We start from the raw sequence: 144,179 nt of genomic DNA, 5'->3' as shown, positions 1-144,179 counted from the left end.
CCGACGTCGCGCCTCGAGGTGCGATGAAGTAGCGGGTGATGTGGTCTGCTGCAAATTTGGCACAGACCCGTGAACTCACACATTTGAGTCCCATGCGTATGCGATAGCCAATGCCCGTGTGCCTGGACAACTTCCTGTCGTTGCAACGGTCGCATACGTTTAAAAATCCCACATTGTTGCAGGCGGTGTGGGCGCCGAGATATGGGACATCGTATGCGATGTGCCTCTGAAGGCAGTGATGATAGCGTCGGTGGTAATCGCCACCACGAGGATCGGTATCGTTTCAGGTGCTGTTGCAGCTGCAGCTTGGGGCGTTGAGGAAGGACCGGAGCGTGGCACGATGGTAGCCGCCCGCACAATTGGCGTTAGAGTTATTGGCGTATCCAAATCCATATTAATCTGTATAAAAGAGTTGTTTGATTATGAACATTTGTCATATAAACGATATGGAGGATCGTGAAACGCTATGTGGCATGAATGGGTCGTCGTATTGATCGACCGTTTTTTATTAGTTATTTAGTATTTTTAACGGTTATTAGCGACGTTTTCGGTTTTTTTATTTTTGATTTTATTATTTTATTGTATTGCGTTGTATCGGTTGACTGTTTTCGATTTGCTGTGTTGCTATTATCGGCGGTTAGTAGAAAGCACAGCTTCACGAGCGGTCTGGTTAGCGTTCCGCTTTGCGTACGAAGATCCACGACTCGTATGTAACCGTCGGAGCCGTGATGTAAGCCTCCTTTGTCAGATTAGTACAAAACTCAAGGTGCACTTCTTTTGTTGTAAAACAAACAATGACAGCCACATAGCCTTTCATCAGAGTGGGAGACCTTAACATGGACGCCTTTATAAAAAAAGACCCAGCAAAATCAATACCTGAGATGGAGAAAGGCAGAGCGAAGTTGCAGCGTTCCGGTGAAAGGGCTGACATAATCTGTGTTCGCATCTTCTGCTTGTGCATGGTGCAGATTTTGCACAGGAAAATGCACTTCTTTATTATGGGCTGAAGTCGGGGAATGTAAAATTCTTGACGGATATAATATGGATATAACTGATGAGTAATGTGGCAAGTCGAGACTTCTCTGGTACAATTATGGGATGGCGTGAGTTATACGTCACGCTTGAATTGGCAAGCCGACCATTTACACGAAGAAGACCCCTCGTGTCGAGGAATGGGTTTAGAACTAGGAGGAGACTCCGTTTATCAATAGGTTTTGATTCTTTTAATAGGGATATATCGCGGCTGAAGTATCGCGCTTGAGTATATGCGATAGGAGCGACCTTTGCATTTTGTAATGTTAGGTGCGTCACTGTATCGCATTGGGAGTTTGCTGATCCCGTGACTTTGGTTTTGAGTTACTCTATAAGTTTGAACATGTAAGCAACTACTCTTAAGGCTCGGGAGAACGATGAAAATCGTTCAAAGATGGCGGTATCATCCAGTGCTGTATGAAAAGTGTCGATTTTTCGACTCTCTGGGGCAATTATGTTACGCATAGGCGATTGTGGCCAAGAATCGGGAGATTCTTCCATTAATCAGGGGCCTTTCCACCAGAGGGTGGTGGTGGCAAGGTCTAGGGGTTTGCACCCCCTTGTAAAAGCCGTGTAGTTCGACTTTGTGCTTTGTTGCATAGTTAACCCATCGAGGGATTTGTATCCGTGGTCTTACTTGTTCATTTCAGTTGGTTCCATCTAGCCATATTTCTTGTATTAGGATTTTGGCTTGTATCATAATTGGCGAAAACCATCCTGCCAAGTCGAAAAGTTTTGCTACAGAGGATAAAATTTGACGTTTTGATATGGCGGACAATTCTGATATTGACCCTGTACTATATGAAAACTAGTCAGATATCGCACTCCACTGAATCCCCAGTTTTTGTCGTACTTTCCTTTTCGAATTTAAGGAAATTAGTGTCCAACAAATTTTCTTTTGGTATATTTTTTTACTATATTTGGGTGATTTGCAGTAATTTGTTTTAAAGGAAACCTTGCTGTTTTGAGGGCTTGTACCACTTGACTCGTGACACGTATGCTTGTGGAAGACTTTGACTTCCAAACAGGATATCGTCTACATACGTTTGTGTTTTTAACACCTGAGTTGCCAGAGGAACTTCTGATTTTGTGTTTTCTGCCAATTCGTGCAGTGTTCAAATGGCTAGATATGGAGCACAGTTGACGCCAAAGGAACTTTAATTAATAGTCGCGTAGTGGACTATTGAGCTATTTTCGTTATTTTCTTAGTCGTCTTTATGTGCTACTATTTGTCGATACATTTTTTCAACGTCCCCATTGAATACGTATTTGAATATACGCCAATTTAATATGAGGAGCATTAAATCTGGTTGGAGTATGGAATATCATATAATTTCCTGAGCTAGTGGATCTTGAGGCATTGAAGCCCACTCTGACTTTTGTTGTTTTTTTATCTGGCTTTACTACTACGTGATGAGGCAAGTAAAGTGAGTAGTATTTGCCATTTATGATTTTTTTGCCTGCGCTTACTTCCTCCATGTGGTCTAAATGGAGGTATTCTTCTAACACGCCATCGTATTCTGGCTTAAGCTCATCTTTTTTAAGTAAGTTTTTTTTTCATACTTAAAAACTACTGTATTGTAGAAGTGCGAGAGTTACCTAAGGCGAATGTGTTAGGAAATTGTTGCTTTTTTGGTAGTCGTACGACGTACCGACCATTATCTGATCTAATAGTTGTGGCTTTGTAAAAGTCTTCACAAAACTGATCTTCTGGGGTTGTAATTGAAATGGGGGGAGTTCTTCTAACTCCCAAAATTTTCTCAATTGTGTATTGAGGTATTCGTTTGAGATTTCTTCAGCTTGAGTTGTCATGGTGGTAACTGGTTCCGTAACTAATTCACTTAGGATCCAACCAAAAATAGTATTTTGTGCCAGAAGTGTGTTTGAAATTTTCTCGATACCTTCAAGTATTATCTGTGGTATGAGGTCACTGCCTAATAGAAGATCTATTTGAGTGAGAGTATTGCGGTTGGGATCTGCTAGCTTTAAGTGTGAAACCTTTTGCCAATGCTTGCTATTTATGTGATAGCTTGGAAGCATATTTGTTAGTTGAGGTAAGACAATAGCTTCTGCTTGAATGCGCTTATCCGCTTTGGGGAAGTTAGAGTAATGGGGCAGATTTTGTTTGAGTTTTGGACTACTTTTCCGCCCATTCCCGTGATTTCAAAATTGGCTAAGTTTGTGGGCGGTTGTAGCTTATTTTGTGCCCTAGACGCTATGAAGGATAGTTGTGATACTTGGTCTATTAAGGCAAGAAGCTTAAACAGTTCCCCTCGGTGTTCGATGGAGACGACTGCTGTGGGTAGTAGTATCCTACTTTGGTTTTCTCTGTGTAGCGTTTACGTTTTTATGCATTTGAGTAGTATGGTGCTCAATTTTTGTATTTCGCGATTTGCTGTTGCAATTAATCCCGTAGCTCTTTTAACATTAATTTGAGGTGAGCTGGAAAAATTTGTGATATAATATTTAACATTGAATGATGTCTTTTGTGGCTATATACGCAATTGAATTTGCTTTCACAATCTTTTAAAGTAAGCGCACGTGATAAGCAGTGTGTGCAAAGTTTTGTTGTTTTCGCAAAATTGTTCCTATCGACAATATTTGATTTTTTGAATTTCTCGCAAGATTTGAGTTTATGCTCTCCTGTACACAGTTCGCATGACGTTTGTTTGTACTGTTCGGATGTGAGCGATTGGTTTTTAAAAAAGCTTCTATTTAAATTGTTGTTGCTACTTGTTTGGGGTCTATTGAAGCTTTTATTGAGGTCGTTTTGAACGTTTTTTAGTTCTATCTAGTTTTTTGTCAACCCTTTCTGCTATTTCGCATTGGGTAGTTAGAAATTCTTCCATTTGCTGCCACGTTGGGCATTTTTTCCGAGATGAGAAGGATTGCTCCTACAAAAATAACGATTTTTCTGGTAATGCTGCGGTGCATATATTTACCAGAATAGGGTTCCAGCTGTCTGTGGGTATATTTTTTGTCGATAGAATCGATAAACAATTAGAAACAGTGGATTGTAGTCTAATAAGTTCATCACTTGTTTCTTTCTGAATTTTAGGCAAGTTCATTAGTGCCGTTACCAATATTATAATATTTCTTTTTCGTATCTTGCTTTTAGAGCTTCCCAAGCCAGATTGAAATTATCGTCATTTAGTGGGAAATGTTTGACTATGACGCCTGCTTGACCTTTCGTTTTGTATCAGAAGTGACAAAATTTTTGTGCATAATTTTGGGTGATTTATGTAAACGGCTGTAAACATGTCCCGGAATGCCATTGTTCATAACCACCATGAAAGATTTCTGTGTCACATGCGGTCACTTCGAGTTGGATGCCTGTACTTGCGTCTTGTCTTTGTATTAGTGGTAGCTCTACTCTCGGATGTGGAGTAGGTGCAATTGTTTTAATTAATTTTAATTGATCCAAAATCATTGCTTTTGTTTCTTCAAACTGGTCTAAGCAGTTTTCGTGCGTGGCGTAAGCCGAGAATTTAAAGTTTTTAGGTAGATCTGAGTCGTCAGATTCTACTATTGCGTCATATGCAGCTTGGAGACATGTCCAGAAATTATCAAGATTTTTCTTTTTGATTTCTAATACCGATTCAGAATTGTCCTGAATTATTATTAGTATTTATTGAGAGCTCGTTAAAGAGATCAATGCACTTTGTATCTAGGTATGCACGAATTATTTGTGCTGAATTGTTTGTGCGCAATCCTGCTTGTTTTTGTTTGCCAAAGAACAAGGGGTATTGCGGGATATATGCCAAAGTGGACTTTGAAGAGATATGAAAGTATTTTTATCTGATTAATTTTTATAATAAATCACGTGATTTGTTTTTAGCTTTCTTTTAGCAATTTTTTTTTTGTGTGGAAAAAGTTTTTTATTTGTTGTTATAATTTAACCACACCGTTTAAGTGCTTTCAAAATAACCGATTTTGAAATGATTAAATGATATAAAAATATGTAATTGTACCCATTGCATATGGGGTATATAAGCATAGGCAGATCGTATGCCGTAAGTACAAATGTGCATACGTATGAATGCGAACGCGTGATATTTTCGTTGTGAGAGAAGAGTATTAAAAAAAAGTTATAATACGCAGGTATTTTACCGACTGCTCTTATATTAATATTGTGACGAACACGGATGATAGAACAAAATCGAATCAACGATTAACTGCCAGAAGCAACTAGTTAGCGAATTCGTAGTTGCCAGAATGTTCTAGAAGCAATGTTTTGTTACAGACTTACTATATAAGGGCTGCCGGATTGTGCAGCAAACACAGTTCTAGTTAGAGTGTTGTCGTGATAAGAACAATTGAGACATAAGCAAGAAGTTGTAAGCTTGAATAACGAGCAATAAGTGTTAAGTTGTTGGAATTAGAAATAGAGATAAGAGTGTAGCCATTAAATTGGGACTTGTATTTAACAATCCAGTGATCGAACTCAAGAGTGAGTTACAGGTAGACGATTTATCGAGAAATCCATTACATTATATTCGGATGTACGTATATATGTAAATATATAAATGAATGTTTAATTATAAGATATATCGGTAAATGCAATTTGCATATGGTTTGCCGATTGAATGTATATATATGTATGTTTGTATTTTTGTCTCTTTGCTGTAGATTCTAGCTTTAGTTGTTATTGTGCCTTAGCTTAATTATTGTTATGTAGTCTTGCTCGTTGCTTTATTAAGCCTAAGGGGTACGTCGGAAATTTTTTGCAAGTAAATACTTGATTTTATTTTATTTTTGTTTGGTTGTTGTATGTATATATATATACAAACGTAAGCGCAGAAGATAAAGCAAGCAATAATTTGCTAATATAATATATATATATTTATACATATATATGTAAATATAAATATTATATAAGTAATAATCGGATTTTTTGTATATCGGTTTTCTGGAATTTTCCGTTAACGTTTGGAAAAATATAAGTATTACTCAAATTTCCAGTTCCGTTTTCTTTTTTGAATTTCCGTTAACGTTTTCTGTACCCGTTTTTTCAGTCTGTTAAAATGGATTTTGCTGGTTTTAACATATATAAAACCGTATAAACAAGCATACATATATATTTAATAAAAAATTAAAACCATACACTTACTTTGTCTCGCCTCAAAGGGTTTTTTGGGGAGAATGTATGTATGTTTTTTTGGGATTTTTTATTTTTCCTTTTCTTCCTAAACGCCAGCTGCTACGATACCTGTTTTGCAGCTCTCTACCTGTGTTTTCGCTTCTGTAGATATATTGTTGTTGTTAATATCGCACCCGATTTTTATTATTATTGTTTTTTTTTTTAATATTTTTGGGTTTCGCGCCCGTTTTGTTTTTGTGTTTAAGTATTTTTTGATTTTATGTTTTTTTTTTTTTGGAACAATTAATATGTTTGCCGCTTTTCCACTTTTATGTCATATAATAATAAACCAAATTGATGCAAACGAATCGAATGTAGAGAAAGCGAAAGATGCGCTGTGCGTCGTAAGCGAATCGATGCTAAAAAGCGCACAGGATCTTTCGTTAGTCCGTTTTATATCTATTGCGTTGTCTTCATGGTGGTGTTGTATTTGTGTGCGTGTTGGTCCATGGTGTAGTGATGTGTGGTGTAGTGTGTGGTGGGTGTAGGACTAACTAAACTTCCTACCGTCATGTACCTTTCCCCCCGGTACCACCGTCAAGTATTTCGTCGGGAGGATGGTTGAGTTGAGTGCTCATACGTTTGTAGTAGTCTCAATGCATTCAGTAACAAGTTGCATTTACTTGGCCCCACCTCTGTTGGTATTAAACCCGCCCCGTGCAAAGTTTGTCGCCTAACCCTTCCCTTATGCTTTTTTTACTTTTCTTTTAATGCGTTTGTTTGGTCCGCTTTCTAGTGGTCCGTTAAGTTTTGAAGTTCTCTTCTCCGCTGCTGCTCTCGGGCTCTTTGGGTTTTCATGATATTGGCGGCTATACCCACACTCTTGAGGAATCGTCTGTCTTGCTCGTATTGCGGACAATGGAACAACGTATGCTCTACATTCTCAATTGTCTCGCCAACGCATTTATCGCAAATCTCATCATTTTCGTGTTGAAAGCGTTTAAAATTTGCTTTGAAACAGCCATGCCCTGTCAGAATTTGAGTTAAATAAAAATCTACCTCAACGTGTGGTCTTTTTAGCCGTGGGTCAATGTTGGGAATCAGTCGGAACGTCCGACGTCCTTTTTGACTGACTTCTCATCGTCTTTGCCAACTCTCCACCGTCTCCGCTCGGGCATTTCCTTTTACATTTCTGGGTGGTAAGTCCGTTACCTTTTTGGTCTCTTTGGCTAAGAGATCTAATGGGTGTAAGCCCGCAATTAAAAGGGCAGCATCTTCTGACACTGTACGGAAAGCTGAGCATACTCTGAGTGCGCAAATGGCATAAATGGAAAAAAGGCCACGTCGGTCATATTTTGTTTCGAGTGCTTTTCCCCAAACCTCGGCGCCATATAGAGTGACGGACTTCAGAACTCCAGCCAGGAGTCTTCTCCTATTTTGCTTCGGTCCATGGGTATTGAGCATCATTCGTGTTCAGGCTCTACATGTTTTTGTTAGCTTTTTCGCAGGTGTAGGCTAAATGTTCTTTAAAAGAAAGTCTTGCATCAAGAACAATTCCTAAGTATTTTTCTGAATGTAGCAGTCTCTTGCACTGGTTATGCAACAATATCTTCTATGTGCTTAGCTGTCACCACAACAGCAATGTCATCTGCAAATCCTATGATGTGAACATTTTTGGATACCTTTAGTCGCAGTACTCCGTCATACATGATGTTCCAGAGTAACGGTCCGAGTACAGATCCTTGTGGTACACCACCGGTGACTTTATATTCCTTATAGCCGTCGCTTGTGTCGTAGCTCAGAATTCTTTCATTAAAGTAGCTTACGATTATGTTGTATGGAGGCACGGAGAAACTTTTTAGGGCAGTTAATATGCTATACCAGGATGCTGAGCTAAAAGCATTTTTAACGTCGAGTGTTACGACCATGCAATATTGTGCCGCCATTCCATCGTTTTCCACTAATTACCTTTTCGGCCAGTTTCTTTACTAGGGTCACCGCGTCGATGGTGGATCTTGCTGTTCTGAATCCAAATTGATTCGGGGATAATCCGTCAGCGTCATCGATTGCTTTGTTTAGGCGTCGGTATACAATTCGCTCAAGGATTTTTCCAGCGGAGTCCAACATGCAGAGTGGCCGGAAATGGGACGGCTCTGTTAAAGGCTTGTTGGGTTTTGGCAGTAATATTAGATGCTGCTTTTTCCATCCCTTCCTTAATGCATGTGTCATACATAATTCGGAAGGGGTCTGCGTTTAGTTATCGCTATTTTCAGCGCTATATTAGGAATTCCGTCTGGGCCCGAGGCTTTAGATGGGTTTAACCAGTCACATGCTTCTCGGACCTCTTCGTTCGTAACAGACGGTATATCTGGGGCTATTTCTATAATCGCTTGATGAAGTTGGGAATGCAGTCGTCTGGTTGGGAAGAGTACCGATACTATTCTATCCAGCATTGAGGGGGAGATCGGCATTTGCCCACGAGAACGGAGTTTGGCCATTACCACCTTATATGCTAGCCCCCAGGCATTGTCTTCAACGTCGTCGCAGAGTTTGAAAGCATTCTCGTTTGCTTTTCTTAATGGGCTGCTTTAATAGCTTCCTCTTGTCTTTGAAAAGTCTTTGGAGGGGTATATGGTCAGGGGTAACCCGTGACCTTTGATATGTACGTCTTACCTGCTGGCATGCTTTTCGCAGTTTGTCAATTGTGTCATTCCACCAATATACTAGAGGGTGATGATTGCGTCGTGTATTTTTGGACATTGATGCATCACATGCTTTTTTAAGATGGGTCATAATTATGGACGCGGAACTATTTGCCGAAAGCGGGTTCTCGTGTAGCACAGTGGGCTTAAAGGTCTCTTCAAAGAGGTCAGGGTCGAACGTTTTAGTTCTCCAGGAATATCTCACTTCTGCCAAATGTGTGCGACATTTTTTTCAAATATAATGGCATAGTGATCGCTAAAAGTATAATGATCACTTATTTTCCATTTAGATCTACGGACAAGATTTGATTTGATGAAAGTCAGATCTATCACCAATTGCCGCCCATCTTTGTTGAATGTGGGTTAGTTGGTGTTTAAAAGCACAAGGTCAAGGGAAGCAAAGGCTTCTAGTAAGGCTTTACCCCTACTATTAGTTCTTTTGCATCCCAATTCAATAGCCCAGGCATTAAAGTTGCCGGCTATTACTAGATTAGTTTTACTTCTGGCATCAGTCACTACACAATCCATGATGTGCTTAAATTCTTCGTCACTGATACTGGGAGGCAAATAGCAACTATAGATATTAACATCACTAATTGTTGCTCGAACAAAGCCATTTGAAGGTTAAGGGTTTTCCAGCTGTGGAGAGCTAGGGTTGCATTTCCATATCGCCGATTTATTCCTCGAATCGCACGTCCATTTGGCACCTTCAACGATTTTATAGGGTTCACTGAGTAAGGCCACATCGGTCGCCAAGGCATTTAATCATTATTTCCAGCGAGTCGGCTGACATTGCTTAACCACTTAGTTGCAGCAGCATTTCCCCGCCTTGTGTTTTACGAATTCGGGTAACTTTCATTTCGAATTTGCTGAGAGTAGAATCGGACTTAATTTTCCTAAGAATTTCGGCATAAGTAAGATTTCCATTCTTAGAAATGGGATTTTGTTTTTTAGCTACAATATTCCACGGCAGTGTTTTTGGACTTTAAGGGCCATTTGGGTTATTACCTTTATTTTGTTGGGTTTCCTTAGGTCTCTTTGATGGTGGGTTTACAGCGCCTTCAAAAGTGTGAAGTATAGCGCGGTCATTTGTTATTATTGATCGCTTAGCTTGGCCAATCAAATTTGTATTTGCGCTAGTTTTTGGCGAGTTTCTGCATGTTCGCTTAATTTGTTGCTGACTGTGCTCATCTGCTATTGGTTCATCAGTGTGCATAGTGCGGCCTCTTTTTGGCTGGATAATTGAGTGGGTTGTTGACTCTTTGAATTCAGCAAGTGCTTGTTTTTGTAGCTGCGATATCCTATCTATGATATTTTTAATATTCTGGTTCACATGTCTTTGTTTTTGGCCAAGTGTGAGTGCGATTAGTTCAACTATGAGCACTTCCAATGCAGTGAGCACGTTCTCTCCTTCGCTCATGTTTATGATGGGGTCGGTTTTAGTGTCACTTTGTGTTAATGGCAGATTGACTACGATCAAGTTATCAGATGTTCACATTGGTTTATTGGTAGGGGTCATATCAAGCGCAGTTGGCGTTGCAGCGTTGACCGATTGTGTGCCGGGCGTTATCACCTGTCGCTCGGGTGATCGGGCAGTTTTGCTGCTCCGTGTAAATGGACTAATTCCAGCCATTTCACTTTTCTATTTGCTGTTTTCGCTTTAGTTGACATTTTTGTAGCCACATAAACAGAAATCCTCTAGCGCTGGTGTTGAGCAGAGATTCCTCAGGATCAGGCCTCAGGAATTTCTCTCAATGTGGATTGTGGGTTTCAAGAGGGTGTGAAAAGAATTAAAAAAGGGAGACAGCAATATGAGCAGCTGAGAGAGCGGACCTTTGCCCGAAAATAAATAAACATTTTGAAACAGAAATAGCACTCACCGCTTGTACGACTTTTCTGTCGATTCAATTTAGTACCGGTTTGCTAGTTGCGTTTGCACTCTGCTTTTTCGCGCACTTGCGGACTTTAAACACTTGTGTAAAATTTGTGTTATGTTGCATAGGTTGGGACACTCACAAAACACGTCCGTACTTGCGCACTTCATACGTATCGCACTCAAATATAAGTAGGTGTGGTGATGTGGATGTGAATTGATGTAGTGTGACAGTGTCTTATGGTGAGGGGGGGCAGAGACTCATGTAGAAAGTAACAATAACAACACATATGTAGCTACTGCAAGAGCACAGTAATTTTGTATACACATGTATATGGATTATACTGACTGTTGCTACTGAAGACGGTTAGACATTTTTAATATCACACCAGCAACTCGAATGGATGTGCGGCTACTTTGCTAGATTATGGGCGAACGAAGCATAGGCATGGCTCACAAATATTTTCAAAGCAATGCACAGAACAATGTGAAACTTAAACGGCAACGATAAAGTTTTCGGTGGTGCTGTCTTACCACTGTCTGGGATTGCCGACAGCTCGACCATTCTTCACTTGTCCTAACGCAATGATATTAACGAATGTTTAAGTAATCGTTCTTATGTTTCACCATAATGAAACACAAATATATGCGAACAATTGCATACTGATCCATCCTCAGTGTTTAAATGAGTCTCAACTCCCTCCTCCAAGTACATTACTTAAAAAAGCAATGGCACACCCTAATATAACACACCACACACGATGAAACTACACGGCACCTGTACACCACCTCACTAACAACAAGATTCGTCCGATTCGTCAGCGATCCTATACGGCACGTTAACATTTAACCACTCAGCGATTCGGCGCGCTACAACTTAATTCGCCACGCCAAAACAACGATATATACTTTTTGACATGAAAGCGATCATGTGCGCTACGGACATATAATCACTTCAATATCCTGAGCGACAAGTCTTTTGTGCAATTAATGAGCTTTTAACGTCGGCCTCCGTATATTTATTTTAATCAATTTAATTGTACAAAAGTAATATACGTAATAAACATCAAGTGAAAGTTGTGCTCCCCATTAATTGTGTATCATTTTAATCATGATCCTTCGAGCCCTACTGAAAGGCGCCTCCAAATTTTATTATATTATATATATATATTATTATAAAATTTGCTGACCCGGCAAACTTCGTACCGCCTAACAGTCAATTGATGTCGTGTTACCTTTTAGCTGAACTAATTTAGGCTTTGATGAACGTAATACAAATAAAAGAGAATACAAATAAAAATTAAGTACTTCAAACACGTGTCAGAAAAAAAAAATTTAATTAAACTATGTTGTGTAGCATGTGATGCACTCGGATTAGCTCTGTTCATTCAAGCACCTTGTGGTAAACGACATTCTTTGTTTTTTTGTCAGGCGCAAGAACAAATAAAGCGGATAGTTTACCGACACGTGAACATGCCACGTACAATTGACCATGAGCAAAACATGCATTTTCTAGATTGAGGCCACAAATAGTCAATGATTGGCCCTGTGATATGTAAATCGTCATGGCGAAGGCAAGACGTATCGGGAATTGAATTCGATTACATTCAAAGGGCATATCCGTTAGGATCATCGGAATCCTTGGATTAGGAACTTCCTCATCTTTAAATTTTCCTTTGAGTATCAACGCGTGAATCACATTGCTCATCAGTTTTCTTATCACCAAACGTGTTCCATTGCACAGTTTTGGTTGGTTTAAATTTCTAAGCATGATGACTACCGAACCAATTTCAGTTGCAAATTGTGCGGTGGTAAACCAGGCACATCCAAGGAGCTTAAAAATTCAGTTAGATAATTAGTGGCTTCATCTTCGTTCATTACGCAGTCGATAGATTTGAAAGAATACAGAGTACGATTTGATTCTAAATTATAATATTTAGGTCAGCTACATCTTTATTTTTAGCCGCCAAAATTGCTCGCTCACTTAACCATTTAGTGTTTTTGTGGTTAGCAATGATATCTGGGAATACTTTGTTGATAAGCTCGTCTTTCGATGAGACGAAATTGTAAAAATTTTAAGGAAACGCAATCAATCCGCTCGATTCGTCAACGGGAACACGGCCATTACCGATAGTCAGCAATTCCTTGGAGAATCATCAGCAGACAGGTCGTTCAACAATGCAACTCTCATATTTATTGATAGTTGAAGATTCTTTGCATATCGCCACTGATTTGATGCTTTGAGGCAAGCGTTGATTTCGTCGGCAGCAGTAGATCTTGGAATGACTGATAGTGTTTGTCGGTAATCGCCAGATAGTAAACTCATTGTCGAATTCGGTTCGGTTTTTATCTAAGAGATGGCGTTATTGTCCATGCTACTAGTGTTGCGTGTCGCATCATGTCATACTATACGGCGCTGAAAACGTGTTTATTCGCGCTAAAAGTTTGTCTTTGACAGTACGTCTTTTGACAGAGTACGTTGTGAGCGCTTGTCAAAGATGGACACCAGCAAAGCAAAAATTCGCTATATTTTACAATTTTTCTTCGATCAAGGCGCAAAAGCAGCCAAAGCGGCTGAAAAAATTAATTTAGTTTATGGGCCCGATACTGTAAACGAAGGTGTAGCACAAAAATGGTTTGCTAGGTTCCGTTTCGGTAATTTCGATGTTAAAGATGCACCACGCGTCGAGAGGCCTGTCGTCGAAAATTGCAATAAAATCATGGAAATAGTGGAAACAAACCGTCGCGTGAGAACTTATTTAATTGCTGAGGAACTAAAGATAAGCCAGAAAACCGTTTGGAACCATTTGCATAACCTTGGATTCAAAAAGAAGTTCGATGTTTGGGTGCCACACGAACTAACGCAAAAAAACATAATGGACCGAATTTCCATCTGCAAATCGCTGCTGATTCGCAACAAAATCGACCCGTTTCTGAAGCGAATCGAGCTGCTCCTCTATGGCCAACCCCTCAATTCGACCCTCTACTGCCAACAACTGGACCGCTTGAAGGCAGCACTCATCCAGAAGAGGCCATCTTTGATCAACAGAGGCCGAATTGTGTTCCATCAGGACATCGTATACGATGTCCCATATGTCGGCGCCCACATCGCCTGCAACATTAAGGGATTTTTAGAATTATGCAACCGTTGCAACGACATCAAGTTGCCCAGCCGCACGGGCATTGTCTCAACTGCCTATCGCACACGCATGCGACTCAAGAGTGTGTGTCTACGGGTCTGTGCCAAATTTGCAGCAGACCACATCACACACTACTTCATCGCACCTCGAGGAGCGACGTCGGTCGGCCACCTACTCTTCGAAGCCGCGCAACAGGACCTCGACCCTCAACTCGTGCGGTACACCCGCGGTATTTAACACCACGGCGTCGACAGCCTAGACCGCAACCACGTCTTTCCAAGGGTCTGAGCAGCGTTGTGGCAACGCTACAATAGCTGCAGCGACTACTAGGCTAATCCTTTGCCTAGGGGGGCCGGGATGGCTAAATGACCACTCAATCCCCCCTCACCATAAGACACTATCACACCACACCAATTCAAATCCACATCTTCATACCTACTTACCATACATTTCACATCACTACACCATGTACCAACACGCACACAAATACAACTTAACACTGATCACATCACCATGAAGACATCAGCAGATATATAAGGGACTAAAAGAAGGACCCCGGCCGCTTTTTAGCATTTCGACTCGCTAGCGATCAGATTTTCGAGCACCCGCCTAAATCGACTCCTTTTTTTAATTAGTATAATAATTTGCCAACGGTGAGTGAAGTTAAAATTAACTTTTTAAATAATTTAAAAAAAAGAAATTCGTGGAAATCTTTTTGTATTGACATCGAGAATAAGGCAGAAGCGTCTCGACTTAGAAAAATATTGGCACAGTCGAAACATAGCATATACCGGATACCTTCAAAAGCAAGACCACAGCTGGACAATATTCAGTGAAGAGACTCTAGGCCTTCTAGTGGATACTCATTTCCCAGACTGTTCCGAGAACCACATAAGGGAGCATACATTGGAGAGTGAAGTGGGCTCAGAGAAATTCGTGGAAATCTTTTTGTATTGACATCGAGAATAAGGCAGAAGCGTCTCGACTTAGAAAAATAATGGTATCCAGTGAAGAGACTCTAGGCCTTCTAGTGCATACTCATTTCCCAGATAGTTCCGAGAACCACATAAGGGATCATACATTGGAGAGTGAAGTGGGCTCAGTCAGCCCCTCCGCTAGACATAGTGTCAGATAGTATTGGTTATTGAGCAATAGGCAGCTTCAAGCCTTATAAAACGCCGGGACAAAACGGTTTATTCCCGGCTCAGTTACAGCAGTCCCTGAGCTACACAATAAAGTGGTCAACAACCATGCTTAAAGGGGCGTTGCAATTAAACTATATTCCCTCGGTATGGAGGGAAGTCAAGGTGATATATATACCAAGGGCTGGCAAAAGCTCACACATTAATCCGAAGAATTTTTGACGAATTATTCTTCCATCATTTCTTTTAAAAACGCTGGGGAGACTTATAGAAATACATATAAGGGGCAAACTAAACCCAGGAAAAATGGCAGTTTCACAGCATGCGTATTCTAAGGGCAAATCCACAGAAACGGCACTAAGCTCAGTGGTAGCAGAGATTGAAAAGTCTCTGGAGATAAAAGAATACACCCTAGCTAGACATAGAAGGTGCTTTCAATAACATCCAGCCGAAGACCATATTGAGCGCGCTTAAAAATGCTCTTGGGTAGGTCAATTATTTCAACGCTGGGAACTTCAAAGATGTGCAGATCTATCCGAAGGGGTACACCCCAAGGAGGCTGGTTATTCCCACTTCTCTGGATCCTGATGAATGACATGCTGTTGAGTCTGGAAAAGAAGGAATACATGTTGTGGCCTACGCTGGCAGTTTTGGTTAGAGGTAAGTTCCTGAATATCCTCGCTAGTCTTATGCAGACAACATTAAACGTTATTAATCGATGGACCATATTATGCGGACTGAACTGAAATGCTAGCAAAACAGAACTGGTATTGTTCACTAAGAAACACAGTATTCCAGAAACCACACCGCCGTTATTAAATAAAACCAGGCTAACGCTAGGAGATAAAGCACGCTACTTAGGACTTTGGACCGGATGCTTTCGTGGAAACAAAACTTGTAAGCTACGGTAAAGAAATCAGCTATAGCACTTTACGTGGCCCAAGATCGGGACTAACGCCGCGGGTAGCTCACTGGCTCTACACAGCAATTGTAAGGCCAATAACAAAAAAGAAATACGCGATTAGCCATGCCAGGCGCTAAACGTAATTTTACACTTACTGCCAACAAACCTATTTGCAAGCAAATGGCAGCGAAGTCAGCTCCGAATTGGAGGGAATTCTCCCTACTAGTGACCAGTAAGAAGGGTCATTCGATGATACCTACGAATTTGCCGTTTCTTCCCATAACTACGGATTTTCGCAATCCTACAGAGCTGAATCTAAATCCAGTCCCCTATATTGCCTTCCCCTCCAGAGAGGAGTAGGAAAGGGGCCTAGTGGACAAGGAAGCAGGGATAAGCTTCTGTACGAATGGTTCCAAACTGGATAACCGAGTAGGTTACGGATATGGTAGAGCAGATCTAACGATTTATACAAATCATCAGTCACTCATCTTTTCGATTTCGGATAAAAATTAGAACACTAAACTAAAACGATGGAAAAACTTCATAGAAGAATACGGCGCTAAGTTAGTATATAAATAAGGGCATCATAACGTTGTCGCTGATGCATTGCCTCCGCCAACAGATTAACAACACTTCAAGTTCAGTTCAAAGTTCACCAACAAAACAATCGGGGAGGATATCCTAACATTCAAAAAAAACTCGAAACAATTCAAAACGAAAGTGCTTTCATACTATAATAAAAATCGTAAGAGTATCACTTACAAAATAGAGACGGTAAAAAATATTAGGACCCTATGAAAAAATAGTACGATCTACTTAAAATCTCGAACAGAACTCGGTCGATCAAGTATTAATCAACAAAAAAGGGACACTTAAGTCACAATTACTTCCTTCTTAACCTTCTAGGGTCAGCTCTTATAATTATTACGGGTACACCTGTATATATTGTACTATTAGACTCTAAGATAGCAAAATGTAACAATGTCTTTGCACCTATTGAAAAATTTAGCCTGCCAAATGTGAAGTGATACACGAAAACAACGCACCACTCCAAATACTTGAAAACGGAAATATCATAACAGATTACAACCACACCTGGAATAACGTAAAAATAGATGGATCGAAATTAATACAATTCAACTACTCTGAAACAATCGATGGAAAACAAGATTCCAACCTGCAACAGGAATACAAAGATGCCATACACAAACCACATGACGAACAACTAGAAGTCCTACGCATAATCGAATCCAATGCCGATTATAAATTTAGCAATATTCAAAAAATGTCCCGTCCAATACACCTTCTACTGTATCCTGGGGTTATGCACACTAGCATTACTTATCAATGGTATAGACAAACTCTGCAAATGTTACATAGCAGAGAAACCGGAAGCAGGAACAAAAAGAATCGACGAAATGTATCAAACAGAACAATTCAGACTCCAACAAGAACAACATACACGTTAAAGCGAGGACGCTTCATTTTACGAAGAAAGGAAGTTAATGACTTCGTCACAAAGCTCGTAAACAAAGTTTCCTCTAAGCATCTTCAATAACAACCAAACATGCATTATCAAGATATGCATTTTCAACATGAAAACAACAAAATCCACCGCCGCATCTCAACAATATCAAACAAGTGATAACAAGATAACAGACACCGAATTTCAACAAACAAATGGCAAGCAGATAATAACTACCGCATCTCAATAACAACAAACAAGTTGCAACCAGATAACAGCAGCCGCAACTCACTAGTATATATAGCTGTAAGATCTTATATTAGTGGTAGTTTTTCGAATATAAATAAAGTGCACACATTTCGGCGTGGCAATAAAATTAGATTCTTTTAAACTCATATCGTGAAACCGATATTAAGTCTGCACTGATGCCATCTATAATCACAGCACACAACCGGCACACTATTGGCACTTTTTCTTTTAATTATTTAAATTATTCACACAAGTATCGAGTGAATAATTCAAACCTATTCTTATACCAGGACAAATTCTCTAAAACTTTAAAATTAATAAAATTCCACAAGTGTGTACAAGAACTAAGAAAAAAGACACTACAACAAATATACACCAACAGCCATAAAAATGTGTATAAAATATAAAAACGACAAATCATAATACAAAACTCAACATTAATAATCGAAGAGTCAGAGCAAAAAAAATAGCGCAAAAAACTTCAGCGGCACATAAGCTTCGTGCGAACAACCAAACAGCAGGCAAAGCAATTAAACAGGAATCAACAAACCCCCTTTAGAAAAGGATGAAAAGTGGTAAATTAATATGTTAAGTATATTTAAGATATATTAAATTTATAGCAATGAAATTGTATAAAAATTTTGTGAAATACTCCCAGTAATATAAAACATTTTATGCTTAAATACTGTGAGTATTGTAAATCTGATACGTATGAAACTTACAAGTACTCAAATTTATAAAAAAAGCATGTTCTAAAAGAAGGCTCGACCAGCCATATAACAAAATATTTTGAAACCCCGATTCACCACCGCAAGAAGGACCCTTCGGTTTATAACATAAACTCAATTCTGCGATTCTGAACTCCAGACCCTCCAGAATAGAAGAGTTTCTATTCCTAGAAAGGATCAAAAAATAAAAAATTATTAAAAATAGGAAATATATTAAAAATTTATTATAAATCGTGCCCGTGTTATTAGAAATATGTGTAATATATCAGGGGTATTACTAGTAGATTTGGATGTTGACAAATTAGAAAAAAGTAGGGCAGTTTTGAAATACATAGGAAAAAACAAAGTAGCAGCGGTTGAGGACTATGACAATAGGGATACAATAGTATCTGAAACGATCGCTATGATTAGGTTATGCGAAAAGAAAAGACGTTAAAAACAATAAAAGCATCCTTTCCTAGAAGAAAAAAAATTTTTTAAATGGTAAATAATTCAAGTACACCAAAATACGAAAGGCTGTACTATTATAATTATTGTAAGGGCAACCATAGAACTGAAACTTGCCCATATTTAAAACATATGAAAACTAAAATATTAAAAAATAGCTTTAATTAGTGAGAACAAGAATCTTGTTGCCAGACTAATTACCGCAACAAATGCTTCTCATAGATTGGAGGTGGAGGAGTTGGGAAGGCTGCTACAAGATTTAAGTCACCTACAGTCGTTGATTATACAAGTATAATAGAAGTGATCGATCCACATATCAATTGATGAGTCGCTTGAGGTGGTCAAGTCACTACCAGAATTTTGTGGAAAACAAGCTAATTATGTTAGCTGGACGAAATCAGCAAGTAACGCGATGAGTTTGTACGTAAGGGGCAGCCGTAGATGTTTTGCTGCATTAACTATAATGAGAAATAAAATTACAAATGATGCTAACGACATATTATCCAATCACGGAACGGTTCTTAATTTCGATGCCATTTAACACTACTAGATTTCGCTTACGCGGACAAGCGACCAGCTCATATTGTCGAACAGGAGATGGGTATTTTACGAAAGGGCAGTTATTCAATTATTGAATACTATAATAAGGTTAATGAGAAATTAACCTTACTAATTAACAAAACGATAATTACTTACAGATCAGTACTTTCTATTATAACAGGTCTAAGAAATTTAGCAAACATTTTATTTTCACTGTCAGCAAGTGATTTGCCAAATGCGTTGGCTAAAGCACAAGAACTAGAATCAAACAATATGCGAGCAATTTTCACATAACAATTTGGAAAAAATCATTACAGAAAACGTACTAATAACTTCAATAACGGGAGTTTTAATAATAATTTACGGTTTTCACAAACCCAACTTCAAAGAGGCTACAAACAATGGCCATTTCAACAAAACATTCAGCCAAGACCTACCCCAATGGATGTCGATCCAAGTACTCGAGTCCATAACCGACCACATTAGACGTAAATAATAATGTATAGAATACACGAATAAATACTACAAGTATAGATAAATGACCATATGCCAGCGCACAACTAAGAACTCAATTACCAAATAAAACACAAAGAATAATAATTTTTTAGATCAAAACTAACTTTGCCATATATTTTCCTACATGGTTAATAGCCAAAATTTTAAAATACTTGTAGATACGGGAGCAAGAAGTTGCTATAGGTATAAAATCAGAAATTTATGAGAATAAAAATGAATTAAATATATATAAAAAAGTAAAAACAATTAATGGATTTTCGATAATACGTTTTTATCATTTAATTATTCTATTTGTTGAAAGACAAAGTTTTTACGAGCTCGAGAATTTAGAAGCAGACTTTTTAATTAAATACAATTTTTTGAAAGAAACTAATGCAGTGATCAACTTGAAAGAAAAAAAGTTGATAATAAATAATGAAAAGGAAGAAGACATATTTAGCGTAGCAGGTGAATTTGAGCAACACAAGAGTAAAGGAAATTCAAAAGATGAAAGCAATAAAGGAGATATAATTACTTTGTGAGCAGAGACTCCTAAAGTGCCAGCTGAAGATTTATACCAGCACAATGATGATATCAATTATAAAATATATATTGTGGAACAAAAAAGTTCTACAACGCCAGCCGATTATAATACCGGCAACAAAAATAAAAAATATATTGGGGAACGGAAAAGTTCTACAACGCCAGCCGATGATAATATCGGCAACAAAAATAAATAATTTACTGTGGGACGAAAAAGCTCTACAACGCAAGTCGACGTACTTACCGACAATAAAGAAAATTATATAAACAAAATTACTTTGGAGGAAGAATTCTCTGAAGCACCAGCCGAAGAAAATACCGGCATATATAAAGAAAGAATTGAATATTTAAGTAAAAAAATAAGAAATAAAATAAATCAAATACATTCTTCAATAAACTTGAATTTACCGTTTCGAACGGATATAAAGGTAGAAATCACGACAATAATTGAAAATAACAATAAACAATAGCCATATCCTTTTCGTTAGATATGGTATGCATGTATAAGTATATAATATACTTAGAAGAAAATAATAGGCGAGAGAAATAAACTAAAGCCTTGATACAAGAAACAAGTAATAATAGAAGATTTAGGTAATAAGGTTAGAATTAACTATAGAAATAGAATTGTGCATAAAGATAATATTAAATCTTGAATATATATTGTCAGAAAATGATACCCCTAATATTACTAATATTAATTGCTCAAACAATGACGGACATTGTGTACTATACAAGAGAGGATTATGTGTTATTAGAGGACGGAGACGTAGCTTTATATAATGACTATGGCGAAAATTTTCACCTTACTAATTTAACTAATTTTACAGAACTTGTTAATTCAGACAAAAGTTATAATATTAAAAAATACAGATATAATAATTTACAAGGGAATAATGAAGATGTGGTAGCATACATTAATGATTTAGATACAGAACTAGAAATTGAACTTATCGAAACTTTATTAGATCAAACACAAAAGAAAGATACAAGATATAAAAGAGGCATAAATGAATTACGGACACTATGGAAGTGGATAGCAAAAACACCAGATCATGACGGTTTAGTGTTAATAAATAATAAGTTAAACGAATTAATTAAAAATAACAATAAACAATACACAACAAACTCTGAAATTTTTAAAATTATCAGTAAATTAACAAAAACAATAAAAAATGTTAACGAAAATTCACATGTTAGACTTTTAACGAAAAGGAAATATCAATTTTTAGTAACTGAACCACAAAATATGGTTCGTACAATAGCTATGGCCAAAATAGGAATTTTAAACCCTGCAATTTTACATTTAGATGAGATAAGAAATGAACACGGACGATTGACTATAACTGATTTAATGGCCATTTCTAACTAACATTTCTAATTGTTATATATATTAAGTATCCAAAAATTATAAATGATTGCAAATATTATGAAGCAAAGGCAATCACACAAGAATACGGTAAACTAAAAATTAACAATCTATCGAAAAATGATATTGAATCGAGGACGATTCATCTTAGAGAGAAGGGAATTAACGGCAGCCTCCACACAGCAGCTTCACGCTAATTATCAACAAAACTGTACCTTTGCACTTAGCAATTATACAGCCTCTTAATACGCATCTTTGCTTATTTAAGTAACTGATATGCTTTTTCGTTCAGCTCAGACCACCCACAAAATGTAAACAATAGTAAATATAAAACCAATTACTGAATAAGCTAATATTGCAACTGACACTTTCTTTATCGTAAGAATTAATCATTATTGTGAAATAGCTTTAAACAAATAATAAAAATGTATAAATAAGAGTAAGTTGGAAAAAAAGAGTTCAGTTATCCATCACGACAACCAAAATAGTCGTTTTTGATTTCTTCCGCGTGTTCGCGAAAAAATTTATATATTTTTAATTCTTCCTTATAAAGGGAAGTTAATTTTCATGGGTTGTAAGTGTATTGCAATTGATAGCAGACTTACACAAGTTGAAAATAGGCTCAAGACGTTCATCAGTGTTTTAGCGCCAACGGAAAAAATCATCGCCGAGTTTTTAAAACGTACAAGGCGTGAATCGAATGTGGTTATGCTCAACATGAAAGAATCTAAAAAGGCAGACGGTAAAGACCGCCTCGATGAAGACAGAACCGTCCTGTGTACTGCCTCCTGACTTAAATTCTAATATACATAATTTTAAACTCCGATCGAGCTCAGCTGACACATCTCTAAAACCTCCAGGTTGAGCTAGATTTACTGGTAAAATATGGCAACCCCTCAAAAACAATAACATATGTTAACGGTGTTCCCAAACTAATTCACAAAAATTTTCGCACGCTCAATGAAAAGGGAAACTCAATCGACCATGCGAATTCACTACCAGAACGTCAGAGGACTACGCACCAAGTTTGTCAGTTTCCTAACTGCAATCGAAAGCATTCATGCCTTATGCATCACTGAATCATGGTTCCACCCAGCCATCCACGATAAAGAAGTAATAGACGACTCATTTCACGTCTTTAGGAAGAATAGTGCAACGTGGTGTAGGCGTTTTCATAGCAATTAAAAAATATATTCACGCAGAGAGTATTTCCATTCTCGATGATAATAACGAACATCGTTGGATGCGCCTACCCCTAGATCATCGCCTGGCGCATACCAGACACTCTTCGACACACACCAATATCTGAGAAAAAAGCACAAAGAAGACACAAGCCTCTTTATCACTGGTGATTTTAAACTTCTAAGCAGTTCACCTTGCATTGACTGTGAGAATCTTCTCTATAAAGGATTTTCTTTAATGTGTTCAGATCGACAATAACAACCTTCTTGATCTCTGCGTTACTAATCTGAATATTTATGTAGAGCACACCCAGACGATTACCACAATGGACTTGTACCATCCTGCTCTTGATATCACTCTCAAGCTCCAGCCTAGTCTCAGCCAGTAACTTTGCCATTCTTCGACTTTAAGAACGCTGAATACGGCAACCATAATGCCTATTATCTAAATACCGATTGGTCTAATCTGTACGCATCAGCTTCCCTTGACAACAAAATCAGAGTCCTTTATGACATAATTCAGGAAGGTATCTCAACTTATGTTCCTTGAATGTCAACTTTCCTGATACCAATCGAGGAACGTCCAGTCCAATACACCTTCTACTGTATCCTGGGGTTATGCACACTAGCATTACTTATCAATGGTATAGACAAACTCTGCAAATGTTACATAGCAGAGAAACCGGAAGCAGGAACAAAAAGAATCGACGAAATGTATCAAACAGAACAATTCAGACTTCAACAAGAACAACATACACGTTAAAGCGAGGACGCTTCATTTTACGAAGAAAGGAAGTTAATGACTTCGTCACAAAGCTCGTAAACAAAGTTTCCTCTAAGCATCTTCAATAACAACCAAACATGCATTATCAAGATATGCATTTTCAACATGAAAACAACAAAATCCACCGCCGCATCTCAACAATATCAAACAAGTGATAACAAGATAACAGACACCGAATTTCAACAAACAAATGGCAAGCAGATAATAACTACCGCATCTCAATAACAACAAACAAGTTGCAACCAGATAACAGCAGCCGCAACTCACTAGTATATATAGCTGTAAGATCTTATATTAGAGGTAGTTTTTCGAATATAAATAAAGTGCACACATTTCGGCGTGGCAATAAAATTAGATTCTTTTAAACTCATATCGTGAAACCGATATTAAGTCTGCACTGATGCCATCTATAATCACAGCACACAACCGGCACACTATTGGCACTTTTTCTTTTAATTATTTAAATTATTCACACAAGTATCGAGTGAATAATTCAAACCTATTCTTATACCAGGACAAATTCTCTAAAACTTTAAAATTAATAAAATTCCACAAGTGTGTACAAGAACTAAGAAAAAAGACACTACAACAAATATACACCAACAGCCATAAAAATGTGTATGAAATATAAAAACGACAAATCATAATACAAAACTCAACATTAATAATCGAAGAGTCAGAGCAAAAAAAATAGAGCAAAAAACTTCAGCGGCACATAAGCTTCGTGCGAACAACCAAACAGCAGGCAAAGCAATTAAACAGGAATCAACAAACCCCCTTTAGAAAAGGATGAAAAGTGGTAAATTAATATGTTAAGTATATTTAAGATATATTAAATTTATAGCAATGAAATTGTATAAAAATTTTGTGAAATACTCCCAGTAATATAAAACATTTTATGCTTAAATACTGTGAGTATTGTAAATCTTATACGTATGAAACTTACAAGTACTCAAATTTATAAAAAAAGCATGTTCTAAAAGAAGGCTCGACCAGCCATATAACAAAATATTTTGAAACCCCGATTCACCACCGCAAGAAGGACCCTTCGGTTTATAACATAAACTCAATTCTGCGATTCTGAACTCCAGACCCTCCAGAATAGAAGAGTTTCTATTCCTAGAAAGGATCAAAAAATAAAAAATTATTAAAAATAGGAAATATATTAAAAACTAGCAAACCTGGCGAACCCCGTTTCGCCACCAGATGGCTTTGTTTTATGTAATATTTCGTTTGGTGATTAAAAGATGAAGAACATTTTTTTTTTGTTTTATATTTGGAAAGGAAAAATTTTATTTCATTTGAAATGAAAAATGAAGTGTTATTTAGTTGAACTTCTCTAAGTAAATGAAAGTGGATCCAAAGTAAAAACTGAATCGAAGCGTTATACGTGTCCGCAAATTATCCGTTTCATTGAAGTGCTCTTTGGAAAACCACATTTTTTGTTTTTTGGTCTGACGTTAACACAAACAAAGCGGATGGTTTCCCAACTCGTGAACACGCAACGTATAACTGCCCATGTGAAAAACAATGATTTTCTAAATTTATCCCGCAAACACTAAGCGATTGGCCATGCGACTTGTTAATTGTCATTGCGAACGCAAGGCGAACTGGAAATTGCAATCGTTTGAAGTCAAACGGAAGATCAGTCGAAATATATACATTTTCACCTGCGTACTTTCCGTTAATAATGGTTGCTTCAATCAAATTCGGCATAAGTCTTTTTACCGAAAATCGAGTACCGTTGCAAAGTCGCGGCGGATTCAAATTACGCAATATCATAATAACTGTACCAACTTTGAGTTGCAAGTTATATGGTGGAAATCCTGGTAACTCCAGAGAGTTCAAAAACTCCGTTGGATAATTTACTACATCATCGGGATTTGTTATGGAATCAACGGAATTGTATGTCACCAAATCGCCAGCAATTTTTGATTGAATGGTGAAACTCAGTGCCTGTGCATCATTATTCTTTGCGGCAAGAATTGCTCGTTGACTTAACCAAGCATAATTCTGATAATTCGCACTAATGGTTTGGAAAACATTTTCAAAAATAGCTAATTGAGAGTCTACAAATCGGCAAAAGTCGTTGGTAAGAGTAATTAATCCAGATGTCGCATCAACTCTGACTTTTCCATTTCCAACAGCTAACAATTGTTTGGAAAATTGTGCAGCAATTCGATCATTTTGAAGTTGAACTCTCATATTAGTGGTCCATAAAGGTGATGCCTTCAGGCAAGCATTCAATTCATCTGCAGCCGTTCCACGGGGAATTACTGGCAACGTCTGCCTGTCAACAATAATTGCAGCAACATCATTAACGGTGGGTGCATTGAATCTTCGCACATGTTTACCTGTTGGGGTACAATCAGCATTTTGACAAATTTGTGCGTATCCGATGGCATTCGTTCCAATGCTGTTTTGAACATATTAACCACAGCATTATTAGCGTGAAAAAATGCTTGCAACTGTTCAATAATTCGTCTCTTTAACTGTTGTGTTCCCTGTATATTGCACCGCTCATTCAGCTGATCGACCATCGACGAAATGAAATATATTTGCAGAAATTTATGCGGTTCATCTGGTGTTGGCACCATTGAACCATGCAAATGATATATTTGTCCTTGTATCTGTAATTGCAAACAATCATTTGTTGAAGAATACGGTGTAACTTATGATCGTGTGATGGTGTTTTTTTTTGTCATGCGAAAGCAGTTATTGTATTCAAGGATGTGTTGAAGAAAATGGCTGGAATCGGGATCACTTCCATCGAACAATGGTTTCAGTGGCTGTGGTGGTGTAAGTAATGGATCCAGTTTGACTTTTCCACTTGCGCAGCACAATCCAGCCGTTTCTCTTTTGAACTTTAACGCATTGCAATATCGGCATATAGTCGTCATTGGTCCAATATCTAAGTTTGCATCATCACTGTAGTTCGCAGTGGGATCAGATTGGAATGCCAAGCGATTGTATGATGCCAATGATCTTCGTGTGCTCACGCGTTGTCTCAATCACACGTGTTGCTGGCTTGCATGCTTGTGCGGCGGCCGATGTTGGCACGTCGTCCTCTAGGCATTTTGGGCTATGGATAGAGTGGTGAATTTAACCTCAAATGCACGCTCCACATAATTTATACAGTTCAACTTACCACCTTAAAGACAAATGCCTGTTGTTGAAATTGAATAAAAATTTGCACAATACACGTGATTGATTTGATGGTTTCCAATTGAAATGTTAGTTCCAATTGTAATGAACGAATAACTTATTTTTCACAATTTCACAGTGAACACAATACCGGTTTGTCACATAAAATTAATTGAGCAGAGAACAATGAGTAGCTGTCAAACAATGTATCACGCACCGGCGCCATCTACTTAAAATATTGGTTTGTAGTACATGCTATGTATCAGAGATGGCGCTGTAGTGAAAAAAGATTTTCCCGCCTTTCTGTTAAAATATTTCCTGAATTTTCTTTGCTATAAACCTCACGGAGCCCGAGACCTTTCCAACGAATACAAAACCGTGGAAATCGGTTCGTGCGTTCTGGAGTTATAGCGTCAGGAAGGAAAACCCGACTTATTTTTATATAATAGATTTATTATAAATCGTGCCCGTGTTATTAGAAATATGTGTAATATATCAGGGGTATTACTAGTAGATTTGGATGTTGACAAATTAGAAAAAAGTAGGGCAGTTTTGAAATACATAGGAAAAAACAAAGTAGCAGCGGTTGAGGACTATGACAATAGGGATACAATAGTATCTGAAACGATCGCTATGATTAGGTTATGCGAAAAGAAAAGACGTTAAAAACAATAAAAGCATCCTTTCCTAGAAGAAAAAAAATTTTTTAAATGGTAAATAATTCAAGTACACCAAAATACGAAAGGCTGTACTATTATAATTATTGTAAGGGCAACCATAGAACTGAAACTTGCCCATATTTAAAACATATGAAAACTAAAATATTAAAAAATAGCTTTAATTAGTGAGAACAAGAATCTTGTTGCCAGACTAATTACCGCAACAAATGCTTCTCATAGATTGGAGGTGGAGGAGTTGGGAAGGCTGCTACAAGATTTAAGTCACCTACAGTCGTTGATTATACAAGTATAATAGAAGTGATCGATCCACATATCAATTGATGAGTCGCTTGAGTTGGTCAAGTCACTACCAGAATTTTGTGGAAAACAAGCTAATTATGTTAGCTGGACGAAATCAGCAAGTAACGCGATGAGTCTGTACGTAAGGGGCAGCCGTAGATGTTTTGCTGCATTAACTATAATGAGAAATAAAATTACAAATGATGCTAACGACATATTATCCAATCACGGAACGGTTCTTAATTTCGATGCCATTTAACACTACTAGATTTCGCTTACGCGGACAAGCGACCAGCTCATATTGTCGAACAGGAGATGGGTATTTTACGAAAGGGCAGTTATTCAATTATTGAATACTATAATAAGGTTAATGAGAAATTAACCTTACTAATTAACAAAACGATAATTACTTACAGATCAGTACTTTCTATTATAACAGGTCTAAGAAATTTAGCAAACATTTTATTTTCACTGTCAGCAAGTGATTTGCCAAATGCGTTGGCTAAAGCACAAGAACTAGAATCAAACAATATGCGAGCAATTTTCGCATAACAATTTGGAAAAAATCATTACAGAAAACGTACTAATAACTTCAATAACGGGAGTTTTAATAATAATTTACGGTTTTCATAAACCCAACTTCAAAGAGGCTATAAACAATGGCCATTTCAACAAAACATTCAGCCAAGACCTACCCCAATGGATGTCGATCCAAGTACTCGAGTCCATAACCGACCACATTAGACGTAAATAATAATGTATAGAATACACGAATAAATACTACAAGTATAGATAAATGACCATATGCCAGCGCACAACTAAGCACTCAATTACCAAATAAAATACAAAGAATAATAATTTTTTAGATCAAAACTAACTTTGCCATATATTTTCCTACATGGTTAATAGCCAAAATTTTAAAATACTTGTAGATACGGGAGCAAGAAGTTGCTATAGGTATAAAATCAGAAATTTATGAGAATAAAAATGAATTAAATATATATAAAAAAGTAAAAACAATTAATGGATTTTCGATAATATGTTTTTATCATTTAATTATTCTATTTGTTGAAAGACAAAGTTTTTACGAGCTCGAGAATTTAGAAGCAGACTTTTTAATTAAATACAATTTTTTGAAAGAAACTAATGCAGTGATCAACTTGAAAGAAAAAAAGTTGATAATAAATAATGAAAAGGAAGAAGACATATTTAGCGTAGCAGGTGAATTTGAGCAACACAAGAGTAAAGGAAATTCAAAAGATGAAAGCAATAAAGGAGATATAATTACTTTGTGAGCAGAGACTCCTAAAGTGCCAGCTGAAGATTTATACCAGCACAATGATGATATCAATTATAAAATATATATTGTGGAACAAAAAAGTTCTACAACGCCAGCCGATTATAATACCGGCAACAAAAATAAAAAATATATTGGGGAACGGAAAAGTTCTACAACGCCAGCCGATGATAATACCGGCAACAAAAATAAATAATTTACTGTGGGACGAAAAAGCTCTACAACGCAAGTCGACGTACTTACCGACAATAAAGAAAATTATATAAACAAAATTACTTTGGAGGAAGAATTCTCTGAAGCACCAGCCGAAGAAAATACCGGCATATATAAAGAAAGAATTGAATATTTAAGTAAAAAAATAAGAAATAAAATAAATCAAATACATTCTTCAATAAACTTGAATTTACCGTTTCGAACGGATATAAAGGTAGAAATCACGACAATAATTGAAAATAACAATAAACAATAGCCATATCCTTTTCGTTAGATATGGTATGCATGTATAAGTATATAATATACTTAGAAGAAAATAATAGGCGAGAGAAATAAACTAAAGCCTTGATACAAGAAACAAGTAATAATAGAAGATTTAGGTAATAAGGTTAGAATTAACTATAGAAATAGAATTGTGCATAAAGATAATATTAAATCTTGAATATATATTGTCAGAAAATGATACCCCTAATATTACTAATATTAATTGCTCAAACAATGACGGACATTGTGTACTATACAAGAGAGGATTATGTGTTATTAGAGGACGGAGACGTAGCTTTATATAATGACTATGGCGAAAATTTTCACCTTACTAATTTAACTAATTTTACAGAACTTGTTAATTCAGACAAAAGTTATAATATTAAAAAATACAGATATAATAATTTACAAGGGAATAATGAAGATGTGGTAGCATACATTAATGATTTAGATACAGAACTAGAAATTGAACTTATCGAAACTTTATTAGATCAAACACAAAAGAAAGATACAAGATATAAAAGAGGCATAAATGAATTACGGACACTATGGAAGTGGATAGCAAAAACACCAGATCATGACGGTTTAGTGTTAATAAATAATAAGTTAAACGAATTAATTAAAAATAACAATAAACAATACACAACAAACTCTGAAATTTTTAAAATTATCAGTAAATTAACAAAAACAATAAAAAATGTAAACGAAAATTCACATGTTAGACTTTTAACGAAAAGGAAATATCAATTTTTAGTAACTGAACCACAAAATATGGTTCGTACAATAGCTATGGCCAAAATAGGAATTTTAAACCCTGCAATTTTACATTTAGATGAGATAAGAAATGAACACGGACGATTGACTATAACTGATTTAATGGCCATTTCTAACTAACATTTCTAATTGTTATATATATTAAGTATCCAAAAATTATAAATGATTGCAAATATTATGAAGCAAAGGCAATCACACAAGAATACGGTAAACTAAAAATTAACAATCTATCGAAAAATGATATTGAATCGAGGACGATTCATCTTAGAGAGAAGGGAATTAACGGCAGCCTCCACACAGCAGCTTCACGCTAATTATCAACAAAACTGTACCTTTGCACTTAGCAATTATACAGCCTCTTAATACGCATCTTTGCTTATTTAAGTAACTGATATGCTTTTTTGTTCAGCTCAGACCACCCACAAAATGTAAACAATAGTAAATATAAAACCAATTACTGAATAAGCTAATATTGCAACTGACACTTTCTTTATCGTAAGAATTAATCATTATTGTGAAATAGCTTTAAACAAATAATAAAAATGTATAAATAAGAGTAAGTTGGAAAAAGAGAGTTCAGTTATCCATCACGACAACCAAAATAATCGTTTTTGATTTCTTCCGCGTGTTCGCGAAAAAATTTATATATTTTTAATTCTTCCTTATAAGGGGAAGTTAATTTTCATTGTAAGTGTATTGCAATTGATAGCAGACTTACACAAGTTGAAAATAGGCTCAAGACGTTCATCAGTGTTTCAGCGCCAACGGAAAAAATCATCGCCGAGTTCTCAAAACGTACAAGGCGTGAATCGAATGTGGTTATGCTCAACATGAAAGAATCTAAAAAGGCAGACGGTAAAGACCGCCTCGATGAAGACAGAACCGTCCTGTGTACTGCCTCCTGACTTAAATTCTAATATACATAATTTTAAACTCCGATCGAGCTCAGCTGACACATCTCTAAAACCTCCAGGTTGAGCTAGATTTACTGGTAAAATATGGCAACCCCTCAAAAACAATAACATATGTTAACGGTGTTCCCAAACTAATTCACAAAAATTTTCGCACGCTCAATGAAAAGGGAAACTCAATCGACCATGCGAATTCACTACCAGAACGTCAGAGGACTACGCACCAAGTTTGTCAGTTTCCTAACTGCAATCGAAAGCATTCATGCCTTATGCATCACTGAATCATGGTTCCACCCAGCCATCCACGATAAAGAAGTAATAGACGACTCATTTCACGTCTTTAGGAAGAATAGTGCAACGTGGTGTAGGCGTTTTCATAGCAATTAAAAAATATATTCACGCAGAGAGTATTCCCATTCTCGATGATAATAACGAACATCGTTGGATGCGCCTACCCCTAGATCATCGCCTGGCGTATACCAGACACTCTTCGACACACACCAATATCTGAGAAAAAAGCACAAAGAAGACACAAGCCTCTTTATCACTGGTGATTTTAAACTTCTAAGCAGTTCACCTTGCATTGACTGTGAGAATCTTCTCTATAAAGGATTTTCTTTAATGTGTTCAGATCGACAATAATAACCTTCTTGATCTCTGCGTTACTAATCTGGATATTTATGTAGAGCACACCCAGACGATTACCACAATGGACTTGTACCATCCTGCTCTTGATATCACTCTCAAGCTCCAGCCTAGTCTCAGCCAGTAACTTTGCCATTCTTCGACTTTAAGAACGCTGAATACGGCAACCATAATGCCTATTATCTAAATACCGATTGGTCTAATCTGTACGCATCAGCTTCCCTTGACAACAAAATCAGAGTCCTTTATGACATAATTCAGGAAGGTATCTCAACTTATGTTCCAGTTCGTACACAAAAAACCAGTCACTTTCCTTACAGGTTTACTAACGAGTTAAAACATTACTCAAGAAGGAAGCTCATTCACCTATAAGAAAAACAATACCAAACTGAATTATATAAAACTAGAGGACTCTATTCACGAGTTACTGTGCCTAAGGTATACCAGTACAATAATTATAAAATATGCAATACAGTAAAACGGCATTTATGAATAAAAACGAAAACGTTATTTCCGGTGTAAGAATAACCTAGTGGATTACTTCCAAATTTGAAAATGATTGATACTAGCTTTGTTCGATTTATTATTGTATTAGGCACACATAATCATAGTAATTTTATATTTAAGTTTGTAACAAATGAGTAATTTTGAAAGTTGATATAATGATTGGAACATTTTTGTACTGTGGAATCAATTTGCTATTGTACGCGCATATTTATGGTCAGGTTGTCGGCAATCCCCAGACAGTGGTAAGACAGCACTACCGAAAACTTTATCGTATCCGTTTAAATGTTGCATTGCTGTGTGCAATGCTTCGAGGGTAAGTGTGAGCCCTGGTCCTTAACTACCTAGCCCCAGTTTTCAGCCAACTTGGCCGTTTTTGAGTTATAAATAGTGTAACTAACACGCCTCTCTTATATATACATACATATATAAGATTACGAATCGTTTCTATAGGAATATAGAAAATTTTTGTTTTTAGGTTTTTTCAAACAAATTTGTAAATTGCTTTTCTGCGTAAGAACCATCCTCGTACTTTAAGCAATATTCTAAAAAAGAATTAGCGAAATCGATTCAGCTGTTCTCGAGATTTGCTCTTACAACTATTTTACTAAAATCAGTTTAGTAGTTTAGGAGATAACTCCGGACAAACCAGACACATCATTTGTATATATTGTAAGGTATTTCTCGATAAATCGTCTACCTCTAAATTACTTTGAGTTCAAGCACTAGATTATTAAATAAAAGTTCCAATATAACGGCTAGGTTAGGTTAGGTTAGGAGGTCGATCTCAAGAAGGATCGCTCTTGGACAGCTTAAACGCCGGTCCGTTGTGGTACCTAAAAACTCCTATAAGCTGGATCAAAAGACCCTTACAAGCCGACAAAACGATTTGAGCCTATCACAAAATTGTTAAGACGGCCAACATCATTTCGGCTGAATATTCAGGTCCGCCGAAAGTGTGACTACCGAGATGTTTCAGTCTCAGGAGTTGGTCGTCGACCAGCGTTTGCTGAGTGCGCACGAGGTCCATTGATCCAGAGCTAGAACGCAAGACGTTAATGGAGATCCAGCTCGATCCCATTGCGATGTGAGCTAGGATTTAAATTCATATAACGAAAATTGTGTAAAAATTAAATGCTTATTTAAAGCAAATACTTAAATATTTAATATAAAATAAATATGTAGAAACATTGAAGTGAAGTGTTAGTGTATAATAAGTGCATAATATAAAAGAAAAGTTAACCACAAATCGAGAAAATGTAAAATAAAATTTGTGAAATCTTCAACTTAAAATGCAAATATCTCGAAAACTTTAAGTTTCCTATATTTATATTTTGAAATGCAGAAAGGAGTTTGACGCGATTGAATTATGAATACCCCGGTATTGGACCGACGAGGGTTTTTTCTTTGAAGCACGGCCGAAGGTCGCCAGTGCACATAAGAAATCTAAACAAAAAAAAAGTAGTATTAAAGAGGGTATATCACTCTCTTTAAACTGCAATTTTTATTAAGGATAATTTTTATAACAGTGAAGATTTTGAATATTTGATATATGAATATTACGTTTGTGGCATAAAACCTTTTTCTTTTATTAAAATGGAAAATTTAGTTCACAATATTTTGTAGAAGGTAATTAGGTTTTTACTTATTTTGATTGCTTTCATTCGTTTGGATATGTCAACACTTACAAGTAACTCACGTGAATTCGTTATATATTTATTTCTTAATGGAAACCACGTAAGTTTCTGGTTGACTTTCTGTCTTAAATAATAATATCTTAAGTTTTCTTCTTCAAAAATAGGTTATTCGCATCTCCTCTTTCAACATGTGAGTTTTGGATATATTTAAATATCGATAGTTTTTACTAATTCTGACTTTAGTATTTCTCATGCAATTAGAAATGGCAGTGAATGTACATGTGTTGAGAAACTGCTGGAAAAGTGCGATTGGATTTGTGATATGTGTTACATACGTCTTGCAGGGTCAGCTTCCACACCAGAGATAAAGAGATGCCCAACTCGTCTCTCACTGGAAATGAGAGCGCAATTGCTAAACGTCAAAACCTACTGAACTCAAGCAACTGTCAAAGTTTAGTAGGTCTGACGTTTAACATTTGGTAAAAGAGGGACGGCCAGATTGAAATCCTGCAAAATTATTATTCGAATGGAGACATTTTTCATATTTTGCTCTTCATTTATAACATAAGAAATAACATAAGAAAAATAGCACGCAGCTCGTGTACATGTAAGTATATTTTAATTTTTATTAGATAAATTAGCATTTATTTAATAATCTTTAGCTTTATTTTACAGCCGAAACGCCAAAACTGAATTGGAAGAAGTGTGTTGCTGGCTGCAGCGAGGAAGGACGAGTATTCAATTTTCCGAATGAGGGAACGGATCTCGAACGGTGAGTAAATAAAAAAATCAGTTATTTAAATAGTGCAAAAAATGTGTTAAATGTGTAATATTCCCAAAAAGTGTTTAAAAAAGTTTAAATAATTGTAAAAAGTGGTAAAATATAATTCGATAGTTTTCGATATATTAAAATTTAGAAAATTAATTTTTGAAGTAATGAGAAATTAACCTTACTAATTAACAAAACGATAATTACTTACAGATCAGTACTTACTATTATAACAGGTCTAAGAAATTTAGCAAACATTTTATTTTCACTGTCAGCAAGTGATTTGCAAAATGCGTTGGCAAAAGCACAAGAACTAGAAGCAAACAGTATGCGAGCAATTTTCGCATAACAATTTGGAAAAAATCATTACAGACAACGTACTAATAACTTCAATAACGGGAGTTTTAATAATAATTTACGGTTTTCACAAACCCAACTTCAAAGAGGCTACAAACAATGGCCATTTCAACAAAACATTCAGCCAAGACCTACCCCAATGGATGTCGATCCAAGTACTCGAGTCCATAACCGACCACATTATAACGTAAATAATAATGTACACAATACACGAATAAATACTACAAGTATAGATAAATGACCATATGCCAGCGCACATCTAAGCACTCAATTACCAAATAAAATACAAAGAATAATAATATAATTTTTTAGATCAAAACTAACTTTGCCATATATTTTCCTACATGGTTAATAGCCAAAATTTTAAAATACTTGTAGATACGGGAGCAAGAAGTTGCTATAGGTATAAAATCAGAAATTTATGAGAATAAAAATGAATTAAATATATATAAAAAAGTAAAAACAATTAATGGATTTTCGATAATATGTTTTTATCATTTAATTATTCTATTTGTTGAAAGACAAAGTTTTTACGAACTCGAGAATTTAGAAGCAGACTTTTTAATTAAATACAATTTTTTGAAAGAAACTAATGCAGTGATCAACTTGAAAGAAAAAAAGTTGATAATAAATAATGAAAAGGAAGAAGACATATTTAGCGTAGCAGGTGAATTTGAGCAACACAAGAGTAAAGGAAATTTAAAAGATGAAAGCATTAAAGGAGATATAATTACTTTGGGAGCAGAGACTCCTAAAGCGCCAGCTGAAGATTTATACCAGCACAATGATGATATCAATTATAAAATATATATTGTGGAACAAAAAAGTTCTACAACGCCAGCCGATGATAATACCGGTAAGAAATATAAAAAATTTACTGTGGAACAAAAAAGTTCTACAACGCCAGCCGATTATAATACCGGCAACAAAAATAAAAAATATATTGGGGAACGGAAAAGTTCTACAAACCAGCCGATGATAATTCCGACAACAAAAATAAATAATTTACTGTGGGACGAAAAAGCTCTACAACGCAAGTCGACGTACTTACCGACAATAAAGAAAATTATATAAACAAAATTACTTTGGAGGAAGAATTCTCTGAAGCACCAGCCGAAGAAAATACCGGCATATATAAAGAAAGAATTAAATATTTAAGTAAAAAAATAAGAAATAAAATAAATCAAATACATTCTTCAATAAACTTGAATTTACCGTTTCGAACGGATATAAAGGTAGAAATCACGACAATAATTGAAAATAACAATAAACAATAGCCATATCCGTTTCGTTAGATATGGTATGCATATATAAGTATATAATATATTTAGAAGAAAATAATAGGGGAGAGAAATAAACTAAAGCCTTGATACAAGAAACAAGTAATAATAGAAGATTTAGGTAATAAGGTTAGAATTAACTATAGAAATAGAATTGTGCACAAAGATAATATTAAATCTTGAATATATATTGTCAGAAAATGATACCCCTAATATTACTAATATTAATTGCTCAAACAATGACGGACATTGTGTACTATACAAGAGAGGATTATGTGTTATTAGAGGACGGAGACGTAGCATTATATAATGACTATGGCGAAAACTTTCACCTTACTAATTTAACTAATTTTACAGAACTTGTTAATTCAGACAAAAGTTATAATATTAAAAAATACAGATATAATAATTTACAAGGGAATAATGAAGATGTGGTAGCATACATTAATGATTTAGATACAGAACTAGAATTTGAACTTATCGAAACTTTATTAGATCAAACACAAAAGAAAGATACAAGATATAAAAGAGGCATAGCAAAAACACCAGATCATGACCGTTTAGTGTTAATAAATAATAAGTTAAACGAATTAATTAAAAATAACAATAAACAATACACAACAAACTCTGAAATTTTTAAAATGATCAGTAAATTAACAAAAACAATAAAAAATGTAAACGAAAATTCACATGTTAGACTTTTAACGAAAAGGAAATATCAATTTTTAGTAACTGAACCACAAAATATGGTTCGTACAATAGCTATGGCCAAAATAGGAATTTTAAACCCTGCAATTTTACATTTAGATGAGATAAGAAATGAACACGGAGGATTGACTATAACTGATTTAATGGCCATTTCTAACTAACATTTCTAATTGTTATATATATTAAGTATCCAAAAATTATAAATGATTGCAAATATTATGAAGCAAAGGCAATCACACAAGAATACGGTAAACTAAAAATTAACAATATATCGAAAAATGATATTGAATCGAGGACGATTCATCTTAGAGAGAAGGGAATTGACGGCAGCCTCCACACAGCAGCTTCACGCTAATTATCAACAAAACTGTACCTTTGCACTTAGCAATTATACAGCCTCTTAATACGCATCTTTGCTTATTTAAGTAACTGATATGCTTTTTTGTTCAGCTCAGACCACCCACAAAATGTAAACAATAGTAAATATAAAACCAATTACTGAATAAGCTAATATTGCAACTGACACTTTCTTTATCGTAAGAATTAATCATTATTGTGAAATAGCTTTAAACAAATAATAAAAATGTATAAATAAGAGTAAGTTGGAAAAAGAGAGTTCAGTTATCCATCACGACAACCAAAATAATCGTTTTTGATTTCTTCCGCGTGTTCGCGAAAAAATTTATATATTTTTAATTCTTCCTTATAAGGGGAAGTTAATTTTCATGGGTTGTAAGTGTATTGCAATTGATAGCAGACTTACACAAGTTGAAAATAGGCTCAAGACGTTCATCAGTGTTTCAGCGCCAACGGAAAAAATCATCGCCGAGTTCTCAAAACGTACAAGGCGTGAATCGAATGTGGTTATGCTCAACATGAAAGAATCTAAAAAGGCAGACGGTAAAGACCGCCTCGATGAAGACAGAACCGTCCTGTGTACTGCCTCCTGACTTAAATTCTAATATACATAATTTTAAACTCCGATCGAGCTCAGCTGACACATCTCTAAAACCTCCAGGTTGAGCTAGATTTACTGGTAAAATATGGCAACCCCTCAAAAACAATAACATATGTTAACGGTGTTCCCAAACTAATTCACAAAAATTTTCGCACGCTCAATGAAAAGGGAAACTCAATCGACCATGCGAATTCACTACCAGAACGTCAGAGGACTACGCACCAAGTTTGTCAGTTTCCTAACTGCAATCGAAAGCATTCATGCCTTATGCATCACTGAATCATGGTTCCACCCAGCCATCCACGATAAAGAAGTAATAGACGACTCATTTCACGTCTTTAGGAAGAATAGTGCAACGTGGTGTAGGCGTTTTCATAGCAATTAAAAAATATATTCACGCAGAGAGTATTCCCATTCTCGATGATAATAACGAACATCGTTGGATGCGCCTACCCCTAGATCATCGCCTGGCGTATACCAGACACTCTTCGACACACACCAATATCTGAGAAAAAAGCACAAAGAAGACACAAGCCTCTTTATCACTGGTGATTTTAAACTTCTAAGCAGTTCACCTTGCATTGACTGTGAGAATCTTCTCTATAAAGGATTTTCTTTAATGTGTTCAGATCGACAATAATAACCTTCTTGATCTCTGCGTTACTAATCTGAATATTTATGTAGAGCACACCCAGACGATTACCACAATGGACTTGTACCATCCTGCTCTTGATATCACTCTCAAGCTCCAGCCTAGTCTCAGCCAGTAACTTTGCCATTCTTCGACTTTAAGAACGCTGAATACGGCAACCATAATGCCTATTATCTAAATACCGATTGGTCTAATCTGTACGCATCAGCTTCCCTTGACAACAAAATCAGAGTCCTTTATGACATAATTCAGGAAGGTATCTCAACTTATGTTCCAGTTCGTACACAAAAAACCAGTCACTTTCCTTACAGGTTTACTAACGAGTTAAAACATTACTCAAGAAGGAAGCTCATTCACCTATAAGAAAAACAATACCAAACTGAATTATATAAAACTAGAGGACTCTATTCACGAGTTACTGTGCCTAAGGTATACCAGTACAATAATTATAAAATATGCAATACAGTAAAACGGCATTTATGAATAAAAACGAAAACGTTATTTCCGGTGTAAGAATAACCTAGTGGATTACTTCCAAATTTGAAAATGATTGATACTAGCTTTGTTCGATTTATTATTGTATTAGGCACACATAATCATAGTAATTTTATATTTAAGTTTGTAACAAATGAGTAATTTTGAAAGTTGATATAATGATTGGAACATTTTTGTACTGTGGAATCAATTTGCTATTGTACGCGCATATTTATGGTCAGGTTGTCGGCAATCCCCAGACAGTGGTAAGACAGCACTACCGAAAACTTTATCGTATCCGTTTAAATGTTGCATTGCTGTGTGCAATGCTTCGAGGGTAAGTGTGAGCCCTGGTCCTTAACTACCTAGCTCCAGTTTTCAGCCAACTTGGCCGTTTTTGAGTTATAAATAGTGTAACTAACACGCCTCTCTTATATATACATACATATATAAGATTACGAATCGTTTCTATAGGAATATAGAAAATTTTTGTTTTTAGGTTTTTTCAAACAAATTTGTAAATTGCTTTTCTGCGTAAGAACCATCCTCGTAAAATCAGTTTAGTAGTTTAGGAGATAACTCCGGACAAAACATGACACGTCATTTGTATATATTGTAAGGTATTTCTCGATAAATCTTCTACCTCTAAATTACTCTTGAGTTCAAGCACTAGATTATTGAATAAAAGTTCCAATTTAACGGCTAGGTTATGGTAGGTTAGGAGGTCGATCTCAAGAAGGATCTCTCTTGGACAGCTTAAACGCCGGTCCGTTGTGGTACCTAAAAACTCCTATAAGCTGGATCAAAAGACCCTTACAAGCCGACAAAACGATTTGAGCCTATCATAAAATTGTTAAGACGGCCAGCATCATTTCGGCTAAATATTCAGGTCCGCCGAAAGTGTGACTACCGAGATGTTTCAGTCTCAGCCAGCGAAAGCCGAACAGTGGAGGACAAAGTGCAGAGAAGTTTTCACCTAATGCTCCTCCATACAACTTTGGCAACTAGTATCGGGTAGTATTCTAAGCCGTACCGCATGAGTGCCCATTAGACAGTGTCCTGTGAGAACTTCTACCATAGAGGCGAGATGCACTTTTCTCAGGGCGAGAAGTTTCCCCGACCTCCTGCGATCCACTCTTGGCCAAAAGGATCTCAGGATCACACAGGAGTTGGTCGTCGACCAGCGTCTGCTGAGTGCGCACGAGGTCCATTCATCCAGAGCTAGAACGCAAGACGTTAATGGAGATCCAGCTCGATCCCATTGCGATGTGAGCGGGGCAAGGATGCCCCCCTTGGCTAGCTCATCGGCTTTGCAGTTTCCAGCGATTCCGCTGTGACCAGGCACCCTAACGTGCCTGATGTTGAAGTAGCCAGATGCTATTTCTAGTGAGGACAGACACTCCTTGACTAGCTTTGATTGCAGGGTTCGCTCAGAGCTAATATGCCGCTCTACTATAGGAGTGGATGCTCACTTCTCTAAACGAGGCTGCAATACGTAGCATTATTTCTACCGTCAACTTGAGAGCAGCCACTTCTGGCTAAATAACGCTACAGTGGTCCAGTAGCCTGAAGGGAAGATTGACTTACCTGGCCCACTCAACTGTCCTAGCATGCTGTACAGATTTCTGATCAGCCTGCTTGCCACCAAAAGCTTGGTGGCCAAGCGACGGTCCGACTTCCGCTTTTAGCTGCGGTCACGCGCTTCCCCACGGGACCTTTTGGCGGTTGCTGAGGACTCCGCGCCCCTGCACTTAGCAGAGGTTCCTGCCGATTCACCCCGCATTACCGCCCCTAGCGACGGTAAGCCACACACCTCTGGAATTTTTGTCCTCACACTTTACCGGGGACGATTTCGCCCCCTAGGGGGATATCTTAGGGAGGTCCACTCCCTCCAACTTGTTTATTTATGTAAATAATTTACTCAAAGCTCTAAATAAAGGTCAGGCAATTCATACCGTCTACACAGATTTCAGCAAAGCATTCGATAGGGTGGACCATAGTATCCTTCTAAATAAACTAAGCAGATACGGCATTCAAGGTAACGCACTTATTTTTAATTAGAAGACAATATCAAGTTAAAGTTGATGGGCATCTATCTTCCAAGCACGAGGTGACCTCAGGAGTGCCCAAGAATCACACTTAGGCCCAACTCGCTTTAAAACGTTACTGGTGATAACTTCCAGTTTGAATATCTGCTTTATGCAGATGATTCGAAGATCTTCAGAACAAGAACTAGTGAACAAGACACACATGATATCCAGAGTTATACCGACAAAACATCGACCTGGTGACGCCGTTTCTCATCTCTGATTCTTTCAATTTGGGAATGCGGCACCGTAATAATATCTCCATTAACCGACACCGCAATAAAACGTATCGAAAAAATACAAATGCACTGTAAGAGCTTAGGTTACCGATATTAGATTTAGTTATTAGATACCGCATATTTAGTATTTTTCTTTTAAGTCGTGAAGGGTCGTCTGCTAAATACTACAACAACTACCAAGAACTACGTTTTAAACGGACCACACAACTGCATCGCCCAGCTCGTCAACTCTCTGCACAACGAAGTGGAATTCTATAGTGGTTCGCTCAGTACCTTTATTCCAGAAATCAAACTACGTCTATTATACTTTTAATTGTCGGCTTAATAAATTGTTAATCTTTCCCTCATAATCTTTTTTTAAATATTCTTATTTTAGTTGTATAATGCCGATTGGCGTCTGTATATTTAAATAAATAAATATTTAAACTTCGGAATAAAAAATAAGCCGAAAAATTGCAACCTTAAATTAATATAACAATAACAAAATGGTTGCAAGCATGCAAAAAATAAGGGTTACTATATATTGCAAACGAATAAAAATAAATAAAAAAATAAATATACAAGTAGTTTTAAAAAACTAAAAAACACGCTTTTAAACCCCACCAAACTAAAAAGTGAAAAATAACTTCTTATATAAACTGACAGAAATATTGACCGGAAAATATTTATGTTATTGTGAGAAGAGTGTGATGTGCTCGATATACGAAAAATATGGCACAAACCATCCTACGCTTCCCCAAATTCAAATATTTTTCGGTCAATATTTCTGTCAGTTAATATAAGGAATTAGTTTTCGGTTTACCACTCACACTCCACTAGATATTAACTTGATGATAACAGAAGACTTGTAATACAAGTAGCGTCAATTTATATTCAAGAAAACAAACAGATTCGTAAATGTCCGATGCAGATTTTAAGAAAGAGGAATTTGTTCCATATACTGAATTCTTGAGAGAAGTATAAAAATGATAAAATTACACCAACCAGAAGTTATGATACATAGATTATTTAAAATACCATAAAATATTAGTTATTAATTGTGACTCAAGGAGAAAATAAACTAAGTGACATAAGAATTGAAGCTCAAAATAATTCAATGATTTAAATAAATACTAATATGCAGAGCAAATATATATATATATATATATATATTATCAGGACGATGAGAAGAGTTGAAGTCCGATTAATCTGTCTGTAAAAATTGCTATAACTAAGCCATAAATTGAGATATAAAACGCCATAAATTTAGATATAAAACTTAATCTATGCATCGAATTATAGACACGCATCTATAGCTTAAACAGTTTTAGAAAGGGAAACTTCGAAAGCTAAATCCATCACGCTTGCTGAGAACTAGTCCTGCTGACATCTCATTGTACTGTGTGAAAATAAGTGAAATAGAATAATAATCATGTCCACTTCCCATATAACGGTTTTGCTGAATTTTTCTAATAACTGCGATACCTTAATAAATAAACTCGTCAGACTCAATTAATTTTACCATCGAGATGGTACAGAAGAACTGCATAGGACTCGGTATCAAAACTGGGCAATGGGCGTGGCATCGTCCACCTTTAGGTGAAATCCTATATGTACGCTTTATATTTTTTTAAGAATTGCATACTTTGGGTATATATTTCAACACGTTCACAAAATTTTTGCAAGTTTAGCTCTTCTGGAAAGTAAATATTCAAACTCCTAAAATTTAGAATGTATTCAGTTAAGCGCTTATTTTAGAGATCATATTAATGATTTCAAGTTTATTTAATATTTTTTCTATTATTACTTCACTTCTAACCTAAATACTGAAAAAGCAGAAGACAAAAACTTTCCTTTTTTATAGATAATTCCTATATTGAATGGAATAAATGAATATCATATATCATAACTTTTTGTATGCAACGGTTAATTTAAATTCATTTCTTCGTGAATGTATATCTGTAATCATATTTATAAGTTGTCTAAACTTTACCTAGCTTCTGAGCTGGGTAAAATTCTGACCTTCGGATTCACTACGACATATATTGACAATTTCACTTTAATTCGTCAGTATTTAAATTTTTCTACCATTAAGCACATACAAGTAACTCACGTGAATTGGTTATATCTTTATTTCTAATTGGAAACCACGTAAATTTCTGGTTGACCTTCTGTCTTAAATATAATAATAATATGGGTCTACTTTAGTTTAGCATCCCACGATTTTAGGGTTAAGAGGGGTATGGTAGGATAGAGGAGATTCTCCAGATCACGAATATATCTATTTATTGCCGCCGGAAACTTAAAGTTTTCGAGATATTTGCATTTTAAGTTGAAAATTTCACAAATTTTATTTTACAATTTCTCGATTTATGGTTAACTTTTCTTTTATATTATATTATGCATTTATTATACACTAACACTTCACTTCAATGTTTCTACATATTTATTTTATATTAAATATTTAAGTATTTGCTTTAAATAAGCATTTAATTTTTACACAATTTTCGTTATATGAACAATAACAAATGGGTTCCATGTTGACAGCTAACAAGTGTTGCCATATCTATTATATATATATATATAGATAGATAGATAATGATTGAGGTATGCACCGCGACCTATGGTCTATTGTGCCCTCCCCTAAGTCACAGCCACTCATCTAGCCCTAGCATATTGAGGAACTCCAATATACTGCTAGGTGCCAATGAGGCGATGCGATCCCTGTTTGGAAACATGGATTCCAGGGCTTGACTCTACGTCTGCAAACTGCTGTGCAGTCCATTAGTAGGTGTTCTGGGGTTTCCGAATCCATGTCGCAGAACCGGCAGTTTGCAGAGGAGACCAACCAAGCCCATGTTAAATAAATGCTTGTGAAGCCTGCAATGTCCGGTGTAGAACGCGACCAGAATCCGAAATTTGTTCCTCGGGAGATTGATTACGGTTTTAAACCGTCTGAGGTTGTAACCCCCCATTAGCAACTTGGCATGGCGCATGCCTTGGAGATGTTGCCAGTGTCTCTCCCTGCCTGCTCTTTCCTCTTTACGGAGCAGCTCCTTAATGGTATGTGGACCAACCGTTCTGGTCCTACCATGTTTGTAGAGGCTGCAGAGCGGGCCAACTCGTCAGCAAGTTCATTTCTTGCTATACCCCTGTGACCAGGCACCCAGATGAGTTCAGCCGTTCTATACACTCCTGCACAAGTAGCGATTTGACCTCAAAAGCCGAGATCGCTTTAAGTGCTGCCTGACTATCGCTGAGTATGGCGATGCTCTTATTGCGGTAGTCGCGTTGGAGGTTTATTTCTACACACCGACTTATAGCATATACCTCCGCCTGGAATATGCTAGGAAAACTTCCCATGGGGATGGAGAGCTTGGTGCGTGGTCCTGCGACCCCTGCGCCAATCCCCTCCGCCATTTTCGAGCCGTCGATGTACCACTTGATAGTACTGTTCCTTAGCAGTATGTCCAGCGTGGAATCGTTCCACTCTGCCTTACTGCTAAGGGTAACCCTGAACTTCCTAGTGAAGCTTACTGTTTTGGTAATGCTGTCCCTTGGAAGAAGGGCCAGTGGCATTGCGTCACTTAGAGCCTTCATCTACTGGGACGAGATTACCTTCCCTTTGCCAAACCCTTCTGCTGACATTTGAAGCAAGGTCACGTACGCATCGCGCCCGACGCGCAGATGCAGGCAAGTCGTTGCAGCCTCGATAGTCGAAGTCTTACCGAGGTCTGCGATGCTTTGGAACCCCGGCCACCGCTCCATATGTTATGATCGGTCTCAAAATCATGGTGTACAACCATCTGATAATCCTTTGATTGCAGCCTCATGATTTCCCTGCAAGTCGATTGCACACCATGAGCGCTTTCGTAGCTTTGGCTACTGTTAGGTCCACATGCTGTTTCCACCGTAGATTGGAATCCAGCGTAAGGCCCAGGTACTTTACCTTGCTGGCCATCTCCACATCCGTTCCACCTAGCGTTAGGTTTCTGAGGACAGGCAGCAACCTGCGTCTGGTAAACGGTATGATTGTAGTTTTGGAGGGGTTGATGTTTAGGCCAACCCCACTACAACATTCCTTTGCCATCCCTTATCCCCTTTGTACAGTATCGCAGAGAGTGTCAGCGAATTTACCCCTAGCTAATATAACAATATCGTCCGCATATCCCTGACAGCGGATTCCGTTGCTGGTTAGCAGCTCGAGAAGATCGTCCACAACTAGGCTCCAAAGTAGGGGGGATAGCACTCCACCCTGTGGACAGCCTCTTGTTGTGCCAAGACGAATCTTGGTGTCGCCTACTGTGGTTTCGGCAATCCTGGTGCACAGAACTGCTTCAATCCATCTGCGCACCGGCATCGCCACACCTCTTTTCTCTAGTGCCTTTGACACGCTCTCGTGTGACGTATTGTCAAAGGCTTCTTCGATGTCAAGGAAGGCGCATAACAGCACCTCACCCCCATCCAACGAACTTCGGATCTCTGAGGTCAGCTGATACAGAGCAGTATTGGTTGATCTGCCTGCTCTGTAATCATGCTGCGTCGCTTGTAGCGGTGCAGCTTTTAGCACCTTCGATCTTATTTCGTGATCTATGATCTTTTCCATGCTTTTCAGTAGGAAGGAAGTTCGACTTATTGGTCTAAAGGATTTCGCCAACGAATAGTCTTTCCTTCCTACCTTGGGTATGAAGATCACCTTTGCAGTGCGCCAAGGTTCTGGCATATACGCCAGCGTCAGGCTATCCCTCATCAGACCAACAAGGTGGGGCAGTAGGACCTGCCCCCCCTGTTGCATTAAAGCTGGAAGGATGCCATCCGCACCCGGAGACTTATATTTTTCGAAGGAGGCCACAGCCCACTTAATGGAGTCCGCAGTGAAGAGCTGTTTTGCGGCTGTCCAATCTAAGCGAGTTGGCTTTCGTTCGACCCTGGGTCGAATTAGGTCTTCTCGAATCGTTTCCGGGAAATGCGCACGTAAAAGGGCCGTGGCTCTTTCCTCCGCGCTGGACGTATAGGTCCCGTCCGGTCTTTTAATAGCTTTGCTGACCTAATCTCCTTGTTGTAAGCAGTTAGGCCACACCTATAGTTCTCCCAGTCCCCGGTACGCTAAGCCCTGTTAAATAGCTTGCGTACCGTTTTCTTTAGGTGTGAGAGCCTCCTTGACCACCAGGGACAACTGCGGTTCTTGGTGGTCGTCTTCAGGGGGCAGCTACTTTTGTATGCTTCCATAAGGGACTGATTTAGCGCAGACAATCTGCTCTTCAGTCCGAAAGCAGTGGCACTGCTGTCCAGCTGCCCCCTCATCTTGAGATTTATTTCAAGCGTATCCCTAAAGGTGGCCCAGTCCGTGTTTTTGGGGATACGCCTGGGAGGGAGCTGCCTAACCTCTACGGAGGGTTCCAAAGACACTCTCCATTGCCCGATCAGCCCTGTCATGAGTTAGTTACCAAGAGTGATGTCAAGCACCTCCCTTCTTACACTGGTTATAAAGGTGGGTTCGCACCCCATGTTCGCTTTTTCAGCGCCAGCCGCAGTCAATTTCACCTGCTGAGCGCCGCTGCACGAGGGCATGTCGTCGTCGTCATCCCTTGCATGCTACTCGAACAGCGCCCGCTCTTCTGGCGAAAGGGCGTCCAGGGAGCTAAACTTCTGTTTAGCCCCTGAAACTCCCTTACCTGCTAGGCAGCACTTCTCACATTGGTTGGGAGATGCCGAGAATGCCTCGCGACCTAAGCCCCTGCACCACGTCAAGATGCCTGCCATTCGCAGGAGTATATATATATATAATATATATATATATATATATATATATATATTGTGAAAGCGAATTAAAATGAACAATAAAAGAGGATTATACCCCAAATACATGAACTATAATTTTGTTCATTCCCTTCTATTGATAAATTATTGTATTGGATTTTATTTATTTATTTATTTACCAGAGTAACAGTACATTACATTACAAGGTAATACAAATCACAAAGTAATCAGACAGAGGAAAACGAGTTTCCTGTTCGTCAGTCTGGAGACGTGAGACAAACACGGCAAGACTCTCTTAACCATGCTTGTTCACCTTAAAAAAACTAACTTAAAACTAATATACACAGTTATGTTCTAAGTAACAGTACATACATTTTTTAATACAATAATATTTATTTTAACAACGTCGGTGTAACTCCTATTTAGATTATAGACTTAAATCATCTGTTAAACACTAACAGGATCAAGTCTTATCTAAATATACTTATTAACGAAATATAATATCCAAAACAAGAAAAACCCATTTTATTTAACTTTACCCATTTTATAATCTATGTCTTTGAGATCATTGTTCATGTTTTAATAGTAATTATATATATTTTTTTCACTAATCCAATCTTTTAATTTTTTATGAGAAGTTTTCGTACTTATATCAAGTTCTTTCAGTTCATTTGGCAACATATTAAATATTTTTATTGCCTTAATTTTATTATTTTTATTACTTACAGTTCTGTATGTTTTTTGGAAGCTGTATTAATTTACGTCTCGTAGTACTGTTCGAGTTTATGTATTTATTTTTTAAAACGTTATAATTATACTTGAGACATTCTAGTGCAAAAATTTTTGTAAAATTTATTGGTTTTTTTTGTGTGAAAAAATTTTTACTTATTATTTTAAGTATTCTGTTTTGAAGATTTTGTAGTAGTTGTAAAATGCTTTTATATGCTCCTCCCCATGCCATATTGCCATAGCATATTTTACTATGAAAGAATGCGTAGTAGATCATTAACAGTGTATCTGTTGTCATAATTTTTGATAATTTATGAAAAATAAAAAGTAGATATCTTGTTCTATTGATTGTATGCTCAATATGCTCATTCCATCTTAGCTTAAAATCAAAAATGATACCTAAATATTTACATTTATCTACTCTTTTTATCTTTTCTTTATTTATAGTTATATTTAAATCCTTTGGAACACTATCACTATAGTTTCCAAAGGCAATATATACCGTTTTCTTTATATTTAATGTTAATTTATTCAATGCAAGCCATAATGCTACTTCTTCAAGGTATTTATTCATTGATGATTCTACAATTCTCCAATCCTTACCAATTGAAAAAATTGCGGTATCATCGGCATAAGATACTATATTTTCAGGCATACTTAACAATAAATCATTTACGTATAATATGAACAGCAATGGACCCAGGATTGTCCCTTGTGGTACTCCTGTGTCCATGTTTCTGAAATCACTATTATTTTGACCTATTCTGACCTTTTGCTTTCTACCATTAAGATAGATTTTTATTAGATTATTGGCTTTTCCTCTTATACCGTATGCGTCTAACTTATCCAGTAGTATTCTATGATTGACAGTGTCAAAAGCTTTTGCTAAATCAATGAAGGTTATCGCTATCGGAGTACTTTTGTCTAAATTCTCATATATTTTATTTGTGATATAATTTAGTGCATCTTTCGTCCCTTTATTTTTGATAAAGCCAAATTGTTTTGAGCTCAGTAATTTATTTTTTGTTATAAAATCTGATATTCTATTATAAATAATTTTTTCAAAAATTTTGGCAATATTGGATATTAATGATATCGGTCTATAGTTTTCAATTATTTGTTTACTACCAGATTTAAAAATAGGAATCACTTCTGCCATTTTTAGTGCATTTGGCCAAATTGATTTATCTATGCAATTATTAAATATACTTGCTAACGTATCACTTATTAGACTAGATATTATCTTAATAGATTTGGCACTTATCTTATCAATACCACCATTTTTGTTTTTCAAATTATCAATTATCTTCAAAACTTCCGATTTTGTAGTTGGTTTTATAAAGATTGAGTTCGCACTCATTTGAGGTAAATTTATTGTTTTGTTTTTAGGAATTATTATATTTTTACTCATTTCTTTTCCCATAGTGCAGTAGTAAGAATTCATCATGTCTGCAATTTTCTTTTTATCCCTGATTATTTCATTGCTAGACATTTTTATTTCACTTATTCTGTTATCATTATATATATTCTTACCCATCTTAGCATTAATTATTTCCCATAATTTTCTAGAATTTTCAATATTTTGTTCAATATTTTTTTTTCGTAGTTAATTTTAGCGTCTTTTATTATTCTATTCAATATTTTGACGTAATTTTTATATTTGTTTCTTAAATTTACATTAAATGGATCTAATTTTAGATGTTTGTACAACGCTTCCTTTTTTCCACATGATTTTACAATTGATTTCGTAATCCAAGTTTTTCGTGGCAAATTTTTTCTTTTTTTACCTTTATTGGTCATTACAATTTCGGACTTTTAAAGACAGTTTTGTATTTCTTGTGTCACTAAGTTTATAGCTTCATTTGGATCATATTTCGCATACCGCGACCAATTAATTGTACTTGCTATGTTTGCTAGTTTTTTATAATTATATATTTTTTTTTCACTTTTTTCTTTATCTATTTTTTCTAATGACATCCTGATATCAACAAAAAGTGGAAAGTGGTCTGGCATTGGTATATTTAATTTAAAAGTTTTTGCACTAATCTTTTCATTGTTTTTAATAAAAATATTGTCAATACACGTTCCTCTTTCGCTATTTATATCAGAAGGTCTAGTTGTACTTGTGAAACCTGGAAAGAATCCATGTTCTATGAAATTATTTAAAAATTCTTCGCTTATATTGTCACATTTCAATATATTAATGTTAAAATCACCAATTATAAAATGATTTTTAACATTCTTTTTAATTTTTAAATAATTTTTCAGATTTACTATAAATTCTAGATAGCTGCGATCGTGAGATCTGTACAAAGATGATATTTCTAATACACTATTATTATTTAGGTTTATTATTGTGTTCAGAATTTTTAATTTTTCTACTTCTATAATTTTTGTAGTTTGACTTATATTTTTTTAACGTATATTACAACGCCATCCGATTTGTTTATTATACTTTTGTTGTAATATATGTCATAACAATTTAGTTTATAACATTGATAATATTCTATTTTCCAGGATTCGGCTCAAACTATAACACACGGTTTGACCCTGAGTCTCCTAAGTAAAATTTGTAATTTTTCGAAATTCGCATTTAAACTTCTAACATTAATATACATACAAATGTTGTTTTTGTTATTTAAATGATCATTAAGAGTCTCTAAGTCATCGTATGCCACAGTTTGTTGTACAATTTCATTTTAAAATTCGAAACAATATTATTAATCAGGTTGGTTATGAGTTGATCGTCTATTATTCACGTTATTCAGTGCCTTACCTATGGCAGTCATCACATCAGGTCTCACTCTGTAGTCGGTATTGTCAATATACTTTTCAATTCTCCTTTTGAATATCATACACTTCTCATAACAAGTTGCTTCATGGTCTGTTTGAAGATTTGTACAATATCTGTTATTGCTATACTCACAGTTGATGCACTTAACCTCTGTACTTTTGCATTCTCTAGTTGTATGATTTCCAGCACACCTCAGACACGTGGCTGTACTTTTTCTGCACTTTTGTCCTTTATGTGTTAGCATACCACAGTTATAGCATGGTTTTATGCCTATATAATCATATGCTCTACACTTTTGATTTCCAATATATAATTTGTTTCCGTTATCTCTAATTCTTTTATATATTTCAGCAGGTGCCTCAATCAAAACTGTTTATGTTCCCTTTTTGTCATTAGTATACATGTGTAATATTGTACATCCCTCTACAACATTAAACGAATTTCTCTGATTGATGTCTTCTTGAATTTGCTCTTTGCTTCTTTTGCAAAGGCTTGAATTCCTACTATTTTTAGCTTCGGTTTGTTGATCTCTTCTACTTTAACGTCACACATGTCAGATAGCTTAGAGTTTACAATTTCAACAGTTTTTTCTACACTGTGATTATCACGTACACTTACTATTATTTCATTTTTATCTGTCTTTTCATAAACTTTATTTGTTTGTATCATTTTTTGACTTATTAGGCATTCTGCTACTTTTTGTTTTAATTCTTTTAATGTTCCTTTCTCATTTGTTTTCTTTATCGTTATTTTGTGTGCTGTTTTTGGTTTTAAGATATTTCCTGCAATTACTTCAGCCAAAGTATTAGCATTGAGACTTCTAATTTCACTTTTTTTCTCTTTATTGAGTAATTCCTTCAGTATATTATTTTTGTCTTCTAATTCTAGATTCAATTTTTTTAGTAGATCTATTTCCATTTTTAAAGTTTCTATTTCTGCCTTTTCAATGACTCTTTCATTGTGATCTGTTCCATCTTGATCCATATCTTCATGATTTTCCTGCATTAATTTATTATTTAAAGTTACTTGTTGCTCCAGAAGTGTTAACTGCTGTCGCTGTTCATTTACATGTGTCTCTCTTTCTTTAATTATATCTTCTTGTTCATTTATTTTCTTTTCAAGACTTTTTATCTTTTTTACATAAAATTGTTCTCTTTTCAGAATTTCACTTTGTGCTTGGTACTTTATTTGTGCTGTTGTATTTCTCGCTTCTTGTGTTACCACGTGCACATCAATAGAGGTTAGGTCTACCTCTTTATGTTCCTTGCAAACTCCAAGACAGTCACTTATAAGAATTCCGTATTTTCTTCTCACAAAGTCATTATAATGATACACTGATTCACAGATAACACAAACCACCGATTCAAACTTAGTGTCATCATGGCACTTATAAAATTTTACCGCCGACCGATCTGGAGGCTTTTTCCCCGACGTGGCCACCTTGGCCATCGTCGTTTGTTTTTGAATATGAATCACCAGTTAGTATGTGTTGAGAAACTGCTGGAAAAGTGCGATTGGATTTGTATATGTGTTACATACGTCTTGCAGGGTCAGCTTCCACACCAGAGATCCACACTCCATTCTAACCAGGGGTAATGGGATGCCCAACTCTTTTCAGTGTGAGAGCGCCTCAAAAACAGCGTTTTTTATAACATTTTCTGTTGTAGCCAGATCGGACAAAATAATAATTTTTGGGAATTTAAATTAAAATACCCATCATTTTTTAGGATTAAATATTATTATACTTGTATCCTTTAAACATATGCAGATACTTTTTAAACTCCTTTTATTGTGATTTTGTGATATATTAAACAATTCATTTTTAAACTTTCTATACGTAATCAAAACAATATATGTATTAGCTCTCAATTAATAAATGTTTTTAAAAATTTTCAACTGAAAATCAATACCAATAAGCATGACATCACAATATATATCATCACATACATTTCAATTTCGCGTTTTCTTTCATTATCATTGTTTTCCAATTTTTGTTAGTGATCTTCAAAAGCAGCACAAATCTCTCTGTTTACATATTAGGATTTTAATCTGGCCGTCCCTTTTTTCCAATTGCTAAACGTCACAAGATTGTAATCGATTCTTTCGATAATCTATTCTATATATACTTTATTTTTATTCCTTATAGTTCAAAAATTTATTTATAAAATCGCAATGCCATTAATGGATATTCAAATTAATAAAAAAAATAAAGCATAAAAATCAAAAAAGAAGTTAATTTTGTGTGTTTAATCAAAGTAATCGTACTGTTGCTATATATCAGCTGCTTCGCATGTTTATTACAGTGGACATTACATCCAATATATACTTTTTAAAAATAAATCCACATGGTGCTAGGCGCTACAAGTATATTCATATATATGTATACTGAAAATATAATAACATGTAATTGTAAATCTATTAATAATGTGCTCTCGAATATCAAGAATCGATTTCGGAAGGTACGGGTCAACTTTAATGGAACAAGCAGTCACCGACGCAAAACCGTGGACCGAATCAGCTGATACGACCTAAATTATGAGAGCGCAAAGCAAATAAACAGTCATTACCGCTTTAACAGGATATCCGCGAAAATTGGATTTTTCCGTAGAAATGAGTGAGCTGAGAATGAGAGAGCAATCTATTGCAACGCAGAGTTGCCAATCTCAATATTTTGTAGTAATTTAAAAATTAACTTAAAATATATTTGAAAGTTTGCTAAATTAACTCAAAACCATAGTAGAATACACATATTTATTAATAGATAAACTATTTTTAATAGTTGGATTTTAGTTTTAAGCTTTCACAATATGAAAAATTATAACCAAAAAACTAATTGTGTGAAAAATCGTGTATACAAATAGGACAATGGCAACATTGGTGAAATAAAAACAAAAGAGAATAACTGATTTCTGCGTTGCTACTACGGGCATAACTTATGACAAATTTTTTGCGTGCAATGAGTCTCCGCATGACACTAACCACCTCTTTGCATGCCCAACGAACCCCACACATCTAACACCCTTTCCCTATGTTTCGACCCCTTCGAAACAGCTCGTTTCCTAGGCCTCCCCTTAGATAACCTCAACGACAACAAGTCTGGAACTTATCGCCCAAACGGGGATTCGGTAACCGTTACAACAACAACAACTACAAAATTGGTTTGATAAGGAGGTAAGTATGGACCCTTCCATATGAAATGTCGGTGACTGTTATGCTATAAACAATTGATTATTTTAAGTAAAAAATCGATTCTCGAGTACAATCGAAATCGAGTTTTCCATCCCTACTAGGCTTTATCCAGCTAGGAAAAATTAAAGTGATAAGCATATACCATGGTGATAAGTGACTTAGGTTTGCATAGGATTGACGTAAATAATTTCTATAAATGAAATTACCATCTGTTTTTCTGAAGAACAAATAACATTCATAAATAAATCTATCCGTTTCCATAACAGTCGGGTCTACGTAACCTGAACGGACCCGGACTTTTTCCGGCCAAGGACTGTCAACTCGACAAAATTCTGCCGCTACAACAACAATAAATAAATCTATAAAAATAGAAGAAATTTATCAACACTTATATTGCATTGATTAAAAGTCTTTCAAGTTGCAAAAGTTGTTAAAAAGAAAAGTCTGAAGTTATTTATAAAAATGTTTGCATGCTTATAACAAAGCTTTTCAATAAATTGTCACGAAATGCATATCGTCACTTAAATTACAGAATAATCTACCATAAACAATTTCGAATAATAGCTGTTTTTTTTTTATTATGATTCACTTCATATTACATATATGTACAAAATTTGAGCTTCTGCTTTTGAATATAAGCATAATTCAAATTGGTTTGAATATCAGTAGTAGAATATTTTTTTTCATTTTAGATATATGCTCGTATGTGAATGAGGAAATTTATTTTTTTGCGCTATTTTACGATGTACTAAGAGGTCACAGTTAAAGACCTCGAGTCCAAAGTAACATCGTTAAATTTTCTATTGTCTTCTGATGATGTATGTAGTTAAATCCGTATTCATCAAAAGTGATATAATAAGTGATTACGGGAACTTCGCTCCGATACTATTTCTAAAGATTAAAAATTCAACAATTTAAAGTAAGTAATTATTCTCGCTACATGGTGACATAGAGTATAATACGTAACCAAGACACAAATGAAGATATGAAAACTGTAATTTGGTAAAGGACATCGAAATATAAATGGATTATTGTGGTTTGAAACTTTTTAAATAGTTTGAGAGAGTAGCTCCGCCTTTTAATAGCTTTAATGTTCACATCTCACATACCACCAAAGCCTTTTCAACCAAACGTGCTAAAAAAAATAAATCTAGCATCCCTCAAACACTATAAATAAATGAAATTTGATAATAACAAAGCCCATATCATGTTCTCAAATACGTTTTTTTTATTACTATATATGCTTAGTTGTAATTGCTTTGTTTTTGTAAATGAAGAATAAATGATTATTTTGTATTTTAGACATTTTCAAAACAAACGCCGACAACGATAATATTAGCATATGTAATTTTTTTGAAATTACTATATTAGTATAATGGCGGTTTTTTCGAAATACATTGATCTGGCGATGCAGAAATACGACGAAAACGGTTTATCGAAAACCATAATCAGTAGAGTGATACTCTGCGCGGCAATCTGTGCCTATACTTTTAAGACTACATATCCGTTATTTGGAAAGCAGTTTGTGAATAAGAACAACGTTGAACATACATGCAAAAACTATAATAGAACTTTGTATAAGGAACTAAATGAAAAAATAGTTAATGCCACGGAGTATGAAGATTCGAAATTGGCTGAAGCAGAAAAATTGATTATAGCAACACAATTGAAAAGGCAATCTTTACATCTAGAACCTGGCCTTAACAAAGAATTCGTTCTGCAATTAAGAAAGCTCATAAAAATTATCGTACCAAAAGTGATATGTTACGAAAGCGGCCTATTAATCGTTCATACTTTGTGTTTAATATCTAGAACATTTTTATCAATTTATGTAGCTGCGTTGGAAGGTGCCATCGTAAAATTTATAGTACAGAAGGATGTGAAACAGTTTGTTATAGTACTTTTAAAATGGTTTGGAATAGCTATACCAGCTACATTTATAAACTCAATGATAAGATTCCTGGAAAGCAAGCTTTCATTGGCTTTCAGGTAATAAACTATTAACCTAATTACAAATACCTATTAAAAAATAAATAACTGTTTTTATATATATTCATGATTGGGAGTTTAGAAAGTTTAGAAAATAGGACTTATTTTAATGCGATAAGATACTAATTTACAATTTGTTCTTAATGTCAACGAGTGGTTATCTTTAATTTCGAATATTATTATTAATTTTATTTTATTATTACTATTAAGTAAAACTTATTTTGTTAATTTCCTTTTCAAACTGCTCAAAAAATTAATTTGAAATGTGTGTGGAGCGTAATATAAAAAGCTATTGAAGTGTATAGGTTTCAAAAGCTGCACAGCTTGTATCCAATAAAATATGCTTTGCTAATGTTACTGGGAATATATTTTACTATGAATACTTTCCACATTCAAGGAATTTTAACATTGCGCATTTCCTGAAAATCATAGAACAATTTTATAAACTCCACAAGTTTTAAACACAGTTATTAAAAGTTGCGAAAATATTTAACATACGTAGGGTTCAACGGACTTCTGATATTATTGGTCTCTTTCAGACAAAGAAAGTTTGATAATCTAAACCACTCCCATTAAGTATGAAGATGTCATAGAGATATTAGTTAAGTAGTAAAATTTGTATAATTACGTAATACCAGTGGGGTTCAACTACAACCTGAGATTGTTTAGTTTTAAATATATTTATTTTTTATTCGATTTTATTACTTATTGTTAAGCTTTAAACAAGCAGATACATAAATAAAGATTTTATATTTCTAAAATAATTTTTATATATAGTGTTTGGCTTAGTAGTGTATAAAGTGCTTTTAGTTAATATATGTATATAGGTATTAAAATGGCCTTTGGTTAATATGTGGTTTTGGAGACACATGTCTCTACGTAGATTATTCCCAAACAATGCGCTGACATAGTTTTTTTCTAATGTTTTACGCGCGTTATGAGTGTATCGAAAATTGGATAGTCAGAGCAACAGAAAATATGTTTTAGGTATACAAAACAACGATCTTCTTTCGAACTTTTATAATAATTAAACCGCTTTGTGGTAATTTTATATATATATATATATAATATAAACCAATGATCTACCCAGCGATCGCACACATAATGCATATGTAAAAAGTTTCAGTCAGTTGAAGTGGTACGGAATTTTTAAATTAAATTGTTTAATTAGAATTCCGTACCACTTCAACTTAAAATCTCTGTATCTCAAAGGGTATTAATATTATTGATTTGGTGCCAAAGACTTTCCTACAAGTTTGTTATTTACTTTCTATTCTATTTTTCTGAAGCTAGTGTTGTTTACGAGATAAATCCAAAAAAACGCGAATTTCATGGAAAAATTAGGTTTGGGGGCCCGTACTACCCCACAGGTGTATCAAAGGCCGCTGAGTTATAAAATTAAGAAGAAAAAAAATCAAGTTTTACGTGTATTTTAGATGGAAAAACTTTACAGGCCTTGGTCTAGTACTTAATATTAATATTAAGAGCTCAAACTTTCAGGGAATTTTTTTTTTGGTATTTCCAACAAAATTTCACCATGGGATCGAAAAAACAATAGTTCAAAAAAAAGCACCCTAGTATGTATACTTGTTTATTATATTTGAACATACATATTTAAGATTAGTGGACTGTATTTGTTGTTGTTGTACCGGTTACCTAGTTCACGTTTGGGTGATAAATTCCAGATTCGTTGTCGTCGAGGTCATCTAACGGGAGGACCAGGAAACGAGCTGTTTCGACGGGGTCGAACCATAGGGAAAAGGGTGTTAGATGTGTGGGGTTTGTTGGGCATGCAAAGAGGTGGTTAGTGTCATGCGGAGACTCATTGCACGCAGGACATGTGTCCTGTATTTGTTCTTACATATTGCTTATCTTATCTTATTTGATATTCTTAGTATGTAGATTAATAAAAATACATACTGCATACTGAAAGTGATGAGCACCAACGCACATGTTCATTTTTAAACAAGGCTTAGTTATAAGTTATTGTGGCATTAAGGGTTTAGGTGTAGTCAGTGACATGAATTTTACAATTTATATTTAAACAATTTATTTTTATCAGTATTTTAATAAAATTTGTATATATGTCTTATTAAATTTTATAAAAGTAAAACAACTTCGACTGAATTTGACAGAAATTAAGAATCCGGTTCCAACCTTCTTGCAGTGACCATCACTATTTCTTGGAGATTCATCTAAAATCAGTCGGACAAAAAAATCTGTTTTATTAATAGAAATTCGAGTGCCTGTTCGATCCGGAACTAGTTTTTCATGTTTTCAAAAAGTTGTATAAATTTCATTGAAATCTACCGAGCGGTTTTCGAGCGACAATACTCACAAGTTCAACAAACATAGTTTTGGGAAAAACGAATTTGAAGTTTTATACGAACGTTAGAGAGCGCCCGAGGTTCCTTCGCTACTTATCGAATAACCGTAAAGTATTAGGCGAATTAACGTCAAATTTTCAGAGTATATTTAAAGATATCATACGTTAGGAAAATCAAAAAGGGAAAAATGGTTTTAAAAAGTTTTACCACCCTTAATATAAGATATTGCATCTAATTCAAAGGACATTTCCTCTTGTGTATTTATATTTTCATAATATTTTCGCATCTTACTTTTTTTAGGACTAGATTGGTGCGACACTCATATCGTTTATATTTCAAAAATCAAAATTATTATCGGGTTTCTAATTTGGATGGACGAATAGAAAACGCTGATCATAGGTAATACAATTAAAGTAAGCACCTAATTATAGTTGTACGTATTAATAATTTGTATGTAATTAGATTGACAGAGGATATAGCAGTATTTGCTACCTCAGTAGCACATCTATATAGTAGCGTTACCAAGCCATGCTTTGACCTGATGCTTATTGGGTTCGCTTTAATGCGATCCACCCAAAAAATGAAAGCCAACATTGTTTCAGGTACCAAACTATTTATTATAAATATTTCTTTGTGAATGTATAAATGAATTTTCTCTTAATAGGCCCAACACTCGCCATTATAGTGATATCGTTAACAGCACATATAATCAGAGTTGTTTCGCCGAAATTTGGCCAACTTGTAGCCGAGGAGGCTAATCGTTACGGGTATTTACGTCATATACATTCTCGTATTATAACGAATTCTGAAGAAATAGCCTTCTACGGTGGCCATAAAGTAAGTTTTAGTTTAGTTCTTAAAGCGCTTTAATAAACATATCATTAGGCAAAAAAATGAATAGTTACAAATTCAAATTCTAGGCGGTCCTTAATTAGTACAAATTCTGAATACAAGGAACTACTGCCATACATACTTTTAAAGACCTATGCGCATATTTCCATAAAATTAATGCAGTTCACTTTCAATTTTTTTTTGGTTCCCCTTTCGTTTTACCCTCACTTCTATAAAAATTGAATTCCTTTTTTTTTTTGTATGTAGTCCCTCAGTTTTTGAGATATCGCTCTGAAATTTTGAACACGTGTTTTTCTCCCCAAGAAACTACTCATTTATCGGAACTGCCGATATCGGACCACTTAAGCTGCCATACCAACGGAACGATTAAGTTCTTCTAATCTAGTGTTTGATCAAACCTTTTTTTTTTTAATTAACAGAATGCAGCCTCAGGAAAATTTTGGTTACGTTTCGTTAGTGGATAATAGTTCAAAAAACATAGTTTTGAGAAAATAGCATTTGAAGCGTCCGAGAACCCTTTGCAAATTATAAATAACTGGAAAAGTATTTGCCGGATTTACTTCAAATTTCCAGAGAATATTAGCTATACTTTAAGAAACTGCAAAAATTAATATTTATGACACATATTAGTGTATGGTTTTATAGATTGTCAAAGATCCATTAAACAAAGATATATTATAACAGCTGATGTATCACAGGGATCCCGTAAAGATGTGCTTTAATTGGCGGTATATCTAGGAACTATTACTGTTATTATTGTATTATGAAATTCTCCAATTTCATTAATATATAATAATAATTTATACTATTCAACCTTTGTAGGTGGAATTGCAACAACTTCGTCAAGCATATAACCGTTTAGTTAATCAAATGAACAACATATTTATACAAAAACTCTGGTTTGTTATGCTAGAACAGTTTTTCATGAAATACATCTGGTCTGGGACGGGAATGATAATGGTTTCGCTACCGATTTTGACGTCAGGCACAGCATTACACAAAACAAATCTCTATGATCCAGTATCTAAAGAAGTGCTGAACTCAAGCGTTAGTGAGCGAACACAATATTTAACTACTGCACGAAATTTACTTATATCTGCTGCCGATGCCATTGAGCGGTTGATGTCATCATATAAGGAAATTGTCGCTTTGGCTGGGTATACTTATCGTGTTGCTGGAATGTTGCAAGTATTTGAAGAGACTGCTCAAGGTGTTTATCATAAAAATACGATCGTTGAAAACAACGAAATAAATGGCATTATTGAGTTTAAAGATGGTAAGCCAATTGCCAAGGGCCGCATTATCTACACGGATACGCCTAATGATATGACCATCACATTACGAGCTGTACCTGTGGTCACTCCTAATTGTGATATTGTCGTATCAAGTCTGACTCTTTGTATTGAGCAAGGAATGCATCTCCTTATTACCGGACCAAATGGCTGTGGTAAATCCAGTTTATTTCGTATATTAAGTGGTCTATGGCCAATTTATGCTGGTGAATTGCTTATACCTCGTCCTGTAGAGGATAAACCATGTATGTTTTACATCCCCCAACGTCCATACATGTCAACGGGAAGCCTTTGTGATCAGATTATTTACCCTGACAGTCGAGAAGATATGTTACGCAAAGGTTTTACAGAGAATCAGCTCCGAGGCATTTTAAAAATGGTCTGTTTAGAACATATAGCACAGCGGTAATTATTATGAAATAATGTTTGTTAGATCTATTTTTGTTTTTATTTTTATATTATAGTGATGGTTTTAATGCCGTACGAGATTGGAAGGATATTCTCTCTGGGGGAGAAAAACAGCGCATGGCAATAGCACGACTCTTTTATCACAGGTAAACCATTATCCATATGCGTACTAAGTAAGGTTTTAAATATAAACTTACTAACTGTGAAAAAGATTAACCGTCTTTATCTACTGTAGCTATTTGGCGAAAAACAAAACCTCGCATTTCCTTTGCCGTTAGGTAAATTTGGTCACCTGTAATATGTACAACGATGTTTTACAGAACTACTTAAAAGTTATAACTGCAAATAAAAATAAAACATATGTATTATTAATTATAATAATAATTAAATATTAATCAATTGAAATACACGGCTATAAACGCTGCTGTAAAATTGCATATGCTACACATCACTTCGCCAATTTTAAACAAATATTTAGAAAACTGTCACATGTATCTAAAATAGTCGGATTAATACAGCTAAGCAAGTTATTTTTCACTAATGAAGAAAATATTTCTTTCAAATGCACACACATACACGTATATTAATGCGATATTTTAATGTTACTATTAACTGTTCTCGAACTTTCCAGAGCACCCGCGAACCCTTAGCTAATTATCAAATAATCCGAAACTATTTGTCGGATTTATTCCATTCGAAGTATTTTTCTAACATATAATTTAAGAAAATGACAAAAATTTAATTTTATTTGAAAACTACTGCTAACAACGTAAGCGTTTGGTTAAACAACGTAATTGCCTCTGATTTCTATTTAAATAATTCCTAACGTAACGTTTCGTTAACGTGTATCAAGTGAATAAGTTAAATGACTAACGTAGTTTCATGACCAAGTTTCTTTGAGTCTTCGTTTTTTATTAATAATACAGCTCAAGGGTTTTTCTCATTAATTTAGAACGATATTTTTATATGAGTTAAAAACATTAATATTTGTTCGCGCCTATCTGGCATCACCTTTATAAACATATGTTTAAAGCTTGCTGGGCTTTTGGGCAATTATGTGCTTGCTGTCAAACTAGCTTCTGTTATTTCGCTCTCTTCAATAAAGGATTTCGAACAGATAGCATGGATAACATGATACGAAACACCTTGAATCGGGAGAGTCCTGTCAAAGTTTACATTTTTTATAACATTTTACAGTGGTCCCACTAAGAAAAGAAATAAGTTTTGTGCTTTTTTAATGTATTTCTTAGATATTTTTTGGTTTCCATTTAACAGAAAAGTATACAAAATTAAAATTTGCTTAACAAGCTAGATATACTATATGCGGTCTAAATATATGTACATGTATATTTTAATCACAAATGATTTTTAAAATTAAATTTTAAATCTTAATTAACCAAAATATTTAAATATTTTTAAACACTTGCAAATTTTAAATAACCTATTTATTTTTTGATAATGTGTTCGGAGTCAAAGTTTAAATAATATTTGCGGTGAATTCTAACCAAAATATGTATTATATATACGTTGAAAATTGGTATTGCTAAGCAAAACAATACCCTGAGACAAAATACCTACTCTTTCTTAAAAAACAAAACCATATTAAATACCTCTAAATAAAGATTAGAAACACACGTAAAAGTCACTAAAAAATCTGATCTCACAAAACTCACTGATATCGCAATTTATTTCTGCGGGATTCTTAGCGGTAGCTCTTTGTTTTGCTTGTCACCTGTTCAGTAGCTCATGAACTTTCAGTGCTGCCAAAGTAAACCACGAGATCATGAGCTCTCTCAAAGCGCATAGAGAGGAGTTTCGGATCATTTAATCCTTTAAGATAGGTCGTATTTAATTGCAATCCGCAATAATCCACTTAAATCTTCCGCATATAACCGCGTGCGTTATTAAACATCAACATATTTTGGTCATTTGAGCCGGATATCATCGCCTTTTAATGATATTCCGTAAAACCGCTTTTATTTTGAATATTTTTCGCATTTTCAACATTAAACATGTCTTTTGTGAAAATTCGGGACTCCGCGCTAAATGCTATCAAACGCTATTTGCAATCTAGCAAAGAGGATGCTCTGTCGGTAGACATTGAGGTTATAACGACTTACCTCCAATTGTTAGAGGAACAATGGATTCGCTTTTGCATAGCGCAACAAGAGGTGGAGCTGACACATGTAGACGAGAACGTTTCCGTGGGGGAGCAGGCACGCATTAAGGTGAGGAATGGAAAGCACCGGTAAAGCTAACCTGAAACGTCTGTGGCTAACTCAAAGGCAGCAGACATTGCAAACTATCGCTCAAGATTCACCTGTTCCTGTACCTACTTCCAAAACTGCAGTTGCCTTCATTTAGTGGTGATCCCACTCAATTGCTTCCTTTTCATGACGCCTTTTGTTCTCTCATTCATACGAATGTCAATTTCTCGGATGGACAAAAATAGCCACATCAAAGTACTCATGTCAGTTGGGAGCGCAGTTAAGGCCACTGCCAAGGAAATAAAGCAAGTTCTAAATTGTATACTTTAACGCGTTGGTGCTCTACATGCGCTCGAATGACCAGATGAGTTTTGGGATGACTGGCTTATTCATCTCACCGTTTCAAAGTTAGCACACGAAACCCGTAAGCAATGGGAGTTATCGCTTGTCATGGACGATCTACCATCTTTCTCTGCTCTTCGAGAATTTCTTGAAAACCGCGCATGCCCATTGGAGATGGTACCACTACTCAACACTACCGCAAAGACAACGACAACAACAAAGAATGGTTTCCATACGGCATTTACACAACCTGAAGTACATAACGCTACATCAACCGCTAATAAGGGACCGAATTGTGCTTATTGTAACGGTGAGCATAAAATCTGGGTTGGCTTAAAGTTCACCCAACTCGACTCCAAGGGTAAACTAACTGCTATTAAGAAGTTAGGCACGTGTATAAATTGCCTAAGCAAAGGGCATATCCTCACTAGTTGCCATAGCACGTCTTTGTGGCTCATATGCTAAGAACCTCACCATACTTTACTTCACGCAAGCTTTACCGATCAACACGTAAGGTTCGATGCTCCTTCAAAATGTACAACGTTTTAATGTCACCGCACACTACGCCGACACTGATCGCGTCATTCTACTAGCAACCGCTGAAATTATGGTCCAAGATTATACCGGTCGTTGGCAACCCGCTCGCCCACTCCTTGACAACGGTTCGCATGCCTCATTCGTCACCGAAGCGTATATCCCAACGCCTTCGCCTACCCAGAACATCTTCATCAGTTCATGTCACTGAAATTGGGTCACTACAAGGAGGTCGTGCAAACGGGGAATTTACGCTTCTCATATCACCCCGAACGCTTGATGCTAAATTTCAAGAAAGTACGTTCATCTTGCCGAAAATTACTAACGATCTTCCAACCTCCGCTTTACCGACGTCTTCATTGCCGCATTGTGTGAATTTGCCACTAGCCGATTGGCATTATTTCAAGCCCGGGCTAATAGACATTTTTATTGGAACGGATGAAATGGACAAATTTCGCCTACACGGACTCTGAATGTATATTCTTAAGTTCAAACTGCAAAAACAAAAATGTATATTCCTACTGTTATTTTTGTGATAACGGAATTTTAGTGTAAAAACAAGGAAACATATGCACCATTAAGTCTGCGTTCAGTTAGCTTGAATTGGAAATACCGTTAATTCTCATAAATTTGTTCGTTCTTTTAGCGTAGATTATGTGTTATTGTGTTTTAATATAATTAGTCGTTTAAAAAATGGAAACCAAAGGAAAAGAAATTAGTCTGTTGGAAAGAAAAATTATCATTAATTTGTGGAAAGATGGCAAAAGTTTCAGAAAAATTGTGCAAACTATTGAAAGAACGTATTCTTCTGTCCAGCGCGTCGTAAACAATTTAAAAAAACCGGAATTTTAACGTCAAAACCGCGATCTGGCCGTCCGAAAATATAAGGTTGGCCGTTATCGCCCTTCCGCTTTTTTGCTCTTCATTCAATGCTTTATAAAAAGTGAAATTATTAGGAAAGCATAAAAGCATCAAATTTAACTTTGAACGATTTTGTAAATAAAGGTTGGCCGTTATTTCCCTTCCGCTTTTTTGCTCTTCATTCAATGCTTTATAAAAAGTGTTACAGTGATCGGATTTAGTTAAAATATGCGCCGTTTTGTTCGATGATCTGTTTCCATCTAGACGGCAACTTCATAATACCTTCCTCGTAGAAGCCCTCCTCCTTATTTGCGAAGAATTCGGACAGCCACTTTTCACAAGCCTCTTTTGAGTTCAACTTCACACCACCAAGGGCATTCGCCATGGATAGGAACAGGTGGTAATCACTTGGCGCTACGTCCGGGCAATATGGTGGTTGCGATAAAACCTCCCATCCGAGCTCCCGTAGCTTCTGACGAGTCATCAACGAAGTGTGTGGTCAGGCGTTGTCCTGGTGGAACACTACACCCTTCCTGTTGGCCAATTCTGGACGCTTCTGTTCGATCGCCTGCTTCAAGCGGTCCAGTTGTTCGCAGTAGATGGTAGAATTAAGCGTCTGGCCATATGGGAGCAGCTCATAGTGGATGATTCCCTTCCAATCCCACCAAACACACAGCAAAACCTTGCCTGGCCGTCAATCCCGGCTTGGCCACTGTTTGGGACGATTCACCGGCCTTCGACCACGACCGTTTTCGCTTGATATTGTCGTATGTGATCCATTTTTCGTCGCCAGTCACCATCCGCTTCAAGAATGGGACGAGTTCGTTCCGTTTCAGCAGCATATCGCAGGCGTTGATTCGGTCCAGAAGGTTTTTTTGCGTCACCCGAAACATCAAACTTTTTTTTGTATCCAGCCTTCTGCAGATGGTTCAAAATGGTTTGGTGACTAACTCCCATCTCCTGGGCGATGTCACGAGATGCCATATGCCGGTCTAACTCGATGTATTCCATGATTTGATCGGTATTTGTCGTCACAGGTCTTCCGCCGGTCGGCTTATCCATGGTGTCGTTTTCACCGGCTCTGAATCGTCGAAACCATTCCTCCGCGGTTCGAAGTGATAGAGTACCATCCCCCAAAACACCATTAATCTCATGGAACGTTTCTATAGCGGATTTGCCTTTAACGAAGGAAAACTTTAAAATAGCGCGAATTTCGGCGTTAGTGAACTCCATGTTTACACGTCTATAACTGTTGAACGCAACATCCAAACTAATCATGCATAGCGTTGCTTTGTAGGTTATGTCAAGACCTTTCAAATTATGTATAGTGTTGCCAGATACGAGCTCTGTAGCGCTTTGTACATAGCCGCGAAATTCAAAAGACAAAAAAGCGGAAGGGAAATAACGGCCAACCTAATATTATCAGCCCGGGAAGAACGGAAAATAATAAATATGGTGAAAGTTAACCCTCGAATTACGTCCACAAAGATTATTGAAAACGTAAATATAACCATTAAAAACACAATTTGTGACGAAACTGCCGGAAAACTTCTACGAAAAGCTGGATATCATGGTAGAATCGCTCGAAAGAAACCATATATTTCACTTGTAAACAGGCGAAAGCGCATTGAATTTGCTCATAATTATATAAATAAGTCGCCGGAATTCTAGAGACAAGTAATATTTTCGGCTGAAAGAAAATTTTGCATTTTTGGCATAAAACGTCGACAAATTGTGTGGCGCCAGTCAGGAATTGCCCTTAAAAAGCAAAATCTTGTTGGTACAGTTAAACACGGAGGTGGCGGAATTATGGTGTGGGGTTGCATGGCGGCTGGTGGTGTGGGCCAGCTTGAATTTATTGAATCCACAATGGATAAATTGGGTTATTTGAACATTTAAAAAAACAATTTGAAACAAAGTGCAGAGAATCTTGGATTATCTTCGACGTTTTGGTTCCAACAAGATAATGACCCGAAGCATACTGCGGAAATAGTTAGACTTTGGCTCTTGTACAAAGCTCCTAGACAACTTAAAACGCCCCCTCAATCACCTGACCTCAATCCTATTGAGCATCTATGGGATCTGTTGGAAAAAAGAATTCGTCAGCATACAATAACAAGTACAGAGGCTTTGCGTAGTGTTATGAGAGAAATATGGTCCCAGATTACAGATGAGGAAACAGATAAGTTGGTAAGATCTATGCCAAATCGATTGAGCGAGGTTTTAAAACAACGCGGCTATCCAACAAAATATTGAATTTAATTTTTATACTCTCGCAACTTGTTGCTACAGAGTATAATAGTTTTGTTCACCTAACGGTTGTTTGTATCACCTAAAACTAATCGAGCTATATATAGAGTTATATATACAATACATGATCAAGATGAAGAGACGAGTTGAAATCTGGGTGACTGTCTGTCCATCTGTGCAAGCTTTAACTTGAGTAAAAATTGAGATATCTTTATGAAACTTGGTACACATGTTTCTTGGTACCGTAAGACAGTTGGGCGTAATCGGACTACTGCCACGCTTACAAAACGCCATTAATCAAATATCAAAATAAATTGCCATAACTAAGCTCCACAATAAGATACAAGACTGTTATTTGGTATACAGGATCACATTAAGGAGGGGCATCTGCAGTTAAAATTTTTTAAAAGTGGCCGTGGTCCCGCCCCCTAATAAGTTTAATGTGCATATCGCCTAAACCGCTAAAGCTAGTACGGAAATGGGCGAAATCGGATTACAACCACGCCTATTTCCCATATAACATCATTTTAAATTCCATCTGATTTTTTCAATTTCCAGTATGCAAATCAAGAAATGATTATATCAGCGTAAACCTTTGTGTGAATAATACGTTTAAAGTATGCCACCTTGTGCCTAAGTTTACTTCTTCTTACACTAAAATCCCGTTATCACAAAAATGAAAATAGGAATATACATTTTTGTTTTTGCATTTTGAACTTAAAAATATAAAGAAGAAATACATGTAGAAAATTTTAACTGAATGACTTATGACATAGTATTTTAACTTCATTTAAAAAATAGTGTCGGGTGAACGCAGACTTTATTGGTTATGTGTATGTCGCCAAAGAGGACACCGATTATCAACGCATAGTCTGGCGTTCGAACCCAGCAGATCCAGAACGTGATTATCGCCTTTCAAGGGTCGCATATGGAGTTGCTTCAGCATCGCATCTTGCCGTAAAGTCACTGAATTGAGCAGCACTTAACGTGTCAAACGCAAGCAAAGAGGTCATAGAAGTTATAAAGTCAGACTTGTATATGGATGACTTCCTAAATGGTGCTGATATCTTTAATGCACTCGGTTTACTTCCAAAAAAATGTTTCCCACGCACTCTCTGAAAGCGGGTTCGAAATAGGCAAATAGTGAACCAAATCTCAAAGTCTTATAGATCTGTTCCCGCACGCATCTAAAAAAATCTCACATCTCTTAGCCGATGGAGACCAAATCCGTACTCTTGGTACAATAACGCACAAAAACCATGATTGGCTTTCTATAGCAGTAAATTCTGACGACTTGCCTAACAAACAAATGTATTCGATCCCCTGGGTTTGCGATTCCCACAACAGCCGGTTCTGCGATACCGGAATTGACCCGGATTTTATCCCGCCAAGGGCTGTTATTTCGACGATCTAACCCTGTTTGGATCGGTAAGTTTTAGATTAAGTTTGTCGTCACTGGAGCAACGCCTAGCAGCAGGGTTGCTCCGTATCCTCCTGACCCGTGCTGGCATCGAGTCCAACCCGGGCCCCGAGGTATTCTACTGCTGCGTATGCGCAAAAAGGCTCCATCCAAATTCCACCTCGGTTAGGTGCAATACATGCAATGGATGGAGCCATCTTAAGACCTGCTCGGGCCTTAAGACACACAGGGAGTGGACCACGAGTTACGTGGCCCCATGCTGTCAACGCAATAATGCGACATCTGCCTCAACGGCCGTGCAACCTGCACCATGTTCGCGCCCGGCGCTGCCACTCCAGTCGAGTGGCCAAGATAGGACCTCCACGGTCCTAAAGAGCTCACATAGACAGCATAACTCCCAATCTGACCAACCTCCCCCCCCCCAACCTTCATCCAGCTCCAATCCCCGTGCGAGAACCACACAGCAACTCCTGGTTCCTCGCACAGTCTGTTCCGTGTGTCAGACCATTATACGCCGGAATGTCACATCAGTCAAGTGCAATTCTTGTACTGGCTGGTGTCACTTTCTGTCGTGTTCTGGCCTGCGCACCACACGAGAGTGGAGTGCGTCGTATTTTGCCCCATGCTGTGGGAGTCTGCCCCCGCAATCACAAACAGTGGCGTCGCCAACCAACACCATAGTGTGACAACCGCCCATGCGGATAGCACAGCTGCAACAACCACCACCTACACGCACCCCACTCACCCCCAGGATCACGACTGGACACCTGCGACAAACGCGACTCTTACAATTTAACTGCAACGGACTCCAGAGCAAGATCGAGGAGATAGTTGCATTTATGAGCCGGGAGCGCGTAACGATAGCTGCGGTCCAAGAAACCAAGTTAAACAGCCGCTCAGATCTTCTGAGTTGTGCAGGTTTCAACGTTTTACGTAAGGATCGCGAGCGGGATAATGGTGGAGGCCTAGCCTTCATATTGCACAACACCGTGCAATATCGTCTAATCGATGTTGACATCGACCGCAGGGACACCACCCTAGAATGTCAGGGTATAGCTGTCCGGTCAGGCGATGTCGAGCTCGAAATATTTAATATATACATCCCCCCAGTTACATGTTGCCCAACAGGATATCACCCGAATATAGATGCGCTACTTCGTGGTGAAAACCGTCTGGTGCTAGGCGACTTTAACGCGCATCACGATCTTTGGCATTCCTGCCTGTCAAACGATCGTAGGGGGATGGAGCTGGCGGAACAGATAGACGATTCGACATTCTGCACAATGAACGACGAAGCCCCCACCAGAATTATGGGCACCTGTAATAGCTCGCCAGATATTACCATCGCTAGCGGTGGTCTGATAAATAGTATAACCTGGCGACCTATGCTAACTCTTGCATCAGACCATCTGCCCATAATTATCTCGATCGAGAAACCTCCTGACTTTATTTCTGTGGATAACCGCACCTATGTTAACTTTAACAAAGCTAACTGGGTCGGCTTCACAGAATTTACTGAGAGCACCTTCAACGCCATCCATTCCTACGGACGTCATCGTTGGCGAGCGTCAATTCCGCAAGGTGATCGCTGCTGCTACAGCTCGCTTCATACCGGCTGGAAGAATAGCGGAACTCCGCCCTAATTTCCCAGCCGAAGCAGCTGTATTAGCAAATGAGCGCGACACCTTACGCCATGCCGATCCCTTTGATCCCCGAATAAGGGATCTCAATTTGGAGATTCGGCAAATGGTAAACCACCATAAGCGGACAAAATGGATAGAGCACCTGAAGTCCTGCAACCTCTCCACCGGTGTGAGTAAGCTTTGGACTACTGTCAAGGCCCTGTCAAATCCGAGGAAACATGACGATCGGGCTGAAATCCAATTCGATGGCCATGCCTCCTCGGACCCGAAGAAGTGCGCGAGCTACTTTAGCCGGCAGTTTATACTGCACCCTTCGACCGACAAGGCCAAACGATGTGTTACCCGACGGCTGCGCAAAATGCCAAAAGACTGCGCACCACTTACTTTCACCGATGGGGAGGTTCAGAGTGTCATCAAAAAGGCGAAATCGTCTAAATCCATCGGCCCTGATGGAATAAACATGCTGATGTTAAAACATCTAGGCCCAACGGGAGTAAACTACCTCACCAAGGTCCTCAACCTGTCGATATCCACTCTTCAAATACCCGATGTGTGGAAAGTCGGAAGAGTGGTCCCACTACTGAAACCTGGGAAACCCGCCAACAAAGGGGAGTCTTATCGCCCGATAACTCTCCTTTCCCCAGTAGTGAAGACACTTGAGGCCTTGTTACTCCCGTCATTCACCCACCACCTGAGCCTAGCAGACCATCAGCATGGTTTCCGTAAAGTGCACAGTACCACCACAGCACTTAGCGTCATAAACGCCCAGATAGTTCATGGCCTGAACCAGAAGCCACCCTGCGAGAGGACGATCCTCGTAGCGTTGGACTTGTCAAAAGCATTTGACACAGTCAATCACGCAACGCTACTTGAGGACCTGGAACAATTAACGCTCCCTCCAGGGCTGAAGCGGTGGACCATGAACTACCTGAGCGGTCGACACTCATCCGTACTATTTCGAGGTCAAAACTCCAAACTCAGGAAAATTAAACAGGGGGTTCCGCAGGGCGGTGTCCTCTCCCCGCTACTGTTTAATTTCTACATTTCGAAACTCCCCCAGCCACCAGCGGGAATTTCAATGACCTCGTACGCAGATGACTGTACGATATTGACGTCGGGCAATGGAATCGATGGCATGTGTTCAAAAGTAAACGGCTACCTCTCCGATCTTTCTCGCTTCTTTTCTGCAAGGAACTTAACACTCTCCCCCACTAAATCCACAGCGACCATCTTCACCAATTGGACGAAGGAATACAGACTGGACCTTTACCATTTCAGTCAATGGCACAAAAATTCCGACAGTAAATAACCCTAAAATTTTAGGCGTCACTTTGGACAGTCTGTGCTCTTTCACTCCTCACACGACCGCGATAACTGCCAAAGTACAGAGCCGCAACAAAATCCTCAAGTCGCTTGCCGGCAGCTCATGGGGAAAGGACAAAGAAACGTTGTTGGCAACATACAAGGCAATCGGCCGGCCGGTCCTCAATTATGCAGCCGCAATATGGTCGCCTGGATGTAGTGACACGCAGAACAAGAAGCTTCAGACTTGTCAGAACACTGCACTCCGGACTATCACGGGGTGCCTCTTGATGTCCCCAATCGAACACCTACATAGCGAGGCCCGTATGCTTCCGGTTAAGGAACATAACGAGCTCCTCTCCAAGCAGTTTCTGCTGGGATGTTTTCGCAGAAACCACCCCTGCAGACGCCTGCTTGCAGCGGAGCAGCCTCCTAGGAACATCAAGAGGTCCTTCCTTGACTACGTCGACGACATCAGACAGCACGCCGACCAGACTTCGGACGCAACTAACTTCAGACAAGCACTGACCGCCATTCACAGTGGAGCCATTAACACCTTCACCGACTCCCTTTCAGTGAATGGCGTAATACGAGTCAAACCACCACCCATTGCAGACACAGAGCTCGAGTTGCCTCGCGCAACTTCGTTCTGGATACTGTAGCAGGTTAAACTCCTACCTATCCAGAATAGACCCGGACATACCAAACACATGTCCTGCATGCAATGAGTCTCCGCATGACACTAACCACCTCTTTGCATGCCCAACAAACCCCACTCATCTAACACCCCTTTCCCTATGGTCCGACCCCGTCGAAACAGCTCGTTTCCTGGGCCTTCCGTTAGATGACCTCGACGACAACGAATCTAGAATTTATCACCCAAACGGGGATTAGATAATCGTTATAACAACAACTTGTTTGGATCGGTAAGTGTTAGTCCAAGTTTGTCGTCACTAGAGCAACACCTAGCAGCAGGGTTGCTCCGTATCCTCTTGACCCGTGCTGGCATCGAGTCCAACCCGGGCCCCTAGGAATTCTTTTGCTGCGTATGCGCTAAAAGGCTCCACCCAAACTCCACCTCGATTAGGTGCAATACATGCAATGGATTCATCTTAAGAACTGCTCAGGCCTTAAGACCCATAGGGAGTGGACCACGAGTTACGTGGCCCCATGCTGCCAACGCAATACCGCGACACCAGCCTTAACGCTTGTGCAATCTGCACCATGCTCGCGCACTGCGCCGCCACTCCAGTTGAGTGGTCAAGAAAGGACCTCTACGGCCCTAAGGAGCTCTAGGCAGCATGACTACCAATCTGAGCGCGACACCGTACGCCATGCCGATCCCTGTGATTCCCGAATAAGGGATCTCAATTTGGAGATTCGGCGAATGGTAAACCATTATAAGCGGACAAAATGGGTGGAGCACCTGAAGCCCTGTAATCTCTTCACCGGTGTGAGTAAGCTTTGGAATACTGTCAAGGCCTTGTCTTATCCGAGGAGACATGACGACCGGGTTGAAATTCAATTCGATGGCCATGCCTCCTCGGCCCCGAAGGAGTGCGCGAACTATTTTAGCCGGTAGTTTACATTGCACCCTTCGACCGACAAGTTCAAACGATGTGTTACCCGACGGCTGCGCAAAATGCCAAAAGACTGCGCACCACTTACTCTCACTGATGGAGAGCTTCAGAGTGTCATCAAAAAGGCGAAATCGTCTAAATGCATCGGTCCTGACGGAATAACCATGCTGATGCTAAAACATCTAGGCTCAACGGGAGTAAACTATCTCACCAAGGTCCTCAACTTGTCGATGTCCACTCTTTAAATACCCAATGTGTGGAAAGTCGGAAGAGTGGTCCCACTACTGAAACCTGGGAAACCCGCCAACAAAGGGGAGTCTTATCGCCCGATAACTCTCCTTTCCCCAGTAGTGAAGACACTTGAGGCATTGTTACTATTGTCATTCACTCACCACCTGAGTCTAGCAGACCATCAGCATGTCTTCCGAAAAGTGCACAGCACCACCACAGCACTAAGTCATAAACGCCCAGATAGTTCATGGCCTGAACCAGAAGCCACCCTGGGAGAGGACGATCCTTGTTGCGTTGGACTTGTCAAAAGGTTTTGACACAGTCAATCACACAACGCTACTTGAGGACCTAGAACAATCAACGCTCCCCCCAAGGCTGAAGCGGTGGACTATGAACTACCTGAGCGGTCGGCATTCATCCGTACTGTTTCGAGGTCAAAACTCCAAACTTAGAAAAATTAAACAGGGGGTTCGCACGGTCTAGTGCCGAGATACGAAAGGCAGTTTATCCTGCGCTGAAATATTATTGGTAAATTATACTCAGTCTATCGTTTTTAAAATGGAAATTTCTAATTGCAGAGTAAGCAAGCCAATAAATACACTAAGCTGTCTACCACAATTGCAACCGTTTCTAGACTCTAGGGGTATCTTACGTAAAGGAGGCCGCATCCAAAACGCAACGCTATCGGACTATGTTAAACATCCTATAATAGTGCGAAGAAACCACCGCTCGCTAAATTAATCGCGGTAAAAATATATCTTTTAACATTACATGGTAGACCTCAGATAATGCAAGCCGCCGCTTCAACGACGATATGGGGTACCAGGCATTCGTAACCTCGCCCGTGCCGAGATACGGTATATATGGGAAATGCATTCGTTGCAGACGACTGAGTTGCCAACCATTACAGCAGCTCATGGCTGAGCTGCCTCCAAGCCGCGTCACTTCATCCCGCTGTATTCTACATAGCGTAGTCGCTTACGCTGATCCTTACTAAGTGAAGAGGCGCAAAATCTACAAAGGCATACATATCTCATTTATTGGCATGAGTACTGGGGCAATGCATCTCGAGCTTGCTGGAGATGTGACTTAAATCGCTTTCATCGCTGCTTTCCAACGCTTTACTAACAGAAGAGGGTACTGCCAGCACATTTACTCTGACAGCGGCACTAACTTCGTTGGCGTTGCAAAGGAGCTACGATTAGCCAACGAACACTGCGTTCGTGATGAAAGAGTGTCATCATATTTCGCAGATGCCCAAACAATTTGGCATTTCAACCCTCCAAGCGCCCCTCACATGGGTGGCTTCTGGAAGGCTGGTATAAAACGAATCAAAGATCATCTTAAACGCGCCTTAGCCACTTCGCTTCTAATTTACGAAGAATTTGCAACAGTACTTACTGAAGTTGAAGCCTGTGTAAATTCGCGCCCTATTTGCTGTATTCTTACAACGTGTAAACGACTTCGAAGTTCTTACGCCTGGACACTTCATGATTGGGGAACCGCTAAAGAGATTTCCAGATTCTGACGTTAAAGTCTTCAAGGGAACCATATATCAACGTTGGAAAAGCATTGTGTCAATTAGACAACACTTCTGGAATCGATGGAGAGACGAGTATCTTGTCGGTCTTCAACGCCGCTCGAAATAGATATGCTCAACGCCGAATTTGCAGAAAGATGATATCGTTAGCATACATGAAATCAACGTGCCCCCCCCCACGAGAGTTGGTCGTGTGATTGGTACTTCTCCAGAGTCAGATGATTAAGTTCGGGTTGTAAACTTGCAGACATCCGAAGGGGAGCTTTTGAGGCCATTGATTAAATTATCGTTACTGCCAACAAAAGGGGACATATTTTCTATATGATATTTTTAGATTTTAATTGAAATTGTTATTTATGGAACGGTCGTTCAGAACGGCCGGTAACATGTGTGCGTTATTAAACATCAACAATATTTTTAATTTATTTATTTAATTTGTCTTTGAGCATAGACTATTGATGTAAAATATCCACCACAGATTTAATTTTCACTCAATTCTTATTAATTATCCATATACCAACGAATCCATAGCTCACTTCTTTTATATTAAGCCATTGGAATAAAAATATGAAAAACTTTCAGGTACAAATATAACCAGTTCAGTATTCATATCGAAGAATATTGAGAGTTGTTTTCTGAGTGCTCTATTAATCTATTTATATAAGTAAATAATCTAAAAAATCTTTTTAGGCCGAAATATGCTTTGCTTGATGAATGTACCAGTGCTGTTTCTATCGACGTGGAGAGCACAATATATGAAATTGCAAAGAACATGGACATAACATTATTAACAATAACACACCGTCCCACATTATGGTAATTTAAATGTAGACAACAAAACAAGTGTAATTTTATTTAATATTTAATAGGAAATTTCATACACACATTCTTGAATTCGATGGTCAAGGTGATTGGAGTTTTCGTCAAATGGTACCCAATGAGCAACAGTGACCTTAAATTCGAATATTCCGTAGCCATCTGGGCAAAACTAAATATCTTTTTATTGACATTTCCTTGAAATAAAGTCGTAAGTGTGATGTAAATTATTTTAAATTGTTTTGTATTGTCTCTGTAGTACTATTTGTAATCTATCTGTAGTAGCAAGATTTATGTACTGACCTGAAAGAGAGTAATTTCCGAGGTGGAATTTGGATGGAGCCTTTTTGCGCATACGCAGCAGTAGAATTCCTCGGGGCCCGGGTTGGACTCGATGCCAGCACGGGTCAGGAGGATACGGAGCAACCCTGCTGCTAGGCGTTGCTCCAATGACGACAAACTTAATCTAAAACTTACCGATCCAAACAGGGTTAGATCGCCGAAATAACAGCCCTTGGCCGGATAAAATCCGGGTCAATTCCGGTATCGCAGAACCGGCTGTTGTGGGAATTGAACCTACGTCGACGACATTAGACAGTACGCCGACCAGACTTCGGACGCAACTAACTTCAGACAGGCACTGACCGCCATTCACAGTGGAGCCATTAACACCTTCACCGACTCCCTCTCAGTGAATGACGTAATACGAGTCAAACCACCACCCATAGCAGACACAGGGCTCGAGTTGCCTCGCGAATCTAGAGTGACCCTCGCGCAACTTCGTTCTGGATACTGTAGCAGGTTAAACTCCTACCTATCCAGAATAGACCCTGACATACCAAACACATGTTCTGCATACAATGAGTCTCCGCATGACACTAACCACCTCTTTGCATGCCCAACAAAACCCCACTCATCTAACACCCCTCTCCCTATGGTCCGACCCCGTCGAACCAGCTCGTTTCCTGGGCCTTCCATTAGATGACCTCGACGACAGCGAATCTAGAATTTATCACCCAAACGGGGATTAGGTAACCGTTACAACAACAACAGAGTAATTTCCGACTTAGAGTAAACCGATTCACGAACACGAACGACGTATAAATCGCAGAAATGAGAAGGAACAAGCGAAATAAGGGATATTGAATTTTGTAGAGTTTGTTTGCAGAGTGTGCGAAACGATTTTGCAAACAGTTCATGATTGTTCACATCTGCTTTAAACATGCACACATGGTATGTTTCAGCATTTGTTCCAGAGGTTTAATGAAGTACTTATTCTTTAAAGCCTCCAATCAACCGAATACACAGTAACATATGTTAGTTTTTTAATTAATTAATAAGTTAATTCTAACTCCTGTCACCGTTGGCAAAATTATTGAAAAACAAGTAAGCAAGGGCTAAGTTCGGATGTAGCCGAACATTTTATACTCTCGCAAAGTCAAATGGTATACTCGTTTGAGATTTCTTTGTGGATTGACTGATATTTTCGGTAGAAGGTCAACTATAGGCACTGGGGTCCACATATTTAGTACTTAGGGGCTTGTTCGATTTAGACAATTTTTGGTCACAAGGTGGCATACTTTAAACGTATTATTCACGCAAAGTTTTACGCCGATATAATCATTGTTGCTTGATTTGCATAGTGGAAAGTGAAAGAATCAAGTGGAGTTTAAAATGGTGTCATATGGAAAATAGGCGTGGTTGTAGTCCGATTTTGCCCATTTTCGCACTATAACATAGAAATATGAGAAGAATGTTACGTACCGAATTTGGTTTAAATCGGTTCAGCGGATCTCAAGATATCTAATTTTGGTCGCGGTTCCTATAAAGTCATCTCATACCATCCCAGAGATAAAATTTAATGTCTCTGGCGTGTTTAGTGCTTAATTTATCGCGCTTTTAGTAGTTTTTAACAGTACCGTTATATGGGGAGTGGGCGGAGTTGCCACCCGATTTCAACTATTTTCACACTGGGTAGAGGTTCTAAAAAAATTTGCTTCCAGTAAATTTTTTTATTATAACATTAGCGGTTTAGGAGATATGCACAGTATACCTATTAGAGGCGGGACCACGCCTACTTTTTAAAAACATTTTAACTGCAGATGCCCCTCCCTAATGTGATCCTGTGTACCAAATAACAGTCATATCATATTGCGGAGCTTAGTTATGGTAATTTATCTTCTTCTTCTCACGGTATTCAGAAACATGTCTACCAAGTTTCATAAAGATATCTCAATTTTTACTCAAGTTACAGCTTGCACGGACGGACAGACGGACGGACGGACAGACAGTCACCCGGATTTCAACTCGTCTCTTCAACCTGATCATTTATATATTGTATATATAACCCTATATCTAACTCGATTAGTTTTAGGTGATACAAATAACCGGTGAACATAGGTGAACAAAACTATTATACTCTGTAGCAACAGGTTGCGAGAGTATAAAAAAGGAGTCGATTTAGGCGGGTGCTCGAAGATCTGATCGCTAGCGAGTCGAAATGCTAAAAAGCGGGCAGGATCCTTCTTTTAGTCCCTTATAGGTATATCTGCTGATGTCTTCGTGGTGGTGTGATCAGTGTTAAGTTGTATTTGTGTGCGTGTTGGTGTAGGTGTAGTGATGTGGAATGTCTGGTATGTAGGTGTGGAATGTATGGTAAGTAGGTGTGGTGATGTGGATGTGAATTGGTGTAGTGTGACAGTGTCTTACGATGCGGGGGGATTGAGTGACATCAACAGATGTTTCTATATGCCATGATAAATAATGCTCCACCAGACATGCTGAAGTTGCATTTGATCTTTATCGCTAAATACTTATCGCGCTTAAGCACAATATAAAGGGTGGTGAATATGGTTCTATCCGATTTTATAAATGTTCACCTAAAATCTTGAAATTCTAAAACATTGGGTTCGCTATGAAAACATAACACTTTTTGTGGGATCTTTCGAATGTTGCAAAAAACATAATAAAAAAATAACTCCACTAACTGAAATCAGGGAATCCTAAAATGTTATGTTTACTTTGGGAAGGAATATTTTATAGTGTTACATAGGGTACGTTCGAGATGGCTATCACGACAGCAGTTTTGCAAATTTGTCAAAGTATCACATTCTGCGTGAATTTTTGAACATTTGCAACAGCATCACGTTCTACTGTCACTTTTCGCACGCAATTTATGCAAACAATCGGCAACACTAAATTTTTGTCTGCACATCAGCAAATTAGCCACAGTACCAATCTTACATATTAAATAATTATGCCCGGATCTATGAAATACATATCAGACAAGCATAGGATGACAAGAGGAACTAGATTCCGTATGTCCTACGGACCGTGTAAGCGTTAAACTGAGCTAACTTGACTTGGGACACGTGTTTCTTGTCTTTAATCTAAACAAGTAGGAAAGGGCTATCTTGCGCTTTCCTCCAATCATAGATTAGATACTCCGCTACAATATCAACATTATTGTTGCATCATTTCAAATACACTGAAGTTTTCAAAATAAATTCTTGAATATACGCGTATATGTTTTTATTAATGAATTGATATGTAACTGAATTTTAAGAATATAGTCATGTTCATGTTAAAGGTACTGTATACATTAGGTCTAATTTGTAACAACCTACAAGCAACCAATCGTGAATTTTTCACTAATACATACGCAAACTAACGGCAAAAGGTAGGCATTCGGTACTAGTTGTTTTCAAATATTGTACTACTAAAATAGACAAACTAGGCATTTGGTAAAGATTGCCTACTAAGACGTCTAAATGCCTCAAAAAACGCTCAAATATGATGTAGTGTGTTGTTGCGTTATGTTTTAAAATTAATAAATTAAAGTATCTTATTGGTACGATCTCAAATATTTTTGATTATTAAAATTTACGTAATTTCGATCAAAATATTAATGTACAATGTTCAAAATATAAAATTCGACGTAAATAAGAGATAGATGAAATCAGCTTCCTACACAATTATGCTTTCGTATAATTTTTCGGTTAGTTGTATTATAAAATTATTATAACTTAATTGTTGAATGGCTTTGCCAAGATTTGATGATAGTATTACTGAAGAAGATTTCTTCTTCACTTCAGAAAAACGATATAATAATTGCCAAGTAGTAAAACAAAAAAAAATAATCGAATTCGATACGGAGACAATTTTCGATCAAAAATTTTCATAAGCATGTTTAGCACTGTTAAAAGATTTTCTCAACTCAATGAACGCATAGATTTCGACAAATATTTTTGTTAAATTAATTAATTTGTTAATTTGTACTACCAGGCATCGTAAAGGAGGAGTAGGGAAGCTATCAGCTGATCAGATATAAACAAAGCAACGGCTGAGAGGTGTCCATGGAGAAATGTCAAGTCCGTCTAGGGGTTGAGTTTCTATTGGGATCCACGATGTTGTTGTTGTAACGGTTACCTAGTCCCCGCTTGGGTGATAAGTTATAGTTTGGCTGTCGTCGAGGTCATCTAACGGGAGGCCCTGGAAACGAGCTATTTCGACGGGGTCGGACCATGAGGAAATGGGTGTTAGATGAGTGGGACTCGTTCGGCATACAAAGAGTTGGTTAGTGTCATGCTGAGATTCATTGCCCGCAGGACATATATTTGGTATGTCTGGTTCTATTCTGGATAAGTAGGAGTTTAACCTGCTACAATATCCAGAACGAAGTTGCGCGAGGGTCACTCTGGATTCACGAGGCAACTCGAGCTCTACGTCTGCTATGGGTGGTGGTTTGATTCCTAGTACGCCATTCACTGAGAGTAAGTTCGTTGCGGCCCAAATCAGGTCGGCGTACTGTCTGATGTCGTCGACGTAATCATGGAAGGACCTCTTCATGTTCCTAGAAGGTGGTTCCTCTTCAAGCAGACGACTGCAGGGGTGATTTCTGCGAAAACATCCCAGCAGAAACTGCTTGGAGAGGAGCTCGTTATGTTCCTTAATTGGAGGCATATGTTTGAGGGCAGTGTTTTGACAAGTCTGAAGCTTCATCGTCTGCATATTGCTATTTTCAGTTGCCCCGAAAATATTAGTTACATGTAAAACTATTATTTTTTCAAAATAAAATCAGTTTATTTTAATATACATATAATCTTAAAGCAGCGACTATTATTGGAAAATTCCCAACCATGTGAAATCCAGAAAAAGCTTATTCAACGAAACTGGAGACAAGTTTTATAAATATAAACAAAACTAATAATTATATTAAAAACAAGTAAGGAAGTTATGTTCGGATGTAACCGAACATTTTATACTCTCGCAAAGTCAAATGGTATACTCGTTTGAGATTTCTTTGTGGATTGACTGATATTTTCGGTAGAAGGTCAACTATAGGCACTGGGGTCCACATATTTAGTACTTAGGGGCTTGTTCGATTTAGACAATTTTTGGTCACAAGGTGGCATACTTTAAACGTATTATTCACGCAAAGTTTTACTCCGATATAATCATTGTTGCTTTATATGCGTAGTGGAAAGTGAAAGAATCAGATGTAATTGAAAATGGTGTTATATGGGAAATAGGCGTGGTTGTAGTCCGATTTCGCCCATTTTCGCACTATAACATAGAAATATGAAAATAACGTTATGCACCTAAGTTGATTGAAATCGGTTAAGCAGATCCCAAGATATGGGTTTTCACCTAAAAGTGGGCTGTGCCACGCCCACTGTCTAATTTTGAACGCGGTTCCTATAAAGTCATCTCATACCATCCCAGAGATAAAATTTAATGCACCGTGTGTATAATATAAAGATATTGCAACAAAAAATTTGTTTAAGTCTATATATTCAAAAACTAAACTTAGAACTATATAATAATATGGTTATTTTTGTATGTAAAGGGAATGAAATATTGTACATATTTTCGTCGCTAAATGCTGAAATACAAAACGTAAATAAAATTTGTGATTAAATAAATGTATCTTAAATTAAAGAAAACATCGGCTCAGTAATTATTTCATGATATATCTACAATGTGATTTTCTTTTTTTGTTTAAATGAATTATTATGACTTGTATGACAATGATAGATTTTGCTTTATTTATTATATAAATTATTGTGACTTGTATGATAATGATAAATTTTGCTTTATTGATTCTATGACTTATAATATCAAATTTTGTTACTATAGTTATTTCTTCTCGTGCACTCATAGTTAAATTGCATTTTCAGTTGGTCTATTAATAAGTTAATTAAAATGCTTAAAAATATGCCTCATATTTACCTATTTCATAATATCATATATATATATATATATATATGTATATACGTATTATATTATTTATAAATAATATTTTATTTAATAATATATATTATTTATAAATAAATATTACGGCGTTTTTTTTTTATGCGCAACCGTTTTAACCCCTCAAAGATTTTGTTAAAGATGTACTTAATAAGGGCTGCCGGATTGTGCAGCAGACACAGTTCTAATTAGAGTGTTGCCGTGTATCCTATAAGACGGGTAACAGTTAGCTAACTGGTTACCGATAGGTTATCAGTAATTAATGCAAAAGTATCCGATAGGCTACTTTAGTTTTAGCCTTGGAAAAATATTAACTTCTTTTTCTCTTGCACTACACGTTGGTGTGAATGCACAATCGTGTTTTTTTTTTTGCTAACATTCATATATATAATATCATTATCATATACAAATACATTATCATTATTTTGTTTGTTAAAAACCGTAAATATGGTTTATAGATATTGATTGTTAAACTTTATGCATTATTCGTGCGGTTTTCTAAGAAAGGGCTCTACTAGTATTATTTCGCGTCGTATTCATCTGTGGCTATATTCATTTCAAAGGTACTGCCATTTCGCGTCGTTTTCAGTAGATATAAATTGTTTGAGCGTGAACAACAATTTGTTTCATTCATTTGAAAATGTCGAAATTTGTACCAGATAAAGTGTTTTTGCGGGGAGTTCTTCTTCATTATTTAACATGAAGAAAAGTGCTGCCGAAAGCCATCGTATTTTACTGGACGTTTATGGTGACTATGCTTTAGCCGAACGAATGTGCCAAAAGTGATTTGCACGGTTTAAAAGTGGCAATTTCGACTTAGACGACGGAGAACGACCCGGACAGCCAAACAAACTTCAAGACGAAGAATTGGAGACATTGCTCGACGCAGATGCATGCCAGACGTAAGAAGAACTTGCAAAAGTATAAGGAGTTGATCAAGCAACCGTTTCCAGACGATTAAAATCATTAGGATTCATCCAGAAGCTTGGAAATTGGGTGCCTTATGAATTAAAGCCAAGAGACGTCGAACGTCGATTCTGCATGTCGGAAATCTTGCTTCAACGCCACCAAAAGAAGTCGTTTTTGCATCGGATTGTCACTGGCGATGAAAAATGGATTCATTATGATAACCCAAAGCGCAAGAAATCGTATGTGAAGCCCGGCCAACCATCAACATCCACGGCAAAGCCGAATATCCATGGTGCTAAGGTTATGCTATGTATTTGATGGGACCACAAGGGTGTGCTCTATTATGAGCTATTGAAATCGGGTCAGACGATCAATGGGGACCTCTACCGAAAACAATTAATTCGTTTGAAAAAGGCCATCGCGGAAAAACGACCAGAATATGCGACCAGACACGAATCAATAATTTTTCATCATGACAACGCTCTGCCACATGTTGCAAGGCCAGTTAAAAACTATTTGGAAAACTGTGGGTGGGAAGTTCTACCTCACCACCCGCCTTATAGCCCAGACATAGCACCTTCCGATTACCACTTGTTCAGATCAATGTAGAATGCCCTCACCGGAGTACGCTTCTCTTCAGAACAGGGTATCAGAAATTGGATTGATTCTTTCTTGACCTCCAAGCCGGAGAGTTCTTTTGGGATGGGATCCACAAACTGCCAGAAAGATGGGCAAACATCATAGCTTCCGATGGGCAATACTTTGAACATTAAATGTATAACAATTTTTTCACAATAAAGTATTAATTTTCGTAAAAAAACCGCACGAATTAATGCATACACCCATAGTTTAGAATAATAGTTACATTAGTTTACTAATTTTTACTTTTCGAGCATTAGGTACATACATGTACCCTAAATAAACAATTATATTTGAAATTAATTAAAATAATATTTGTTAAAGTAAAGTATCTACATTATATTTTAAAAATAAATGCCTGCAAGTTTGTACACAACTCATACAAAAAGTTGAGGCCTACAATATTTAACATAGTACAAACGATTGACATGGGTTACCTATGGACTAGTTATTACTATTTAAACTTATATATTATTAACTTGTAACGAAGCTTTTTGCTGCCCCTGCTTCTTGTGATTTGCTGAGGTATACTCGCCATGTCCGGGGTTCATATTTTATTAAATTTTCATACATCTACAATTTCTTCTGCGTTTACTGTACAAAATTATGTCTTCCGCGTTGTAGTGGCGTCACCCGAAGATAGCGCTAGAGCAAAGTAGCGGTTTGCGTGGAGCAGGTCAGGGATCGACTCACTACCCACTTAACGCGTGACTTCCAGCCTTCGTGAAATGCCTGCCAGAGGGTCGACAGACTGCGAGATATTCTCTCCTTACCGCAGTAGCGTCATCCGCCTCTCCGCGTTTCCGTTGAATAGCTATTATACGATAGCATATTCTACTCTGCCGCGCTCTGGGGGTGCTAAGCGACTTAGGATGACTTAGGTTTGCGTCCTGTGGTGATGATGTCAAACTGATACGTGCTACAACGACGATTCTGCCGGTGATAATGTAGGATTAGACAACGATGTACTGCTGCGTGCGTTGACGCTCGTGGGTGCTACGACGACGATGCTCGGATGTCTCTGCCTTGCACTCGTGTAGGCTTAGATGACGATGTCCTGATGCATACGTTGACGCTCGGATGTTGATGTTTCTCCCGGCGCTCGTGTATAGCCGTGAAAAAATAATCCCGGGCACAGGAGACTGTGTTGGCTACCGAAAATTACGGGTTGAGTCGGTCAGAGGATCAACTCACTACTGAGCTCACCCTTAACGAACGGCGTACACAACTTAAGACACTAAGACTAGCCAGAGGATCGATGCTGACTGACTGATGATCGGTCTGCTAGCTATCCGCCAAGCCGTGTGTTGCTTGCTCGCGCGTTCACAACATGTTGCTTTAGGATAGCGTGTGCTGGTAGAAATGGTGTGGTTTTCCTGTTGCAGCCCAATACTTGTTGTGTTCTTTACCTGGCGCGGTTTTACTGTTGTATATGAGTACTTGCTATGTCTTGCTTTTCCTTATTCTTGTATACTTGCATTTAATCTAATTTACAATATTTCTTTTCTACAAATTTTCTTAAAATTTAAGCTAAATTAACTGAATTCTTTTTTTCACGTTTAGTTATAAATTTTTCTTGGTAATTTACACATCTACTACATTAACTCATAAATTTTTATTTATTTTTTTCCTTTCTTAATTTAAGTATAGATTCTTAAATAATATTTTTGTATTTCTCATCTATCAATTTTTTTTTCTTAGCTCTTCTTTTGAATTTCAGAGTTTTCTTTCATGTTGTTTTTGAAATTCTTGTTTCAATTATATTATAAATTTGCAATTTTCCTTATTCTTTTTCTAATGTGTACGCCCCACCGATACATGGCCACTTGGTATTTGGCGGTACTAAATTTAAGCCGGTGCTTCCCTGTTCCAGTCGTAAGGTCCGTGAGGCTCCCTCTGATTATTTCAGCGATCTGTGGAAAGGCCTCTAGTGCTGTTCCGTTTGCGTCGGCAATGGATATTTCTATGCCTTCAGGTGGAAGCTGTACCTCCAAGGATGGTTGTGACAAAGTGGGTGACTCTACTATTTCTGCGTCATTGATTATATTCGCAGTTTACTTTGCTCCTGAAATGACCTGTATGTCTTGTCTTGTTGAGCGCTCGCGAGTCCAATGAAGTCAGTGCAAACTGTGGCAAACGGTTCTTGTGTCAAATGCGAAAGCATCTTTCCCATTAGTTTCTGCTGTCCTTCTTTGTATTTCTGGGAGGACTCACACTACGTACGTACGTAACGGCTAATATCGCGGAACATTCCTGGCCAGTAATATCAGTTGGCCACCCGGGCTACTGTTCGCCGTATACCCATGTGTCCGGCGCTAGGTATATCGTGGTTCTCTTGCAGGACTCTTAGGCGGAGGGGTTTAGGCACACATACCTTCCAGGGTACAGCCTCTTCATCCTGGGATCGACACGGGATGTGGCGATAGAGTTGGCCATTCTTTTCCATGTAGTCCGCGTAATTCTCGGGGTTGGCGCGTACTTCCCCTATACGCTTTCGCCACCCATTTGCATTGTGGCGCCAGCGTCGTCGCTTGTTTTATGGTCTCTAGTGGCTGCCGGGAAAGTGCGTCCGCTACTAGGTTGAGTTTCCCTTTGCGATACTCGATTGCGAAGGTATGTTGCTGTAATTCGAAAGCCCATCGTGCTATACGACCGGAGGGGCTTTCTATGGAATTCAGCCACTTCAGTGACATTTGATCCGTTATCACCTTGAACCTATATCCCTCTAAGTAGGGTCTCATTTTCGGTTGCCGAATAGTTGGTCTCCGCCTTATTTAATTTGCGACTGGCGTAGGTTATAACGCGTTCGCCTTCTTCCAGTTTCTGTCTCAGCACTGCACCAAGGCCGATGTTGCTAGCGTTTGTCTGCAAGGCAAATGTCGGGCTGAAGTCTGGACATGCGAGGACAGGAGCCACTGTTAACTTGTGCTTGATGCTTTTAAATGCTTCTTGTTGCTCAGCTCCCCATTTCCATTTCCAGTGTCTCCCTCACAGCCCTCTTAGTGAGCGGCTGGCTAACCGTCGCGAAGTCGGTTACAAAGCGGCGATACCAGGAGGCTATCCCAAGGTATTGGCGTACTTCTTTCACGCTAGTTGGGGGCTCCAGCTCCTGAATGGCTGCTACTTTCTCGGGGTCGGTAAGGATGCCTTTGTCACTGATCACGTGACTTAAATACCGGAGTTATAATAATAACCCAACGATTCCCCCCTCCCGCCCAACCGACGCGAGAGGCGCAATCCGCATACGTGCGGAATTAGCCGAGTCAGAAAAGGCAAGAGAGTTTTTTAAGGGTTGAGATCTAAAACTGCTCAGCTACAGAAACAAAAATTTAGACAGCCAAGATTTTTCTTTCTTAATTTGAAAAGAGAGTCAGATAAGTCAAATGTGCTGGAATGAGAATTAAAATCATGACATATACGGCGGAATGGCTCATTTAGTTAAAAATTTGATCTACAGGATTTTAACAGTAAAGGTCTAAACTGCCTCGAAAAGCAAATCGGGATATTAAATTTAATTTCAGACAGGAGAAAAGAACTGCAAACTGTTCCATTCAAGATTTTTACTTAGAATATTATGCCAACCATTTCCCTACGACTAGAAAGTGTAGATAGATTAATAAGTTTTAAACGACTAGTGTATGGAGGTAGACTTACCCTAGAATCCCATCGGAAATGCGCTAAGACGAAAAGTAAAAATTGTTTTTGAACAGACTCTTAACTTATCTGAATGGATTTGGTAGTTAGGGTTCCATACAACAGAGCCATATTCCAATATAGGTCTAACCAAAGTTGTATAAAGTGTTTTAGTAATATACGGATCTCTAAATTCTTTACACCAACGTTTAACAAAACTGAGAACAGCTTTTGTTTTCAAGACCATGGTGTCGATATGAAGACAAAAATTAAGCTTATGGTCCATATTAACTCCCAAATCAACATAGGTAAAAACTTGCTCCAGAATATGGTGTTTTATTACATAAGAAGAGGGGTGCACAGATCTACGGGAAAAGCACATCGTCTTACATTTATTCAGATTTAATGGCAAATCATTTCTATCACACCATACAACCATATTGTTTAAATCTGTTTGCAACAGACACCTTTCCTCAGTTGAAGTGTATGATTTAAAAAGCTTTACGTCGTCAGCGTATAATAAAATTTTTGAGAATTCAATTACTGAAGATATATCGTTAATAAACAACAAAAACAGAATCGGGCCAAGATGACTACCTTGCGGTACACCTGAAGAAACATTAATTGTATCGGAAGGAGTATCCTCAAAGATCACTCGTTGTGTTCTATTATAAAGATTGAAGAAATCTTGGCTGAAAGTCCAGTAGATCAAGTTTATGTATGAGAATCGAGAGGTTTACTTTATCGAAAGCTTTGCTAAAGTCTGTGTATATAACATCCGTATGCTTATGTTCCCTAAAACCCAATGATACAAGGTTTACAAATTCAAGCAAGTTTGTTAGAATCGATTTCCCTTTACGAAATCCATGCCGAGATGAGGAAATTAACGGAGGAACCGAAAAGGTAATATGGTCAGTGACGATAGCTTCAAAAAGTTTAGGTATAACTGATAGTTTTGCGATACCTCTATAGTTTTCAATTTTGGATCTAAGTCCACTTTTATGCAAAGGAATTATAAATGACTGTTTCCTTATTGAAGGAAATATACCGTGTTTAAGAGAGGAATTAAATATCCTTGTCAAAGGCAAGTAAATATATTTGGCACTATTTTTTAGGAAGCATGAGGGTATCATGTCTGGGTCGTAACTAAAAGATGGTTTTTACTTATTTAATTTAAGTAGGACGTCTTCTTCAGAAAGAATTGGAGCCTTAATTAAAGTATTCGAACACAGCACGTGCTGATAAGAAAAAGTTTTGGAAGAATTATTACAGTAGTTTGACTTGAAAAATTCTGCAAACATATTGGATATAATAACATTGTCAGTTGAAATGATAGATTTGTATTTCATCGCGGACGGAAATTTGAAAATCCTGAGTTTGGAGTTGACGAAATCATAAAACGATCTTGGATTACTTACAACATTATTTTTTACTTTATTTAAGTAATTATTGTAACATTTTTTGTTTAGGTCAAAATATTGTTGATGCAATACAGAATATTTAGAATAGTGGACAAGTGAACCGGTTTTTTAAAATGTTTAAAGGCTCGAGTTTTACTGTTTTTTAATTTATGTAACTCTTTCGACGACCACGGACTTTTACTTTTACTTTTATTAACAATTACTATTGGAACATACTTTTCAAATAATTTCGTAATAATGTTAATAAAATGAGAGACACTCAATTTAATATCACCATTATAATTAGGCCATGATATTGTATAAAGTTCTGTATTTAACTTTTTAAAATTAGCTTTTGCAAAGTTGAACCGAGTACGGAAGCACGAAGTTTGATAATTATTATCGCGTACATTGCTCATGATTTCGACAGATATTTCCAAAGCAGGATGATACGAATCCTCTGGTAGAACAAGAGGATTACTCTGAATATCGGAACACTTTGAAGAGGTATCAACGTATACTAAATCTAAGCATTTACCAAATTTATTCGGAATCAAATTAATTTGGTTCAGACCCAACTCGGACATTTTTTCGAAAAACTCATGAAAACAAAACCGATTGCAAATCGGTACGATATAGTCATCGAAAGCTTTCCACGAAGCACACGGTAAATTGAAATCTCCTAATACGATTATTGAATCTGCATTATTTTGCATCTAAGTAGCACTATTTATTAGAGAAGCATGCTGCATGTATACAGATAAGTCCGAATGGCGTGGTATATAAGACAGGGTTAAATAAATAAAGCGACTATTAACATACACTCTAATACATTTAAATTCAAATGAGTCGGTTCCTGGAACAAGAACATCTTCAGATGGGATAGAGGAATGTACGGCAAATAGAACACCTCCACCGACTCTGTTCAGTCGATCACATCTAAATATTTGAAATTCGCTATTTAGAATCTCATTATCAAAAATGTGAGGTTTTAACCATGTTTCTGTAAATCCAATATATGGAAATTAAAATTGGAACTGTTTAAATACAAGTCGGTTAATTTTGTGTTAAGACCTCTAACATTTTAATAATAAATGCTTAGCGAATTTTTACCAATCAGTTTTTTATATCGGTGGTTGCCTTTGGTAATTTAGCAATGTTTTCCTCAGTTTGACTTCTAAGTTTAGGCTTAAATTTGCGTACAAAAGTAAGAGTTCCTTCTTAAAAAACTCGCATTTCTCTGGATTGATTCGAAGGTTGGCTTGCTGTAGTCTCTGCAGTACCTTTCGCAAAATCTGTATGGGTTCCTCGAGTGTAGAGCCTATGACGATTGAAGGGCTACAAAGCTTTTTTTGTAGCCGCGTGAATATTGAAAAAGCGAAATATTTAAGCGAAGTTGTAACAGCGATAAAATACAAAGGGCCGAGTAATGATGCTATGTGTGGTCAGTTATTAGACTAACTTTATTCGCAAAATTCTTCAATACCGTTCAATACATAATTTCCGCTAAGTACATAGTTTTGTTTTCTGCTAGTGCATATATACATAAGTATGTAAGTTATATAAAAACAGTTCATAAATAGAGAATAATCCAAGTACATACTTTACTCTATTGCTCCTTCGTATATAATGTAGTTATTAACAAAAGAGAAATATAAAAATATGGGAACGCGGCATTGCAAGAGGCTGCTTACATATTAAGCTTAGTACATGTTAAATGGGACTAGCTAATGTGCACAAACAAATATTCATGTAATTGCGTGGACGAAAACATAGCGGTAGCTTAAGTGTACAAAGCAAGCGCAAGCAAGCAATAAATATGTAAGTATGTACACAATGCAAATACAATTATTAACTGCATTGAGGCGAATGACTTCTAATGCTTGCCCTTGAATATTAGGCAAATAAGTAGAGAACAAGAAATAGCAAAATATATAGAACAATGACCGTTGTTGTTGTTATAACGATTATCTAATCCCCGTTTGGGTGATAAATTCTAGATTCGTTGTCGTCGAGGTCATCTAACGGAAGGCCCAGGAAACGAGCTGTTTCGACGGGGTCGGACCATAGGGAAAGGGGTGTTAGATGAGTGGGGTTTGTAGGGCATGCAAAGAGGTGGTTAGTGTCATGCGGAGACTCATTGCATGCAGGACATGTGTTTAGTATGTCAGGGTCTATTCTGGATAGGTAGGAGTTTAACCTGCTACAGTATCCAGAACGAAGTTGCGCGAGGGTCACTCTAGATTCGCGAGGCAACTCGAGCTCTGTGTCTGCAATGGGTGGTGGTTTGACTCGTATTACGCCATTCACTGAAAGGGAGTCGGTGAAGGTGTTAATGGCTCCACTGTGAATGGCGGTCAGTGCTTGTCTGAAGTTAGTTGCGTCCGAAGTCTGGTCGACGTGCTGTCTGATGTCGTCGACGTAGTCAAGGAAGGACCTCTTGATGTTCCTAGGAGGCTGCTCCGCTGCAAGCAGGCGTCTGCAGGGGTGGTTTCTGCGAAAACATCCCAGCAGAAACTGCTTGGAGAGGAGCTCATTATGTTCCTTAACCGGAAGCATACGGGCCTCGCTATGTAGGTGTTCGATTGGGGACATCAAGAGGCACCCCGTGATAGTCCGGAGTGCAGTGTTCTGACAAGTCTGAAGCTTCTTATTCTGCGTGTCACTACATCCAGGCGACCATATTGCGGCTGCATAATTGAGGACCGGCCGGCCGATTGCCTTGTATGTTGCCAACAACGTTTCTTTGTCCTTTCCCCATGAGCTGCCGGCAAGCGACTTGAGGATTTTGTTGGAGTTTCGAAATGTAGAAATTAAACAGTAGCGGAGAGAGGACACCGCCCTGCGGAACCCCCTGTTTAATTTTCCTGAGTTTGGAGTTTTGACCTCGAAATAGTACGGATGAGTGTCGACCGCTCAGGTAGTTCATGGTCCACCGCTTTAGCCCTGGAGGGAGCGTTGATTGTTCCAGGTCCTCAAGTAGCGTTGCGTGATTGACTGTGTCAAAAGCTTTTGACAAGTCCAACGCTACGAGGATCGTCCTCTCGCAGGGTGGCTTCTGGTTCAGGCCATGAACTATCTGGGCGTTTATGACGCTAAGTGCTGTGGTGGTACTGTGCACTTTACGGAAACCATGCTGATGGTCTGCTAGGCTCAGGTGGTGGGTGAATGACGGGAGTAACAAGGCCTCAAGTGTCTTCACTACTGGGGAAAGGAGAGTTATCGGTCGATAAGACTCCCCTAGTTTACTCCCGTTGGGCCTAGATGTTTTAACATCAGCATGTTTATTCCGTCAGGGCCGATGGATTTAGACGATTTCGCCTTTTTGATGACACTCTGAACCTCCTCATCGGTGAAAGTAAGTGGTGCGCAGTCTTTTGGCATTTTGCGCAACCGTCGGGTAACACATCGTTTGGCCTTGTCGAAGGGTGCAGTATAAACTGCCGGCTAAAGTAGCTCGCGCACTTCTTCGGGTCCGAGGAGGCATGGCCATCGAATTGGATTTCAGCCCGATCGTCATGTTTCCTCGGATTTGACAGGGCCTTGACAGTAGTCCAAAGCTTACTCACACCGGTGGAGAGGTTGCAGGACTTCAGGTGCTCTATCCATTTTGTCCGCTTATGGTGGTTTACCATTTGCCGAATCTCCAAATTGAGATCCCTTATTCGGGGATCAAAGGGATCGGCATGGCGTAAGGTGTCGCGCTCATTTGCTAATACAGCTGCTTCGGCTGGGAAATTAGGGCGGAGTTCCGCTATTCTTCCAGCCGGTATGAAGCGAGCTGTAGCAGCAGCGATCACCTTGCGGAATTGACGCTCGCCAACGATGACGTCCGTAGGAATGGATGGCGTTGAAGGTGCTCTCAGTAAATTCTGTGAAGCCGACCCAGTTAGCTTTGTTAAAGTTAACATAGGTGCGGTTATCCACAGAAATAAAGTCAGGAGGTTTCTCGATCGAGATAATTATGGGCAGATGGTCTGATGCAAGAGTTAGCATAGGTCGCCAGGTTATACTATTTATCAGACCACCGCTAGCGATGGTAATATCTGGCGAGCTATTACAGGTGCCCATAATTCTGGTGGGGGCTTCGTCGTTCATTGTGCAGAATGTCGAATCGTCTATCTGTTCCGCCAGCTCCATCCCCCTACGATCGTTTGACAGGCAGGAATGCCAAAGATCGTGATGCGCGTTAAAGTCGCCTAGCACCAGACGGTTTTCACCACGAAGTAGCGCATCTATATTCGGGTGATATCCTGTTGGGCAACATGTAACTGGGGGGATGTATATATTAAATATTTCGAGCTCGACATCGCCTGACCGGACAGCTATACCCTGACATTCTAGGGTGGTGTCCCTGCGGTCGATGTCAACATCGATTAGACGATATTGCACGGTGTTGTGCAATATGAAGGCTAGGCCTCCACCATTATCCCGCTCGCGATCCTTACGTAAAACGTTGAAACCTGCACAACTCAGAAGATCTGAGCGGCTGTTTAACTTGGTTTCTTGGACCGCAGCTATCGTTACGCGCTCCCGGCTCATAAATGCAACTATCTCCTCGATCTTGCTCTGGAGTCCGTTGCAGTTAAATTGTAAGAGTCGCGTTTGTCGCAGGTGTCCAGTCGTGATCCTGGGGGTGAGTGGGGTGCGTGTAGGTGGTGGTTGTTGCAGCTGTGCTATCCGCATGGGCGGTTGTCACACTATGGTGTTGGTTGGCGACGCCACTGTTTGTGATTGCGGGGGCAGACTCCCACAGCATGGGGCAAAATACGACGCACTCCACTCTCGTGTGGTGCGCAGGCCAGAACACGACAGAAAGTGACACCAGCCAGTACAAGAATTGCACTTGACTGATGTGACATTCCGGCGTATAATGGTCTGACACACGGAACAGACTGTGCGAGGAACCAGGAGTTGCTGTGTGGTTCTCGCACGGGGATTGGAGCTGGATGAAGGTTGGGGGGGGGAGGTTGGTCAGATTGGGAGTTATGCTGTCTATGTGAGCTCTTTAGGACCGTGGAGGTCCTATCTTGGCCACTCGACTGGAGTGGCAGCGCCGGGCGCGAACATGGTGCAGGTTGCACGGCCGTTGAGGCAGATGTCGCATTATTGCGTTGACAGCATGGGGCCACGTAACTCGTGGTCCACTCCCTGTGTGTCTTAAGGCCCGAGCAGGTCTTAAGATGGCTCCATCCATTGCATGTATTGCACCTAACCGAGGTGGAATTTGGATGGAGCCTTTTTGCGCATACGCAGCAGTAGAATACCTCGGGGCCCGGGTTGGACTCGATGCCAGCACGGGTCAGGAGGATACGGAGCAACCCTGCTGCTAGGCGTTGCTCCAGTGACGACAAACTTAATCTAAAACTTACCGATCCAAACAGGGTTAGATCGTCGAAATAACAGCCCTTGGCGGGATAAAATCCGGGTCAATTCCGGTATCGCAGAACCGGCTGTTGTGGGAATCGCAAACCCAGGGGATCGAATACATTTGTTTGTTAGGCAAGTCGTCAGAATTTACTGCTATAGAAAGCCAATCATGGTTTTTGTGCGTTATTGTACCAAGAGTACGGATTTGGTCTCCATCGGCTAAGAGATGTGAGATTTTTTTAGATGCGTGCGGGAACAGATCTATAAGACTTTGAGATTTGGTTCACTATTTGCCTATTTCGAACCCGCTTTCAGAGAGTGCGTGGGAAACATTTTTTTGGAAGTAAACCGAGTGCATTAAAGATATCAGCACCATTTAGGAAGTCATCCATATACAAGTCTGACTTTATAACTTCTATGACCTCTTTGCTTGCGTTTGACACGTTAAGTGCTGCTCAATTCAGTGACTTTACGGCAAGATGCGATGCTGAAGCAACTCCATATGCGACCCTTGAAAGGCGATAATCACGTTCTGGATCTGCTGGGTTCGAACGCCAGACTATGCGTTGATAATCGGTGTCCTCTTTGGCGACATACACATAACCAATAAAGTCTGCGTTCACCCGACACTATTTTTTAAATGAAGTTAAAATACAATGTCATAAGTCATTCAGTTAAAATTTTCTACATGTATTTCTTCTTTATATTTTTAAGTTCAAAATGCAAAAACAAAAATGTATATTCCTATTTTCATTTTTGTGATAACGGGATTTTAGTGTAAGAAGAAGTAAACTTAGGCACAAGGTGGCATACTTTAAACGTATTATTCACACAAAGGTTTACGCTGATATAATCATTTCTTGATTTGCATACTGGAAATTGAAAAAATCAGATGGAATTTAAAATGATGTTATATGGGAAATAGGCGTGGTTGTAATCCGATTTCGCCCATTTCCGTACTAGCTTTAGCGGTTTAGGCGATATGCACATTAAACTTATTAGGGGGCGGGACCACGGCCACTTTTAAAAAATTTTAACTGCAGATGCCCCTCCTTAATGTGATCCTGTATACCAAATAACAGTCTTGTATCTTATTGTGGAGCTTAGTTATGGCAATTTATTTTGATATTTGATTAATGGCGTTTTGTAAGCGTGGCAGTAGTCCGATTACGCCCAACTGTCTTACGGTACCAAGAAACATGTGTACCAAGTTTCATAAAGATATCTCAATTTTTACTCAAGTTAAAGCTTGCACAGATGGACAGACAGTCACCCAGATTTCAACTCGTCTCTTCATCTTGATCATGTATTGTATATATAACTCTATATATAGCTCGATTAGTTTTAGGTGATACAAACAACCGTTAGGTGAACAAAACTATTATACTCTGTAGCAACAAGTTGCGAGAGTATAAAAATTAAATTCAATATTTTGTTGGATAGCCGCGTTGTTTTAAAACCTCGCTCAATCGATTTGGCATAGATCTTACCAACTTATCTGTTTCCTCATCTGTAATCTGGGACCATATTTCTCTCATAACACTACGCAAAGCCTCTGTACTTGTTATTGTATGCTGACGAATTCTTTTTTCCAACAGATCCCATAGATGCTCAATAGGATTGAGGTCAGGTGATTGAGGGGGCGTTTTAAGTTGTCTAGGAGCTTTGTACAAGAGCCAAAGTCTAACTATTTCCGCAGTATGCTTCGGGTCATTATCTTGTTGGAACCAAAACGTCGAAGATAATCCAAGATTCTCTGCACTTTGTTTCAAATTGTTTTTTTAAATGTTCAAATAACCCAATTTATCCATTGTGGATTCAATAAATTCAAGCTGGCCCACACCACCAGCCGCCATGCAACCCCACACCATAATTCCGCCACCTCCGTGTTTAACTGTACCAACAAGATTTTGCTTTTTAAGGGCAATTCCTGACTGGCGCCACACAATTTGTCGACGTTTTATGCCAAAAATGCAAAATTTTCTTTCAGCCGAAAATATTACTTGTCTCTAGAATTCCGGCGACTTATTTATATAATTATGAGCAAATTCAATGCGCTTTCGCCTGTTTACAAGTGAAATATATGGTTTCTTTCGAGCGATTCTACCATGATATCCAGCTTTTCGTAGAAGTTTTCTGGCAGTTTCGTCACAAATTGTGTTTTTAATGGTTATATTTACGTTTTCAATAATCTTTGTGGACGTAATTCGAGGGTTAACTTTCACCATATTTATTATTTTCCGTTCTTCCCGGGCTGATAATATTAGGTTGGCCGTTATTTCCCTTCCGCTTTTTTGTCTTTTGAATTTCGCGGCTATGTACAAAGCGCTACAGAGCTCGTATCTGGCAACACTATACATAATTTGAAAGGTCTTGACATAACCTACAAAGCAACGCTATGCATGATTAGTTTGGATGTTGCGTTCAACAGTTATAGACGTGTAAACATGGAGTTCACTAACGCCGAAATTCGCGCTATTTTAAAGCTTTCCTTCGTTAAAGGCAAATCCGCTATAGAAACGTTCCATGAGATTAATGGTGTTTTGGGGGATGGTACTCTATCACTTCGAACCGCGGAGGAATGGTTTCGACGATTCCGAGCCGGTGAAAACGACACAATGGATAAGCCGACCGGCGGAAGACCTGTGACGACAAATACCGATCAAATCATGGAATACATCGAGTTAGACCGGCATATGGCATCTCGTGACATCGCCCAGGAGATGGGAGTTAGTCACCAAACCATTTTGAACCATCTGCAGAAGGCTGGATACAAAAAAAAGTTTGATGTTTCGGGTGACGCAAAAAAACCTTCTGGACCGAATCAACGCCTGCGATATGCTGCTGAAACGGAACGAACTCGTCCCATTCTTGAAGCGGATGGTGACTGGCGACGAAAAATGGATCACATACGACAATATCAAGCGAAAACGGTCGTGGTCGAAGGCCGGTGAATCGTCCCAAACAGTGGCCAAGCCGGGATTGACGGCCAGGCAAGGTTTTGCTGTGTGTTTGGTGGGATTGGAAGGGAATCATCCACTATGAGCTGCTCCCATATGGCCAGACGCTTAATTCTACCATCTACTGCGAACAACTGGACCGCTTGAAGCAGGCGATCGAACAGAAGCGTCCAGAATTGGCCAACAGGAAGGGTGTAGTGTTCCACCAGGACAACGCCAGACCACACACTTCGTTGATGACTCGTCAGAAGCTACGGGAGCTCGGATGGGAGGTTTTATCGCAACCACCATATTGCCCGGACGTAGCGCCAAGTGATTACCACCTGTTCCTATCCATGGCGAATGCCCTTGGTGGTGTGAAGTTGAACTCAAAAGAGGCTTGTGAAAAGTGGCTGTCCGAATTCTTCGCAAATAAGAAGGGGGGCTTCTACGAGGAAGGTATTATGAAGTTGCCGTCTAGATGGAAACAGATCATCGAACAAAACGGCGCATATTTTAACTAAATCCGATCACTGTAACACTTTTTATAAAGCATTGAATGAAGAGCAAAAAAGCGGAAGGGAAATAACGGCCAACCTTTATTTACAAAATCGTTCAAAGTTAAATTTGATGCTTTTATGCTTTCCTAATAATTTCACTTTTTATAAAGCATTGAATGAAGAGCAAAAAAGCGGAAGGGCGATAACGGCCAACCTTATATTTTCGGACGGCCAGATCGCGGTTTTGACGTTAAAATTCCGGTTTTTTTAAATTGTTTACGACGCGCTGGACAGAAGAATACGTTCTTTCAATAGTTTGCACAATTTTTCTGAAACTTTTGCCATCTTTCCACAAATTAATGATAATTTTTCTTTCCAACAGACTAATTTCTTTTCCTTTGGTTTCCATTTTTTAAACGACTAATTATATTAAAACACAATAACACATAATCTACGCTAAAAGAACGAACAAATTTATGAGAATTAACGGTATTTCCAATTCAAGCTAACTGAACGCAGACTTAATGGTGCATATGTTTCCTTGTTTTTACACTAAAATTCCGTTATCACAAAAATAACAGTAGGAATATACATTTTACTCTGTTGTTCACGAGTCCAAGCCTCTGGTATGGTAGTGATTTCTTCCAATTTCCACAACTTTTCCAATTTGGCATATAAAGATTCATTGGCTAAAAATAAACAAGATGGTTTGGATATGTTGTTACTGCCCGTCTTATAAGGTCCCGAAACAATCCAGCCTAAGAGTGTTTTTTGCAAGATTGGTAAATTAGATCCAAGATTGATTTGTCCTACAGATAGAAGACTGAAGAACGTTTCTGTACCCAGCAACATGTCGATTTTCTTTGGTATATAAAATTCATCATCGGCGAGCGCTATATTGTGTGGAATATTCCATGTTGAAATATTGATTTCAGGATCTGGTTGATGAGCAATGTGCGATGTAATACAAAAAGTCAATGGAAGTTCGAAACCAGTGACTTGCGACTTGATATTAGTTGAGGTTTTGAATTAATTATTTGTTGACGATAAACCGATGCTTTGAATCTGTATGTTTTGCTTACTTCCTGGCAGAAGCAACTTTTGCGAAAAATCATCTGTGATAAAATTTACCTGTGAACAGGAATCTAGCAGTGCTGTACCCAATCTGTAGCTCCCCGATGCATCACGAACGAAAATTTTTGCTGTTGCAAGGATGACGTTATCTAATGATGAATTATTCCTGTGTGTATGCGCGACTGCCTCTTGTGTTGTAAATACCTGAGGAGGTGTTTGTTGGACTGAAGTAGAAACGCGGTGCAGTAAACTGTGGTGTTGTCGTGCACAAACCTTGCACCGGTGTGATGATGGACAATTGGCTATTCGATGTCCCTTTAATAAGCAATTGATGCAAAGTCCAATTTTCTTTGCATGTTCGAAACGTTGAGTTTTGTTTAGTGACTTAAAGCGTTCGCAATTAAAATCCTGATGGCTGTTACTGGAACAGAAATTACACGATATGTTGGAGCAGGAAAATATATAGCCTCGTGGTTGATTCCTTGATTTCGAAGAGGAGTATTTGTCAGCACCTTGAGTTGACGACGTACTAACTTGCGTGTTGTCCAGTGAATCCAGGTATTGGCAGTGTCTTTCCAAAACTGCGATGCAATCCTGCCATGACGGCAGCGTTCTGAAATCCAGCGACTCCTTCCACTTTTTGTTGGTCTGTTCATCAGACTTCTGCAAAATTAAATGAATAAGTCTAGCTTGCGATATTTGGCTGTCAGTACCTAGCGATGTCAAGGAACCATAAATATCTGAAGCTTTATCAATTAAACTTCTAAGATGAATGCCATTTGGTTTCAGAACTGCTGGTAAATCAAATAACGAAGTTATTCCTTCCAAAAAAATTAGTGTTTTGTTATCATACCGTACTTTCAACCGTTCTAACGCCTTCGGATAGTTTTCATTTGTCACTTGAAACGCATTTACAGTTTCTAAGGATTGACCTTGGAGACAATTTCGCAAATGGTTGAATTTTTCAATATTAGTTAAATTAAATTCACGATCAATTATTTGCTTAAACGAGGTGATAAAATTTTGATAATTTGAATACTTGCCATCAAACGTATTAAATGGTGGAAGTTTTGAACTTGATTGTACCACGCAAGTTGTGTCCGAAAGTGAAACGTTTTTATCTTCTGCCAGTTGCGATTGGATAACCAATTTAGTTGTGATGTAAAGTTCTTCCAGGTCAGCACGTCCACCATCATCAGCATCCAAGCTTTCGATTGCAGTTTGAATTGAGAGAATCTGCTTAAAATAGGACTCCAGGATGCCCAAACGGCATTTGTATTCCGCAGCTGAAAGAGCGTTTCCACCTGGTCGCAAGCTGGCGTCGACGTGCTAGAGGCTTCAAAATTATTTTAAATAACAATACTTCTACTTCTAGTGAGTAGTTAAGCAATAAGTGATTAGTTAATTTTACCGAAAAATGTATAAAATCAAGTTATACTTATGTATGGGTATGCAATGAACATGCGAATATGAGCTACAGGCAATGGTAACGACAAGGCTTAGCGGTGGCAAACTCGTGTGCTGTGCTTTGTGCGAGCAATGCTGGTGACTCCAGTGGTAAAGATTTCTAACGATGAATAAGTTTAATGATGACAGAGTCCAATGTCAGTAATATTCAATGACGATAATGTCCAGCGACGATAATGTCCAACGATAATATCCAACGATGCAGTCTAATACTGACCACACTCCGAAATGATTTGCGAGAGAACAAAAAACTCACTCGTGCCCCACGTTGGGCGCCAAAAAATGTAGGGCCGCGCAAATATTGAAAAAGCGAAATATTTAAGCGAAGTTGTAACAGCGATAAAATACAAAGGGCCGAGTAATGATGCTATGTGTGGTCAGTTATTAGACTAACTTTATTCGCAAAATTCTTCTCCTTAAATAATATTCTAAGCAATATTGCAATACCGTTCAATACATAATTTCCGCTAAGTACATAGTTTCGTTTTCTATTAGTGCATATAAACATAAGTATGTAAGTTATATAAAAACAGTTCATAAAAGGAGAATAACCCAAGTACATACATTACTCTATTGCTCCTTCGTATATAATGTAGTTATTAACAAAAGAGAAATTTGGAGCGCAGCATTGCAATAGGCTGTTTACATATTAAGCTTAGTACATGTTAAATGGGACTAGCTAATGTGCACAAACAAATATGCATATAATTGCGTGGACGAAAACATAGCGGTAGCAAAAGTGTACAAAGCAAGCGCAAGCAAGCAATAAATATGTAAGTATGTACACAATGCAAATACAATTATTAACTGCATTGAGGTGTATGACTTCTAATGCTTGCCCTTGAATATTAGGCAAATAAGTAGAGAACAAGAAATAGCAAAAATATATAGAACATATGACCGTATAATGCATTGGTTCTCAAACGGTGACCCAACAACGATTATGTCGTCGAGGTGGGCGAAGGCGTGTGGTTCCATCTCAGGGCCTATGACTTGGTGGAGTACCCTCTGGAACGTCGCAGGTGCCGAATGTAAACCGAATGGCATGACGGGATATGCGTCGGGCACTGATCGGGCGTTGAGTTGCCGATAATCCACGCATAAACGCCCCTTACTGTTCTTCTTCCGGTCCAATACAATCGGTGCGCTGTGTGGGCTGTGAGACGGTTCGATGCATCCCTTCGATAGCAGTTCATTGATCTCGTGGTTGAAAATAGCTTGCATCGCTGGATTTCAGGGAAAATAGCGTTGCTCGATGGGCGGTTATCGGTTATAGTGATTTTATGCTGTGCCACTGTCGTCACTCCACTTATGGTTTCAAATTTTCGAAGCTCCTCCGCTAAGAAGTCGCGTACGCGGGCCGCTTCGTTTCTCTGGTTGGTGGTCGATCCTAGGATTAATACTCCTGCACTTCAGCTTACGTGTTTTGTTGCGCTTCGTCCTACTGGGTTTTAGTAATCGGCTATTTGGTGTAGTTGGGGTTGCGTTGTCCACCATTTCTGATGGCATGGTGTAGAAGGCCGCTGAATGCTGACTATCTTGCGCTGTCAGCACTACCTGATGACCTCCACAGGACACCCTAGCTGGCATGCTTCCCAGTGTATCTAATTCGAGTATCACGTCATCAATCGCACCGGGCGTAACATGTAACACTGCTTGGAGCGATGACTATCCGAGTTGGATGTTGGTTTCTACGGCGTCGTAAATCTTGCTGGTGGTGCCGTCGGCCATTTGTATTAGCATGGCTACGGTTACCTTCTTACCACTCCCGGTTGCGTTCATACGTTCTGCAACTCGTGACGATACGAGACTTTTTGAGGCACCGGTGTCGATGACGGTTTCCGCCGGTTCTCCGCCAAGTTTGTTTAAGTCGTATAAGCGACCGCGTTCCTGACGCATAATTACTGCTGGTTTGGCGCTGAATTCTGTGGGTCCACAACGCCTTTTCCCTGGCGGAACCGTCGGCCGTTTCCCTGTCGTCGGCCGCAACATTCTGTGGTGGTCCGGCCAAGTTGTATTTCTTACCTCGTGGTCACCTATGATGTGTCCCGTCATCTCGTGGCGGGATGTTTCTACTGTTCGTCGATGTCGTTCATGGATTCCTTCGTACTCTTCTGCCAGCGTGATAAGCTCGGCTAGTGTCTCGAAATCTCTACGCCGAATGTAGAAGAGATAATCGGTGTGACTATTTCAAAAGATTCGTTTCAATCGCTGCTCCTGGTTATATCCAGCGTGTCTCATTAGATTCTGCATAGCGAGAACGTAGTCTTTGTATTTTTCCCGCACGTGTTGTCTCCGCTGCCGTGTGTCATCTTCGAGGCATTCGAAGTAACGTGCTGGTAAGAAGAAACCCAAAAAATCTCTCTTGAAGGTAGTCCAACTCCTCCAATGTTCGTTGTTGTTGCGATACCATTGGAGAGCGGTACCGCACAATAACTCGGGCATGGTTCTTTGAAGAAGATTTGTGTCTATCATGTATACTTTGGAGAGCTCTTCCAACAGTTCGATGAACGCTAATGGGTCTCTCCCGCCGTCGTATTTTACGGACCACTTCCTCACCTGGTCAATGATAGGTGCGAATGTAACTATTTGGTTCTGTTGAAGTGACATGCCGTAATTCGGTGGCGTCTGTAGTCGTAATGATTCCGAGAATATGTCCGCGGTTCCTCTGCCTTGATCTGGTGGAAGTGGTGTCTTCTGATCGCTTTCGTCTCACGAAGCGAATTCATTTGCTTTGTATGCAGCTTTCCTTTTTTTAAATTTTCCGTTTATTTCGGAGTCCTTGTGCGTCTTGGCTGCCAGTGCAGTTATGCGCTTCCGAATCTCTTTCTGATGTTATACGACTTGCAGGGTCCCTGCTCGGGCCCCAATTGTAACGAAGTTTTTTGCTGCCCCGGTTTCTTGTGATTTTCTGAGGTATACCCGCCGTGTCCAGGGTTCATTACAAAAAATTGGTAAACTTTGGGGCCTTTTACAAATCGTATTTTATTAAATTTTCATACATCTACAACTTCTCCTGCGTTTACTTTACTGTACAAAATGGTGTCTTCCGAGTTGTAGTGGCGTCACCCGTGGATAGCGCTATAGCAGAGTAGCGGTTTGCGGGGCCGTTAGCGCGTCACTATCACGCGGAATTACGGAGGACAGTGGCAGCGGCCGCGTTGCCAAGGGTGGGGCAGGTCAGAGAATCGACTCACTACCTACTTCACGCTTGACTTCCAGCCTTCGTACGGTAAAGAGTGAAGTGTCTGCTAGAGGATCAACTCACTGTGAGACATTCACTCCTTACCGCAGTAGCGTAATCCGCCTCTCCGCGCTTCCGTTGAATAGCTTTATACGATAGCGTATCCTGCCGCGATCTGGGGGTGCTAAGCGACGTAGGATGACTTACGTTTGCGTACTGTGGTGATGATGTCAAACTGATACGTGCTACAACGACGATTCTATCGGTGCTCGTGTAGGCTTTGACGGCGATTGTACCGCTGCGTGCGTTGACGCTCATGGGTGCTACGACGACGACGCTCAGATTTTTCTGCCGGCGTTCGTGTAGGCTTAGACGACGATGTACTGCTGCGTGCGTTGACGCTCGGATGTTGATGTTTCTGCCGGTGCGAGCCGTGATAAAATAATCGCAGACCACAGGAGACTGTGTTGGCGACCGAAAATTACGGGTTGAGTCGGTCAGAGGATCAACTCACTACCGAGCTCACCCTTAATGAACGGCGTTCACAACTTAAGACACTAAGACTAGCCAGAGGATCGACTCACTACTGAGTCTAGTGTCATGCGTGTGATCGCTGTTACAGTCCTGTGCTGACTGACTGATGATCGGCCTGCAAGCTATCCGCCAAGCCGTGTGTCGCTTGCTCGCGCGTTCGCAACATATTGCTTTAGGATAGCGTGTGTTGCTAGAAATGGCGTGGTTTTCCTGTTGCAGCCCAATACTTGTTGTGTTGTTTGTGTGGCGCGGTTTTACTGTTGTGTATGAGTACTTGCTATGTCTTGCTTTTCCTTCTTCTTGTATATTTGCAGTGTTGTATTTGTTTAACAGGGTGCGTCATCATGTGTTGTGTGGGCTAAATTCCGTATGGATATTTAGTTCTCATAAACTATTGTATAATGCCGACATATGGCCTCAATTATATATAGCATCTAGAATACTTTAATTATTCGTATTCGGTAAGCCGTTATTACCTCACACAAGGCCAAGATGATAGATTAGGTATTGTACAATCCGTAGAACTTTAGCACAGCATTCTATTCCTTATCAACCGCCTCAATGTCAAGCACTTGGAATACTTTAAGTCGATAGGCAGCAACCATGGCGAAATGCGTGTTGGATTGTAACCGATCATCTTATAGTAGACACGATCCTCAAAGATGATAGTCCTCTGCGTTTAAATAGTAGTATTGACCGTTACCTTCCGCAAGGCGATGTGCTCCAAATGACACAGCACATTCTTAGCCATCCCGACACACTCAATCCTGTGTTATTTGACGACACAACAGTAAAATGGAAAGTGTTGAGTGTTATCTAAAAACACTTAAAAAATAAACAAAGTAAATGAATAAGTAGAAAACGCGTTTAAAAATCAAAAAAACCATTCGAACGCCTTGGCGAATAGATGGAACTCCTCCGCTACATACTTCGTGTAAAGCGGGGAGCGCTGCATCATGCGCTGCAAATAGCAAGGCAATACAACCTAGAAGAGGCAAGACAATATAATTGTAAGTAATTAGTCTTTCCAACCTTAAAGGGCAAAATAAGACAACCTACCTTGAAATCACCATTGGGGAAAAATATCACTCGATTTCCAACTCGGGCAACGCATTGAGAGTTTTCCTCCGTTCTTTAAAAAAAACATAAGATTTAAGAGCTTACCTTCTTAATAAACGACTTTTGAATCTACAAAACATAATAAAATAATATGACATAAATTTTAACACGCATATCAAAACTTACACTTTACTACTTCACAAATAATGCCGACCATTGTAAATGGAAAATGGTAAATCTATATGTGCGTCTCATTCTTTCGCATAAAAAAATTTTGTATGATGCATGTTACTACTCTTACAACTGAGTTTTCCATTTAAAATCAACAAGTTAGTTTTGAATATGTAATGGTGTAAGAAGTGAAATTTTACAAGTGCGGTAGTAAATTGGTTACCACCGTCTTGTACGGTAAAGAGCAATTGAGCTATAAGCAATAAGTTGTAAACTCGAATAACGAGTAAGAAGTGTTAAGTTATTGATATTAAAAGTAAAGATAACTGTATAGCATTAAATTAGGACTTTTATTTAACAATCCAGTGATCGAACTCAAGAGTAAGTTACAAGGTAGACGATTTATCGAGAAATCCGTTACAATAGTTTCCGGCTCTTTTGTCAGCAGTATAACAGAAATTGTATTCACAAGTACCTGGCAAAAACAGTCGAATCATTTGACCGATCATTTGCCAGTCACAGCCTAAAAAGATTTTTAAGCACATAGAACAAAGTTTCTATAATTTCTTTAAGGGCTGTGTGCCAAAACTGATGCAAACAAACGTATACTTGTGAGTTTGAAACTCTCTTTAACACATCAGTATTTGAAATTAATTGACTATATACTGGTACTGCGCACTCTCATGTATTTTTCTGGAACATTGCTGACCACAAATTCATCCTAGCTGAAAATCATCTGTTATGACCAGGAATGGGCTCGACCACAACCAAACAAACCTCATAAAATGACAAGGTGTTATTCGCGTTTACTCTGTGATAAAGCGAATTAGTGAATTCTATGTTGGACTAAATATGTGCACATAAAAATGAATGTATCAAAATTAATAAGCATTATTTCAGGTTGAGTGGTCATTAGATTATAGTTAGACAATTTGGCTTTTTAAAAAGCGACTGTATGATACTTTTTAGAGTAAGAATTAGTTTAATTTCATACGTAAACTATACACCTCCGTCCGTACCATTGTATAAACCTACACGTAACCATTTCTAGATGGGGCAAAATGCCCCCAGAACCAGCAGCGCAATGTGTCGGAGGAGGGGCATGAGTGGTGCCACTCTGAAATGGTAACTTAGGCACTTGCAGGACGGCAAATCCCCAGAGAAAGCATTGAAGTTCTCTTCGAGCAGGAGCAGGGGCAGCTACCCATCTCCAGCCGCGAAGATACACGCATGAGCAAACCCCGCGTCCGTCGCTAGACGTTGGAATCAGAGGCGCAGCCTGGTTTACGCAATCCCGTCTGGAAAACGAGGCAGTGAAAGGGCTGCATCATTGAATGCAACAGAGCAAACCGCGAAACGGAAGAGCGGGCAGATAACGCCTCAAGAACCCCCGAGTTCGAAGAGACAGAAGAGGAATCAACCACAGGAAATCGGAGGACAATGATCTGCTCCAAATTCTTCCCCGGGTGTTGAGTTCAGCGCAAATATTCGGAAGCCCTTAAAGGCGTACGTATGGCGGTGCTGCCTCGGCGCAGGTCTTGGAGTCGGAAGAACTCACTGAGTTGATGGACAACATCATGGATGAGATCTATAATGGGTGTGGGTATATACCGGCTCATTCCATGGTGTTTACTATAGATCAAGAATGCTGTTAGGCTGGAGGCTCGGTCGTATGCGCGAAGAATAGTGAAGAAATACCGCCCATGCACTGCATGATCGTTGTGATTTTTTCGATTTTTTTTGGGCAATATTTGTTTACGCGTAAGCATAGGTACCGTTGCCTGACGTGAGTAATTGTTGGTATAAATTCTTGAGGAATTTTGTTTTGTGTGGGCATTCGCTAATAACGTGTTACATTGTTGTTGCTCGGATACGGTTGAGCGCACATTTTTGCGCACTTTTGTGTATATTTTTGGCGAGTAGGTAGCGGATTTTGCGGTAAGTGCACTTTGTGTATTTTTCATATGCTGTACCTTTAGGTATTCGCGCAACGTGGTTGTTGGTGGATACTTTGCACGGTTCCAGTTTAGTACCGTGTTGTTGGCTTATTTGCTGACTGAACTACCAACCAGGAGTACTGTGCTGAGCATCTGGCGTTCAGTTGTCTCTGTGCCAGGAGGATCTGGACAGGATTGCCCAAAAGGTGCCGGTGTTTTTCCAAGTTTTGGAGACTGCGATTCCTGTGCAGACCAGCGGTCGATGCAGCGATCTGTTAACCCACGGATCGATTGGTGCAGTGCCACATCGGTTGACTCAGGACCGTTACGGATTGTTTTAAAAAACTATCATTTAATATACCACAAGTAATAAAGTAATAAGTACCAAAAGCATATAATACAAAATGGTATTTTACATTAAGTGTTGGAGAGAAATATAAAGCATAAAGCAAACATAAATTGGAATGCGAAAGACTTTGCTTTCAATATTTAATGAAAGTTAACAAGTAAATCATTTCCATCAAAATACCAAGTATAAGTTCGTGCAAGTAATAAATTTTCGTATAAATGCTAAGTATATAAGGTCCTACAAGTAATAAATTTTCATATATGTATTAAATTTAAAGTCATTCAAGTAATAAATGTTCACAAAAAAAAAAAACAATTGTAAAATACTTTTGATGTTGCAAGTAATCTATGTCCAAGGCGATCTTTGGAAATCATATAAATTATATATATTATATATCTTTATATATTTTAATTAATTATGTTTGTTTGCTGGAAATAAGTTATTCATTTAATACTTATGTGTATGATAATTACCATACTTAAATGACTTAATATATTAAGTATTTATATGAAAATTTTTTTGCTTATATTCAGTATTTATATAGGAATTTTTTTTATAAGTATTTAAAGTAAAACATGTCAAAATTGAAACTGATTCTGTGCCTTTTTATTCCTGGTTTAATACAGTTAGTTTAAATAGAAACGAATTTTGTTTTATGCAAAATCTATATTCTATACTAACATATTGTATATTTTGGCATTTTATTCCTGGTTTTTTTACAGTTAGTTTAATTAGAAATGGATTTTGTTTTATACAAGATCTATACTCTATACTAACGTATTGTGTATTTTGGGCATTTTTTATTCCTGGTTTCATATAGTTAGTTTAAATAGACATAGATTTTCTTTTATACAAAATCTATATTCTATACTAACATATTGTATATTTTGGGCATTTTTTATTTCTGGTTTCATATAGTTAGTTTAAATAGATATGGATTTTGTTTTATACAAAATCTATATTTGATACTAACATATTGTATAATTTTGGTTTTTTATTCCTGGTTTCATACAGTTAGTTTAAATAGCAATAAATTTTATTTTAAACAAAATCATTTTTCTATACTAATATATTGTTTATTTTGGCATTTTACTCCTGGTTTTATACAGTTATTTATGTAGAAATGGATTTTGTTTTATACAATATCTAGAATCTGTACTAACATAATGTATATTTTGGGCATTTTTTATTTCTAGTTTCATACAGTTAGTTTAAATCTATATTCTATACTAACAAATTGTATATTCTGCGCATTTTTATTCCTGGTTTCCAGTAGTTTAAATAGAAATGGATTTGGTTTTATGCAAAATCTATAGTCTATACTAACATATTGTTTATTTTGGCATTTTATTCCTGGTTTTTTTACAGTTAGTTTAATTAGACATAGATTTTCTTTTATACAAAATCTATATTCTATACTAACATATTGTATATTTTGGGCATTTTTTATTTCTGGTTTCATATAGTTAGTTTAAATCTATATTCTATACTAACATATTGTATATTCTGCGCATTTTTATTCCTGGTTTCCAGTAGTTTAAATAGAAATGGATTTTGTTTTATACAAAATCTATATTTGATACTAACATATTGTATAATTTTGGTTTTTTATTCCTGGTTTCATACAGTTAGTTTAAATAGCAATAAATTTTATTTTAAACAAAATCATTTTTCTATATTAATATATTGTTTATTTTGGCATTTTACTCCTGGTTTTATACAGTTATTTATGTAGAAATGGATTTTGTTTTATACAATATCTAGAATCTGTACTAACATAATGTATATTTTGGGCATTTTTTATTTCTAGTTTCATACAGTTAGTTTAAATCTATATTCTATACTAACAAATTGTATATTCTGCGCATTTTTATTCCTGGTTTCCAGTAGTTTAAATAGAAATGGATTTGGTTTTATGCAAAATCTATAGTCTATACTAACATATTGTTTATTTTGGCATTTTATTCCTGGTTTTTTTACAGTTAGTTTAATTAGAAATGGATTTTGTTTTATACAAAATCTATATTCTATACTAACATATTGTATATTTTGGGCATTTTTTATTTCTGGTTTCATATAGTTAGTTTAAATAGATATGGATTTTGTTTTATACAAAATCTATATTTGATACTAACATATTGTATATTTTTGGTTTTTTATTCCTGGTTTCTTACAGTTAGTTTAAATAGCAATAAATTTTATTTTAAACAAAATCATTTTTCTATACTAATATATTGTTTATTTTGGCATTTTACTCCTGGTTTTATACAGTTATTTATGTAGAAATGGATTTTGTTTTATACAATATCTAGAATCTGTACTAACATAATGTATATTTTGGGCATTTTTTATTTCTAGTTTCATACAGTTAGTTTAAATCTATATTCTATACTAACATATTGTATATTCTGCGCATTTTTATTCCTGGTTTCCAGTAGTTTAAATAGAAATGGATTTGGTTTTATGCAAAATCTATAGTCTATACTAACATATTGTTTATTTCTGGTTTCATACAGTTAGTTCAAATAGCAATAAATTTTGTTTTAAACAAAATCATTTTTCTATACTAAAACATTGTAGAAACAGAAAAAAAATAAAGAAATTAAAAATATTTTAATCTTATTTGTGAACTATTTACTCATGAAATATATGTGTAAAAGAATGGTATTAAATTAAATAAAGTATTAATATTGTAGCACCCAAAAAATTGTTTGGAATGGAATTTGAAATAATTAATTTCAAATCAAAAAACATGTTTAAAATCAGGTCTATATATTAATATATTCATTGAAATAAAGTAAACTGAATATGAAATGATATTATTTGAAAGTTTAGCCAATATAAGAAGAAATATCGTTCTTACATAATTAAATAATAATATGTATGTAGAACGAAAATTCTTTTCACGATACATAAGCAAAACAAAAATTAAAAATTTTCATTTCATCACACGATAGAAATGAAATGAATGAAATAATGAATAAAAATGAATAAAGAAGTAATAAAGAAGCATAGAAAAATTGTTGTGTGTATTGTGCATGTTTTTATGTTTTGAGTATTGTGTAATTTTCAAATAAGAAAATATCATTTGAACATTTTATATAATAGAAAATGTATTATATTAAAAGAAATATATATTACTCTGGTTGATCCTGCCAGTATTTATATGCTTGTCTCAAAGATTAAGCCATGCATGTCTAAGTACAAACAAATTAAAAGTGAAACCGCAAAAAGCTCATTACATCAGTTATGGTTCCATAGATCGTTAACAGTTACTCGGATAACTGTGGTAATTCTAGAGCTAATCGAGGTAAAATAAGCACGGACCTTTTGGAACGTGTGCTTTTATTAGGCTAAAACCAAGCGATCATTCGATCGTTATATTGGTTGAACTCTAGATAACTTGCAGATCGGATGGTCTCGTACCGACGACAGATCTTTTAAATGTCTGCCCTATCAACTTTTGATGGTAGTATCTATCACTACCATGGTTGCAACGGATAACGGGGAATCAAGATTCGATTCCGGAGAGGGAACCTGAGAAAAGGCTACCACATCTAAGAAAGGCAGCGGGCACGTAAATGACCCACTCCCAGTTCGGGGAGGTAGTGACGAAAAATAACAATACAGGACTCATATTCGATGCCCTGTAATTGGAATGAGTACACTTTGAATCCTTTAACAAGGACCTATTGGAGGGTAAGTCTGGTGCCAGCAGCTGCGGTAATGCCAGCTCCAATAGCGTATATTAAAGTTGTTGCGGTTAAAGCGTTCGTTGAAGTTTTGCCTCATATGAGTAGTACAACTATAACTGTGGTATGTACATTACCTTATGAATGTAAGCGTATTACCGGTGGAGTTCTTATATATAATTAATATAATGTATTTTTCCAAAAGTTTGGGTTCAAAACTACAATTAATTGAAAGATGTTTTAAACTTTAATTATTATAAATATATATATACTTTTTTAAAATTTATTATTGATTAATTTGTATTCTTTCAATAAATTAAAAATCCTTGACTTTGAATCAAAAAAATACAAAAAATTATTCCTCTAAGCAGTGGATCACTCGGCTCATAGGTCGATAAAGAACGCAGCAAACTGTGCGTCATCGTGTGAGCTGCAGGACACATGAACATCGACATTTTGAACGCATATTGAGGTCCCTGCTGTTATGTACAATACTTTAATTAACTTAAAAGTGCTGATTGGACTAGATTTCGTTTAGGGTTGTAAGACTATGCTAAATTAGTGGCTTATTCTTTCGTCAATTAACTTAAATTCTGTTAATTCCGGTTTTTTTAAATGTTTAAAGGCTCAAGTTTTTCTGTTTTTCAATTTATGTAACTCTTTCGAAAACCTTGGACTTCTACTTTTATTCAAATTAATTGGCTTTTAGCTTATTAACATAGAATAATTACTGATGATTTGATAAAGTTTTGAGAGATTTTATTATATTATATAATATATTGATAAACTGTTGAGTATCAAGTGCTTTGAATATCATGAAATTGAAACTGAACGAATTCTAAGTAATGGTGACATTGAAAAGGTTTTAGTACAGGATCATTCATATAAAAGAGAACATGTAGAAATAATTGATGTTAAAAACTATATACAAATATAATATATAATATGGTCGTTGTATAACGTATGTTAGTCGTATGTATATGGGAAAAAAAAAGTTAAAATTGACTAATTTAATCAAAATTCTACACCTGTTGTATTTAAGTTATGGAACAAGCTACAACTATAATCAATTTATGAACTATTGAATTTTTACTTTGAACTTATGAATTTTTATATTATCAAAATATAAGCAGCTTTTTGAAATTTTTAAAATAGTAAACAGGCTAGTTTTGAATACAATATTTCAAACACTTCTTTACGATTAAAAATAAATGTAACAATATAATTGATAGATAAGAATCTTCCTGAGCAGAACCGATCATTATTAAAAACAACAACAACAACGCAATGTCCTTGGGAATATTTTAAACCTAATTACTCCGATCAAAGAAATGAGTCGTATAATGCGAAAAGAAGTGTATACACTATACTCGTTGCTATTGACACTTTTAAAAAGATTTAGTTGAGAAGGAAAAGAGAATTGGAGGTATTTTTGAGAGTCCAATTGTTTTCCATCGACATTTCAATTTAGTTTACGATAATTGTAAAATTCGAATTAAATTCTCTTATTATAGCAATTATGTAAAGCGTAATCTAAATATCTATTGCTTTGAATTTTCGGAAAACATTACGGAGAAATTACATGAACGAGAAGTATTAAATGAGTGGGCTTTATATTATATTTATAAACCCAACAATAATTAATGTTGATCGTTATTATCAAACATTGCATATGAAATTTCAGTAATCCAAGACATGTCGTCGACAGCAGTAGATATATTTAATTTTCTAAAAAACTTTGAACATATTTTGCCTAAAGGAATGAAGAAAAGACTTTTGGATATTCATTCAAAAATCGAGTATAGAGATAAATTAAGTAAAATAAAAAATCGTTTCGGTGAACATTATGACGACTGCGTTTGGTCAAAGTCTAATTGCACAACGGGTCCAGACACATGTCATTGCTCAGTCCTAAAGCGCTGTCTGGATGAGAAAGTCTACAACATTATGGACACTTATGCTAAAATTTATAACCAATTTCGCTGTAAACATTGTAAATAAATCCCATCTGAAAATACTTACTTATTTTTGTAAACAAAAAACACCTCTTTAAATAAAAATAATTTTTATTATATTTTTAAACTTAATTAATTTTTTATTTTAAGGTTTTTAAATAATCTTTTTAACAACATTTGCAACTCGAATATATTCATACATTTTATCATGGATAAGTCTACAATAAGCAGCGATGTTCCCAGGGACGGATTTATGAAATTAAAGCTCAATCCAAATATCAATGGGGAAGCTTTTTATAAATTCATTTTAATGTGTTACATCTAAAACTATTGATGGAACATTTTCAACAAATTTATTAGGTGATAAAAGTGGTTGTAGAGAGCGTCCCTAATAACTTTGTTGAAATTTCAAATACATGTCATATACAGAATAGAGCATACCGATTTCGTTCAAATTTAATATTATATTAAAATCATCATATGGATATAGTTAAGGTGGACTTTATCATCTAATAAGTCACAATGCTTAAATTTCTTTTCATTTTAACATTTCATATTCGTATACATAGTAAACCGATACGAGATTCAAAGGTTCATATGTGTTGGTAATTTTCTCAACTATATCATCCAGTTCATATGCTTCAACGGGTGTCTCAATAACACTCGATCCAATGTGAAACAAATTATTTTCTTCGTCTACATTTGAAGTTGTATGATACGAGTCAAAACTTATTAACGCACAAACATAATCTTGTTTGAGTTCTATGGGAGAAAATAATTTGCACACTTTTTCATTTACAATACATATATATTTATTTATTTATTGTTTCACTTTAAGTCATTAAGGGGGTATATCAATTAAAAAATTAAAAAAAATAAAAAATTTCAAAAAAATTCCAGGCCGGCAAAGTGGGAACTGATGAAAAAATGGCGCGTCCTGGTGTGCAGGACATCAGGACTCTCAGTAATCCGAAATAGAAATTGTTGACTGATCCTTATATAATACATAGAGGAAGGATGTAGTTATAGCAAAAAAAAATTGAAAAATATGTTTCGTTATTTCGTAATCAAAAAATACTCTCGTAGCGCGATAGTATATTGTATAAAGAAGGTCTGTATAAAATTTCAAGTAAATCGATTGAATAGAACTTGAGAAATCATGCACACCGTTTCTTAAAAAGAAAAACGACTTTAAAGCTCGGGCCTAGCTGCCAGTCCACTTTGTCGGCGCATCACAAAATGAGCTGTAACTCCAAAAATAATGGAAATTTCAAAAAAAATTTTAATTGATTTTATTTTAAAAACTTATGTTGTCCAATTTGGTGCATGCCCCTTTTCAAATACATTTTTATATTTATTTATTCTCATCATCATCATTTTATTTTAAATTTTGGTCCATGAAAAACTATTGAATTGTTGTATGCGGTGTCTAATAAATGTTGTTCATTCGATGAATTTACCTCATTTGGAGTCATTCTGATAGATCTGTGAAAAGTATTACTATAATCATTGACTAAATTTTTATAAATATCAATCCATTTATAAGTTCCCCGAAAACTAAACTCTTTCCACACTATTCCTTTTAATGTTCTATTGAATTGCTCTATTATAGATGCTTTTAATGATGAAAATGTTGAATAATGATTGACATTTTTTGTTTGTAATAATCTCTTAAAATTAGTATTATACAATTCCTTTCCATCATCTGTTTGTAGGTTTTTCGTTATTCGGTTACTTAAGTTTAAAAAGCCATTGCATTTGTTACATTTTCTTTAGTTTTATTTTTAACTGCTTCGACCCAAGCTTTTTTGGAAAATGTATCGCTTACAGTTAGATGATATTGATTATTACTATTTGAAAACTGAGTCATTACCACCAAGTCTTCGTTTAAAACTTGTTTTAGCTTGTTTATGTAATTTTTTTACAATAGCTCTTTTGTTATTCATTTTGCCAATCCTTTTATAGTAGGGAACTTTATTTTTAGCACTTCGACGTCTTTTTCAGTAAGATGTGGTTTCGACACAACGAAACGTATCGGATAATCCTCAATAGTTGATAAATAGTTGTTTATATTATATTATGCAATTCTTCCCCACATGCACGTTTTATTCGTTGGTCTATTAGATCCTCAAGAATTGATACAGCATTTTTAAAACAATTATTCAGAATTACATTTATTTCTTTGATTTGATGTTCGAATTTGATTTTCATCTTATTTAAAGTTTCTGAAAGGAATACTTTCGAAATGGCACCATCGTCTTCTATAGGAGCAACTAGGTTAATTAATATTTTCTTGTTTAAATTAAGTTTTTTGTTTCGGTCTAGACTTGTTTTCACTTTTGACCTATTATTGTTAAATGAGGAATGTCAAAATTTATTTGTACTCATATTTGCTTCTCGCAACTCCTCAATAATTGATATACTCTCGTTTTGATGGTTTTTATGACCGGCACTTATTGAAGATACAAGCAATCTCAATCTATCCACCAACTGATTAGAGTTATCCCAATCTTGATAAATATTGTGCGGCAATCGATTGATTTCAATAAACCTCTACCACTTATGAACGAGTGTGGATTATAATTGAACCATTTCCTAATAATATATAGATATTTAAATGATTTTGTTCCCTTAATTTGATTATTTGGGTCATAATTGTGAGCACTTGTGTCTAATAAAATCTGTCGATAATTCTTCAAATCACACTTTTTATAATGTTGTGAGTTTTTATGAAATATTAACTCAAACAGACCTGGTGGTATTTTCCATTTATTCTTTCCGATCTGTATAACATCTTTAGAGTTAATTTTTAATGGTTTGAGCCCAAATCGCCATCGACCATACAATGTATCAAGCATTTTAAGATCTTTAAGCAATTTTATGCTTTGTAATAGTGAATGGGGGTGAGTAAGCTTAACCCGTTTAAAGTCTTCATTTAGTTGATTTTCAGACTGACGTTTTACAAATTTATGTCTTTCCCATAGATCAGGATCTTCTTCGATTCTTCTTAAAATATCATTTTCAGTTGGAGAAGTATTATCATTATACGTTTCAGCTTGATTTTTTTCTACAACCTTTTTTAGTAACTGTTCATCGTTTGGTTTACTAGAAATATATGGTTCTGGTCGTTCGCAATTGTTCATATAATTTATTTTTTGTTTAACGTTTTTATCAATAGCTTTGCTCCTTTCAGGTTTATTATCAATATTTGATTTAGTTTTCTTTACATTGCTTTGTGTAGCTGCTTTTAGTAATTCATTATCATGAGGTTTACTTGGAATATACGATGCTGACCTTTCAGGGTCATTCATAAAATTTATTTTTTGTTTGACGCTAACAACCTTTTCAAATTTTTGGTTTTTATCAAAGCATTCTTCATTAATGATATTAATAGGATTTCGCTTCGTAACATTTTGTTTCCGAGAACTATCTGCAGAATATTCTAAATCAAGATCATTAGCATTCATATAATTGTTAACGGTTGGCAATGTATCAACTTTCATGTCTTCACTTTTTTTTACACTGTCCGCCTCCCAAATTTCATCATTACCATTATAATTTGTAACATTATATTTATTAGTGTTTTTAAAATTATCAACTAATTCATTATATGGTTTTGAAATGGGTTTTAAAAATATACTCCAACACGTTTATTCTATCCAATTCTCCCAATTTCATTCGTTTAATTTTTACTTTTAATACTTTCCTGGTCTTAGCAATTTTTGTTAATACAGCCATATGATTATTTAACATGATCCTTAACGAGTGAGTGAAAAATTTGCTGTATAAAATTATCAAACCCCTTTCGATATCGACCATTGTTTATAGGATCATCTTTACATACAACAAAGCCGTATTTATTTCTCCAAGACTCGACACAAATTTTTAAAAATGTTTTGTATAACATATCTTCAATAACCTGGTCATTATAGATATGCTTAAGATTAATTTGCTATTAAGGCTCTACCACATAAAATTAATTTTTTGAATTTCACAATAATATTATTATCATTGATTTTAATAATGATTGTATGCATTTATATGATTAACAATGCGAAAGATACAGGATACCTTCGGGACCCGTCTTGAAACGCGGACCAAGGAGTCTAACATATGTGCCAGTCATTGGGTTTTACTAAACCTAATGGCGAAACTAACTTAACTGCAACATATAGTTATGTATAATAATAATTTATTATTATTTATACCTCTAACTGGAGCGTACCTTGAGCGTATATGGTGAACTATACTTGATCAGGGTGAAGTCAGGTGAAACCTTGATGGAAGACCGAAACAGTTCTGACGTGCAGATCGATTGTCAGAATTGAGTATAGGGGCGAAAAACCAATCGAACCATCTAGTAGCTGGTTCCCTCCGAAGTTTTCCTCAGGATAGCTGGTGCTTTTAAAGATTATGTAAAATAATCTTATCTGGTAAAGCGAATGATTAGAGGTCTTAGGGTCGATACGACTTTAACCTATTCTCAACCAGTAGTGTATAAATGCCGGTCCTACCCCATTTTGGTGAAAGGAAAAATGGTGAAAAGAAAATATATATGTGACCGCAATTGTATATTTTGCGGTTTTGTAGTTTTGTGGTTTTTTTTTATATTTTTGCGGTTTTGCATACAGGAGCGCAGATCTATTTGTACAGAGTGTATGTGTGGTGGGTCGTTTTTTTTCGTATGGTAAAAGTGCATGAGATTTTTTTAAAGCACATTTTGTTGATATTTTTAATTTAAGTGCAAGTTTGAAATTATAACAGCATATAAATTATAACTTTTTTGTCGGAAATAAAGCGAAATACAATTACATATATCTACTATGCCCTTGTATGAGTTATCAGCAAAATGACAATCTTTCAACAAATCGTTATATTTTTTTAAAAGCTTTTCTAAATAATATGGGAAAGACATTTCTTTTTTCCTTTTTATTGTACTGTCTGCTTGATACTAAATTAAACAAGTAAGGAAAGGCTAAGTTCGGATGTAACCGAGCATTTTATACTCTCGCAAAGTTAAATGGTATATTCGTTTGAGACTTCTTTATATATTTTAATAATTAGAAGTAGGAACTGTTGCCTTAGTTATTTACTTTTCACTCACAGTGAAAATAATTAGAGCAATTTGTAAACTAAATTTACTCAAATTATGAGAAAAGAAATCGTTTTTGGACAATGAATAACTTTTTTTATTTATTATATCGATATTATTATACATGTTGAGCTTAAAAGTAATAAATATTAACAACTTTAAAAATGATATAATATTATTATATTAATTTGTATATAATATTTACAATATTAAACATAAATTTTTGTAGAGATTCTTATACATATATCCAAATTATATTTCTTTTTTCCTTATACTATTTAATTTCTATCATATATTTATACAATAATGTCATATATAATAACAAATTATATATATAATTGAAATTTTCTTAATTAGATTATTTACATATTTTTCTTAAAATTGTCTTAAAAACTACTGTCAAAATTCCTATACCATTCCAATTCGATTATATTTGGAAAAAAAAAATGAAGAACTATTGCACTAAGTCTGAAAACTTTAGTTCGAAATAGAGACACAAATACTGTCATGATAGCTGTGTACTGTCTCAAAAGTAATTGCTTTTACACGGGAAGGATCCATGTTTGAAAATGCCCAATCAATTTGTGTACCGGCAGGTGTAGTTGAATATTCTGCACCAAGCAGGGAACAAAAGTTTTTTTCTTGGAGCAGATTTCTTATTGCAGTCCCTGTAGACATTAAACAAATGTTAAAATCTCCAACAATTAGCACATTTTGATTGCCTAACTCAGAAGTAAGGACTTCCTGAAGTTCTACAATAAATTGTCTGATAGAGTAAGCTGATTTTCTATATAGAACCAGAATATTAATATTGAGACATTTAAACAAAACCGATTCTAAAACTTTGCGGCCTGAATAAATTTTCTTTACAGCCTTTGATTCTATAGAGCAAGCAATACTATTCTTTGCATATATTATAATGCCCCGTTTATTTCTGTTGGTTGTTTCCGTGCTATCTATCCTCAGCTCGTTAATTTGAGTAAATCCTGGTATATCAAAACTTTCGCAAGGATAACTCCAAGTTTCTACAAAACATAAAATATCTGAAGAAAGCATCAAACAGTCGCTTTTTATATCATTAATGTGAGCGTGAAGACTCTGAACATTATGGAATAAAATTTGATGTCCTGATGTTCGGGAAATCATAAAATTGAAGCTTGTTGTCAAAGCTTTATTTGTGTTCAATTCCCTCAGTTCCCTAAATACAGGATCCGATTCAGAAAATTTGTTAGGATGAATAAAATTTCCTATGATGAATAGGCCTTCTGCAGAAGTAGCTCAACTACAAGCGACATATATTGTAGCTCTAGGCATTCTGGGTCGAGTATGAACTACAACTTTATTATATGTTTCACCCTGACTTTTCTGAATAGTTATTCCCTCTGCCGGAACAACTGGAAACTGATTTCTTTCAATTGAAATTTGTTAATTTCTTTTATATTGAAAAGATTTAAGAACTTTTTCAATTGGTGTCCAAGAACTTTCTAGATGATGAGGCTTTTTTGATCGTGCTATCAAACCAACAGAAGGTTCCAAAAATTTAATCCACAGAATTGTTGGAAAAGAACAATGGAAATCAATTTGCATAAGTTGTGCAGCTGCCCCATTAACCAAGCCATCACACGTGTTTATGTTCACTGTCATATATTTGGCGGAGGTTTTTAGTGTCAATTCATAGGGCAGCCCCTACGTTTCAGAAGTTTTGAAAAGTTTAACCCTTTCCAAAATATTATCATTTTCATTTATACCAATTCCTTTAACTGAGTCTTTTGCAGTTGAAAGGAAAGCTTCTGTTGGGGTTCGACTGAGCTTAAGGGCATTGAAATTATTTGTCTCTTCATTGGACCAAAATAAATCTATGGCATCATCGGGAATTTCTTCGAAATTAACTACTCGAGTTTCAATGAGTGATATGTCCTCATTTGTCATAGTACCAGAAGCCATATGATTGGCAAAGGCCTGATCCTCCCGTTGTCTCATTATCTCTGTTAATTCAAAGTATTTAAATAACTCCCACAAAGGGGAACCAACTAAAGTGCTGTATGCATCATTGGGATTAGGAGAGAATATCCATCTATCTCCAACAGGTGCGAGTTGCTTCAAATCACCAAACACTATGATCGGTATACCACCGAAGGGGCTGTCTGTTTTGAAAATTTGTTTTAATCTCGCATCAACAGAGCTAAACATACGAGCACCTTCCATCGATATTTCATCAATTATGATTAATTTTAAATCGATAAGTCTGGAAAACAATGAATTAACTGTGTCATTACTAAGTGGCCTCAACACTCTATTCAACTGATTAACAGGTAAAGAGAATATTGAATGAAGGGTTATTCCACCTATTCCGAATGCTGCTTTACCCGTAGGTGCGCAAAGAAGGACTTTTAAGGAACTTGGATTGGATCCAGGTGTAGAATTGTAACGATGGTTAAGAGCTTGATATATTGCAGATATCAAACGACTCTTTCCTACACCTGCACCGCCGCCAATGAACTCATAAAATGGGAGATTTGTTTTTAGGTGGTGCATCAAATGTGTCAAATAGGTTCTTTGCTTAGTATTTAGACTTTGAACTAAAGAAAATAATTCCTCAACTGGAATTAAAGGGGGTAGGTTAATAAGTCTAATATTGCAATCAGATTCCGTGCCATTATCTGTTGAATCTTCGCCATGTAAGTCCAGCAAATTTATATTTGGGTTTATTTCTGGAAGTGCCAACACTCTGAACTCATTTTCCACGATAGGTAGTTCATTTTGAGCACCTTCGTCCAAGTTTATTTCATTATAAAGACTTTCTAGAACATTTTCAAGTTCTCTTTGCTCAAAAACATCATATTTTCCTCAATTCTAATACGATGTGTTATGCAAGTCTGCTCATTATCGTTTTCAATGAGATCTTGCTGCTCATTCCGCCAAGGATAGTAAAGCATTAACATTTCGCTTAAATACTCAACTCTGGCCAAATCTGGGTTAAACCTTCTATACCGAATAATACAAGGTTTGGTACGTTTTTTCACAAAACCGCTACCATCTTTAAGAGGCATGACAACCCCGCTTTCTGGTAAATTATCGTCTTCCCTCTCTTCTTCTTCATGATCACTATCTTGTGCTCTTCTACTAGATTTAAAATATTTATACCTAGATGCAAAATCAGCTAAACAAAGAGTTTCTAACTGATCGGATCTTTGAACATAACGGTCTAAAATACCAGCTACGAATATTTCAGTCGAATCTGAAGGTAGGATCTGAAGTTCCGCTCTAGGTTTTACCATTCGAACACGTTCCTCAGGTCGAGAGGTATTTATAAATATTTCTGCATTACTTGCTTCCGAAAGATGGAGCCCAATGCAGCAATATACTGCTTCTTGTGCAGATATTTCTGTGCCTGATATAAATTTGTGACCTATATGTTTAAGTTTTTGCTTAAAAGTATAATTTCCAGCATTTACCTCTGATATAGCTTCAGTTAAGAGCCTAGAAATTCCCCTGATAGACTTATTAATATAATTAATTATATATGAACAGCAAGCATATGCATTCAGTATATATTGGATATCCATATTTGCTCTATGGAGTTCCAAAATCAGAGGATTATAAGCGTTTATAAAACGATCCTGTAATTTTCTTTTTAGAAAAATTTTGGGTTTTGCTAAACTTGACCTAAGGGCTAACAGATAGTCATCAAAAGACATATTTATTCTACTATCAGACAGGAAGTGTTCAAAATCGTTTAAATTAGAAATGTCTTCTGTAGTCGTATTTGAATTTAAAACGTTTTGAATTTTGAAAAAGTTTTCCTTATGTCTTTCTGAATTTTGACTTGTTTCTGTAAGAGGTAACAGTATTTGCGTTGAAGGCATTGGTGTTTGTATGCTTTTGATAACCCAAATAATTTTCTAAGTGGCTGATCGAACCATCGGTAGAAATATAATTGTCAATAAAACTAATGACATCAGGGAATGTCTGAGGATCTTGAAGGTTGATCCTGGGAGCATTATTAAGCCAATACATGCCATGTACATGCGGGGAACCTCTCTATTGAAACTCCACTCTCCAGTAGAAAGTTGTAAGAAAATGCTCTCCAAAAATGCCGGCGTTATCTTAAGCTTAAGAATTTGTCGATAGCGGTAGTCAAAATATCTAGCACAAGTAACCGCGTCTGACCGAATTAAGCGATATCTATCTTGGGTTGTTAAACTGTTGGCTTCCTCTTCCGAAATATCTTTAGAATCAACAGTTTTAGAGAGGATGACCAAAAGCTCAACCCACTGAGATTCTGCAGCCGATAAAGTGATAAAGAAGGTTGGAAGCCAAAATTGGCGAATCATAGCGATTGCCTTTTTCTTCTCAGCTTCCCAGTGCGCAGGTGAGGATTTAACGCCTTTCAAAACCTTATAACCATCATCGTGTTGAATCAAGTTTTGAAAAAAGTTTTCGTTTAATAGATTTTGGGCCGTAACTCGGTTGCGACCTGAAAACTTTCTAAGGAAATAATCATAGAACAACTTTGGAATGGTACACGCTCTTCTGTCAAAACGGCGAATTTCAGAACGTATTATCTTGCTATAGGTTTCAGAGCATGTACGCTTCTGCCCAACGTATATTGTTCCAAATCACAACACTTCTGAATTATTATCTTGATCTCTTGGTCTTTGTCCTTCACCTGGCGCTATAACCAAACGGTTATAGTCTAAGTTTTCTACAGGAATATTGTCCAAAAGAGTTTCTTGACCGCCTGGATTTAGCTCTGAAGGTAAAAGACCCGTGGGAATATTATTACCAGAGGGATTATCATGAGAAGTTTGTGCCACATGAAAATATTGAACCAATCGGGAATCCTCTGCAGATGCAACAAACGGAACTTCTTCTTGGTTATTAAATTCTGAAATCCAGTTTTCATTAATATGTATATTGTGCTCACGATACAGAGGGGTTTTTTTTTTTTTTTTTTTTTTTTTTTTTTTTTTATTATAGCGAAGGAAAATACTTTTATGTATCTCGGGCGGCTTAGATGTTTTGCCTGGTATGTCGGACTCGAACATTAGCTTAATATGACTTGCCAATGTTAATACCGACTAAAAACCTCCGCTATACTCCAGCCTCGTATCCCCATGGAAACCGCCGCTAGGCATTACTTCGTGGGGGGAGGACATAGCTACTGCTCTGTCTTCTGGTAGCTAAGATGTTATTTTATCTGCCTTCTAGTTGATGTCATTTGCTCTTTTTCTTTCTATGGAACGCAAATCTACAAGGATTTCTGTTGCAAATGTGCTAACGGCGTTCCAGGCGGCGTTTGATGACACCATTGTTTCGACTACTGTCTCTGGTTGGATCTTCTGGTTCAGACTCGACGCCAATTCCTCTCGTTGATGATAAAACCGTGGGCACTCAAAAAACACGTGCTCTGCGCTTTCATTAACTCCTGGGCAGGACGGACACTCCGGTGAATTATCGTGCTTGAAGCGGTGAAGATAGGCCCGGAAGCAACCATGTCCTGACAGCATCTGTGTAAGATAGTAATTGACCTCACCGTGGTTCCGGTTCAGCCAGAAATCGATCCTCGGGATCAGACGATGCGTCCATCTACCCTTTTCTGCGGCATCCCATTCGTGCTGCCAACGTGTGATGCTCTTCTGTCGTTCTTCTGTCTTGAGTTCTTCAGCTCTCAGTGTGGTTGACTTCTTTCGGTAGTAAAGGTTCCGTCTTTCCTCAGCTAGAACTCGAAGAGGTAGAGTTCCGGAAATGACGCACACAGCTTCTTCGGATATTGTGCGAAAGGCGCTAGCTACTCGTAGGGCACTCAGTCGATATACAGGCCCTGCTTTTCTCCATGACTCTTGATTCTCCAGTGCATTACTCCAGATAGATATTCCGTATGTGAGCACCGATGTCACTACTGAAGACAGTAATAACCTTCTGTTTTGCTTTGGTCCTCCGACATTCGGCATCAGTCGTGCTAGACTTGCTCTCGCTACTGATGCTTTCGCACTGACGTGTTCAACTTGCTGCTTGAAATTCAATCGGGCATCAAGCATCACTCCCAAATATCGGATATAAGGTTGTGATGTAATTTTTTGTTCACCGACTTTCAGCTTGATAGTCTCTACCACTTTTCTGCTAGTAATAAGCACTGCCTCGGTCTTATGTTTTGCCAATTGAAGGTTCATTGTGACCATCCACTGGTTGACTTGCTCGAAGACGATACCGAATATATGATTTATCTCGTCTAGGTGTTTTGCGACGATCACTACGGCTACATAGTCCGCATATGCGACAAGTTTGACGCTTCGCGGCAGTTTCAGTCTTAATAGGCCATCGTACATGATATTCCACAGAAGTGGACCAAGTACTGAACCCTGGGGTACACCTCCGGTAATATCGTACTCTTTGGGACCATTCGTCGTGTCGTATTTGAGAACTCTATCCGTGAAGTAGTTAGCCACTATCCTACACAGATATTCTGGGACGTTTTTCTCTTGTAGGGCTTGCATGATGCAGTCCCATTTGGCGGAATTGAAGGCGTTTCTGATGTCCAAAGCGGCCACCAGACAGTACTTCTTTGTACCACCTTTCCACCTAGTTCCAGCGATTGCCTCCTTGGCCGTGTTAACAACCAGATTGATCGCGTCCAGGGTTGATCGTCCTTTTCGGAATCCGTACTGATTGTCTGCCAGGAGCGGATCGACAACTGCTTCTATCCGTTGGTGGATTATACGTTCGAATATCTTGCCCACCGTGTCTAGCATGCACAGAGGGCGGTAGGATGACGGCTCTTCTGGTGGTTTTTTACCTTTAGGTAGTAGTACCAGTCGTTGCTGTTTCCACTTACGAGGAAAAGTCCCCTCCTTGAGGCAGGTGTTGTAGACGTCAAGGAATAACGCTGGTGCCGCTTTTACAGATGTTTTTAAAGCGATATTAGGGATTCCGTCCAATCCCGGCGTTTTATTATTCCCGACGCGGTTGCTGGCCTCCATCAGTTCTTCCTTCGTGACAGGTGAAGTGTCTTCGGAATTCAGCTGCAGTGATGAGTACATAAAATCACGTTGCCGTGGAAACAGCGCAGCTACGATCTTCAGTAGGAGTTGTGGGCACGTTGGCGATGGCATTGGCTGGCTCTTCAGGTGGGTCATGACCACCTTATACGGTCTACCCCATGGGTCCCTCTCCACTTCTTCGACGAGTTCCGTCCAGCAGCGTCTTTTGCTTTCCTTGATGGCTTTGTTTAGATTCCGACGCGCCTGTTTGTACTCTGCAACCAGCTCTGCAGAGTTAGGTCGTCGGTAGCCACGCTGAGATATTCTTCTTTTCTTAAGACACTTTGCCCGGAGCGTACTGATTCGGTCGTTCCACCAGTGCACCGATGGTCGTTGATTATTATCTCGTTTACGAGGCATGCTGACGTCACAAGCTCGGGTCAGTCTCGTCAACAGATCTTTGGTCTTATCTTCTGCAGGTCCAGTGATAATCGGGACCCGATTATCACGATACAGAGGGGTATTCACTAAAAACTGCAAAGCTTCTATAATCTTTGCGGGGCATATGGTATCGATCATGTAATTATGATTATATTTCAAACGCCTTCTTAAGTGAATTTGTATAACATGAGCCTCATCAAAGGACCTTGGTAAAGATGTCACAATATTGTTAACAGATATTGGTATATAATATTAACAACAGCACCTTTGAGCAAACTCTGACCTTGATATCCTAACGGACGGATTGTAATAAAAGGCAATCTAGGCATTATGAGACGTTCTTCAATTGGGGTTAAACCTTTCAAACAATCCGGTATTTCAGGAAAGTCTAGACCGTTAGCTAAACATATTTTTGGAACGTTCTTTTTAACAATCGCATTTTTGCAAGTAGCACAAAAATTGTAATTTCCATCTTCTGAAGGAAATTTTTGCATTAAAAAGAAGGCGGATGCAGCATTCGGGTGACCTTGCGCAATAGTTTCGAAATTTAATTTGCAAACTTGGTGTGAAAACCATAAGCCGCCGCAGAAAATACATATTTCAGTAGGGCCCTTATTTATATTTTGGAAATAAATGTTTTTGAAATCTGTTAAATTGCCACTATTATCAGTTTCTATAACATTATTTTCTCTCGTTAATCGGATTCGTTAAGACTGCCTTTGGTTTTCAATTGGTCTATTGAGTGGGTTATCTCTACGAAGGCGAACTTGACCTTGTCTAAGACGTCTCTGATTCAAAATTTCTTCCCTCATACCCCTCCTACTAAGCTGTCGACGTTGTGTCTCACGACGTTGTGTGTATCACGCTCCTTTCTCCTTATTTCAGGATTTCTTCTTGCATGTTCCCTTTGCATTTAATCACGAATGCGCTCTAAATTCTTATACTCAGGATTTCTTGCGCGAAGTTCTCTATGATCCCTAGTGTTCCTACTTTGTTCATCATAACGTACCTCAGAATTTTCTCGACGAGATCTATGACCTCGAGTATTTCTTATTTGCTCTTCAGAGCGAATTTGTGGATCTTGCCGCCTTGTTCTATGTTGAACAGTATTTGACACTTGCTCAATAGATCGAAACTCGGGGTCTTCACGCCGAGACCTATGACCTCAAGTATCTCTTATTTGCTCTTCAGAGCGAATTTGGGGATCTTGCCGCCTTGTTCTATGCTGAACAGTATTTGCAACTTACTCAACAGATCGAACCTCGGGGTCTTCACGCCGAGACCTATGACCTCGAGTATCTCTCATTTGCTCTTCAGAGCGAATTTGCGGATCTTGCCGCCTTGTTCTATGTTGATTTGTATTGATAATTTGTTCGGACAGACGTACATCGGAATCTAATCTACGATTAACGTGACTTACAGTATTTTGTGATTGCTCACTATCTCTATATAAAGAGTTTGCACGAAGAACTCTCATACGTCTTATATTCTGAAGACGACTTAGTAATATAGATTTTCTACTTAATCTAGGCATAATTAATTAATAATAAATGGATTAATATATAAAATACTTATAGATAATACTTATATAATTCAGTCCGTCCGGGTGTTAAAAGTTGGATCCTAGGTGCTGCTCTCTTTCACTGTAATTCCTTGTAAGTCCTTGCTATGCTATTGCTCGTCACTATACACTGTACTGTGTAATACACTAAAATTAGTTTGAATAAAGCACTTTGCTTGTAAAGACATCTAGTGAAACTGAAACTACAAACACAGTGTAATGATATTTATTATATTCTTGCAACATGTTGGTACAGCTTACGTACTTTTGTATACCTATATATTACTTAGCTATTCACTAACATAATAATACATAATTTTTAGTTATATTTATATTTTAGAAATTAGTAGTTTATTTCATTGTATTGAAATTAAGTTCTCGGAAAACCCCTCCGTAAATTACCTTTGTTAAACGCTTTCTAAAACAGGGGGATCTATGGTACCTATTTTGAAGGGTCTACCCATGAAGGCTAAATTAACAAAAACTTACATATAATTAAGTATAGTATACACATATGTAGAGCAGGTATGTAGATTTTCTTCTTTCTGTCTTAATATCTGAACCTTTCATAAGCCGCCAACGGCGCTAGGTAAAAATGTAATTTTCTTGAGTTTACAGTTCACCTCATGACCTTCATATTAAAATGTGTCGCAAACTGAAATAATAGACAGTAGCATGTAAACCGATGAGGTCGCAATTTTTCTATAACCACATAAAAAGGGTCTTTAACCCTTTTGATACTACATTACTAATATTTATTTCATGCAATTTTTTCTAGAAAGATTTTTTTGCTCTATACAAAGTCCAGCACTCTAAGAAACTTTTTTAGCATTGTTGTCTGGTATATTTTGTAATAAGTTCAACATGATGGCTGAGAAAATATACCTATCTACTGATTATCACCAAATATTAGAAGAAATATATGTATATAGACTTCTATATCTATCTCGATTAGTTTTAGGTTTTTTTTATTTTGTAAAAACACCCATTTGGGGAATTTATTTTATAGCAATCTAGTAAATTAATACTAATAAACTATTTGTTTCTGACTTAAATTTATACGGTTTTAAAATTACAAAATGCTTATCCTATGATATTCATTTCAGATGTTAAACTTATACATATGTATGTATTATAGTCACTATTTTAGTGAGACCTGAACAATGATTATTTTATTTTATAGTTCTTTTTTTTTTTTTTTTTTTTTTACACAAGTTCGAAAGGTTTTACTCGCTTTAATCTTTTGGTAAGGCCATCATTATTAAGGAGCTGGAGAGCCTCAATGTTGATATGTTGTTGAAGTCGTTGTGCATGACTTTGAGCATACTTTTTGATGACGGTGTCAACAGTTTCTACATTCAGATCCGTATGCAAGTTGTCATTGCGAATGTACCAGGGTGCATTAACAATACCACGAAGTACTTTGTTTTGAAATCTTTGGATAATTAATCTGTTGGTTTGACTGGTACATCCCCAGAGTTGAATACCATAAGTCCAGATCGGTTTAAGGACTTGTTGATACAAGAGTAGCTTGTTGTATATTGACAAGGCAGAATATCTGCCTAATAGCCAGTACATTTTTCTGTACTTAAGTTTTAATTCTTCTCGTTTTTTTTTGACATGTGATTTCCACCTAAGTTTAGTATCAAGGGTCATACCAAGATATTTTGCTGTATTCTCATACGGAACTATTTTTTGGTTCATAAATATTGGATTGTGCTGTATACATTTATTGGTGAAATCGATATGCACTGATTTGGTTTCATTCAGCTTAATGCGCCAAGTAGTTGTCCAGCGTTGTACTTCTGCAATGGCTTTTTGTAATTTTTCTGTTGACTCAATATTATTGTCGCCAACGGCTAAAATTGCAGTATCATCAGCAAATGTAGCAACAATATTTTCGTTAAATGTTGGTAGGTCACTCGTATATAAGAAATAAAGAACTGGTCCCAATACACCACCTTGCGGAACTCCCGCTTGGATTTCTTTTAGGACAGAAAAAGCGTCCTCTTGTTTGATTCTGAAATAGCGTTCTGATATATATGATTTCAGAATTTTCGAGAATTGTGTTGGAAGTAACATTTTAAGTTTATAGTTCAATCCTGCATGCCAAACTTTATCGAAAGCTTGTGCTACATCAAGGAATATTGCTGAGCACACTTTATTTTTCTTCTAATGTTTTTTCTATTGTATCAGTTATTCGATGAACCTGATCAATTGTAGAGTGTTGATTCCGAAAACCAAATTGATGATTTGGAATAAGATTTTTCTCATCAATTATTGGTTTTAATCTTTTCAATAAAAGTTTTTCAAACAATTTGGACATAACCGGAAGCAGAGAAATTGGTCGGTATGATGTGGTTTCATGGGGTGGCTTTCCAGGTTTGGGTATCATAATAACTTCAGCCACTTTCCATAATGACAGTACATATTGTAGTCTGAATGATGCATTAGTCAGATTGGTTATTTTAAGTAATGCTTTCATTGGTAGTTCTCTAAGTATCTGGCCGGTGATCAGGTCGAAACCAGGAGCTTTTTTAGGGTTCATGGTATTTTTAATTTCTTTTTTGATTTCAGCTAGAGTGACCCGTGGTATTTCCATATTTTCTTGTGCAATAATGTTTGGTAACAGTGTAGTGTCATCCATCGTGTTGGGTTGAAAAATCGTCTCAAGGTGTTCAGCAAATCTGGATGCTTTCTCATAGTTATTTCTAGCCCAGCTACCATCAATGTTTTTAATTGGAGGGGTTTGCATAATTGGTCTTTTCAGTCTTTTGGTAGACTTCCAAAGTGAATATTCAGTACTTGAGTCATTTGTAAGTTCACATAGAAACGCACTCATGGTATCATTCTTAAATTGTTTAATTTCGTTTCTCAATTGAGACGTTAAGTTATTCAGTCTAGTTTTATCTAGTGGGACTCTGGATTGTTGCCATTTTTTCCTCGCTTTTCTTTTTTCAAAGAGTAGTTCCAATATTTCTTTAGGATAATTGTTACCTTTTGGTCTTAAACAAACTTCAGATGTATTTTGCCACGCTGAATACTGGATATCATTGGTCAGTTTTTCTACATCCAGATCTAACTGTTCTTCAGATTGTAATGGAACTGCTAATTCAATTCTTTGGTCAAGTAAAATTCTAAAGCTTTCCCAATCAGTCCATTTGTTAGTCAGATATGGGTTAGCTGGCTTCATTATAATGTTTTCACTTAAAGTTAGAACAATCGGCGAATGATCTGAATTTAAATCGAAAAGATCTTCTATTTTCATGTAATTGCTTGAAACATCTTTTATGATAAAGAAATCAATAAGATCAGGAACCTTGTTTGGGTCGGTAGGCCAGTATGTGGGTTTGCCCGTTGATAAGGTTTCACACCCATATATTTGAACCGCTTTTAATAACACCCTTCCTTTAGTTGTGATGAGCCTCGATCCCCAGTGCGTGTGTTTAGCATTAAAATCACCACCAATGATGAATCGTTTTCCTATGTTTTTGAAGAACTCTTCATATCTATCGCACTTAATATTGTGTTTCGGGGGGCTGTACAAGCTAACTACCGTAATGTTACCATTCTTTGTTTTAATGTTTATTGCCGTTGCTTGTATATTTTCCGCTTCCAGTTTCATTTGCTCATTATGGTTGAGATTTTCATTGATTATTACCGCACTTCCTCCCCTTGCTGCATTTTCTGGATGTATAGTGTGGTAGACTTTATATCCTTTAAATCTAATGAAAGATGGTTTAGTAAAGTGCGTTTCTGATATCAGGCACACGTCTAGTTTATTTATGTCCAGGATTGCCTGTACTTCTTGGTGATGGTTGAGCAACCCATTTGCATTCCATGACATAATTTTAATTGTTTTAGCCATCAAGACCTTCTTTTTTGATTAGGTGCAGTCTTTTTAGTACTGCCCTCAAGTTTATTAACCCTTTTATTGATTTTAGAAAAATAGTCTTCTAGGTTGGTCATTTAATCAAGAATGAGTTGAAGGGTTTGGCTAATATCCCCTTTTTTGGTATCAATACCTAGCATTTCAGTACCTGATGCAGCTACAGAGGCATAAGTTGGTTTTGTTTGAACGTTGTCCGTTTTATTTTGAACGCTGGCAGCTTTATTTATTTCTGATGCATCTTTTACAATATTTTTTGGGATATGTTTGTTCAAATTGGGATTATCAATCTTATTATTTTTGATTTTTTGCAGTTCTTTGGTTACAACGCATCCCCTGTAATTCGCTGGATGTGGCTCGCCACAATTGACGCATTTTACTCTTTGGTTGTGAGGTTTTTCACAATTTACTGTAAGATGATTGCCTGCACATTTAACACATCTTGGCCCTTTGCAGCAATAATTTTGCGTGTGACCAAAGGCCTGGCATTTTTTACATTGGGGGATCAGTTTATTTCCTTTCATTGGTTGGATTTCCACTTTACACCCAAGTATATGACTTATTTTCATTATTTTTTCTATGTTTTCTTCATTGCTAAATGTCAACATAAACATATTCAATGGCTTTTTTTCTTTCCATGACAATTTATTGATAGCAGAGATAATTTTAAACCCTTTTTCAGCTAAAAATGATCCAACAACGATAGGATTACATGAGTGGTGCAGGTTTTTAGCCATTACCCTTACTGGTCTTTTTTGTTTATTTTCATATGAATAAAAATCCAAATGATTTTCTTTAAGTAGTTTAATTGCTTCTTTATAATCATTTGACTCTCTACAATTCATTTTGACTGTTGAGTCGTTGATTAATTTCATTTGAAAGGAACTTTCATTTATATGTTCTTTCATCAAGCAGTATAAGGTTTCATACGATTTGATTCCATTTACAACAATAGGCGGTGGTAATGGTTCTTTTTTAGTTTTTTTGGGAGTTTGCATATTTTTCTTTATAGTGGTTGGTGAGGGTGTTGTATTTATTTTTCGTTTTTTATTTTTATGTTTTTCTCTAATCCATTCTGTTTCTTTAGCCAGCTCATCTTCATCCGTCCCATATTCAGTATCACATTCTTTTACTGGAGCTGGTGTACTAGCTCTAGAGGATGCAGGAGTTGCGGTTCTCGAGGCACTTAGAAAAGGCCTTCCTTTAGGTAGATTTGCCTTGAGCATATCAATTTGTTTTTGCTCTAAAGCTCTACTGGTTTGTGTCCGTGCTTACACGATCTTTTATATAAAAGCTTTTATAGGGGTATTTTACAATTTAAAAAGATCAAAGTCCACTGCTCGTTTGACAGCTCTGAATAGGATTCCCTGGGCTTGTTTGTTTCTTTTTGTTCACTTATTATATGTTTATGTTTATTTTTATTATTATTTGAATAATGTTTTGTTTTAGTTTACACTTTGTGACAACTGTTATTTGTTTTTTGTATCACTTGTTTGTGTTTTTATTTATTTGATCGGTTTTGTTTAAACATTCACGGAGCGAATTAAATACACGTCCGCACTCTTTGACACACGACATATGTTTTAGGTGATGCAAACAACCGTTTGGTGAACAAAACTATACTCTGTTGCAACATGTTGCGAAAGAATTCAACATTCATTATTCGATTATTATTTGGTATCTTATTAACTTATGTTATTGATCATAGATTTATTTAGTGTCAATAATATTTTTTTTCTCCGAAATGTTAACTTTAATAAAAAGAAGCTATTTAACTCCAACATAAAATATGTGATATAAACTGAACCAAAGGGGTTAGATTTAATATGTGGGGTATATGAGGTTGCTGTTGTACCAGAGGAGCGGAAATCAGTATATTAGAGTTATAAGGTTTAAACAAAGGTCTAGACCAATTTCATTCATATGCAGCGATATACCACGTTATATAGATATATTTACGAAAAACTGTCCATTTAAATTCATTAAATTATCAAATTAACGAAACAAATTATACCATAAGCAGTATATGTGAGCTGGAAAATTCGTGGACCGATTTCTCCAAACGGAAGTTTTAATTTTTTACATAAAATATGTTGGAGATAGATTCAAAGGCCAGGAAATTCCTCAAAATCGTATATTAAAAAATGTTGAGAAAGTATTAAACATACATTATTAAATGAAATAGTGATTTAATAACAATCAAATTTGGTATCTTCTTGACTTATATAAAAAGCCATAAACTTAGTCTCAGTTTTATTGCTTGAAGTGAGATATACATAAGTATGAATGTGATATTGACTCTACCAAAGTGGCTAAAAATTATATTATAAGCTTATGTGGCAAACGTCTACCAGAGAATCGGAATTCATTATATGAAGGTGTGAGGTTTAAACTTAGTACATACTAATTTCATTCTAATTCAGCGTCAAACCACATAATTTTTAAGAAATCTTTTCCACTTAATTTCGTTAAAATATCACGTTGATCAACCGGAACGGTGTAAAGTCAGGTGGAAAGACGGAAATCATATATATATTGGGGATAGAGAAATATATTAATTTTGATATTGCTCAGCTATACTCGAGAACATATTTTGAAGCAATGTTATATATAAACAAGTAAGGAAGGGCTAAGTTCGGATGTAACCGAACATTTTATACTCTCGCAAAGTCAAATGGTATACTCGTTTGAGATTTCTTTGTGGATTGACTGATATTTTCGGTAGAAGGTCAACTATAGGCACTGGGGTCCACATATTTAGTACTTAGGGGTTGAACAGTTTTGGTTCGATTTAGAGAATTTTTGGTCACAAGGTGGCATACTTTAAACGTATTATTCACGCAAAGTTTTACGCCGATATAATCATTGTTGCTTGATTTGCATAGTGGAAAGTGAAAGAATCAAGTGGAATTTAAAATGGTGTCATATGGAAAATAGGCGTGGTTGTAATTCGATTTCGCCCATTTTCGCACCATAATATAGAAATATAAAAAGAATGTTATGTACGTCTGGTTGAAATCGGTTAAAAAGATCCCATGATATGGGTTTTCACCTAAAAGTGGGCGGTGTCACGCCCACTGTCTAATTTTGAACGCGGTTCCTATAAAGTCATCTCATACCATCCCTGAGATAAAATTTAATGTCTCTGGCGTGTTTAGTGCTTGATTTATCGCGCTTTCAGTAGTTTTTAACAGTACCGTTACATGGGGTGTGGGCGGGGTTGTCACCCGATTTCACCCATTTTCACACCGTAGGTAGAGGTGCTAAAAACATTTGCTTTCAGTGAATTTTGTTATTATCGCTTTAGTAGTTTAGGAGATATGCACATTAAACCTATTAGCCGCGGGACCACGCCCTCTTAAAAAAAAAGTTTTAACTGCAGATGCCCCTCCCTAATGTGATCTCGTGTACCAAATAACAGTCTTGTATCTTATTTCGGAGCTTACTTATGACAATTTATTTGTTTTTGATTAATGGCGTTTTGTGGGCGTGGCAGTGGTTCGATTACGCCCATCTGCAATACCAACCGTCTTACTGTACCAAGAAACATGTGTACAAAGTTTCATAACGATACGGTAGACGGACAGACAGTCACCCGGATTTCAACTCGTCTCTTCATCCTGATCATTTAAATATACATAACCCTATATCTAACTCGATTAGTTTTAGGTGATACAAACAACCGTTAGGTGAACAAAACTATTATACTCTGTAGCAACATGTTGCGAGAGTATAAAAATTATAAAATAGAGTAGTAGTAGTAGCGCGAAACTAGTGGTTTGCGGAACTATAACTTTCACTGCACGATATATATCAACAAGCCGTAAAATATATACCTTCATACACGTCTATATATACTATAAGCACCCCACTTGTCCCAATGCATATAAATTAGACATCTTTTCAGTAAAAACATACAGTAAATTGTTTGAAGTGGCTGTCGTTACAACTCATAATAAAATTATTTTGTAAGAAACGTTTTGGAATACGATCAGTCCAATGATTTAATTGTTGCATATTTAGAGAAATTATTAGGAAAGCATAAAAGCATCAAATTTAACTTTGAACGATTTTGTAAATAAAGGTTGGCCGTTATTTCCCTTCCGCTTTTTTGCTCTTCATTCAATGCTTTATAAAAAGTGTTACAGTGATCGGATTTAGTTAAAATATGCGCCGTTTTGTTCGATGATCTGTTTCCATCTAGACGGCAACTTCATAATACCTTCCTCGTAGAAGCCCTCCTCCTTATTTGCGAAGAATTCGGACAGCCACTTTTCACAAGCCTCTTTTGAGTTCAACTTCACACCACCAAGGGCATTCGCCATGGATAGGAACAGGTGGTAATCACTTGGCGCTACGTCCGGGCTATATGGTGGATGAGATAAAACCTCCCATCCGAGCTCCCGTAGCTTCTGACGAGTCATCAACGAAGTGTGTGGTCTGGCGTTGTCCTGGTGGAACACTACACCCTTGCTGTTGGCCAATTCTGGACGCTTCTGGTCGATCGCCTGCTTCAAGCGGTCCAGTTGTTCGCAGTAGATGGTAGAATTAAGCGTCTGGCCATATGGGAGCAGCTCATAGTGGATGATTCCCTTCCAATCCCACCAAACACACAGCAAAACCTTGCCTGGCCGTCAATCCCGGCTTGGCCACTGTTTGGGACGATTCACCGGCCTTCGACCACGACCGTTTTCGCTTGATATTGTCGTATGTGATCCATTTTTCGTCGCCAGTCACCATCCGCTTCAAGAATGGGACGAGTTCGTTCCGTTTCAGCAGCATATCGCAGGCGTTGATTCGGTCCAGAAGGTTTTTTTGCGTCAAATTATGCGGCACCCAAACATCAAACTTTTTTTTGCATCCAGCCTTCTGCAGATGGTTCAAAATGGTTTGGTGACTAACTCCCATCTCCTGGGCGATGTCACGAGATGCCATATGCCGGTCTAACTCGATGTATTCCATGATTTGATCGGTATTTGTCGTCACAGGTCTTCCGCCGGCTGGCTTATCCATGGTGTCGTTTTCACCGGCTCTGAATCGTCAAAACCATTCCTCCGCGGTTCGAGGTGATAGAGTACCATCTCCCAAAACACCATTAATCTCACGGAACGTTTCTCTAGCGCATTTGCCTTTAACGAAGGAAAACTTTAAAATAGCGCGAATTGCGGCGTTAGTGAACTCCATGTTTACACGTCTATAACTGTTGAACGCAATATCCAAACTAATCATGCATAGCGTTGTTTTGTAGGTTATGTCAAGACCATTCAAATTATGTATAGTGTTGCCAGATACGAGCTCTGTAGCGCTTTGTACATAGCCGCGAAATTCAAAAGACAAAAAAGCGGAAGGGAAATAACGGCCAACCAATATATTCAAATTAAAGAAAATATTGAAGAATGTGCTATATTATCTCACCAAACATTAACGACTGAAGCATTTACGGAGAACAACAATGTTATCGATATAATTACAGAAAAGTTTAGTAAATTGATTGAAAAAATTAACACATTTCAGGAGCGAGACAGCGGTTGGAGTCTAAGTGAAATTATTCATCTAGAAATAAACATAAATAAATACCAACCAATTAGAGGCTTGTTTATACAATGTACCACTACCAAAAATAATTGCAGATGAAAAAGCATGTGTTAATATTGCTAACAATAATGTATATTGCATTAAGTGTTCCATAATTTCATCTCCACCACCACCCCTCAAACCATAGAGAAAGGTGCTCTTCATATAACATTAGAAATATCTAAAATTCCTTATAACTTTAAAAAATGTAAAGGTATTTTCCCATATGACTGCTTAATTCTTTTAATAAATTAAGAAATGAATCATGTAGTATCGATTATTATCAGCACGCACAAAACGTTTGGACAACATTTAATTGTTCTAATTTATTAGATTATTTGTTATTATATTAAAAAGTAGATGTGCTACTCCTCAGTAACATTTTTGGAAATTTTAGAAATTTATGTAAAGAAATTTATCGACTAGACCCACGTCAATATTATACAACTCCAGGATTATCTTGGAATGGAATGTTTAAAATAACTAGAATAGAATTAGAATTGTTGACTGATGAAAACATGCATAATTTTAAATTTGTCGGGGATTAGAGGAGGTATTGTTCAATGTTGTAAACGGTTTACAAGTGCTAAGAATATATTAAAATAGAGTTAGTAGATTTAGATTATCCCACAACCATTCACAATATTCATAATGACTTATCATTTTGTTTTGCAAATAAAAATTTGGTTCAATGAAACACTCAAAGTTGATTGGTGATTTGGGGCCCAAATTAAAATATATTATTCATTATACAAATTGACAACAATATATTAAACATGGACTTTAAAGAAAATTCATAGAATTCTACAATTTAATCAATCGGATTGGTTAAAAAAATATATTAATTTAAATAATTATCATAGAACATTAGCAGAAAATAAGTTTAAAGAAAATTTCTTTAAATTATTAAATAATGTAATGTATGGGAAAACTATGGAGAACGTAGATAAAATAGTAAATGTTAAATTAGTACAAGATTGAGAAAATTCTAGTATTCGGAGAAGCGACAGAAAAAAATTAGGTGCTAGAGCCTTAATAGCAAATCCAAATTTCCACAGTCTAAGCAAATTTTCTAATAATTTAATAGCGAATGAAACAAGTGTCAATTCTGTACAATAAACCGATATATATTGGTTTTACCATTTTAGAACTTTCTAAATTTAAAATGTGTAGCTTCCATTATGATTATATCAAAGGGAAATATAACAAGTAAGGAAGTTCTAAGTTCGGGTGTAACCGAACATTTTATACTCTCGCAACTTGCAAGGATCAAAGCCCGGGAAATTATTGTTGGCAAACTTTTATATTAAAGGATGTATTAATCCGATTCAACCAATTTTTGACACAAAGACATACTGTTGTCGTGGGTTTCATTTATTTATTTTATCATATGAATTTCAATTATATATCTTACACATTGACCGATATTTTCGGTAAAAGAACGCATTATTCACGCAAAGTTTTACCCCAATACAAAAATGTTTGCTTGATTTGCATAGTGGAAAGTGAAAGAATCAGATGGAATTTGAAATAGTGTTATACGAGGAAATAGGCGTTGTTGTCATCCGATTTCACCAATTTTCGCACTATAACATAGAAAGTTGAGAAGATTGTTATGTACCGAATTTGGTTGAAATCGGTTAAGCAGATCCCAAGATGTGGGGTTTCACCTAAAGTGGGCGGTGCCACGCCCACTGTCTAATTTTGAACGTGGTTCCTGTAAAGTCATCTCATGCCATCCCAGAGATAATATTAATTGTCTCCGGCGTGTTTAGTGCTTGATTTATCGCGCTTTTAGTAGCTTTTAACAGTACCGTTATATGGGAAGTGGGCGGAGTTGTCACCCGATTTCACCCATCTTTATATGTATTAGTCCCATTAGGTGATTTTTTTCTTAATAATATGAGTGAGTGTGGGTGAGTTATAATTAAACAATGTGTTTATTATAAAAGTGATGGTTTATATTGCTATAAATCTAGTAAACAACATGAAAGTAGTTAAACAACGTCTCCAACTTGAGGTTAATAATGATGATCAATATATCCGCCGAAATATACTATCTAAAAAGGCTTATTGATCCAATAAAAGGAATAAATCTTTATACATTAAGTGAAAAAGTTGATGTTATCAAGACCACTGAACCCACACCGAACTTTTTATATTCGATGATGTAGTATGTGGAAAACAAAGTACAATATGAGATTATTTTTGTATGGGCCGTCATAATAACATTGATTCTTCTTATTTATGTGAAACTTATAAAAAAATTCCTTCACTTAATTCGTGATAATGCAAACATGATTATTGTGTTTAAGCAAGATGAAATTAATCTTAAGCATATCTATAATGACCAGGTTATTGGAGATATGTTATACAAAACATTTTTAAAAATTTGTGTCGAGTCTTGGAGAAATAAATACGGCTTTGTTGTAAGTAAAGATGATCCTATAAACAATGGTCGATATCGAAAGGGGGTTTGATAATTTTATACAGTTATAAAACATTTATAAAAACATATGCCAGACCAGATTCGTATCAGATATACAACTGATAGGTAGCAAATTTTTCACTCACTCGTTAAGGATCATGTTAAATAATCATATGGCTGTATTAACAAAAATTGCTAAGACCAGGAAAGTATTAAAAGTAAAAATTAAACGAATGAAATTGGGAGAATTGGATAGAATAAACGTGTTGGAGTATATTTTTAAAACCCATTTCAAAACCATATAATGAATTAGTTGATAATTTTAAAAACACTAATAAATATAATGTTACTAATTATAATGGTAATGATGAAATTTGGGAGGCGGACAGTGTAAAAGAAAGTGAAGACATGAAAGTTGATACATTGCCAACCGTTAACAATTATATGAATGCTAATGATCTTGATTTAGAATATTCTGCAGATAGTTCTCGGAAACAAAATGTTACGAAGCGAAATCCTATTAATATCATTAATGAAGAATGCTTTGATAAAAACCAAAAATTTGAAATGGTTGTTAGCGTCAAACAAAAAATAAATTTTATGAATGACCCTGAAAGGTCAGCATCGTATATTCCAAGTAAACCTCATGATAATGAATTACTAAAAGCAGCTACACAAAGCAATGTAAAGAAAACTAAATCAAATATTGATAATAAACCTGAAAGGAGCAAAGCTATTAATAAAAACGTTAAACAAAAAATAAATTATATGAACAATTGCGAACGACCAGAATCATATATTTCTAGTAAACCAAACGATGAACAATTACTAAAAAAGGTTGTAGAAAAAAATCAAGCTGAAACGTATAATGATAATACTTCTCCAACTGAAAATGATATTTTAAGAAGAATCGAAGAAGATCCTGATCTATGGGAAAGACATAAATTTGTAAAACGTCAGTCTGAAAATCAACTAAATGAAGACTTTAAACGGGTTAAGCTTACTCACCCCCATTCACTATTACAAAGCATAAAATTGCTTAAAGATCTTAAAATGCTTGATACATTGTATGGTCGATGGCGATTTGGGCTCAAACCATTAAAAATTAACTCTAAAGATGTTATACAGATCGGAAAGAATAAATGGAAAATACCACCAGGTCTGTTTGAGTTAATATTTCATAAAAACTCACAACATTATAAAAAGTGTGATTTGAAGACTTATCGACAGATTTTATTAGACACAAGTGCTCACAATTATGACCCAAATAATCAAATTAAGGGAACAAAATCATTTAAATATCTATATATTATTAGGAAATGGTTCAATTATAATCCACACTCGTTCATAAGTGGTAGAGGTTTATTGAAATCAATCGATTGCCGCACAATATTTATCAAGATTGGGATAACTCTAATCAGTTGGTAGATAGATTGAGATTGCTTGTATCTTCAATAAGTACCGGTCATAAAAACCATCAAAACGAGAGTATATCAATTATTGAGGAGTTGCGAGAAGCAAATATGAGTACAAATAAATTTTGACATTCCTCATTTAACAATAATAGGTCAAAAGTGAAACAAGTCTAGACCGAAACAAAAAACTTAATTTAAACAAGAAAATAATAATTAACCTAGTTGCTCCTATAGAAGACGATGATGCCATTTCGAAAGTATTCCTTTCAGAAACTTTAAATAAGATGAAAATCAAATTCGAACATCAAATCAAAGAAATAAATGTAATTCTGAATAATTGTTTTAAAAATGCTGTATCAATTCTTGAGGATCTAATAGACCAACGAATAAAACGTGCATGTGGGGAAGAATTGCATAATATAATATAAACAACTATTTATCAACTATTGAGGATTATCCGATACGTTTCGTTGTGTCGAAACCACATCCTACTGAAAAAGACGTCGAAGTGCTAAAAATAAAGTTCCCTACTATAAAAGGATTGGCAAAATGAATAACAAAAGAGCTATTGTAAAAAAATTACATAAACAAGCTAAAACAAGTTTTAAACGAAGACTTGGTGGTAATGACTCAGTTTTCAAATAGTAATAATCAATATCATCTAACTGTAAGCGATACATTTTCCAAAAAAGCTTGGGTCGAAGCAGTTAAAAATAAAACTAAAGAAAATGTAACAAATGCAATGGCTTTTTAAACTTAAGTAACCGAATAACGAAAAACCTACAAACAGATGATGGAAAGGAATTGTATAATACTAATTTTAAGAGATTATTACAAACAAAAAATGTCAATCATTATTCAACATTTTCATCATTAAAAGCATCTATAATAGAGCAATTCAATAGAACATTAAATGGAATAGTGTGGAAAGAGTTTAGTTTTCGGGGAACTTATAAATGGATTGATATTTATAAAAATTTAGTCAATGATTATAGTAATACTTTTCACAGATCTATCAGAATGACTCCAAATGAGGTAAATTCATCGAATGAACAACATTTATTAGACACCGCATACAACAATTCAATAGTTTTTCATGGACCAAAATTTAAAATAAAATGATGATGATGAGAATAAATAAATATAAAAATGTATTTGAAAAGGGGCATGCACCAAATTGGACAACATAAGTTTTTAAAATAAAATCAATTAAAATTTTTTTTGAAATTTCCATTATTTTTGGAGTTACAGCTCATTTTGTGATGCGCCGACAAAGTGGACTGGCAGCTAGGCCCGAGCTTTAAAGTCGTTTTTCTTTTTAAGAAACGGTGTGCATGATTTCTCAAGTTCTATTCAATCGATTTACTTGAAATTTTATACAGACCTTCTTTATACAATATACTATCGCGCTACGAGAGTATTTTTTGATTACGAAATAACGAAACATATTTTTCAATTTTTTTTGCTATAACTACATCCTTTCTCTATGTATTATATAAGGATCAGTCAACAATTTCTATTTCGGATTACTGAGAGTCCTGATATCCTGCACACCAGGACGCGCCATTTTTTCATCAGTTCCCACTTTGCCGGCCTGGAATTTTTTTGAAATTTTTTTTTTTTAATTTTTTAATTGATATACCCCCTTAATGACTTAAAGTGAAACAATAAATAAATAAATATATATGTATTGTAAATGAAAAAGTGTGCAAATTATTTTCTCCCATAGAACTCAAACAAGATTATGTTTGTGCGTTAATAAGTTTTGACTCGTATCATACAACTTCAAATGTAGACGAAGAAAATAATTTGTTTCACATTGGATCGAGTGTTATTGAGATACCCGTTGAAGCATATGAACTGGATGATATAGTTGAGAAAATTACCAACACATATGAACCTTTGAATCTCGTATCGGTTTACTATGTATACGAATATGAAATGTTAAAATGAAAAGAAATTTAAGCATTGTGACTTATTAGATGATAAAGTCCACCTTAACTATATCCATATGATGATTTTAATATAATATTAAATTTGAACGAAATCGGTATGCTCTATTCTGTATATGACATGTATTTGAAATTTCAACAAAGTTATTAGGGACGCTCTCTACAACCACTTTTATCACCTAATAAATTTGTTGAAAATGTTCCATCAATAGTTTTAGATGTAACACATTAAAATGAATTTATAAAAAGCTTCCCCATTGATATTTGGATTGAGCTTTAATTTCATAAATCCGTCCCTGGGAACATCGCTGCTTATTGTAGACTTATCCATGATAAAATGTATGAATATATTCGAGTTGCAAATGTTGTTAAAAAGATTATTTAAAAACCTTAAAATAAAAAATTAATTAAGTTTAAAAATATAATAAAAATTATTTTTATTTAAAGAGGTGTTTTTTTGTTTACAAAAATAAGTAAGTATTTTCAGATGGGATTTATTTACAATGTTTACAGCGAAATTGGTTATAAATTTTAGCATAAGTGTCCATAATGTTGTAGACTTTCTCATCCAGACAGCGCTTTAGGAATGAGCAATGACATGTGTCTGGAACCGTTGTGCAATTAGACTTTGACCAAACGCAGTCGTCATAATGTTCACCGAAACGATTTTTTATTTTACTTAATTTATCTCTATACTCGATTTTTGAATGAATATCCAAAAGTCTTTTCTTCATTCCTTTAGGCAAAATATGTTCAAAGTTTTTTAGAAAATTAAATATATCTACTGCTGTCGACGACATGTCTTGGATTACTGAAATTTCATATGCAATGTTTGATAATAACGATCAACATTAATTATTGTTGGGTTTATAAATATAATATAAAGCCCACTCATTTAATACTTCTCGTTCATGTAATTTCTCCGTAATGTTTTCCGAAAATTCAAAGCAATAGATATTTAGATTACGCTTTACATAATTGCTATAATAAGAGAATTTAATTCGAATTTTACAATTATCGTAAACTAAATTGAAATGTCGATGGAAAACAATTGGACTCTCAAAAATACCTCCAATTCTCTTTTCCTTCTCAACTAAATCTTTTTAAAAGTGTCAATAGCAACGAGTATAGTGTATACACTTCTTTTCGCATTATACGACTCATTTCTTTGATCGGAGTAATTAGGTTTAAAATATTCCCAAGGACATTGCGTTGTTGTTGTTGTTTTTAATAATGATCGGTTCTGCTCAGGAAGATTCTTATCTATCAATTATATTGTTACATTTATTTTTAATCGTAAAGAAGTGTTTGAAATATTGTATTCAAAACTAGCCTGTTTACTATTTTAAAAATTTCAAAAAGCTGCTTATATTTTGATGTTTGTTCATAAATTGATTATAGTTGTAGCTTGTTCCATAACTTAAATACAACAGGTGTAAAATTTTGATTAAATTAGTCAATTTTAACTTTTTTTTACCATATACATACGACTAACATACGTTATACAACGACCATATTATATATTATATTTGTATATAGTTTTTAACATCAATTATTTCTACATGTTCTCTTTTATATGAATGATCCTGTACTAAAACCTTTTCAATGTCACCATTACTTAGAATTCGTTCAGTTTCAATTTCATGATATTCAAAGCACTTGATACTCAACAGTTTATCAATATATAATATTTACTATTATAAGTACAACGAATCGGTATACCAATATTATCATATTCCAGCTTGAAATGTCGACAAAATGCTTGTTTTGTTTCAATGATTCCTTCAATATCAGATTCCTTTTCAATAATCTCTTTACGAAATGCCTCTATAGCTTCATCTATAGTAAAAATTCTGATAGGCTGATTCCCTTCAGTTGTTAAGTCCCGATGTTGTAATTGTTGTAGATGGTTGAGTTATTTCTGTAGGGGGTAGAGTTGTGTTATCTCTACAATGGGGTTCGATGAAAACGACGGCGACGACGATGATGACGTCGTTAACAACACTTCAATTTCTTCATCATAATGCGTTAAAAGAGGCTCACTTTGTTTGAGTAATAATAATGAAATATTTATTTATAAAATATCAGTACAATTCAGTAATGTTAAATTAAATTGAATATTTTGCGAGTTTTGATTTATTGCCAGTCCTTTATTATCTAGTTTTTTCCAAAATGGTGCACCATAGGCAGCT

At 36.8% G+C, this 144,179-nt stretch overlaps 1 protein-coding gene and 1 long non-coding RNA gene across 9 annotated transcripts; one reads left to right on the top strand and one right to left on the bottom strand.

Moving 5' to 3' along the window:
- Nucleotides 1–25,880: 25,880 nt before the first annotated feature.
- LOC138858026 (uncharacterized) lies at nt 25,881–26,974 on the bottom strand. The gene is made up of 2 exons (XR_011397304.1): nt 26,823–26,974; nt 25,881–26,756 (listed from the first exon to the last, which is right to left on the bottom strand). It is a non-coding gene; the product is annotated as an uncharacterized lncRNA (long non-coding RNA).
- Nucleotides 26,975–54,068: 27,094 nt separating this feature from the next.
- On the top strand, nt 54,069–132,233 carry Abcd1 (ATP binding cassette subfamily D). 8 transcript variants are annotated; one of them, XR_011397395.1, is made up of 11 exons: nt 54,125–54,439; nt 54,690–54,916; nt 55,300–55,986; nt 58,614–58,712; nt 58,776–58,915; nt 58,978–59,150; nt 59,988–60,862; nt 60,922–61,011; nt 75,466–75,591; nt 75,645–75,802; nt 132,206–132,233. XR_011397395.1 is itself a non-coding variant. In XM_070112711.1 (10 exons), the coding sequence occupies exons 3-10, from the start codon at nt 55,373–55,375 to the stop codon at nt 75,724–75,726; spliced, it is 2,199 nt and encodes a 732-aa protein (XP_069968812.1). In that variant the 5' UTR covers nt 54,069–54,159; nt 54,690–54,916; nt 55,300–55,372; the 3' UTR covers nt 75,727–75,821. The 8 variants fall into 8 exon arrangements, 5 of the variants coding, with proteins under 5 accessions (XP_069968812.1, XP_014099754.2, XP_069968813.1 ...); XR_011397393.1 differs by lacking the exon at nt 132,206–132,233 and adding an exon at nt 75,874–80,685; XR_011397394.1 differs by lacking the exon at nt 132,206–132,233 and adding an exon at nt 75,851–80,685.
- Nucleotides 132,234–144,179: the final 11,946 nt, after the last annotated feature.

Source organism: Bactrocera oleae, chromosome X, assembly GCF_042242935.1.
Source record: "Bactrocera oleae isolate idBacOlea1 chromosome X, idBacOlea1, whole genome shotgun sequence".
Taxonomy (NCBI): domain Eukaryota; kingdom Metazoa; phylum Arthropoda; class Insecta; order Diptera; family Tephritidae; genus Bactrocera; species Bactrocera oleae.
The sequence above is the reverse complement of the archived record's forward strand: the minus strand, read 5'-3'. Positions and strand labels throughout refer to the sequence as shown.

What these genes read in the sequence shown, in the direction of transcription:
- Abcd1 (XM_070112711.1), top strand. Translation starts at nt 55,373, where the DNA reads ATGGCGGTTTTTTCGAAATACATTGATCTGGCGATGCAGAAATACGAC. An exon ending in AAGCTTTCATTGGCTTTCAG is followed by an intron (nt 55,987 to 58,613) that starts GTAATAAACTAT and finishes TACTTTTTTTAG; the next exon opens with GACTAGATTGGTGCGACACT. An exon ending in GCACGACTCTTTTATCACAG is followed by an intron (nt 61,012 to 75,465) that starts GTAAACCATTAT and finishes AAATCTTTTTAG; the next exon opens with GCCGAAATATGCTTTGCTTG.